Raw genomic sequence first — 120640 nt, 5'->3', positions numbered from 1 at the left:
ACCGAATGACTCATTTTTGGAGAGGGTTAATGAAGATTAAAGAAGAAGTCTTGGCCTGTGGATCCTTTGAGATTAAAGATGGGAAACAGTCGAGATTTTGGGAGGATACTTGGGTGGGCCAAAGGCCATTCAGAGAACAGTATCCATCGATTTACAACATAGCTCGCCAACCACATGCATCAGTAGCGAGTGTGTTAAGTTCAGAACCCCTAAACATTTCGTTTAGAAGGGCATTGGTTGATGAAAAACTCCAAGAATGGCTTGATTTGGTAGCTAAGATAACCAACATCAATTTAGTTGAAGGGAGTGATCACTTCAGATGGAATTTACATAAATCCGGAGTCTTTACAGTTAGATCTATGTACCTCCACAAGATGAACCAAAATGCTCCCTTTCGCCACAAATTGATTTGGAAACTAAAAATTCCTCTCAAGATAAAGATTTTCTTTTGGTTTCTCTAAAAATGAGTTATCCTAACAAAAGATAATCTAGCGAGGAAGAATTGGAAGAGAAATTTGAAATATTACTTCTGTAATTGTAATGAATCAATTACACATCTCCTCTTTGATTGTCACCATGCAAAGGAGATTTGGAAGATAGTCTATTTAGCTACAGGGTTAACCCCGCCAAGATCGTTTTTTCATATGCTAGGAAATTGGCTCTCAAATTTTGATAACAACGAGAGGCGTGTCATTTTGGTGGGGGCAGCTGTATTGTGTTGGGCTATTTGGAGATGCCGTAATGATATTATTTTTAACAAAACCAAGTATTCATCATTTATGCAGGCTGTTTTCAAGGAGGCCTACTGGTTGCGCTTATGGGCACAGCTGCAGCATAAAGATATGATAAAGGTGATGTTCCGAAAGGCAAGTCTTGCATTGGAGGTTGTCGTCTTGGAGATAGCTAATCATGGGTGGAAGCATAACCTTAGAATTGGTTTAGATGATTTTCTCTTTGTTCATTTCCCTAGCTAGCCAATAGACGGCTATGTTTTGTAATAATCTTTAGGCTGTGTACACTTTGTAGAGGCCAGAACTCGTTTCCATTATTAAAAAAACTGTCCGCTGTTTCGGATGAGCCATGATGCTGCAGCACTCTGGATGGTTACACCCTCTTGCTCTCAGTTGCTTCCTTTGTAGCACTGTAGGTGATTCAGATGACAAATTGCTCATCTGGTGAGAGGGTTGAGGCGCCGAGCTGAGCCAATCCTTACACCCTGATCCTGTCTTGTTTTTTTTCTTTTTATTTTTCTTTTGGTTCTTTGGTTACATAAGTTAGTGTTCAGGTTTGGATTTTGTAAAGTAATGGTTCCGCATGTGCCAGGGGTTTGAACGCTGTTTATACATTGCAAGTGAAAGTAAGGGGGCGTTTAGTTCCCAAAAAACTTCCTACAGTATTCATCACATCGAATCTTCAGACACATGCATGGAACATTAAATATAGTTGAAAAAATAACTAATTGCACAATTTAACTGATTAGGGTGAGAGAAATCTTTTAAACCTAATTAATTCATGATTGGACATTAATTACCAAATAACAACGAAATGTGCTACAGTATCCAAACCCAAACTTTTTTCACAAACTAAACACCCCCTAAGTTATTTTTGGGGGGTGTTCATGCACAGAACAAGTTAGTCAATGGAGGGCTGGGGAAATAATGAAAAGAATTATGCGTTACAAAATTTTACTTCTTTCTTGGAAGATGGGGGAGACATCTACTGTACTTGTGGAGTGAACATGTCTTATTGAGTGACCAAAATGCCTCTGGCAACTCAATATGTCTTTTCAAGCCTAGTACTTTGGGAAGGAATTAAAGAAAAAGGTCTTGTTGAGATGAAGAAATGAGACATCGACAAAACCTACTTATTTTTTAAGCTTTATTAGTTGGATTCTCAAAATGTCATCGCGATGTTCTGCTTCGGATATTTGACCTTGAATTTGATGTGTGCTGAAAGTAACTCTAGCTATCAACTGCAGGTTGTAAACGTCCACCAAAACTCTGAAGATCAGGTATTAATGCAACAGCTGTATTGTGCTTGAAATCAATAAAATTTTCCTTTTCTAAAAAAAAATAGTGCAACAGCTGTAGTAAAATAAGGTATTTGTGGGACTGCTGTAGTCCACCACAAATATTGTCAAACCAAAGTCTTGTTTCGGTTTGACGCGTATCGAGAGGGATTGGCTAGGAATTGAACCATATTTCGTTCCATTCCATGCCAGTTCCTGCCAAACATTGCACAACCGGAACAACTCATGACAACGAATTGGCAAATGCCGGGACGTCTATTCCTAGCTCGTGCGACTATACGCGGAGCTGTCGCAGGCTCGTAGCCAGCCCCGCCTCGTCCTCCACCAAGGCCGACGGCTCCACCGCCGCGCCGCCTGCCGACAAGCCGCCGCCGCCACCCGCTCAGACCTCCTCCTCGCCCCTGCCGCCGCCACAACGCCCCGACCTTCTCCTCGCCTCCCTCCACCGCAGCGGCGGCCTCTCCCCCACCTCCCACCCCCGGCCGGCCTCCCCCCACCTCCCACCTCTCGCCGGCGCGCTCGTCTCCGCGAGGAAGATGAACAGTGGTGGCGCTTCTTCTCCTCCTCCAGCGATGTTGGTGCTCTTCTCCTCCTTCTGCGACAGGATCTCGCGCAGCCGTGCGCGCGACAAATAGACGTCCCCGAATACTCCTAAGGCTGAGAAACCACACAAACTGACAAAAGTAAACCAGATATTAACTCCACTTTATTACACAAAATATAGCACACTGCTAACTTACAGCAGAACCATGTGAAAACAAGATTTACCCTGTACCAAAATTAACTTCAGATGCAACGGACAAACGTCATGATAAACCACATAACAGTAAATCAGACATTGATCAGACAACAACTCTGCTTTATTATTACACGAACATCACACTGCTAACAACAAGATCCACACTTTACCCAAATTAACTCCAAATCTGACGAATGAACATTCATAACAAATAATTAACCTCCAGCTGAAGCGGATGCAGTATGCTTTAGACCAGAATAATGGCGAGGATGAAGAATGTTTTGATTCCTCAAACCGGAGAATCATGTGTAGGGGCACCATTGTTACCTCCTCCCACACCGTCGGTCGTCGAGGGGCGCTCCAGAATGCCGGCTTGTGTGAGCAGTGCCCAGAGATGGGTCATGAACTCCCCGCCAGCAGCGAGCTTCTCGGCGTGGATCTCAACATTGCTTGCCGGCGCGAGGAAGAGGATGAACTCCGCCCAGAAGTCAGCCAGCACCTTCCACCTCTGAGCCTCCGGAACCACGCCTCTGAGCTCTCTCCCGAGCCTGCCCCCCAGCTGTAGGATTGTGCAGCTGCTGCCGCTCAGCAAGAACCCTTCCATCAGCATCCCACACCTCCTGCTCAGAGTGTCACACCCGGTGAGGCCATCCTGAGCCTCCATGATCACGGCGTCGAAGATGCGCTGGGTGTCGTAGCCATGGCCAGGCAGCATGTCTGGAACAAAGGCTCCCAGGTAGGCGCAGTAGTCTGATAGCGTCTTGGCGACATGTTGGTCGCCGGTTCGGGGAACCGGGTGCTCATCCATGGCGATGGTCGTCCCGATGTGCCATACGAGAATCTTGTGGATATGTGTGGGCAGGGTGCAGGCCCATGAGAATCGGCTTAGTAGCTGATTTCTGGCTAGAGCGGATTGCCCATCTTGTAGCTGTCCATTGCTCTCTTTGAACGCAGAAAGAACGCGCTCGATGATTTCATCTGTCAACATGATCTTTTTCCCAGCCTTCTGTCCTTCTCTTGTTGCCTCGACCAAACCCAGTGACAAACGCGTTAGCATATTCCATTGGTGGTAGTCGAAGTTGAGTAACAGGGAGTACTGGCCAATCGCTCTCTGCCAGTAATTTTTTGCCTGATGTTTTACAATAGAAAAGTTCCGTGTCCATCCCGTGGCTTGCAAGAAACTTGGATTCCGGATGTCAACCACTACCACTATATGCCACCTCCTGTCCAGGGTGGCAGGTAAAAGGGACAATGCTAACACAATGATAAGCAGCACAATGGTGACCCAATGAATAACATCGGTTCCATGAACTCTCTGTTCCAAATTACTACGATGGTAGTGCCGGCTAAATGCTCCAGAGATAATATTCCAAACAGTAACAGTTACTACAACAAAGTAAAATCCAAAGCCCTTATACATATAAGACTTCATATCAAATCTTGTATAGAGGAAATCATATAGGAATGCCAACTCCATCTCTATAACTCTAAAAGCACGGACATAGTTACCTTCTTCAGAGATAAGCCTTTGAAGCACGAAATCTAATGTCTTGGTGAGACCAGCTTCACCAATCCGGTATACACACAATCTCCGCTTCATCAATTTAAACAATGAGGAGAGCGCAACATCCTTCGCTATTTCCACATCTTCCTCGGTGAGAATGCTTTGACTCTTGATCCATCGCCACACGGAATCAATGGTGGTGCATTTTCTAAACACCCTCCTTTGGAACATGAGCACGCTGAACCTTGTACGTGTCTCCTCTTTAAATCCGACTCTATATTCGGGTGCAGTGGGAAGCAGAGAAGCTACTTCTTCTTCACCATGGAATATGTACTTGTACCCTTCCATGGTTTGAGGATTCGGAGTGACGTCCGGTGGTATTTGCTCATGCTCAATCATCATATAATCAGCAACAACTTTCGACTGCTTCAGCAAACCTCCTTTTTTGCTCACATTGCACAAAACCCCAGACTTTCTGTATGTCAAAATGACGCTGTGAATTCAGAATATCCAGATGGTTGCAGTGTAGCTTTTGTTGTGACCTTTGCAATTCATAATCAGCCATAGCACGAGGATGATCTGTAACACGTGCTGCACAAGCGTCCTCTTCCTCTGCTCAATGTCATGAATGCTGTAAACTGAGAGGGAATCAGGGCCGTCCCGACACAAACCGGGGCCCTGTACGAAAATATCAAGTAGGGCCTACGTACTGGACTAGCAAATCCATATACTGTTTATTAGGCCCTGTTTAGTTGGTGAAAAATTGTTAGTTTTGGTATTGTAGTATATTTTATTGTTCCTTGATAAATAATGTTCAATTATAGACTAATTAGACTTAAAAAATTCATCACATGCTAATCAGTTAGACTGTGTAATTAGTTATTTTTTCAATTGCATTTAATGCTTCATGTATGTGTCCGAACATTCGATGTGACGGATACTGTAAATTTTTTTTTTGCCTTAGCATCAATATCAGATTTTTCGATCTCTCATAAGAACTGCCTAGATCAATTGATGCATGCATATAAAAATAATCAATTCATCATCGATTAAATGAATAAAATACGGCTGTCGCAGATGGCACATCGACGCCTTGTGCCTCTGTCCTATTAAGTCGCGTGATCGTGCCAGTCGAGAAGACCACACATCGTTGCTGCCGCGGAAAAAAGGCGACGGAATAACCAGCTCTCGTAATGCAATAGGCAACTAGTTGGAGCCAATGACACAGACCAAAATATTAATAGATCTAATAGGCTGCTGATCTTGTATTTGGGGCCCTCCAAATTGGGGGCCCTGTTCCGCTGAACCGGTTGCACGCCCATCGGGACGGGCCTGGAGGGAATCGACACTCACTTGGATAAGGAGGAGGATGGTGCCCCACAGGACAAACGTCTGGTCACGGAAGGGACCGTCTTGCAGCAATCCGATGGTGTAGGGGCCAAGCACTGTGAAGAGCGTGTACACCATCCACACGAAGAAGCGGAAGAACCCATGACTATGCCGCCGCCGGCGTGAGCCAAGCAACTCGATGAGGATCCAAATCAAGGCGCTGAAGAGGACGAGGACTTCCACGCGCAGCAGCCGGCCTTGTGTGCTGCCCCAGCTCTGGGCAAAGGTCGTGGTGGAGTTCTTGAACCCCATGGCTCCTACAGTGTTTGCGGGTTATCCGAAGTTCGAACCAGTCCACGCTAGAGGTGGAGGGAGAAGAACAAGCCAAATAAACGTTTAAACTATCAGCTAAATCTCCTTAGGAAAGATTGTGTGCGATGCTTCCTAGACGGTGTTTACAATAAAGAACAGCCAGATGTAGGACGTATGGAGGCACCTGTTTCATTTAATTAATAAAATATGCTCTTTCGTCAAAAAAGAATTAACGTGAATGAATGCTGATGAAAATGAAAAGGGCTTTACGCATTCGCACTTCCTCCCTGTTAGATTTACTTCAAACTTCTCTAATCTAATCAAGTTTATAAAAAGAGTAAAATGCATTATAGGTCTTTAAACTAGTTGAGCTGTTCTATCCAGGTCCATGAACTTTGAAAATACATTTTTAGGTCCAGGATCTATTTAAGTGAGTCACTTGAGGTCCAAAACTTGCCACGCCATCGCCCGCATACGACGTGGACGTGCCACGGTGGCAGCTAGAGGGCGCCCTCGCTGGTCCACGCGAGGCGTGCGTCAACCTGGCACCTAGCCCGGTGAGCGCGAGCGTGGCGTACGCGAGCGTGCCGCCGGGTAGAGCTCGCCTGCACCCTTCGCCCCCTTCCCTTGTTCCGCAGTGGTCGTGGGCGGGACGGGCGGAGCGGCGCCCGCGGTCAGGGGCAAGCCGGGCTCCACGCCACGTGGGGCTCCGGCGTTCCGCGGCGGGCGGTGGCGCGGACTGCAGCATCCGGGCGGAGGCGGTGCGCGGAGGCCGTGGAGCGGCGGCGGTGCGCGTGCGAGTGGGAGGAGGTGGAGAAGGAGCAGGGGCGGCCGTGAGCGAGCCGAGCGAGGCGCCGTGCCGCTGAGTTCAAGCTCGTCCGATCCCAAGCACAGCGGAGCAGGGGCCTCGCGGCGGAGCAGAGCTCCTGGAAGACTGCGCGCCGCCCCCTTCCTCCTCCCTCGCAGCAGCCCCGGCTCGGCTCCGGCCGTGGCGCCACCCCCATCCTCCTCCCTCGCAGCGGCCCCGGCTCGGCTCCGGCCGCAGCGGCGAAGCTCTAGCTCGCGTGCCGGCGAGCCATGGGGGCGTGCGGCGGGGCAGAGGATGCTCTGCTCCGAGCACCTCGCCGGCTCCCTCTCCGTACGGCGCCAAGGACCCGCCGGCCTCAAATTGACCACGCAAACGTCACGGGCATGCTCAGAGGCTCACCCCCAAAGCAGCACAGCATGACAGCAGGGCCCCAAATCGACTGGAGCACGGTCGACCATGACGGAGGCGGTGGCAAAAAGCTGAACGTCGACGAGCTTCGTGTTCCGGCCAACCTGCTGCACAAATCGACCAACGGTCAAGCCAGAGAGCACTACGGCACCAAGGCGAGCATGAGACAAAAGCAAGGTGGAAGAAAACACGGCCGGAGAAAGCTGGCCATGGCAAGGCGGTCCGCGGCAGTGCGCCGGCCGGCCGCGAGGAAGAACGGGGCGGGTGAGCGGCTCCGGTACTACGGGGTACAATTGAGCGGTACAAGAGGTGCACAAGGATGAGGCGAACACATTGACACAACCAATTTGGATGGAGGGTGAACGGAGTGGCTGGATTATGCCGGCGCGGTGGAGCTCGGCTCGGCCGCCGGTGCCCGCAGGGGAGCTCCGGTCGGCCGCCGCGGGCTCGGGCGCAGACAAGCTCTGCTTGGCAGCCGCGAGCGTGCATGCCGAGGAGCTCCGCCACGTCCGCCGTGGGCGCAGGCAAGCTCCGCCCGAAGTCTGGCCGGCCGGCGCGAGCGCGCTCCGGGGGAGCTCCGCCCTAGCCGCCATGGGTGCGCGTGGAGGGCAGCTATGCCCCGGCCGCCGCAGGTGTAGGCAAAGGCAAGCTCGGCTCGGCCGCCGGTACGCGTGGGGAGCTCTGGCCGGCCGCCACGGGCGCGGGCGCAGGCGAGCTTTGCCCGGCGGCGCGCTCGCGCTCACCGGGCCAGGTGCCACTGTGGCACGTCCACGTCGGATGCGGGCGATGGCGTGGCAAGTTTTGGACATCAAGTGACTCACTTAAATAGATTCTGGACCTAAAAATACATTTTCAAAGTTTATGGACCTAAATTAGTTTGAGGACCTACAGTGCATTTTACTCTTATAAAAAATAAAAATCTAAAACATCAAATTAGTTTCATGATATCTAACATAAAAGTGTATTTATATGGTGTTGTAGATGCTAATATACCTGGTACTTCCAAACCACTGGAACAGACCTCATCGGAGGTGGTCTGTCTTCCCTGGTGGTAGCGGTTTTACCAGAACGTTTTTTTTGTTTTTTATTCTGCTTGAAATTCAGTAATTTTGTTATGAAAATATTTATTTTCAACCCTGAATTATCACTATCGTCCATTTTATACTCTATACAACAATACTATATCCTACACCATCGAACTAATGAAACCATGCAAATTACCCCCGAGCCGAAACCACTCTTATTAACCACTCTTATTTGAAACCATGTCACCCGTTGGACGTGGGAGAGAATTCCTTATTTGCCATCAAAATTGAGAGTGCTTCCCTATTTGCCATCGTGAAAACTTTCTTTCCTTATCTGCCATTGAGTCAAATTTTGTTTCCCTTCTTGCCATTCTAGCCCATCTGTTAGGGTAACAGTGTTAGAGACCATATGAAAAGACTATTTTACCCTCGGCTCACCTTGCCGTGTGTGCGCGGGAGGGAGGCGAGCCCGCGGGGCCAGGCGAGCCCGCGGCGAGGAGCGGCCGGCAGGGCCAGGCGAGCCCGCGGCGAGGAGCGGCCGGCGCTGCCACGACCGCCTGCCGAGCGATGGCGAGCAGGAGCTCCCTCCCCTTCTCTCCCTTGGCCCGCATGATGACGCGGAGGAGCAGGGGACGCGGAGGAGCAGGGGAGGCCGGGCCCTCCTCCTCTCCGGCGGATCCCGGCAACCGTAAGCCTCCGTCCCCTTCTCTCCCTCCTCTCCGACGGATCCCGGGCTCGGCCAAGCGAGGTGGGCGGAGCTTCTGCCTCTCCCCCTCCTTATCGTCTTCCTTGCCGCTGCGGCCCAGAGCAGGGGAGGCCAGCGGGGCCTTGTGCTGCCGTCGAGCTTCTCCCCGGCGGGCGCATGACGCATGGCGGGAGGCCGAACTCCGCGCCGTCTACGGCCGGATCGCGGGCGGCCGAGGTTCGAGCGCGATGCCGCGGCCCGCGGGCGGGAGCGCGGCGTGGCCGGCAGGGGCGGGCGCGCGCGGCGGGGCCAGCAGCGCCGGCCGCGGCGGCGTGGCCAGCAGGGGAGAGCGCGCGCGGCGGCCGCTGCCGCGGCCCCTGCTCCATCCTCCCGAAGCTGTAGCTCCACGCAGGGGGGGCAGCAGATGCGGCGGCGGGACGTCGACGACGGTGGGCCCGCGGTCGCCACGCCGCCTGTCACTGCGCACCGCGGCCGCAGCACCGGATCTTGTCAGCGGTGAAGGCTGCAGCCCCCACTTCCCTCCCTCGGGGCGTGGGCGTGGTGCGGGCGGATCCGGCAGCCCCTCCTCCGCCGGCGGCGGGGCGGAGCGGCGCGGCGCGGCGGGGGCGGAATGCCGCGTGCAGGAGGGCAGGGAGCGGCGAAGGCAGAGCGGCGCGGCGTGGCCCTGCTCCCTCCACGAGCTAGGGCACGCAGGGGGGCCTGCTCGAGCTCCGCCGCGCGAGCTCGGTACACGCCATGGCGGGCCTCCTCGAGCTCCGCCGCGCAAGCTTGGCCGCGCGCCATGGCGGGTCTCCTCGAGCTCCGTCTCGCGAGCTCGGCCATGCCATGGCCGTCTCCTCGAGCTTGGCCGAATCTGGAGGCCATGGCGGGGCATGTGCGCGTCGGGGAAGGGGGGGGGGGCGCACGATCCGCTGCCGCCTGGGCTGCTCCCGCGGCAGGGGGGTGCCCCTGCTCTCACCCAATCGATTTGGGGCGTATGGGAGAGGTAACGGGAGTTTGTACCGAGGGTAAAATGGTCATTTCATCTGCTCTCTACTACTATTATCCTATCAGACGGACGGAAATGGCAAATAGGGAAACAAAGTTTAGCTCAATGGCAAATTGGGAAAGAAAATTTTTTCAATGGCAAATAGGGAAGCACTGTAAATTTTGATGGCAAATAAGGAATTTTCTCTGGACGTGGCACTACTTGCCCAATCAGCACGTACGTGGAACTGTGGAAGGCGTTCTCGCACCTCTCCGTACTCCTCATCGACGACGCTGCCCAGTCAGCACCCGTGTGGAAGCTGCTCTCGAACCTCTCCACCATCCCTGCTGGCCACGGCAAGAGCCGTCGCACACGCTCCACCGTTATCTATCTCCCGCGTCATGCTGATAATTTCACAGTAGCTCGCCCCGTACGCGCGCAGCGCCGGTGGCGATGAGGAGATGGCCGGCCTGCTTTTCCGGATGCAGTCTCGCCGCGACGATGGTCGCCCATCCCTTATGCTACAATTGTAGTTATGAACACTATGCCTAACGGAGGAAAGGGATGAGATCCATCAACGCCCACGACGCGACGGCGCTCCGACGAGCCACGGCGTGCCAGGCGAAGCCAGCCGAAAATGGAGACGGGTCTTAACTATGGCACACTGGAGTCTTCGCCTTTAGAGAACAGTGATGAACAGTAATTTCCATTGAGTTTTTAGAAATCCATAGGAGTCGGCGGACCCCCAACGAGCAAGTGTAGCTCCGCCACTAGTGCCACGGAGGCGCCGGGAACACCGACCAGGGGTGGACGGTATTTCAAATACCATCCACCCCTTGGTCTCTCTAAACCATTGGATGGAGCAAATGCGGCTCAGATCGCGGTCAAGGATTGCATAGTCAGAGGTTTGACTGCATCGTCCTTGTTAGTCGTTGGATCGAGCATGTACGGTTCAGATCGGTCGCAGATCGCAGGTCAACGTCTGACTGGATGGATCGTCCCCTTCATGCAAGCACAGGGAGAGGGAGGGGCAGGGCGGTGCCATGCTGGAGGCTGGGCAGCGAGGACGCGATGCAGCGCGGCGACTTTGCTCAGCTCGGAGCTGGGAGCCGATGCAGAGGGAGAACCTGTAGCTTCTTCATCACGGGCAACACGACCGCGTGCTCCGGTCCGGGCAGAGCGTCCATGGCCCCGGCCGCCCGGACAGGGAGACGGCCAGCTTCTGGGCGCGCGGATGCAGTCCGGCTGGTCACTGGTGCAGCCCATCTCCTTATACAGGATTCGAATACTAATCTGATGTTGCATCTCCTTTTTTTCCCGACAATGAGCTCATCGAAGCTGTTCAATGCCGCCGATCTCTCGCCGTCTCGCGTCGTGGCTGGACGCGCCCGCCGCGCAGGTCTTGCCTCCTGCTCACGATCTCGTCCTCCATGCCAGTTCCAGACAGACGAGCCACATACGTACCGATGGCGCCGTTTCGAGTTCGCGCACGACGAGGAGGACGCCGGTGAGACGGTGGCCACGTCCCGGTCGTAGCCTCATGTCGCCGCGCTCGCCGGTGGTGGCGAAGCGCGATAGAAATGGCTTCCATCCCTGGACGTGGGCGGGAGCCCGTCCAGGTCTTCCTCCCTGCGCCCACGGACAATAGCAATGCGGCTCTGCTCCGGCGATTCACGAACTGCAGTAGAGATGTGTCGTTACGATGGCCGGGGTGGACGGTAAACCAGATGCCGTCCGAGGGTGGACGGTATTTCAAACACCGTCCACCCTTGGCGCCGTCAGATCCGAGTTTAACGGCGTAGTTCGGGTGTCGATGGAGTTGGTCATCCGCGTCAGGCAGGCGCGGGAGCTTGATGGCCGGGTAGGAAGGCCTCCATGGGAGCGCGATGCAGTGGTGATGCACGCCGCCGGTCAGGACGAGAGCTGGGTAATGGGCGTTTTGCAGCCTCGTCATCGCTTCCGTCAAGAACATCTTGCATTGCTGAGGTGTCCTTATCGCGACTCGCGGGCATGCCTTCGTGCAGGTAGAGGAGATGCTAGCCAGCCGGCCGCCTGCAGCTTCATAGCTGCGCAGGAGCCAGGACCGTCCAGCAGCTGCCAGCTTGTGCCCTCTTCGTGTTCGCCGCCCGCCATGGTACCTCTCCTCTTCCCTAGTTGAAGCGTGTGACCTAAGCAGCATGAATGGATCCATGGAGGAGATCAGCTGACGCTCGGGAGTGGGGAGACGGGGGGCGCTCCGGCGAGCCACGGCGTGCAGCGGAGCCGGCGCGTCCTTGCGACAAGCCGACAACCGGGGGCGGACGGCGCCCAAAACACCGACCGCGGGTGGACGGTATTTCAAATACCGTCCACCCATGGGTCCCGTCCGGACGGTTGGATGGAGCACGTGCGGCCAAGATCGGTCGTAGATTGAACGTCAACGGTTGACTGGGTCCTCGTCCTCCCTACCAAACAAGCGCGGGACGGCAGCTGAGGCACGGCAGCACCACCGCCGGAGGGTGGACGGCGGGAATGCGATGCAGCCCGGCGGCGCTGCTCGAGCTCGGAGCTGGGAGCTGACAGAGGGAGACCTCGCCGCTTCTTCGTCAAAAGCAGCTCGATGGCGCGCTCTGATCAGGGCAAAGCGTCTATGGGCCCGGGCGGCCGGGCAGGGAGATGGCCGGTTGCCCGGTTGGCCGGCCAGCTCTGGGAGATGAACGCGGCCGCCGGCTTGAACCACATCGCCGTCCTCGTCAGGCAGACGCAGTTTCGCGATGCGGGGTCCAAGTGGATGAAGGATCAGCAGGAACAGGAGAGGAATAGCACGGAGAGATTCTGTCTGACACTTGGCTGCTAATTCTGTGGTCTCAATTCAGCATTTCTTTGAGTATCCTTAACCGTCCGATAGAGCTTGTTCATCTGAGTATCTGACATTCCATGCTTATCGGCTGCTAGCTTTTTGAGATTGCCATTGAACATGAACGCTTAATTTGTTAGCAAGCAGCAGAAGGATGGGTGTCCGTTTTTTTTTAACCCGGGCAAAGTATATTCAGCGCTGTGGAAAGTGGAAACTGCTCAATGCTACAGTACATTGCGGTTACAGACTCTTACAGAATGTCAGAATACCTGATCATGAATGTGAGCATGCAAGTTATGAACATTGCAGCGATGCTTACAATAAGCATTTTTGAAGCACGTATCTCTAATATGCTAAGCTTCAGATTGAACCAAATGTGTTGTTAATCTTATAGTAATTTTGTGTGAACTGTTAAGGTTCAGAATATGGACACTGAAATGACGCCCTTGCCACAAAAAGAATCAGATCAAGGCGGTGAATGTGCAAGCTTAAGGGAATATTGCCACAATCTTTTAGCTCGCAGTATCTATTGTCTTATTATTTAGTCAACAAACTGAGCCTCCACGTTCGCTCTCAAGGTCTAGAAGTTCCCACGTTAATCAGAAGAAAATAAAATAAATAAAAATTACCCAACACTGCCATTATGATAAAAATTAGCTTAAAATACTCCTGTGCCTAACTAAAAATCACCCACCAATACTAATAAATCAATAACTCAGTCATACATGATTCGATAATCATAAATTTTTACTCCATCTCAATCATATAATGATTATACCACCATAAAATTTTCATCATAATTTGATGATGGAGACTATAACTATAAATTAATTACAGAAAAACATATATCTAAAACTACAAAAAAATTGTACTAAAGTATATCATATAATATATTCAATGCGTAGATCTACTTACGTGGAGTTCAACAAAATTGAATTTTCCCTTTTATGATTTTTTTTGTGATTTACTGTGATTTTTCAAAGATTTAGTCAAAATAAAAAATAGAAAAATAGAAAAACACTGCCACCTCACCCTCAAACCGCTAGGGATGTTGTGCGAACAGTTTTGTGAGTCCGAGGAGGCTGAATGGACGGTTTTGTGATCCAGGAGGAAAAACAGATTCGACTCAAAGTTGAGGGAGACAAACGAGTTTTTCCAAACCAAAATGCATGCCGTGCTTGGGCAGCATCAACATCTGATTGAGCTTCATATCTCAAAAAAAAAATCTGATTGAGCTTCAGTCACACCGTCACAGACAGGCTCTATTTGTAGTGATGAGCTGAAAAAAGAAAGCACAGGAGTTTCATGGTTCTCAGATGTGAGTGAGATGGCGCCCGCCCACATCGTCAAGAAACTAATCTGAATGTACTGTACTGTGCGGGGACGGCGAGGCAGAAGCCGCCGCCGGGCCGGAGAGGGGGCAGGGGAGGTCGGGGCAAAAAACATTTGCAAATGGGTTCTCGGTTTGGATTACGATTATTTATCGCAATCCATTTTAGGGTGCTTTTTGAAAATATTGGGAGGTTATATTTACACAAAATCAATTACAAATGATCCAATATAAAATGTTTTATGTAAATACTAAATGGTATTTTTACACTGCCCCCAATTTGGACCGCGATCCAATCGTTTATATAAATATTGGATGGCAGATTGACATTAAACCCCCTCGGTCAGCGTCCGCTATCTTCCCTGTTCTCTTCTATGCGCCGCGGCGGCCATGGCCTTTCCTTCCCGTCCGCCGCCGCCGCCAGCGGCGATCTGAATTCTCCAGAATGGAGGCAGGTGGTGGAAGCGGGTGGACCGACCCGCACGCGGGCCTCAGAGTCTGCGCGCGTGTTGCATCGCTCGAGGACTCCGACTCCACTTCCCACACGCCCTCCGCTTCTTCCGCATCTCCGGCATGATCTCGGCTTCCGAGCCGGGAGCGAGTCGGCAAGCTCCGGACGCTGACCCATATAAACGCCGCCGGCGGTCGAATACGATCGATCCTCCGAGCGAAACCAAGCGCATCGAATCGGCTCCCCATGGCGGCGTCGGCGGGGAGGCTCGTGCCCATGTTGGCCTTCTGCGAGGCGCCGTTCGACGGCACCCTGGACGGCACCTCGGCCCCGTCCTCGCCGACCGGGGGCAGCGCGGCAGCGAGACGACGCGCGCTGCTGATGGACACAAAGCAGTTGCCACCGACGTCGCAGCGGCGGGAACACGCGCAGAGGGGTGGGGCGGTCGATGGCCTGACCATCTTCGAGGCCGTGGCGTTGCAGTGATCAAAGAAGATTTCTCCGTTTTAGCCCGTCGAAGTAAAGCTTATTATGGCAATGGCAATGGCAATGGCAATGGCAATGGCAGCATTTGCTCTTCTTTGATTGCTTTTTTTTTACTTATCTTTTCAAGCTCTTTTGAGAATTGTGACGCGATACGTACAGACGATCACACTTGAACCCTTGCAAACAACTGTTACGGATTGTATAATTGTATTGTGTCCCGATTTACCAAGCAGAATCGAGATCGCCAGACCGAAAAGCTCATTGGATAGGAGAGAAAATTCAGTGACAAGTCAGAGAGCCGAAGAACGATCATAGCGCGCATGGTGGATTCCTTCTCTGTATTTTTTCTCGGTCCTCACTTTAAACACCATGGGCTATTGGGCTGGGTCCAACTCACACAACATTATTCATCCCAATGACTAACCCCAGTACCGGCGCCAGAGTTGTTCAACGGTCTCTCCCTCAGTCCTTCCTCCTGCCTTTCTTCGTTAGTCAGTGCACCCACTTTTTTTTTTGAAAACAAACATAAATATATTAGCAGCAACTTGCTGCAAGCAGCCTAACAGACTGCAATTGTGCATGAGGCAGTGTCGGGAGAAGATGACACTGTGGTAAGTGCTCTACATTTGAGCAAGATAGATCATGAAGCGAATGTAGAGGTGGCGCAGCACCCAAAGATTGCCTAGCTAAGACATGGGCTGTGGTGTTGAAGGACCTGTTTGTATGAAGGAGCTTCGCATTTCGCCGGGCGATGGTGTTCATGGAAATTTGGGTGAAGGTCTTTGCTCTCCAATCTGGGGGATTTTCAGCTAGCTGTGTATTATTACACTGGACTAGCACCTGTGAGTCGGAGAGTAAAGTGACGTTGGAGATGTCCAGGCTATCTGCCACCAATGTTGCAAGAGCCAAGGCTGCCGCTTCGGCCATGAAGACTGAGTGCATTCCAGAGGCTTGAGCTTTGATGTAGATCGAGGTGTGATGGTCAACCTGCGAATTGATGAAGAAAATTCCAATACCCGCGCTTCTGGGAGTTGGGTGGTTGTTGTTCGGAGATATCGCTGCATCAGTGTAGCACCTTGCGCCTCCTATGAATGCCGGGTTCCTGGAGATGGCACAGCCTGTTTGTGATATTGTAACTGTAGAGTTAGAGGCATTACCATGGTTTGTAGTGGTCGGAGCAGCGGTTGGTCGCGTGGAGGAGAGAGACTGAGAGGTCAAGCTGCCTTGCTGATTATGCTGGTGCATCATGTCTGTTGTACTAGCAAGGGTGGTGGTGCTGATAAAAGCTTGAACAGTATGAATGACCTGTACTGCACTCCAAGATTTTCTCTGAAAATGTTTGTCATTTCTCGCTTTCCATATGAACCATAGGATGATTAGAATTTTAGCGAAATCACATTTAGAGAGAGTGTTAGGCATGACATAGGGTAAAATAAACTGAATGCCATCCGGGTCATTAGGAAAGTTATTTAAATTCATGTTGGGATAGAGAGTAGACCAAACAGCCGTAGGGAGTTCGCAGTGGAAGAAAAGGTGGACATCATTTTCTATCATACCACAGTAAGCACAATTAGGTTCGATGTTGGAGGAGTACCTTGAAACTCTTTGAGCTGTTGCTAAGGCTCTTCTTATGAGGTGCCAAGTGAAGGTTTTGATCAGTGGGGGCAGATCCTTCATCTTCCATGCTGATCTGAGGATGTGACTGGTGTGCTGATTGATGCTTCTAGAGCCTTGCTTGGAAGCTGGATTACCTGTTGTTGTGCTAGATACCTATAGATGTTCTTGGTGGAGCAATTGCCATTCGTTGCTGGAGTCCACCTGAGCACATCTTTTTGATCAGTTGGAACTGGAAGGATTTCCTGCATGGTGTCATCATCAAAGACTTCGGTGATTAGATTAGTATTCCATTGCTGGGTATTGGTTAACCAAAGGTTGGACACTTTAGCTGGCAGAGGTAGAACAGAAACAGGGAGTCTGAGGTGGTCATGAATGGAATCCCAACTGGGAATCCAAGGGGTAGACCAAATGGAAGAGTTGCCAGCTTGAATCTGGTAAGTAACATTGTTGGTGAGCTCTTCCCTGACCTGCATGATAGATGACCAAAATATAGATCTGGGGCCGTTAGTGTTAGCAATCCAAAAGGATTTATTATGAAAATATTTGGCTTTTAAGAACAGCTGTGAGCATAGGATTATTTTCAATAGCAATGTTGTAGGCTGCTTGGATAATAAGACTCCTGTTGATTGTTTCAAGATCTCTGATTCCTAGCCCTCCATTGTCCTTGGATTGGCGTATGTCTTCCCAAGAGCGGTAGGGAATTGGGTTGGTATGATTCTCCTCCTGTATACCTGTCCACCAAAACTTTCTAATAATGGCTGTTATTTTGTGAAGAAAAAATTTAGAGAATAACACCGTGGACATGTAATAAATGGGAATAGAGTAGAGAACCGACTAGATGTAGGTTAATCTATCAGCGTGATTCAAGTTGTTGGCTCTGACTGTAGTGAATTTACCTTTGAATTTACCATATATGAAGTTGTAAGCTCTATTACGATCGTTGTGGTTGAAGATGATGGGGTGCCCCAAGTGCTTTGTATTTGGCTGTAGGTTAGGAACTGGGAAGATGGTTCTTATGGCCTCCTTGGCTTTTGTGCCTACATTCCTGCTAAACAAAATATAGGATTTTTGAAGGTTAGGAGTTTGACCTGAATTGCTGCAGAATTCATGGAGGATAGCCTTTATTTTTGTGGCCTCCTGCATTGTGGCCTGTCCACACAGAATCAAGTCATCTGCAAAGAGTAAAGAGTGAATGGGAGGACATGAAGGTCCTAAGGTGACACCAGCCAGGTTGTTGTTAATCATTTCATGCTGCAAGTTAATACTCAATTCATTAATAGCAACCACAAAAAGGTATGGGGAGAGAGAGCATCCCTGTCTGATTCCTCTCTTAGAAGCAAAGTGATCGCCCGGTTCTCTATTGGCAAGAACTAAAAAGGTAGGGTTAGAGATGCAAGCATGGATAAGATTGATAAAATGGTTGTTGAGACCTAGGCGGACGAGGGCGTTTCTGATAAAACTCCATTCCAATCTGTCGAAGGCTTTTGCCAAGTCAACCTTGAGGAGGAAAGCCTGTTGTTGCCAATTCTTAAGGTTGAAGCTATGGATAATTTCCTGGGTAATAACCACATTAGTAGAAATATGTCTATTGTGAACAAAAGTAGACTGGGCTTGGTCGATAAAATTAGAGAGATGAGGTTTGAGCCTATTGGCTAAAGTTTTAGCAATTAATTTGTAAATAACATTGCAGAGGCTGATGGGTCTAAAATCTTGGGGGGTGACAGACTAGGTTTTTTCGGAAGTAAAACTAGGAAAGTTTGGTTGAGCTCAGGTTGCATGAGAGCAGTATTGTAGAAATCAATTACCGGCTTGTAGACATCGGAGGCTATCCACGGCCAAGTGTGTTTGTAGAATTTTGCATTGAGGCCGTCAGGTCCAGGGGAGGCACCATTTCTCATAGTTTTGATTATTTGCTGTAGCTCTTCCATCGTGGGTTTGGAGTCTGTAAGTGCCCTGTCATCTTCCTGGTGTTGTGGTTGAGTGGTCGCGCCTGTAGCAAGAGGAGGTTCAAGCGAGCTGGACGTGACATCCATGTGAGTTATGTTAGAGGCAAAAATATCTATGAAATAGTTATTTAATGTTTGAGCTATTTGTTCCTATGTGGTGGAGTGGGTGCCATCAGGATTCTACAGTTTCAGTTCTTCCTATTTCTCTTTGCAATCGCTTGGTGGAAATATGCAGTGTTACGATCTCCTTCAAGTGCCCATTTTTTCTTGGCCCTTTGGCGATGGAACTCCTCATTTTTTTAGCAGAAGTTGTTCATGTTGATCTGTCAGGTGTTGCTAAAGCTGCAAATTTTGGTCGACCGGTTGCTTGAGCTGTTCTTGCCTGAGTTGTTCTTCGATGGAGTCAAGTTGATCAGTGAGTTTAGGCTTCTTTTTTCTCCATTTTTTGAGGTCTTGAGCCAGGTAGGCTGTTTTTTGGTGGAATGTCCGAGAGTGAGATTTGCTCCAGCTTGCCTTGGCTATATCCTGAAAGTCCTGTTCCATGATCCACCAATTCTCAAAACGGAAAGGTTTATTAGTGCGTCGATGAGATGAGTGCAAAATGGTGAGAATGGGAGAATGATCGCTATGAATCATTGGAAGATGCAGGACTGCAGATTGCGGATATGTCGCACACCATTCCGCGTTCGCCAGTGATCGGTCGAGTCGTTCAAAAGTGGGCATGGTATGACGCCTCTTGTTCGTCCAGGTGTACGCCGGACCGCTATAACCGAGGTCAATGAAACCACACTTCTTAACATAACAACAAAAAGAATTAATACGACCAAGATCAGGCCTACCAGGGCTTGATTTTTCATAAGGATACATTATATCATTAAGGTCTCCGGTACATAAGATAGGTAAAGTGCTATTATTTACAACAAACTGGTGCACATGATTCCATATAGTGGTAGAGTTGTGGTGATGAGGATCACCATAAACACAAGCTAAACCAAACTGCTTACTATCTACATTATTGATACACACAGCTAAAATATAGTTGGCAGAGTGCTGAACTACTGAGATAGTAATGTCCTGCTTCCAGAGAAGCCAAAGGCCACCAGAGCGGCCTATAGCAGGAACTACAAAAGCATTGTCAGCATTAAAACGATTAATAATAGAGGTACAGGATATAGAAGAATTTCTTGTCTCAGAGATGAAGCATACATGGGCATTTGTGTATTGAAGTAGTCTGGCAAGGTGGGACATTGTTGCACTACTAAGGTTCCCACCAGAACCTTGGCAGTTCCATGATAGGATCCTGGCGACTGCGGCGCCCTTGAAGCCGGCGCTGAAGGCTGTTGAGGATTGTTGTCGAAGTTCACACCTGGGAGGACTGGATCGTCGTATCTGCCTGCATCAGAAGGGCCACCTTGGTTCGTACCTGAATCTGGGAGTGTGAGGATGGTGACTGTGAAGCAAAAGCCACGGCCCAATCAAGCTCCCACGTAGTGGGGTGTCCAGCGCGTGGGGTGTGATTTCCCTGAAGAACTTGGTGACGAGCAGGATCTATTCCGTCAAAGAGGATTGGTTGATTATGAGGTGGAGCTCGTAGGACCTCCTCCTGGTGGGCGCCCACAGCCTGTGCCAGAGCCCCCCGCTCCCATTGCCGTAAGAACGGCAGTAGAGGTCTGGCGACTCTCCCCCTTGAACAGAATCAGGCCCGCGGTCCCAGCCATTAGGCCGACGGCGACGTCGTTGCTCCGATTCAGAGTGGCCGCCTCGGCGGCCCGCGGAGGAGCCGCTTCGGTGGAGGGTTGAGGAGTTGACTGAAGCGGCGTTGGAGGCGGTGTCGCCATCATCTTGGAGAGGCCTGCGACGGTTGCGAGGAGGGGTCGGGTTTTCCTCCACCTGTGGGAGCCTGGGGTGGATGTCGTAGTAGGATCCAGAGTTTCTTCTGTGCCACTGAGGGGCTCGATGTATGGGGGGCCCCGGATCTGATGTCGTCCGCCAGAGGGGAGCGGGCCTCGGTTGGCACCCAGTTGCCGGTCTGGGAGCGGAGCGGAGACGGTGGTGGCGTGTCACGACGGCGGCTGCTTCTTGGATTTCGGCCGTGGTGAGCAGGTGGTTGAGGGTGAGTGGGGGAATTGCTGGTGGTGGTGCGGGGGTGAGTATGAGGGCTAGGAGCGGCGAGGGTGGAGCTGGGAAGAGGGATATAAGCTGGGGATCCCATGGGAGGAATATGCTGAGTGTTGAGATCATTTGGCTGGGGAGTGGTATTGTTGATGGGGAGGATAGCAATATTGAGTTCACCAAGGGGTTGCGCAACTAAGAAAGGTGGGATACCTGGCGATATATTGGTGGAGGAGAGCAGAGGGGGTGGCCCCAGGATACCCCGCATGTGACTTGCATCGTTAATTGGCTGTGGGGCCAACATGGTGGAACTGGATGGGAGCAACAAGCCTATCCTATCCAGCAGCTCCGTCCGACTCGGAGTAGGTGCCATTTGTGGCTGTTGCTCCACTCTTGTGGAACACTCACCCGTGTCCTGCGTTTGCCTTGCAACTGCGAGCTGGGTTTCAGTTTCAGTCAACTGTCTGACCATTTCCATCCTTCTGAGAATTTCCAAAGCGTTCTCCCGTGGGGTTTTACCATGCAGCTGAAAAAATTCTGGATTCCTGTAAGCTTCTTCCTGTGTTGTCAGAAGGTCTGGAGTTTCAGTCATAATTGCAATTGAGGCTGATCCGGTATGAGCTAACTGGTTAGTGCTGACGATGTTGAACTGTCCAGTGCCTGGGGCTTGCTGAGCAATGGTATGACTATGAGTCTCACTTCGGTTCTGCTGACTGAAAGTGAGCTGAGGAACCACTGTGGTGGTGCTGATCTGAGAAATTTGAGTTACTGCCTGGCTGGTTATTGCAACATTGGTATCAATCATTTCCTGATCCTGAATAGCAGTGCTCTGGATAGCTGGGATCATGTGGGTGTCTTGAATACTGGTGGTGTGCTGGGTATGGTTGGTGGTGGGTAGGATCTGAGCTTGAGGTGGAAGAGGGTGCTGAGCTGTGGTGTTGGTAGGTTGGGTGATTTGAACTGTGGGTGCGAGAGTAGGGTGGACATCACTAACCTGCAGGGAAAGCTGAATGGTAACTGGGATAGTATGCTAGTTGTTATGCAGATTGGCTCTCATTAGGTTGGCATTGGAGGAAGAAGCATGGTTGGCGTTGTTCTGGGTGCGACCAGCAATGGCAGCATGCTGAGCTCTCAGGTTGCTTAGGACAGAGGAAGGCTGGATGAGCCTATGAATTATAACCCTGACCTGCCTATAAATGTCATTCCATGGCATGTAACTAAGCCTCGTCATCCATCTCCCCAAAGGGTCCACAACATTTTCTCCGTTCATGATTCTTGCAATTCTAGGAGGACAATCAGTGTTGTTGTGAAAGTAGTAGCCACAGAATGTACAGATTCTGCTAATTCTTTCATAATGAAAATAAACAGTGCGTTCCATGGTTGGGTGACTTGGACTGTCATTCTATCCACAGCAGGCAAACGCACTCTAAGCTTAGCCCTGACTTGTGCATAACATTCATCACGCTGGATATGAAGCTCTAACTGTTCATCCAAATCTGAAGGTAGTCCTATACGATGGAGGATGGCATTTATAATTTGGGGAGTTCTAAATTCAAATGCCAGCCCATAGACACGAACATTTGCATAAAGGTATTGAAAAGTGTATGAGTTAAGGTCTCTGTTGGGTGTGTGAAGCTCTAACAGAATATTCTGCCTTTGAACAGTCCACGGTTGCCTTCTAACAATATGCATCATATCTGGCCCATTATAAAAAGTTGCTAGGAATAACCCAGAGTTCGCTGCTATTGCACTTACAGCTGCATACCTTTCACCCCAAGTTTGTCGGAGATCGCGACTGACTTGATGAATTGTGAGCGGTCGAGGGGAGCCTTGATTCTCTGGAATCTTGATCAGCAGATTAAAGTCCGTCTCCAGGGCTTCTTCCTGTTCTCTGCTTGTACCAGCAGGCGTGTCATGGGTGGAGACTTGAAGAGCCTCCAAAGCCTGCATTAAGCTTGGATCCATCTGCGGAGGTGGCGTGATTATGGCCTGGGAAGCAGGAGCATTATTCTGGGGATTGAGATTGCGGCAGGGTGTAGCGGAAGTGGTGGGGATGATTTGGTGGGAGGTGGAGCTTGGCACGTGAGCGGGTTGTGTCATCGCAGACAAAGTGGGCGAAGCACTAGGCGGGATGGTGGGGGTGGCGGCATGGCTGGGGTCCGGAGGATCCAGATCCATTGGAGAGGGGACCGACAGGGATTCACAGTGGGTTGCTTTGGAAGAGAGTGGTAGAAAGGTACATAGAAAGGACAGTAGAAAGGAGGAAAACAGGGGAGTATAGGTACTGCGCAGCATGACGGCGGAGAGAACCGAGGTGGTGGGAGGGGGAGCCGATGGCGCGTGGCAATGGAGGGCGGTGGAGATCCAGGTGTCGACGGCATGCGGGAGTGGATCGGGATTACCAGAGGAGTAGGTGTCGATTGAGCAAGAGGGAGCAGCCAGGTTCAGGTTCTAGATTTGGGACCCATCAAGGTTGCGACCCACACGAAAGATGCCAAAAGCGAAAAGAAGTAAGAGGAGAATCGGGCCAATCAGGGGGATCAATCGGACCAGGAGAGGACGGAGAATCAGAATCTGGATTAAGGAAGGAGAGGGGGAGCAGATCGAGGAGGATTAGGAGAGGAAAGGGGAGGAGAACGAGGGTCGGCATGAGCGCCGCCATCCACTTCAGGGAAACCCTAGTCAATTTTAGCAGCTAACATGGGAACTCGTCAGTGCACCCACTTGATCGGTTGCAGTGATGGTGAAAGAAAGAACATTGCGCTTCTCCGTTGTGTCCTTTTTCACCTATTGCAGAAAGGAGATGTCACGCTTAGCCTGCCGAAGCTTATGGCAAATGCATGAATCGATTCTCTCTTCTTTTTCTCTTTTCTCTCTCTTTTTTTCTTTTTGGCTAAGTTTGATCAAGGAGTAGTCGAGTGTCAATTCTTCAATTGCTTTTTATCCTTTCCATTCGTGCTCTTGAGAATCGCTCAGACATGTTCATAGAAAAAAGAATTGTGTGGTAATACCGATCACACTTGACCGTTCCAAACAAACGTCAAAGGTTTACAGAGCTGCACACACTTGGCTATTTACCTGTTTGCCTATCAAGACTTCATGCTGTATTGTATGATCATCGTCAGCCATGGCAGAAAATCTCACCATCACTCGATTGCAAAACTTCAGATTCTCACTGCACCAACGCGTGAAAATTTCAGTAGGCAGAAACATCACGTTTAGCAGGACGAAAAAGAACCCTCAAATATTTCCCTCATACAATCAAAGAGGTAACATCCACTGATCTACTTTTCAGCACTGAAGTCCCAATAAATTAACAGGAGACCTCATCCGATTTCACAGCGTCTAATTTGCTTTGGGTTTTGGGGGATAGAGCTCCCACAATGCAACCGTGGTATCAGTCGAGCAGGAAGCCATCAGCTTGCAGTCAGATGAGAAAGTCACCGCATTGCACTGTAAGCAAAAAGAGAAGCATTAGAATTGCATGGCCTGTGGAAATTGGACTACTGAATGTGGCGTAGTAACTGGACTGACGACTGAGAGTATCAATCTAGTAGCACCAAACAGGAACAAATGCAAATAATATGCAGGTTCTGATATGAGAAATGATAATGTTATACTTCCTTTTTTTTGAATTTGGATAATAACTCATGGGGGTAACATCCATATCAACTGGCTAAGTTATGCAAGACATAAAAAATATGAAAAGAAGGTTAGGGACACAATCAGATCAATAAGTTGCATACCGAATCACTGTGATACTTCAACACAGCTAGAGCATTTCCTTTGTTGTAATTATACACTCGAATCCTGCAAGAGTAAAATCACTGAAGGATCACACGAATGCAACAATTGCAAACTTAAAAGCCAGCAACTATAAGAGATGACAATATGAAGTCCTCCACATTCTCTCAGTGGCCTGTAGGATCACCTGAATCCCATGCTAAGATTAATTGTAATCACTAACAAGTTGATACAGGAACACCAGTTAAATAGGTCTAATTGCTGTCCCTAGTCAACAATATAAACAGTAAAAGCCAAGAATGGGGAAAAACCTGTGATCCCAACCGGCGGTTGCAGCAATCTTGTTGTCTGGCCGAATCGTTGTGCCAGCTATACCCGGCCGCTCAAGTTCTATCTCTTTCCTAAGAGTAAATGCACCCTGTAATCAGAAGGGAAAAAAATCATGTCAACATAGTGAGGCAACAAGGCCTGAATTCAAAAGTTGTGGTTCACTGTGCAAATGCATGCACACAGATTTTATTTAAATAAACACTAGATTTCGAAGTCAAGATGACATTTATATTATATAACAGAAGTGAGAAGCAGATTAAATGGAGTTGCTGCAGGCTTGCAGAATGCGAGGCAGGACTCAGAAGCATGGCCTGCCCGGGATCTGGCTGGCCTGTGGTCAATAAGGCCAAGCCTTAGTCGAGACTGCAGATGGTCCCACCTGTCCCTGTCTGCTAATGGCAAACCGTCCATGATACGTCCATCCCTCCCTCAATTCTTCCCTCTCCTGGGATCACTAGATGCTAAGTCACATTGACGCCAAAAGCGAGCAGGCAAGAGCAGCTCATTTTGCAGATCCGATCTCACCAGAAACACAAATCCGACCAGATATGCAGAATATTTTGATTATTATCACCAGAATAGCAAAAAGTGCAGCTCTGTACGGAAACTAACAAATACTCCCGTTAGAAATTACAAGGCTTATTTCATTTCGTTAGGAAAAGCGTTTGAGCAACAATTACTCTCTTAATACATAATTTATGTGACACAAAATTGATGTTATTATATTCGTATTAAAAAAATACTTACTCATGATTATATTTTTGTATATCACATAAATGATGTATTAATGGGAAAATTGTTGGTCAAAGTCCTATCCCAACAGGACGAAATATAAAAAAGGAGGGAAATAATACATAATGTTGCACGTTCACTAGATACAAAATTTAATTAGTGGAATTTAGGTAACCCCAAAACATGTTTATCCTGTGCCATGATAAATTCTTATTATGACATTTACATAAACTTGGCAGAGAATAACTAATAATGCATTGATAAAGATAAACTTGGGAACCCACAAGAAATATAAGGTACAATCAGACTTGTAGTAAATAAGTACGAAGCGAAGATCATTACCCACAGGCCACAGCATGTGATTTCCATGAGAAGGATAAAGATTTACAAGTAGCAAGGAAAGGGAATATTCAAGGGCAAACCTTTGGATGATCAAGCGTGAAAATGACTACTTTATCATCAGCGCCTCCTGAGATTCCACCATTGCAAGACCCATCGATAGCAACGGATAAAGCTGCACACCAGCACCTTATTAGATCATGCCTTTTCCAGCTACTATTATTGGAAAATCGAAGTTAAACAGCTCGGATGTAACACTGCGAGCGGTCAAAATGAGACCTGATTCTGAATGATACTTCACTGAAGATATAGGTAACCCAGGCTTTCGTACATCCCACCAGAGAGTGCTTCCATCTTCGTAACTGGTTCCAATAAAACAGAGCTTTGTTACTAACCCATTACGTAAACTGAAAACGAAATTCAGCAGAAACAGTCCAACAGAAATTCAGCAAAAATAGAAGTTAAATAATAATGACTGTGCAAAGAATCAAAGACATTTCTCTTGCGAATCCAATATAAAGGCGGCGATAACCACCCCCAAAAGCATGTGAAAGGATTCTTTCTTAGACCAAGCAGTTAGCATGCGGCCAAAGAATGAATAGTGGAAGTGCATAGAAGCCAAGGTGACTGGTTTAACCCTCAACCAATTAAGAATTTAAGATCAGGATAGAGGCCAAACAAAGAAAGGGACAAATTGGGCTTGTGAAAGCTGAATCTGGATGTTAACCTTGACAAAATATTCACATAGCCTGCAGATTCATAGGGGATGAAAGCTTGCACAGCCATGCAGAGTCCTACAATCAACAGAATAAGTTACAATCAATCAGTTGAAGCACATATAATGGCATTGAGCACTTCAAAGGGAGTTCAATGATTGTCCTGTAGATATTGAGCACCACACCACATTCTAGTATCAAATTATTGAAGAGGGATCCATCCTAGATCATATCTATATACATCCTTGTTTCAGAGTCTAGTGATGCCAGAGGGGTTAGGCTCCACAGGAAAAGTTTAAGGACTGCTGAAAAAACAATAGGTTTCTGGGATAAGGGCAGGAGCTGATTATCTTTCTGTAAAGTGTCCAATGGCCGGTTATAAGCTTGAATATACCCCATTTAACAGAAGCAAGAAAAACAGTGTCATAACACACATTTTTTTTCACAAACAGATAAAGTTAAGGAGAAATCAGGAAATACCATCATCCAAGTCAGAGATATTATCATTTTCACTCATGCATCTCTTAGTACTACTATCACCGATTGGGTTATCTTTAGGACTGTAAATATCTGAAGGAGTGAAGGCTCTACAAATAATGAGTTCAGGATAGTAACTCATATTTTGTTGTGAGACAAAATGACTACACCTGGATTGGTGAAATTTGAAAGCAGACCTTTTTGCTTAGTAGGGTGATCTTTTGCATTAGCACTCGATGATTGTGGCAAGCTTATTATCTTCCTTGCACTTGTAATGTCCCAAAGTTCAACCTGCGGATTTTCTCTTTTTCAGTTAACGAATCAAATGAAAACAATGGTAAGAAAATTAAATAACACAAAACTTGAGACAGCTTCATGTATTGCATCAGCTGATCCAAGTATTCTACAGTACTAAGTTCATATGATAGATCAACTTTTGGACAAAAAGTAACAGTCAACGACTAACCTGGGATGACTCTTGACCAGCAATTGCCATCATATTTTGTCCACTAGAGGTAATGCCTAGTAAACCAATACATAATGAAGTCGATGACGAGGAAAGAACCAAATGAGAGTTATCTGACTTTACCAGGGTGATTGCAGAATACCTTCTCCATGTTCTTGGGAACCTTCTGTAGGATTTACAACATGAGATTCTGTATTTTCTTCAGTGGCTTCTCTTGGTGGCTCTACATCACTAGTTTCACAGCTTGAGCCCGATCTCACGGAATGGGCAAAGGAAGGAGACTTTACAAGTGACATCTTGCAGAAATGGTATGTGCTTGTTTTGATTGTTAATACGGGCCTCCTAGAAGAAGTTAAAGAGAATGGATAAGAAATGCAACCCATGGCACTGCAAATTCAGGGATAAGAATGGAAGCTGCCTAGTAAAGACTCCATTGATGAATTTTAAGACTTGTAGCATTCGAAACATCCTGCGTCTATGTGTATTTGTGCACATTCCCTTGACATTGACATTTGTTAGAGTTTATTTCCTACTAACCATGTCCCAGATTATTGTTCAAGGTAAAGATCTCTAGTCTCTTTATCAAAACGGAAATGCACAGACCTGCATATTGTGTCCAAACAAAACGTTTGTTCCAGCTTCTAGCAGAGTGCACGGACAAGAAGTCATACCGTGAAAGGCCAGCTTCTTCAATCACCCAGCATTTACAGGTTCCATCCCTACCCTGGCTGCATCAGAGTATCAAACATCAAAACATAAAAAATCGATCAATGCCCAAAATAATGCTGCACTCAACATCTCTTGGATCTATGTAACATGCAATGTGCTGAAACTGTATGAAATGCGTAATGAGTTTGATAAATAGTCTAGTTATCAGGGGCATTTTACATGGGGATCCAGTTCAAATGAATCCTAAAATCACTAGGAAGTTGAATTGTCCTACTGGCACAGTCCAATTCAACAAAGCTATGTTCTGAGTTGCAGTTCAGACATGAAAATGTTACACTGATTCAAATAAGTTTCCCTTCATAGCTACTATCCATGACATTACATGTATCTAGTCAAAACTACAAAGGGAAAAACATTCAAATTAGGCTTGTGCAATTCCTGACGAAATTCACCTCTACGCACTGACCTGATGATCTTGTTTCCGAGTCCGGCACCAGCAGCCACCGAGTACACCCCGGCCGTTCCGGCATGAGCCCTACACAATCCCGCGCAATCGCGTCAAAAGGCCCGATCGAACCACCCGTCGGAGCAGGAGGGGGGCAGCACGAACCAGACCGAGGAGGCGGTGCGGTGGCTCGCGGTGTCCCAGGCCCTGAGCTCCCCGTCGGCCGCGCTGGGCGAGCAGAACCAGAGAGGAGACGTTACACACCACTATTAGGAGAAGGGGGTTGCAGCACGAGGCCGCTGCGGAGGATCGGGGAGGGGTTTGGAAGCTTGGGGAGCGGGGAGAAGTGGAGTACCCAGAGAAGAGGAGCGGGAGGGAGGGGTGGAAGCAGGCGTCGTTGACAGCGGCGCGGTGGCCGCGGAGCACGGCGACGGGGTCCGGCGGAGGGCGGCGGCGGGGCCGCTCGATGCTGGCCATCTCGCGCCTGCGCAAGCGGGACTCGAACCGAACGGAACGCCGGCCGACGAGTTTGTTCGAGAACGTTTCTACTCTCTCCCGCTGACCAGGGCGCGTGGCCCACTAGTCGGTCTCAAGTAAAAAAGGGGTTTAGAATTCACAAGCATTTGTACTCTCTCCCTCGTCCGCGAGATCTCCGGCGCCGGCACGGCCGCACGGGTGCTGTTGGCCTGCATGTCCACCAAGGTTTTAAATATCCTCTACTAAAATATTTAGCGGTTACTTTTTCAAAGGCTAAAAAAAATCTAAGGAAAATCTATATCCGGCTATAGCTTTATCTAACTCATTTAGTTGTCTCATTTAGTTGTTTTGCAAATCAAGTTCACAGTTTTAGAATATTCAGTACATCATCAATTCATCATGTAGAAAAACAACATAGTACTTCAACTTCATGCTTTCGCAAATCTAACACAAAGTTCAGATGATGCAACAATCATAAGTCTAACACAAACGACAGACCGACGAAGAAATGAGTTCACAGTTTCACACAAACAAACTGAAAGTATACATATGAAGTTGATACAGATCAGTGGCATCTGATCATTTCTACCCGTCTGATCATCACCAGCAGATTTAGCTGATTTAGCTGGCTAAGAGATGGTAATTTAGTTGATTTAGCTGGCTATAGCGGGTTATTAGCGTGCTATCCTGTTTAGCACCAAATGGATCTTCTCCTAGCGTTTATACTAAAAAAACTAAATCCGATTATAGCTACGTTATAGCCTACGCTATAGCCGGTTATTTAAAACCTTGATGTCCACTCGTCCCTAGCGGCCGCCTGGGGACGAGCAAGGGAGTGGAAGGATTCTGCTGTTGTTGGAGGGAGGAAGAACGGCGGGGAACGGCGGCGTCTGCGTGCGGAACTGCTGCGGCGGCGCCAGACGGGCAGGGAAGGCACGGAGCGGCGGCGGACCTGGACGGTGATCGAGCCGTGGTTGGGGGTACTGGGCTTTTTTTTTTGAAAGGAAGGGTACTGGGCTTATTGGGCCACGTTTGGGTACGGCGAGCGCTGATGCTTTAGGGCTAGCTGAGCTCGGGAGCACCCTCAAAAAAAAAAAAAGCTGAGCTCGGGAGCAGCTCGGCTCGTTAGGAAGATACCACAAGCCGAACCGAGCCGAATTTGTCATGAGCCGAGCTAACCAGATACGAGCAAACTCTTCCTTTTTACTCGTAATAATTGTATTTTAAATTTCAACCTTATCAACAAAACACAATTTATAATAATTTTTTTCTTGAATTAGATTTTTTATCTTAATAGACTTGTCCTTGTTCTAGAACTATGAGGGCAAAAGTTCTCATTTGGCCATTGCCTACTACTGATGAGAGAGACGATGACGTGTCACTCCGTAGCTCATACGAAATGCTCAATTTGCATAGAAGATTGCAATTTGGCAATGGGAAGATACGGAGGAAGGTCAAGAAGGCAGGAACCTAATTTTGGGACTTCAGGTTTGATTCCAGTGACAAGTACCTTGACCCAATGGTTGCTATGGACATCCATAGTCTTGGACTTGAGCTCAAGGGCAAGGAGAAGACACAAAACTTCCAAACAACATTCTAACTTGGTACATGCGAGGAAGTAGATTGTAGCATCCTATGTGCACAAGTCTTGACGTGTCTGAGATTGCTAAGAAAAGTGTTTTTCAAGGATGCTTCTAAAAAGCTACTCTTCACGGTCGAACAACGTGAGTGCTTCATGATAAAACAAAGAGAGTGGGGTTTTGGTTAACCGAACATGGACCTCCACACACCAGTGTTAAAATTCTTCATTTTTTTCCGAGCATATCTTTTGGAACCTACAAACAAACACTGCGTTCGGCAGGCTGGAGTTGGAGGCTGGAGCTAGAATGTTGTGAGAGAAAAACACTATTACCTGGCTGGAGCTGGAGGCTGAAGCTGGAATGATGTGAGAAAGAAACACTGTAGGGCTGGAGCAGCAGCCCAACAGCCGAACACGATTAAAGAGGTACTATAAATCTATAATAGTAGAGCGACGACATGACTCAAACGATATTCGTTTTTCACAATAATGCGAGGAGCATAAAACTAGGGAACCAAGATAAAATATGGTCTTGTTTAGTTCCCACCCCATAAACACAAAAATAAAAAAGTCACATCGAATGTTTCGACACATCCATGATTTGCAATAGTGATGATACAGTAACCATCCGCTAATTATGAATTAATTAGATTAATTAGCATCATTAGATTCGTCTCGCGATTTACAACCCATCTGTGCAAAAAGTTTTCTAAATAGACTTCATTTAGTAATTCAAATTAGCAAGATTCCATCACAATTTTTTATAAAACATCTAAACACGGCCTATATCAATATTTCTCCTGTTTTGCAATTTGAATTCTGCAATTTCAAACTCGAGTGCGCTGAACGAGGCCCAGAACACAACGGCAGTTTCCGTCTCCCCTCGTTCCGTTCCACACAGCCCAAGCCCAAGCGCAGAGCACCACGCCACCGCGCCGGTCGCTGCCAATCCTGGCCCAGACCCCCCGCCACGTCACCGATCCGTGCCTCCCTCCACCTCCACCAATCAGCGCCTCCGTCCCACCTCCCACGGATCCTGTGCTTTCTACCGTCCAACGCACGCCGTCCGATCCCCCCGCGCATCCCGAATCGGCTTTCCCAACGGTCACACGAAACCGCCTCGGTCCACGCGTCTGCTGCCGCCCACGCCCACGCCCCCGCTCCCCTCCCCGTCCTATATTAATCCGCCCCGCCCCCACCATGTTCCCACTATTCGCCTTTCCGCACCCGCCGCTCGGTCGCCTTCGAGTTCCACCAGCCACCAAACCCGCCGGGGAGAAGTCGAGAGGAGCAAGTCGCCGAGAAGAGGAGATGGCCCGTACGAAGCAGACCGCCCGCAAGTCCACCGGAGGGAAGGCCCCTCGCAAGCAGCTCGCCACCAAGGTTCGTTCGCGTCTCTCTCTCTCGTGTTCCTCCGTTCCGATCTGCTCTGTTCTCGCCGAGATTTGGCGGTTGTTGGGCGCAAGTTGTCCTGAGAAGCGGTTGCGATTTGTTGCGCAGGCGGCGAGGAAGTCGGCGCCGACGACCGGCGGCGTGAAGAAGCCCCACCGCTACAGGCCCGGGACCGTGGCGCTCCGCGAGATCCGCAAGTACCAGAAGAGCACGGAGCTCCTGATCCGCAAGCTCCCCTTCCAGCGCCTGGTCCGCGAGATCGCGCAGGACTTCAAGACGGACCTCCGGTTCCAGAGCCACGCCGTGCTGGCGCTCCAGGAGGCCGCCGAGGCTTACCTCGTCGGGCTCTTCGAGGACACCAACCTCTGCGCCATCCACGCCAAGCGCGTCACCATCATGCCCAAGGACATCCAGCTAGCCCGCCGCATCCGCGGCGAGCGCGCGTAAGCCGCAGCCGCCGCTGCCGTACTGGTAGTGGAGATGTAGGAGGTCAAGATGGAATCGGCTTGTTGATCTCCTCCGCCGCGCTTAGTGGGTCTGGATTTAGCTGTACTAGTTTTCGTTATCGGTTTGGTTAGTGTAAAAACAGGTTTACAAGTCTATTTTGTGCTTCGCTGCTATTTTGGCTCTCGCTTCGTGATGAAGCGACCTTGTTAAAGACTTAATTCGTGATGTTACTTGAAGTAAAATTACATTGTTCTTAATCCTCGATCTATATTTGGTGGTATGTTGTTAACAAATTCTTCCCTCGCGATTGTGTCGCTGTGGTGTCGTGATGTGGTCGTTTTCCTCTCGGTGTGGTGGTAGTGGTGCCTGGGGCGTTGGAATCTGGTGGTCGTGAGTTGGACGCGTTTTTGTTCGACCAGTCGTAGTCGGTGGCTCGGCGTGGCGTAATTCACGCGCAATTCACAAGCTCGATGCTTTGAACAGCGCGTGGTGCCGTTTCTCGTGGAATTTTACTGGTTTCTTTATCTTTCTCTACACCTGGAGGGTAATTTTTTTAGAAACAACCTGGAAGGTAAATTTGCTGCGTTGAATTTCAGTCGGTGGCAAATCCAAATCTGTACGGGTCTATGGCATTGCTGCTGATCCCTTTTGGGGGTGGTTTTCAAATCGGAGGGGTAACCGTTGCCGCCGAATTGATTTGGGCTCGGTTTGGTGGCGCTATCTGGATGAGGCCTGGGCCACCGGGCATTGGATGAACTTGGCCCAGCCAACTGCTGGCCGGGGGATCGGAGAGCCCGCCCGGTTCTTTCGAGTTCAGCCCAGTACCGAAGCCGCTTATCCACGCTTTTGACCCAGGTCAAACTCGCTTCGACTGCTGGTACAACCTTTTTGTGCCTCTGGAGGTAAGGTATTGTTTAGATCCAAACTTTAAAATTCCAAAATTTTATAAATTACCTGTATGTTGTATTAAATGTAGTCGAAAAAATCGCATTACATAAATGAATTGTAAATTGCGAGACTAGTTTAATGAATTTAATTATGTCGTGATTAAAAACTAAATTGCTACATTAAAGCTACAGTAAACATATGCTAATGGTAGATTATTTAAATTTGTTAGATTCGTTTTGTAGTTTACAGACGAGTTCTGTAATTAGTTTATGATTAGGCTACATTTAATACTTCAAACGTAAAAAGATTCTCTTTTAAAATTTTAAAACGGAGGAACTAAACACGCCATAAGATAAACGGTTTGGTCAGTCATGTTACAGTTTTGCTCAGTAGGGACTTTAGAGCTATTTCGATTTTCCTTATTTTCAGTTGTTTTATGAACATGCGTTCTCAGTTTGTAGTTTTATTACTGGAGCATATTAGTCAGCACATTGAGATTACAAATATGATCTTGAAGTAAAGAGGCATGATAAACTGAAGATAACGTCCAGTTGTCACCTTCCAACCAATCGTCGAACCTTATTACCGAACACACGTGAGCCTACCAACCAGGGTTTGAAATTTCGGCGAAATTTCGTCGAATTTCGGCGAAATTTCGTCGAATTTCGGCGAAATTTCGTCGAATTTCGGCGAAATTTTTCGTTTCCGCTCGGTACCGGGAAAAAATATTTCGGTATTTTCGGAAAATTTCGTTTTGAAAATTCAAAATTCAAAAAAATTCGTCCGAAATTCACTAGAATTCCGGAACGGAATTCCGTTTCCGCCGATCACCGGGATTTCACCGGAAAACGAAATGGTTAACCTTGCTACCAACACAAACACAAAAAGCACACCATCTCACAAATCTTCAAAATTCTCCCTCGAATCAAAACCATTCCTCCGAATTCAAAATCCCCTACACCCATCTCACTCCCAGTTCCATTCCAAAGCAAAAAAATCCCAGCCAAACTCCAAAATTTCACCTCCAATTCGCCCTCCAAACCATCCACCCAAAAACACGGGAAAACACACTCCCCCTTGTCCTCACCCAAGGCCTCCCCGCGTGAAAAGTCCAGAAGCATCCCGGGGGCCAGCCGGCCGCATCGCCCGGCCACGCGTACGCTCCGGATGCGTCGTCCGAGGATCCCGATCCGCGTGCGGCCTCGTCCGGCCAATCGGAGGGCGCCGTTGGCCGTTATAAATCGCGCGGCGCGAATCAGCGGCTCGACACGCCACTGAGAAATCCGCTTGCATAACGAGCACAGTGAGACAGAGTAGTAGAGCGATCTTTGTCTTCCATGGCGACCGCGTCTGAGGAAGTTGCACCCGCCGTCGCCGTTGACGAGGCGCCGGCGCCGGAGAAGGTGGCTGAGGTGACGGAGGCGGCCGCTGTGGAGACGCCGGAGAAGGTGGAGGAGGCGCCGAAACCTGCGGAGGACGAGGCGAAGAAGGCAGAGGAAGGGGAGGAGAAGAAGGCAGAGGAGGGGAAGAAGAAGGCGAGGAAGCCGCGGAGCAGGAAGCCCAGGTCCGCCGGGCCGCACCACCCGCCCTACTTCGAGGTGAGCAAAGATTCTCTTTTCTTCGTGGTATGGTTGATGGACGTGATGATTGTGCGATGCTGACGGCGAAAAATGAATCTGTGCTGTGGGATCAGATGATCAAGGAGGCGATCCTGTCGCAGGACAGCAAGGCGGGGGCGAGCCCGTACGCGATCGCCAAGCACATGGGGGAGAAGCACCGGGACGTGCTCCCGGCCAACTACCGCAAGGTGCTGGCCGTGCAGCTGCGCAACTTCGCCGCCAAGGGCCGCCTCGTCAAGGTCAAGGCCTCCTTCGGGCTCGCCGCGGCCGAGGAGAAGAAGGCCGCCTCCGTCGCGAAGGCGAAGGCGCCGGTGCCGGCGGCAGCGGCTCCCAAGCGCAAGAGGGCGGCTGCCTCCGCCGCGCCCGCCAAGAAGAAGAAGCCGGCGGCCCCCGCGGAGGCGAAGAAGGCGCGCGCGAAGCGGGCGAGGAAGGCGGCCCCGGCGCAGCCGAAGCCGAAGCAGCGGCAGCAGACCAGGCCCGTCCGCGCCGCCGTCGCCAAGAAGGCCGCCGCCAACAAGGCCAGCGCCTGATGAACCGCCGCCGCCAGCTCTTTGTTTCGTTTTGGTCCCGTACGCGCGCCCCCGTGTACGCGCGTGATCGCGTGTTGTATTGTAAATACCGAAACCCAGCGGGGTGTGATGCCAATAAGCGCGTGCTTGGAGCTTCTGCTGGTGGTGCTTGGGAGAAGAAGATGCCGGGTGTAGTGATGTGCTAGTTATGTGGACTGATGATCATCGTGCTTAGTTCAAATCGCTGCTACCGCCTTTTCTCAACCTTTTTTTTCCTGCGTTGCTTTGATCAGAAATTCAGAGTACAAGCAACCAACCCCAAAGGTTCTGGGTTTACGAAGGATCACGGCTCGATCTTATGCTTGGGATTTGGGAGGGCAGCCGCGCTGTGGCACGGTTCGTCCGTGCTCGAGTGATTCGTGGCACGGGGTCCTGGGGAGGGGGCTCAGTCGAGAAGCTTCTGGAAATTTGTGGACGACGCCATGAGGCTTGGGAAGCCTCTGCCCAGTGCCCAGTGGCGAGAGGGAAGACCGAGCAGCCTCCGCCCGGCTCTTGGCGCGGGGGCGTGTCGGGTTCTGTACACCCAGCGTGCCCCTCCGTGCGTTTCGATCCCTGGCACCAGGGCTTCCGTTCCGTTTGGGTCGCCGTCGGCGTCGTATCTCGACGGTCATGCTTTAGCTAGCCTCCTGGTACGTCCATGGGGCGGCACACGGCGTACAAAATCTCGCGCCATGGGCGTGCGGGGAGCGGATCGGACCTGGACTTCCTGTCCTGTAACGTTGCGTCTATGCCTGGTGGGCCCTTGCTCCCGAGTCTCCGGCGCTCCGCCCCGCGCAATAGAGTAGAGGGCGTGTGCTGCGACCATCCGCTCCGCCGTACGTCACCGTGACTTTGAGTCACTGACGTGTGGGACCCACAGATTTCGGGCCCACGCATCAGTGACTCAAAGTCACGGTGACGTACGGCACGCTCCCCATCCGTCCATCCGCACGCGCCCGTACGCCGCCGTAGCCCTCTGACGCGTGGGCCTCGGCTCCCTCCACCTCCGCAACGCTCGCTTGCTCAGTTGCTCCCCCAACCCCTACCAGCCAATAAAAAATAAAAAAAGGGGAAGAGAGAGAGCGAGAGGGAGAGGGGAAGAGGAAGGGAGAACGAGAGAGAGAGAGGGATGGAGAGAGAGGAAGAGAGAGGGAGAGACGGAGGGACAGAGGGTCAGTGGTGGTACTAGCAGCCGCACCAGCTGCCTCGGAGCGCCCCCTCCCCCACCGCTCCTCGCCTCCGGCCCGCTGCCGTTCCCCCCTTCGCGCTCCCCCAGCTGCTGCTCGCTCGCTCGCGCGCCGGCGGCTGGAGCCCACGGGCGGCAGGACGGCCGCGCGCGCCGTTCCTCCTCCGACGGAAGAATCTATTGCGTCTCCTAGCTGCTGATAGTGTACGGTAACTGCACCCATCTCTTTATTGTTGGTCAGCAACCGGGAGGCGATTCGCCCCCAATTCCGCGCGAGGGGGAGGGCCGCATTGGATGAGAGGCCGCAGGTTGCGGCTCTCCACCGCAGCGAATCCTCGCGAGGCTCTGGGCGGCGCTGGTGCTGGCGGTCGGATTGGGTGATCTAGGTCTGATTTGTGTTTCTCGTTTTTTTTGGCCGTGTCTATTGCGAGTTTCTGGCCCGATTAGACCCGCGGGGGTGGGGGGCTAGTTTGAGTTCCCCGTCGAGCTGTGAACGGTGCATGTGAGGTTTTTGGACGGTTAAGTGGGTGCCAGTTGCTGCGAGTAGCAGCGTTCGTGCTCGATGTGATCGTTTGGTGGCGTGCTTCCCTCGCCGTGCATTGGGATTACGATTGCCCTGCTGCCTTTAGAGTTGGTACGATGGGAAATTGATGCTCTGCTAGTTACTTCTGCTACTGCTCCCTGTCCCATGCTGGGCTCTTAATCCCTAACATGCTTTGTTAATAGTATGAGCATTGACTAATTAGTGGCTTGGTTATCTGAAACAACTGTGAACTGTTGCCATGCCCTGCGCTGAACAACCTGTAAACTGTTAAAAGCAACCGGAGATTGTGTGCCCCTGCTTTAGCTCGAGAGTTTTCTGTGCTCTAGGCTTGTGAAATTTGGATTCAGAGTCATGCCAATAATACTTCCTCAGCTGCTGTTCATGAGTTAATCGCTTCACTGACAGATCTTTGGTCGAGCCAATGTTATTTTGTGTGCACACTTGCCTTATCTGACTGCTTCTGCATTAATCGCATTTATAGCTACTTGCCTACTTCATAACACCAGTTGCAAAATAGGGTCTGTAAGAAACTCCAATGCCTTTCGGGGCCGACGGTGCCCATTTTAGTTCTCCTGTTTGCTTCTTGCTTTGTTGAGGATATGGCACGTAATGTTCTTAGCCATCAGAATTCCTGGTGACTGTTTTCGAACAAACCCTCATGGGAATTGCACTCTATTTTGCTGTTGTAGGGAGTATGCACTATATGCATTTGTTCATGCCTCCTGTCACAAGATGTATACAACTGATGTTCGGTGCTATCATATTTTTATGTTAAATTTATGTAGCAATCAATTCATGCCATGTTTCAATTAATAAAGCTCTAGATCTGTAGTCCATCCGTAACTACCCTCTTCTAATACTTTAGAGCCATAAATAATTAACACGATAAATCATATCTTACCCAAAGCTATACCCTGGTCACCTGGTGAAAACTGGGCCTGGATCCATGCACGTAGCATCTTGTTTGTCCTTTTCCTCCAATTTTACTGTGGACTTCTGTTCTCATACATATTCTTTGTTGAACTTCCTGCTATTGAGATAACATGTAGTCGTCCAGTCAATAGTGAAACCTTTTTGCAATTCTTCTCTGCCTCTCTTATTCCAGATCTCTCTAGAACTATAAGCTTGCTAAAATATAATCTCTTTGGAAAACAATTTGCTGTTTCACTGATTTTGTTCCTTTATTTTGCAGGTGATCTACTGATCTCATTGCTGCCCTGTTTCGCTGGCTGCAAGCAGATGTAATAATGGACAACCTTGGGCATAGAGAAAATGGCAGGCAAAGGCCTGACCAATTTAAAGCAGTTCATACTCAGGTTGGTGTAATTCATCCTCTAGAATTTCTATGCAGGTTTTGAAATTTTCAAATCTACATTCATCGCCTTGGTCATAGACTAAATGTGCCATATGACATCTGCTTCAGCTGTTTTTACCACTGGACATTATGCTGTAGCTAACCTTTATTGTTTAAGGATGTATGGTCTTAACATATCTGTAGACAAGTAAAAAAGTGTAATTATGCCATTTCTGCACCAAAAGCAAACTGTCCACCTTAATACGAGGCTGAAAGTCTGATTACTAAAACAGAGAAAGATAAAGTCTGGTACCAGCAGCTATCCATCTTTACAAATGTAATGGCAAATGTTAACGAGTCAAAGAACAAAACACCATCAACATAATTATTTAGTCAAAATGGTCATGTCCGATCAGTTAATCTCTGCGTGGGGAAGCTTGTTATGAATTTTGTTTGATTTATTGTGCTTTCTGGATAGGTAACCAGACTTTCAATTCTTATGAGTTATGAGTAAAGGTAGTTATTTCTGGGCTAACATATTCAAACAACTCCGCTACTTATTTACTGTTCATATCTGCTAACTGCTACATTGTATTGAGGTAATGATGTTAAAACCTGTGATGCATATGCTGTTCCTCATTTTAGCACATCATGGATGCAATCATGCGGACCTGTCTACCTTAATATCCAATGAGAGAACTATTGAAATCCCGAGCGCTAGTCGTGCATTTTCGCACAGTCATTATCTAGATTAGACCTCGTCTACCTTCATTCTCTCAGTGATATATTGTGGTTCATTGCTGTTGGCTAGTTTCCTCAGGTATTCCTTTATTGTTTGCCTAATTTATTCACATGAAGAATTTTGAAACTTGATTTTGCATTTGCCATCCTAGAACAAGCAATGCTGCATAATGTTTTTGTTTCATGTTCAATTTTATCCTATCTAAATATCTAAATGGTATAACTCTGGATGCTTATGCAATTAGCTTCTTTGGTTATGCCATATAGCTTTGTAGCAAGTAGTAGGATTAACTGTGCAGTATGGAACTTCCATGTATCTGTTCCTGAGACAATGGACTCACAGTGCATGTTCTGTGTTTCAGTGGATGCTGCCTCAGCTAAAAGACCATCATAGTATGAATCTCCTGGCACTAATGAATGAAAAGGACAGTGCCATCCGAGAAAGGGACCATGCTCTCGCTGAGAAGAAAGCTGCTATAGCTGAGCGAGACATGGCATTTGCTCAGCGGGATGCTGCAATGGCTGAACGGAATGCTGCAATTGTAGAAAGAGACAATGCCCTTGCCGCACTGGAACTTGCCCGTACAAATGGGTTCAATATGAATAATGGAAATGGATTTCACCAACACCAAGTACCTCCTCTCAATGGTACAAAGAATATCCACCACCATGACCAGCTATCTCATGTACAATCATCACCAATGCAGCTGGCCGATTCTCCATATGACCATGCCAGAGAAATGCACATATCAGAAGCATACCCTATCGCAGCAGCTCCAGGAAGTATTGGGAAGGGGAAGAAGCCAAGGAAGAATAATACACAGGCTTCTCCATTGAAGAGGCCATCAGGTGTGCTCCGGAAAACCAAGAAAGCAGCCAGTGAGTGGAAGAATAGGGGGATGTCTGGTGGAGGTGAAGATTCAACTCGTGCTTCTGTGATGAAGAACGAGTGGAAGGACCAAGATCTTGGCCTGAACCAGGTCCCATTCGATGAGTCAACCATGCCCGCACCCGCCTGCTCGTGCACAGGGGAGCTTCGCCAATGCTACAAGTGGGGAAATGGCGGGTGGCAGTCATCCTGCTGCACCATGAGCATGTCCATGTACCCACTTCCCGTGATGCCCAACAGGCGCCACGCCCGCATGGGGGGAAGGAAGATGAGTGGCAGTGCGTTCACAAAGCTGCTCAGCCGGCTGGCAGCTGAAGGCCATGATCTCTCGACACCAGTGGACCTCAAGGACCACTGGGCCAAGCATGGCACAAACCGGTATATCACCATCCGGTAGCACCGGCGGCCATTGTTGTATCTGCCATTCAAGCTGAAAAGGGTGATGGTGCGAAAGTTGCTTTTGCATCCCTAGGGCAGCCTTACTGGTGCCATATTTTGTAATGTCATTGGTCTCTAGCGGATGTGGGTAGACATTTGTGTTCACAGGGCTGTAGGTTCTCCCCTTTCTGAACTGTTAATTGTGCTCGTGGGCTGAAATTCTGCGGTCCACGAGAATGCAAGTGTAATTGTAGTTCCCAGGTATTCACCGTGAGATCATTGTACAGCTGTGATATCTGGATTCAACTAGTAGTTGTGGAAGGTCGACTATAATTAGCCTCAGTACCATGGCACATCCAACTTTCACGCCATTTGGTGATGGATCTAAATCATCTTGGCCATGGCACGTCCTGCTTTTCACGCCATTGGTGAATGACATCTCTTTTTTCTTTCTTCTGTTTTTCAGAAATGTTTAGTAGTGTTACTAAAACGGTCTGCGAGAAATCCTGACCGTATGGCTGTAGCTCTGAAAGGATTGATGATGCAAGAAAAAGTGCAAATTTCTCTTGAATTCCCATATAATCACAGGCGGCGAATAGAACTTGTAGACAGGGACGTCAGAAGTTGCAGCCCAGGTCAGTTAAGGGGGTGTTTAGTTGGTGAAAAAGTTTGGGTTTGGCTACTGTAACACATATCGTTGTTATTTGATAATTAATGTCCAATTATGAATTAATTAGCATCATTAGATTTATCTTGTAGGAATCAGTTAGATTATGTAATTAGTTATTTTTTTCAACTGTATTTAATGCTTCATGCATGTGTCCGAAAATTCGATGTGACGGGTACTGCGCAAACTTTTTTGAACTAAACGCAGCCTAAGAATTATGATATGGTAATTGTCCAATGCAGACAGAAAGAACCAAGCAAATATTTGGATTGTCAGTACAGGCACCAACTTATGTCTTGCTATAACATTCAGGCCATGGCTTGGAAGCACACTATTCGATTTCCTCAAACAGCATAACACGAGAGCTAAGTTTTTGAGGAGTCTAACCAATGCAAACATAAGTTACAGGTCACAGCATCATCAGAGTTAGGCGCTACAGGTTTTGATGATTCGTCCTGTGAAATTACAGTCCACATCCCAATTCACAATTCAGGCTGGGCAAGAAATTGCTGCAGCCAAGATGCAGGATGCCAGGATGAGGTCCTGGTCCTGGTGGTGGATCAGCCGGCGAGCGGGTTTGCGTGGATGGTGACGCGGTTGAGCCTGATCTCGGCGAGCGGCCTGTCCCCTGGGCCGGTCTGCGCCTTCTCCATGAGGTCGAGGACCTCGAAGCCATGGATGACCTTGGCGAAGACGGTGTAGTGGCCGTTGAGGTGCGGCTGCTTGGCGTAGGTGATGAAGAACTGGCTGCCGTTGGTGTTGGGCCCGCTGTTGGCCATCGACATGATCCCCCTCGCGTTGTGCTGCCCACCAATCCAGCACCCGGTCAGTCAGTAAGCGAGGGTTGGGCTCGCCGGAGGAATCAATCGTCGAGCTCGTAAGGGCGGCGGGGGAGAGGAGAGATCGTCAGATCAATGGTACCTTGAGGGACTCCCTGAACTCGTCGGCGAACTTGGTGCCCCAGATGGAGGTGCCGCCCTTGCCGGTGCCGGTGGGGTCGCCGCCCTGGATCATGAAGCCCTTGATGTTGCGGTGGAAGACGGTGCCGTCGTAGTAGCCGCTGGCGCAGAGCGCCAGGAAGTTCTCCGCCGTGCGGGGCACCTGGTCGCAGAACACCTCGCACTTGATGTCGCCCAGGTTCGTGTGCAGCGTCACCGACTGCAAAACCATTCGTCCGTCCGTCCGTCGATTCGGTCAGTAAGGGATAGAAATCGAGAGGAGGAGGGCGAGCGAAGGAAGGGGGGAGAGGCTCACCATGGCGCCGGGGCGGAAGGGAGAGGCGGCCGGGGGGAGAGAGGGGAGGCGGGGGTTTAGGAGGCGGCGAGCCGGCGAGACAGACGACGGGTGGTCTGCGTGTAGCGATGGCAACGGGTATATAACCGTCGGGTGGTGGCCACCCATATCCGTACTGTTAGGATTAAATTTTACCCGTCGGGTTACCCGTACCTGCATATGGGTAAGAAAATGATTCCATACCCATACCCGCCGGGTAATTTTTACCCGTCGGGTAACCCACATCCGAAATCATACCCGAGTATTACATGTAAATATTAGACATTCACATAAAAAATAAATCATTACAAGCTTCATTTCAACGAGTTAATGGCTCATATGGGTTAACATGAGTTAGAGAGGGTTCAACAATATATATACTAGGAGGGTTTAATTGGATTTGAGCTAAATTCATAGGTCATATGTGCTAAAATGAGTTAGATACTTAGGCTCATTTGTTTTTACTGTGGGTATTTCTTACCCACGGGTATGCGGGTATGGGTAGTATAAACCCGCACCCGTACCCGCCATACCCGATGGGTATATGATTTTGTCCAATAATATACCCACGGGTAGAAAAATCATTCCATACCCGCCTTTTTATCGGGTAAAACCCGTCGGGTACTCGGGTTTCGGGTACCCATTGCCATCCCTATCTGCGTGTGCTGTCTGTGTTGTGCGGGCCAAGCGGGGAAGTTGTAGACGATGAAGAAGAAGGCTGCGTGGGTGTGCTGGGCCGTATTGGGTTGGGCCACCGTATAACCGGGATTCGTTTGGTGGAACGGTCCAGAGCTCTCTAGCCCTCACCTGACCGGAGATCGGGGTCCCTCCCATGCAGGTAGCGGATATGAAGCTGCGCCGTGGGCTCCCCATGGGTGGCACTTGAGCTCTGCGCCTTTGGTCCCGGCGCGGCCTTCCGCACCAGGCTAGCCAGCTCGTCGAGCCATTTCCCCTCGGGGGTTCCCGCTCCCGCCTTCAACCGAGGATGGCGTAGCAAAGCACGGGCCGCGGCGAGCGCTTCCCCTGGGGAAATGCTAGCGCGGCTGAGACGGCTGCGAGCCGGTGGCCCTCGCCGCCCGTGCGACCCCGCGCTTCCGCCCGGAACTAGACGACGCGAGCGTCCGCGTCGGCCGATGCCGTTCCGCCTGACTCGGCCCTGGGAGAGTCGAGCCGTGGCGGCGCGGTGACATGCGATACGGGTGGCCGGACGGCCGGAATCGCGGATGGCGAGCCCCCAGCCCCCAGACGAGGAGGGGCGCTGGACTGCTGGAGAGCCCGCGGCGCGGATGCGTGCGTTCGTTGCCACTCTCACCGTCGGAACGGTCAGAGCGGTCTGCCATGGATTCTATGATATTGAGCTTCGCAGAAAGGAAAATTTTATGCCCTACACCCTCTACCTGGAGCGCCAAGTGACGGTGGGTGATTACCGCAAGCAGGGATTCGAGAGAACCCCCGTTTAGAGATTCGGCTAGGGGTGTAAACCACGCAAAGATCTCCCTTACGGAAACAACCTTCCCGAGCTTCGCATGTCGGGTCAGGCCCGGCCTGATCCATGTGGGTGCCCACCTCCATGGGCGGTTGCTCCGAGTGAGGGTCCACAACTGCGCTGCGCTCGGCTAACGTCGCCGGCTGACGCAGCTAGTGGGTCCCCTCTTCCTTAATCGTGTATTGGTCCGGAGTTATGAGTACCCTCATTCTCATTATGCTGTGTATTGATCCGGAGTTATGAGTACCCTCGTTCTCATTACGCTGACACTAGCCTATCAACTCCATGCTTCGACATGGGCTAAAATGAATTAATAAAAATAAGTCTTATAGCTAATTGACGGTGGGTGATTACCGCTAGCAGGGATTCGAGGGAACTCCCGTTTAGAGATTCAGCCAGGGGTGTAAACCGCGCAAGGATCCAAGGATCTTCCTTACGGAAGCGAGTTGAGATTGTGGTTTTTAGACAGGTTCGGGCCGCCAGAGGCGTAATACCCTACGTCCTATGTGTTGTGATTGGTTCTTTGCTGATCTCGAGTTGGAGAGCTCAAGCTCGGAATGTATCAGTCAGGTACCGAAAGAGCGGTCCCTTTACATGTCCTGAGACCTTCTATTTATAGACTACAACTGCCTTCTTTGCTTCTGTCTAACTTGTGTGAACACCCCCTTTACATGGTGGGCGCCATCTTCCAGCCTGCCCCGCCCTTGTCAGGCAGTCAGGAGGATTGTCGGCCCGCTGTAGCAGGTCCTGGGGGACCTAGGTCAGAGGCGCTCTGGGGTGACCTCGGGGGTGTCCCGGGGTGGCCGTAGACACTGTCGGGTGGACCGTTGCGTCCCGAAGTAATCTGGGGTCGTCTAGCGGGCCCTCGTGTCCTGGGATATTCCAGGAGGACGCCCGGGGTGGCCCGAGGCAGCCACGTGGCGGTTCCGGGGTCGCCCCGTGGACCCTCCTGGTCCGGGGTGACCTTGGTCAACCTCGGGGAGATGGCCGGGGTCGCCATGGTTTCTACCGTGACGGAGGGCGCAGTATATGGTGTTGGGTCCCAGCCACTATCCATCTTCGAGTCGATGGGACGGGTAGCTCATGGATAAGCTATCCGCCGCTTATCCTTTTATCGTCTAAGCGCACGGCACCCCCGTAATTATGCTGTTCTTACAAGGAAGCCGCGCGCCCCCTCGGGCTGTTCTTACGGGGAAGCCGCGCGCCCCCTCGGGCTCCGCATCGAGCCCGACGGCTGGATGCCATAACTGCCTGGTAAATATCTTTTTACCAAGCGGGTGTCTTCGAGGGGAAGAAAACGGCCTTCCCGGGCTTCGTGTGCCGGGTCAGGCCCAGCCCGCTCCATGTGGGTGCCCACCTCCGTGGGCGGTTGCTCCGAGTGAGGGTCCACAACTGTGCTCGGCTGATGCCGCCGGCTGACGCCGCTGGTGGGTCTCCTCTCCTTAATCGTGCATTGGTCCGGAGTCATGGGTCTCTTCTCCTTAATAATAATAAATATCTCTCACACTCTCTTTCATCTATTAAATATTTTGACACATAATCTATAATACATATTTATTATTATCAAGTAGTGATGGATTTTATTTTGTATCACACCTACATCTGTGTTTGATATAAATTTAATTAAACTATTTATTTGTGAATTGGTATTATTCTTTTATCACATATGAATACATGGTGACAAATATCGTGGGTAGTATTTTATATAAATAATATATTAGTAATGATAAAATAGTAATTTATAATTTTATATTGGTGCATTTTTAATATTTTATTATAATTATATAATTTAGTTCAGAGGTAGGTACTTTAACTTATAATAACGATATAATTAAATAATTTATATGCAAATTTAGGGGGTTCTTTGCATTATTTTTACAATGGCATATATAGGTAATTTATACAAAGATTATGGGGTTACAATTTGTTTAATAATGGCAGAGGTGGATAATTTAGATATATATTTAGGGGTTACTTTAGTCTATTTTCTTAATGATAAAGGTGGATAATTTATTAAGAAAAGATAATAGATCAAGTGACTATTATTATTTGAGTTTTTGGATTGATGCCGAACGTTTCTGATTTTTTTGAGAATTTCTAGGATTTCTCTATTTTTAGAATGTTTATCTAGAATTCTCAGTGGCTTTACGTGAAGGTTTCAAAGAAGCCTCTAATTAGTAATAGTAATATTCCACACATGATTGCTTAATTTATTTACAAATTTATGGGTTATTTGTATTATTTTTTATAATGGTAGGTAGGTAATTTATATGAGAATTAGGGGTTACTTTAGATTTTTTATAATATCAGAGGTGGATAATTTAGATACATATTTAGAGGGTTAGTTTAGTCTATTTTCATAATGGTAGCGATGGATACTTTATTAGCAAAGATATTAGATCCAATGACTATTATGATTAAAGTTGTCGAATTGACGGTCGGGTGTTTCTAATTTTTGTGAGAATTTCTTTATTTTTTATAGTATCCACCTATTATTCTGGGCGGTTTCTTGTGGAGGCTTCTTTGAAGCCTCCAATTAGTAACATTAAAATAGAACTTCTTTATATTAGTTTGTCGTTGCCCACGATGCCGATGGCGCGATGCTGCGATGCCACGACCACGAGCGAGTATGCGTCAGCAGACGGGGAACCAGGAGCTACGAGCGGGGGCTCCTGTATAACCTAGGGCCTATTTGACAGGGCTCCGGCTCTTCCAAAAATAGCTCTGGCTCCGGCTCCTCAGATGGAGCGGCTTCTCTGGTGGAGTTGGAGCCGTTTTAGAAAATATTTGGCAAAACAGCTTCACTTGTTAGATTGATATGTAAGCCGCGTGAAGCCACGATTTCATGGCTTCACCTTGCCTGTGTAAGCCGCCGATAGCTTCAGGACGTGTGAAGCCGGTTACAAAACAAACGTTTGGGAAGGCTTTGCCTGGAGCCACTCGTGAAGCCGCTCCAGAAGCCCCCCAAACGGAGCCTTAGACCTCCTCCATCGGTTACAGCCAGCGCGGGCGACATCGTTGAGGTGGCACATTTGCAAGCAGACCTCGGGTCGTGTGCCTGTGAGGAGCACGGGGTTGTTGCTGGGCGAGGAATGTGTGGCTAGCGAGAGGCTCCTGGCACTGTTCATCAATTAGAAAAATGGTTTAGCCGGCGACGTCGCCGACGGTTGGAGGAGGCCTTACGCAAGATGTATAACCTATGTATCTATAAACCCATTAGGCTCAAATTAGATTCATTATTTTTGAAAAAATAATTCAACATTTCAAAATAATAGATTCAATATTTTTCAGAAACGCATACATCAACATGTTGAAAATATACTACCTTCAATATATTTTACAAACTATTTCAATATCTCAAAAAAATAGATTCAACATTTGTCAACGACTAGATCAACATTTTTTTTCAATCTGCCTTCGTCTCCGGCGCATGGAAGAAACCATGCGCGAGACACCGGGTGGGGACCCGCCCGCAGCGGCGGCACCCGATTAAGGCCTCTGCGCGGCGGGGGAGCAGGGGATGGGGCACGGCGGTGGCGGCGGCGAGCTACAGTGGAGGATGGCCGCGGCGGGAAGCAGGGCGGAGGCGGGGGTGGCTGCGGCGATGGCGCGGGTGAGGAGGAGAGAGTGGAGGGGCGGCCAGAGAAGGAAGACGAGATGGTGAGGGAGCAAAAAAATCGGATGTCTAGCAGGCCTTGCACGAATGTTGAAAAGTGGAAGGTGGGGAAAATCTTCCGGATGTATAGAATGTTGAAAAGTCGCGTAAAGATGGATCAAACGCAAGCACGCAGCTTGGCAGCTGGGCCTTCCTTTCTTTTATTTTTTTTGATTAAACGGTACCTGTATTATACCAAAAGACGTACAAATACGAAACGAAGCCCATACAGGAACCTACTAGACGCGTACAGAAGGGACAGCTGTACCCACACGCTTACACAAAAGACCCTGAAAGAAAAGAAAATTACAACCAAGTCCCTCGGATCTCTTGTGCTTGTAGAAACCGCCGTTCGTCTCCATCGCCGCCACTCTCCTCGGCCACGACGAACGCCGAGGCCGAAAAAGAACAACAGGACACCCAAAGCCAACAGGAGCTCCATAGCACGAAGGCGTTGAGATGAGCCGCAGAACGAAGCAACGAAGAAAGCATGTCGGCTGGGGACGCACCCCGAGCACCTGAGGCCATGGAACCACTCCTTTTGCCTTGCCGACGAACAGCAAGAAGCAGGAGAGATTCCATCCACCCAACCACCACAAACCCCTTAGCTATCCCACTGCAAGAACCCGGCGAGCTCCAATCCGTACCTAGTTGAAGCACCGCCGGCAAGACTCCTACACAGGAGAAACACAGATCCAGAGTAGACACCACGCGGGCGGAAACTCCGGACCTCGCGAGCTCCTCCCCCACAAACCTCTCGCCGGTGCCGGAGTATACACCAACGAAGCGGGGATGAGGCCGGAGAGACTTATTCCATGGCTGCGCCGCCGCCGCCGCCTCGCCGCCGCCGCCCGGAAACCCTAACCTAGCTAGCCTAGGACCTACTCTACACCGCCGGTCGAGGAAGCACAGGTCCCCTCCACATCCGAGGCCACGAGGGCCGCCGGAGGCGAAGAGGAACCGCGCCCTCGCCGGCGGGAGCACCGGACTCCTCCTTTTCGCCGCTCTCAACTGTAGCAGGAAGGAGAAAAGGAAGAGACTAGAACTAGCAAAGGGAGTCCGGACCTTCCTTTATTTGCTCCTACGGCCTGCCTACCTTCGATTTGCTTCTGTACGCATAGTTAAAAAAAAACTCGACCGGCGGTGGAAAGACCGCCCCCACGGCTTTCAATTAAGAAGAGGCCAGTTGACCCCGGCCGAGAAAACCCCCGAAAGCCGGCTTCTGGGCTTGGACTGGCGGCACCTTGGCCCTGGGCCGGTCCGTAACCTTCATGGGCCGGGTTCCATCGCCCACTGGGCCGGGCCGTAGCCACATGGGCCGGGTTCCGTCGCCCAAGAGCCGTGTCGCACAGCCAAGCTCAACGGAAGCACAGCGATGGGGTTTTTTTCCCACAGGCGGGGTAAATCCGCCCCGGAGGGGGTTCGAACCCCCCACATGTGGAGTGCCGCCGGTTGCTTCGCACCAACTGGGCTAACAACCTTAGGCCTGTACGCATAGTTTGTTCTGAAGGTATGCGTGCGGGGTTCCATGTACACGTATGCAAAGTGTTTTTTTGGGTGGGGGCGGCCATGGCCCCTGCCGGCACCCTCCCAGTTCCGCCACTTGGAAGCACCGTACAAATTCTTGCAAACGAGATTTAACTGATAGTTCAGTCCACGCTAGAGGTGGAGGGAGAAAAACAAGCCAAATAATTTTTTGTTCAAAACCTCTAGCGTAGCATGGACTAGTTCGAACTTTGGATAACCTGCAAACACTGTAGGCTGGAGGAGCCATGGGGATCAAGAACTCCACCACAATCTTTGCCCAGAGCTGGAGCAGCACTCAAAGCCGTCTGGTGCGCGTGGAAGTCCTCGTCCTCTTCAGCAACTTGATCTGGATCCTCGTCGAGTTGCTTGGCGCACGCCGGCGGCGCTATAGCCTTGGGTTCTTCCGCTTCTTCGTGTGGTCGGTGTACACACTCTTCACCGTGTTTGGCCCCTATACCATCGGATTGTTGCAGGACGGTTCCTTTCGTGACCAGACATTCGTCCTATGGGGCACCATCCTCCTCCTCATCCAAGTGAGTGCCGATTCCCTCTCCGTTTACAGCATTCATGACATTGAGCAGAGGAAAAGGATGCTTGTGCAGCATGTGCTACAGATCATTCTAGTGCTATGGCTGATTGGGAATAGCAAAGGTCACACCAGAAGCTACTAGGCAACCATCTGGATATTCTGGATTCAGAGCATCATTTTGAGATATAGAAAGTCTGGGGTTTTGAGCAACGCGAGCAAAAAAGGAGGTTTACTGAAGCAGTCAAAGGTGGTTGCTGATTATATGATGATCGAGCATGAGCAAATATCTCCGGACGTCACACCGAATCCTAAAACTATGGAAGGTTACAAGTACATATTTCATGGTGAAGAAGAAGTAGCTTCTCTACTTCCCACTGCACCTGAATATAGAGTTGCATTTAAAGAGGCGACAAGTACAATTTTCAACGTGTTCAACTTCCAAAGGAGGGTGTGTGGAAAATGCACCACCATTGATTCCGTGTGGCGATGGATCGAGAGTCAGAGCATGCTCACCGTGGAAGCTGGGGAAACAATAAAGAATGTTGCGCTCTCCTCTTCATTGTTTAAATTGTTGAAGCGCATATTGTGTGGATACCAGATTGGTGAAGCTGGGCGCGCCAAGATATTAGATTTCGTGCTTCATGGGCTTATCTCTAGAGGAGGTTACTATGTTCGCACTTTTAGAGTTGTAGAGATGGAGTTGGCATTTCTGTATGATTTCCTCTACACAAGGTACCACACCAAGAGTAATGCATACTTTGGTTTCACATTTTACAATGTTGTAGGATTCATTATGGTTTGGAATAGTATCTCTGGAGCATTTAGCCGGCACTACCATTGTAGTAATTTGGAACAGAGAGTCCATGGAATCGATGTTATTCACTGTGTAACCGTTGTGCTGCTTATCATTGTTTAGTGTTGTCCTTTTTACCTCTCACCAAGGACAGGAGGTGGGACATAGTGGACGAGCTCAATAGCTACAGACAACCCACATGAATGTCAGGGATGTCTAATATTAAAAGAGTAAATCGTGAAGCACAGAAATGCTGGCAAAGAGCATTTGGGCAATACTCCCTGCTACTGGACTTTGACTACCACTCGTGGAATGTGCTACCCTTTTTGTCACTGGGTCTGGTAGATAAAACAAGAGAGGGACAAAAGGCTGGGAAAAAGATCACGGTGACAGAAGAAATCATCGAGCGCGTCCTTTCTGGGTTTAAAGAGAGCAATGGGCAGCTACAAGATGGGCAGTCAGCTCTGGCCAGAAATCAGCTGCTAAGGCTGTCCACAGCGGGGGAGCAAGAGCAAATTTGCTCCCTCCTCGTTTCCCACGCCATCTCTGTCTACAGTGTCAAACAGTACATCTACAGTGTCAAACAGTGTATTTGCTCCTTCATTTACTCCCTCCACTGTGGACGGTCTAAGCCAATTCTCATGGTCGTGCACCCTGCCCACACACATCCATAAGATTCTCGTATGGCACATCGGGACTACCATCGCCATGGATGGGCACCAGGTTCCCCAAACCGACGACTATCATGTCGCCAAGATACTGTCAGACTACTGCGCCTATCTGGTAGCCTTTGTTCCGGACATGCTACCCGGCCATGGCTATGACACCCAGCGCATCTTCGACGCCGTGGTCATGGAGGCTCGGGAAGGCCTCACGGGGTGTGACACTGTGCGCCGTAGGAGCGAGAAGCTGATGATGATTGTCCTGCCGAGCGACGGCAGTTGCACAATCCTAGAGCTGGGGGGGCAGGCTCGGGAGAGAGCTAAGAGGAGTAGTTCCAGAGACGCGGAGGTGGAAGGTGCTGGCTGACTTCTGGGCGGAGTTCATCCTCTTCCTCGCGCCGTCAAGCAATGTTGAGATCCACTCTGAGAAGCTCGCCGCCGGCGGGGAGTTCATGACCCATCTCTGGGCACTGCTCACACACGCCGGCATTCTGGAGCGCCCCTTGACGACCGATGGTGTGGGAGGCGGTAGCAATGGTGCCCCTGCACATGATTCTCCTGTTTGAGCAATCAAAACATTCTTCATCCTCGCCATTGTTCTGGTCTGAAGCATAGTGCGTCCGCTTCAGCTGGAGTTTAGTTATTTATTATTAATGAGCATTTGTCAGATTTGGAGTTAATTTGGGTACAGTGTGGATCTTGTTGTTAGCCGTGTGCTGTTCGTGTAAGAGTAAAGCAGAGTTGTCTCTGCCCAAATTACGAAGCTAACTCCAGCTGTCTTATTTTAAAGCAATTCAATGATTAATCGATCTGATTGGGGTACTCCAACACTGTCTCTAGAATACGTGCACAGTGAGGAGTTGAGGATCAACCACGGACACCGCGCTCCGTGCACCGATTGCCAGCCGATCTCGACCTGCCGAAACCTTGGCGAATTAATCAACTACCAACCTTGGCAGGACGATGCTGGCTGATTTGATCAGAGGGCCGCAGGGCGACGTGCGGTCACCCTCTCGCCATTATTAGTAGTCCTTGTTAGTGGTCCCTCTCACGATTATTAGTAGTAGAGATTTCATTTTCATTGGACAAGCAATTGACCAATAATTTCTTAGATCATATATGTTTTTTCTTTCGTTATACAAAATTGATTATTATATAGTAAATACTCACCTGTGATTATGATTTTGTATTGTACAAATAACACATTAGAGTAGTTGTCATTGTCAGCTAAAATCTTATTGTAATGAAAATAAATACGCCAACTAATTCAAGTGGAGGAAGTACTTCAACTTCTTGGGTGGATTAGCGTGGAGCCGTGGACTAGTTCAGTTGACTTGCCCCTTCTCCCTCCACCTCTAGCGTGCACTCTGGCTCGAACTTTGGATAACCTGCAGGCACCGGAGAAGCCATAGGGATCAAGAACTCCACCGCGGCCTTTGCCCAGGGCTAGGGCAGCACCCAAGGCCGGCTGGTGCGAGTGGAAGTCCTCGTCCTCTTCAGTGCCTTGATCTGGCTCCTGGTCGAGTTGTTCGGCGCACATCGGCTGCGGCATAACCATGGGTTCTTCCGCTTCTTCGTGTGGCCAGTGTACACGCTCTTCACCGTGCTTGGCCCTTACACCATCGGATTGCTGCAAGACGGTCCCTTCCGCAACCAAACGTTCGTCCTATGGGGCACCATCCTCCTCATCCAAGTGAGTGCTGATTCCCTCTCCATTTACAGCATCCATGACATTGAGCAAAGGAAGAGGATGCTCGTGCAGCACATGCTATAGATCATCCTCGTGCTTTGGCAGATTGTGAATTGCAAAGGTCACAACAAATGCTACACTGCAACCATTTGGATATTCTGGATTCAGAGCATCATTTTGACGTACAGAAAGTCTGGGGTTTTGAGCAACGCGAGCGAAAAAGGAGGTTTGCTGAAGCAGTCAAAAGTGGTTGCTGATTACATGATGACTGAGCATGAGCAAATACCTCCGGGAGTCACTCCGAATCCTAAAACAATGGAAGGGTACAAGTACATATTCCACGGTGAAGAAAAAGAAGCTGTCTTGCTTCTCAAAGCACCTGAATATAAAGTTGGATTTAACGAGGTGATAGCGACCAAATGCACCACCATCGATTCTGTATGGCGACGGATCGAGAGTCACAGATTTCTCACCAAGGAAGCTGCGGAAACAGTGAAGGACGTTGCGCTCTCCTTCTCATTGTTTAAATTGTTGAAGCGTAGATTGTGTGGGTACCAAATTGGTGAAGCTGGCCGCGCCAAGACATTAGATTTCGTTCTTAATGGGCTCATCTCTGAAGAAGGTAACTATGCTCGTGCTTTTAGAGTTATAGAGATGGAGTTGACATTCCTATATGATTTCCTCTATACAAGATATGACACCAAGAATGCTCAGTACTGGGGCTGGACATTTTTCTCTGTTGTAATAACAGTTACTGTTTGGAATAGTATCTCTGGAGCATTTAGTCTGCACTACCATCGTAATAATTTGGAACAGAGAGTTCATGGAACCGATGTTACTCGCCGGGTAACCATTGTGCTGCTTATCATTGTTTTAATATTATCCTTTTTACCTATCATGGACAGGAGGTGGGACATAGTGGACGAGCTCCATAGGTATGAAAAACCCAGGAGGAGGTCGTCAGCAGCGTCTGCTATTTCTAAACCTGCTATTTCTAAAGTAAATGGTGAAGCACGGAAATGCTGGCAGAGAGCGCTTGGGCAGTACTCCTGTGGGACCGAAGCCAGCGACCAGAGGGGGGTGAATAGGAGCCGATCAAAATTTCTTCGAAATTCGAATCATCGGCATATGTCCTAAAATCGCCCAAGCCCTCAAGCGTTCTGACCAAAGTTTGGAGTAGCTATTGAAAAGCTAACCCAACACAAAAGGCCTCGAACGAGCGAGCGAAACCACGAAGCAAAACGGAAGCGAATCGGGAAAACTACAGAACTGATCTGCCTGGACCGGTCTGACCGGTGCGCTGGACCGGTCTGACCGGTGCGCGGGACCGGTCTAACCGGTCGTGCCTACCGGTCTGACCGGTAGCACCCAGAAAACCCCCGAGAAATTTGATTCAAACATTGAATCTCGAGCAAACGACTACGAAAATCGGTGAAACTTGGGGGATTGCTTCGCCCCTACCCCGTGAACATATCCCCAAAAGATCTCGTCTTAAAGATCAACGATTCTTGAGAATTCGAGAGGAGATCAAAAGGGTTGGGGTTTTCTCTAAAACTCAAGAACTCGAATTCGAAAGAGCTCGTGATTCCAGAGGGTGTAGGACAGGGCTAGATGCACGGGAATCACAGCTAAGAACTCGTAGCCTCCTCTCAATCAAGTGTGCCAAAAACGAAATCGAAAATCCATTGCACAAGGCACAAAACCAGGGGATTGAATCGAATCAAAAGCCCAGAGGGCACGAGGAGGATAGGGCCTCCTTTCCCAATCAAATCCCTTACAAGGTTTCAACAATCCATGGACAAAATCAACTCAAACGAGAGGAACAGAGGGAGGGAGACGCAGGGGCGGCGGCCTGGAGAAACAGAGAGTCCACGAACAGATTACAAAAACCGCCATTAACCTAACACAAGTGAAGGGGTATTTATACCCGCGGGACCGGCCAGACCGGTACGCTGGACCGGTCAGACCGGTTGGTTAGACCGGTCAGACCGGTGCCAGGGACCGGTCAGACCGGTTGGCCTGCAGCACCCCCTGTACACGATCTCATCCGACGGCCGAGGTTCTTTCTTCGAAACGAAGTCTTCTCCGCGATGCCGCCGTCTTGATGAAGATCCAGTCCGCGGTTTTGGAGGGTCCGCGAAACCCGGGTAGGTGGCCGGTTTTGAGAAAACCGCCAAAACCTCACGCGCGAGAAGATTCCCGCTTCCGCGCCGTGGCCCTAGACGCCGTTCCCGCCTCGGCCTTCTGACGACCCTAGACGCCGTCCGACGCCCGTCACCTCCTCGCCCGCAGCGAGGCCCTAGACGCCGTCGACGCCCGTCGCCTCCGTCAGTCCCGAGACCGACGCCCGTGCCTCCACGACTTGGCGTCTTCAACCGCCGTCCGCCTCCTTGGTTTTGTGGCGCAAACCAAGAAACCCGCCTTCCGTCGCCGCTTGCGCCCTTGATCCAGGAGTGGACGCCACAGCTGCCGCCCGGTCCGAGCTCCGGTCCCGGCTGCCCTTCACCGCCGTCCACCGCACGGTCCATCGGCCACAGCACCTCCACGGCAGCTCCACGTCGACACTCGACGCCCGTGTACCTGCAATCCAAAGACCAAACGCACGATCACACCGCACGGTTGAAAATTCACTCATCACAGACAGGGTAGAGTACTCACATTCCTCAATCTCCCCCTTGATGAGTGCATTGTCAACACACCACAAACGAACCAAGAGAAGTGAAAGAGAAGAACAAGGAAACACGAAAGAGAAGAACTCAAGCAGGTAACAAAAAGCTCAAAAAGGCAAGAACAGTCACTTACTCAAGCAAAGATCGATCCCCTAAGACAAGGGCAACGGCTCGACGCAATCGATCAAAAGACAAAACATGACTCCTCAAGGATAGAGGTAACGCTCGACGCAGTCATGCAAGAAGCAGAGGGAAAACGAGGAAAACTAGGAGCCAAAACCAAAACAGAAACTCCACAAGCAAAGTTTTTCCCTCTCACATGTGCAACTCTCCCAAAATGATGCACTCTCAAAGCCCTGTGCACAACAAGTTTTTCAAAAATCAAACAAGTCTCCCCCTTATTCGATCACTTCTCTCAAAATTCTCCCCCTTGTTGGCACATGCACACATCAAGTCTAAAAAGACCTAAAGCTCCCCCTGAAGCAAAAACTCCCCCTGAACAGATGTTATGCAATGAATGCAATGCAGGAGGTGTAAGTGAAAGCATTCAGGGATACAAAGATATGAGCAACATCTAGTAACAAGCACGTGTGCATCCATAAACAAGACCTGCATCTAACTCAACAGGGTATATCAAATCAGTCTAGAGCTAGGCAAGTTCAGTTTAGGAGAAATAAAAGCATCACCCTTGATCTAGCACTAACAAGTAGGGAATGGAAAGCAGTGCTACTCAAACTCATACAGGTGAGCCAAACCAGCCAAAACATGTTGCGAACATTCATTTTTCAATCAAATTTGTATCAAGCAATTCTTAAAGCCAGGGGTTGAAAGCTTGTCATGCTTTACTTAGCAACGAGGCCAAGCCTATGCCAACAGACAATCAGAAGCTTAAAGCACTCGTTTCAGTCATGCACAGCCTTGCCCGGGTTCTCACAAGTGCAAAGTGAGCCGTCCCGAAAGCTCGATCAGTGCGACAAACAATCCCACCTGGATCTTTTCAATCCATTTCATGAGCAGTTCAAGCAATTTTTATCAGATTTAGATCATTTCAAATATGAATTGTTGAACGAAAAGGCACACTAGCATGAATAAGATAGCAAAGCACATCAACACACCCTAACATGCTAGTAGCCAAGACAGGGTGATCATGTTTTCAGATTTTCAAATCAAAATAGCTTAACTCAGATGATGTCATATACACAATGGAGCAAGCTATACATGATCAAGTTTATCAACTCACACTAGCAGGCACTAGAAGATCATAGCAATGTATACATGAATGCTAGTGCAAGTGAGACAATGCAAAATGCAAACATGTACAATGCAACTACCAAACCTAGAAAACAAAGAGAAGCAAATAAAATCTACGCAGCTAACCAAAGAAAAGTCAGCAATCAAAAGGGGTAGCAAACCCCAAGCTCCCCTCGCAAGCGAGCAAAGGTGTCCTGCTCTAGCGGTTTGGTGAGGATATTTGCGGTTTGCCTCTCTGAAGGGACATGAATCAGGTCTATGTGTCCTCTCTCATGTTTGTCTCGCAGGAAATGGAATCAGATGTCTATGTGCTTAGTTCTGGAGTTTAGGACAGGGTTCTTTGCAATGCTAATGGCTGACATGTTGTCTACAAAGATAGGAACCCTATCAAAACTCAAGCCATAATCCTGCAAGGTTTGTTTCATCCAAAGTATCTGGGAGCAACAGCTAGCAGCGGCAACATACTCGGCTTCTGTGGAAGAAAGCGCTACGCTAGCCTGCTTGCGAGAGGACCAAGACACCAAAGATGTACCGAGAAATTGACAAGTGCCGGATGTCGACTTGCGATCCAACCGACACCCACCGAAATCGGCATCAGAAAAGCCCACCAAAACCAGAGAAGAATCCGCAGAATACCAAAGACCAAATTCAGTGGTGAATTTCAGATACCTGAAGATGCGTTTCACCACCTGCCTGTGGGAGGTGCGCGGCGAAGCCTGATACCGCGCGCAGAGGCAGACGCCGAACTGGATGTCCGGTCGCGTCGCCGTCAGGTACAGGAGAGAGCCGATCATGCTCCTGTACTCCTTCTGGTCCACCGCCTCGCCGTCCAAGTCCTCATCAAGCGCCGTAGATGTGCTGATCGGAGTCGGCTGAGGAGACAAGTCACTCATGTCGAATTTCCGCAGCAAGTCTCTAGTGTACTTGGCTTGATGGACAAAAGTGCCCTGAGGAGTTTGCTTGATCTGCAGCCCGAGGAAGAACTGCAACTCACCCATCATGCTCATCTCGAACTCCCTAGACATCTGCTCAGAAAACTTGGAGACAAGAGCGTGAGAAGAACCACCAAAGATAATATCATCCACGTATATCTGAACTAAAAGAAAATCAGTGCGAGATCGCATGAGGAACAAAGTCTTATCCACACATCCCATTTTAAAACTCTGAGCCAGCAAAAAGGTTTTCAATCTATCATACCAAGCTCTAGGTGCCTGTTTCAAACCGTAAAGAGCTTTCTGAAGTTTATAAACACGGTTTGGAAACTTGGGATTTTCGAAACCAGGGGGTTGCTTTACATAAACCTCTTCCTCGATAAAACCATTCAAGAAGACAGATTTAACATCCATTTGGAAAACCTTAAAACCCTTGGAAGCAGCAAATGCAAGAACGATTCGAATAGCTTCCAAACGAGCAACAGGAGCAAAGGTTTCCTCAAAATCAATACCCTCTTTTTGGCAAAACCCCTGGGTAACAAGACGAGCCTTGTTTCGAACAACCAAATCATCCTCACCCTGCTTGTTTTTAAAAACCCACTTTGTTCCGATGGGATTACAAGCAGGTGGAGGCTCGACTAAAACCCAAACTTGGTTTCTTTCAAACTTTCAAGTTCCTCATGCATGGCATTGACCCAATTAGAATCAGAAAGAGCGTGTCCAATATCTTTGGGCTCAAAAGAGGCAACAAACGCTGAATGAGCAAAGCCAGCGATACTTGTTACCTTGGACCTGGTGACTCGCTCGTTGAGATCACCTAGCATCTATTGAGGTGGATGGTGACGCTGAATGTGTCGTGGTGCTTCCCGTGTCGAAGTCGCTTCCTCCTCAACCAAAGCTGGTGTCTCCTCAAGATCAGCTGGTGTAGCCTGAGTCACCTCGTCGAACAACCCCCGTGAAGTAGACGTAGTCGGATCGGGGCCATCTTCATCGTCCGAGCTCGTAGCAGAGATAGCTGGGTCCACAGCACGCGTGGTAGCCTCAGCATCGCCATCTGTAGCTTCTTCCTCCTCATCTTCAAAGATGGAGGTGCCGAGCTCATCATCTCCTGCAACTTCAAAGACAGAAGAATTGCACGGTGCAGTCTCATCGAAAGTGACCTCACAAGTCTCTCTGACGATGTTAGTATCAATAATCAGCACACGGTACGCTCTAGAGTGAGAAGCATAACCGAGAAAAATACCATCAGACGAGTGAGACTCAAACTTATCAAGATTTCCATCTTTCAGCACAAAACACCGGCAACCGAAAACTCTGAGATGGTCAACACGGGGCTGGCGTCCAAACCGCAACTCATAAGAAGTCCTATGCATGAAAGCACGCAAGAAAATGCGGTTGGACACGTAACAAGCGGTGTTAACCGCCTCAGCCCAGTATTTGCGAGGAGTCCTATGCTCATCGAGCATCGTCCTCGCCATCTCAACCAGCGTCCGATTCTTCTGCTCTACAACTCCATTCTGCTGTGGAGTGTAGGGAGAAGAATACTGATGTTCGAGCCCTTGATCACTGCAAAAGGCGTCAAAACGAGCGTTTTTGAATTCTGTGCCATTGTCACTGCGGATCGCTCGCATGGCCTGGGGTAGCTCGTTTTTCAACCTCAAGATCAAGTCTCGAACAAATTCGAAAGCCTCATCCTTGGTTCTCATGAAAAATACCCAAGAATAGCGAGAAAAGTCGTCCACAATCACAAGCACGTACCACTTCCCACCAATAGACATCACCCTAGAAGGACCAACTGTGTCCATGTGTAACAATTCTCTAGGGTGAGCGGTCATCACCTGATTAACAGGCGGATGAGAAGCGGCAATCATTTTGCCGTGGCAACACGGATGGCAAACAAGGTTCTTCTCAAACTTCAGTCTGGGCAATCCTCGGATCAGGCCAAGTGAGCTCAGTCTCGACAAAAAATCGAAGCTCAAATGTCCTAGTCTCCTATGCCACTTCCACAAATCAGAAGAAGGACCAGCCATCAAGCAATGAGAAGGGCCAAAAGGAGTTCCAGAGAAGTCAACCAAGAAAACTCGATCGCGAGGTGTAATCCTGCAAACCAAATCTCCCCTGGAATCCAAAACACGTGAACAGCCCTCCTTGAAGCAAACCTCAAACCCCTCATCAAGAAGTTGCGAAACAGAGAGCAAATTAAAACCAAGATTCGAAACCAAAGCAACTTCTCTCAGGGTAAAGCGATCAGAAACTCGAACAGCGCCAAGACCACATACCTTTCCTCTTCCATTATCCCCGAACGCAATGTACTCCTTTGAGCGTAACGGGGTGAGGCTGGAGAACCATTTGTCATTTCCGGTCATGTGGCGCGAACAACCGGAGTCCATGATCCACCTGTTCTCCAAGCCTCCGACCTGCACATCAGTAGTGAGACAAAGGGTGAGCAAATATCTCAACACTGGGGTTAGCAAAGTGAGAAGCAAACCAGTGTCGAGCCATTTGCTCTACAGAAGGGTTAGCAAAACCAGACAAAGCGTATCTCCCGTCCCGTCTACCGCGTGACTGACGAACACCACCGCGAGGAAAACATGGAGTCTCAAAACCTCCTCCAAAGCCTCGGTCCTGTGGTCCATAGCCGTACTGAAAACGACCAGGAGCACGGCCGGCAAAGCGACCACCCGCTGGAGCACGGTAACCACTACCGTCTCCCTGATCTCCACCTACACGGCGCGCCCTAGCATCTTGCCTATCACCACGCCGAGAAGGACCATGCACCCGAGCAGAGTACATGTCCGCGTTCCGTCTCTCCTGCTCTCGCCTCACAGCCCGCTTCCTCCTGAAGCAAAACTCCTCCAGGTGACCTTCCCTGTCACAGAACTCGCAGTGGTACCTCACCTCACGCTTGGGAGGTGGAGGCCGAGCCTGCGGACGGGGAGGAGTGGCCCTCTTCTTTCTGAGCAACCTGGGCTGTGGCATCAGGGAGCGTGTCGAGGGGGTTCCTCAGCGCATTGGGCTTCGGAACCCAAACCTGCTTCTGCGGAGGTGCTTTAGGTGGTTCTTTAAGCACACCATCCGCGGGGTCAACAAGCGAAGGCTGTGTGCTCGTGCTAGCAGTGTTTCCAGCAGCCTTGCCAATCTTACCATACAACCTGTCAAAGTCTGACTTCGTGTATGTGTAACCGACCCCAAACCCATCACCACGCTTGAACTGCTTAATCATCATGCCCAACTGCGGCTCACTGCTAGAAACCCAACTCAGAATCGCCCTAAGATAGGTATTCTCATTCTCCAGGTTGGCTTTCTCTACCGCAAGATTATCCAAATCAGAAATCAAACCAGGGCAAACAGAGCAGTCAATATGTGAGCTAGACTCTACGACCTTAGTCTTTCCAAAAGACTTGATCAAAGCGTTCTTCTCCTCTAGCTCCAACCTAAGCGTGGGACAAAGCTTACAAGCACCAAGCAAAACTGGCCTAGACTTCATCTCCTCTAGCTCGCACACAACAGTAGCAAACTTGGACTGCAAAGAAGCTAGATCAGACTTGAAGATAGGACACTCCTCACATTCAAGTACATCGCTAACAATAGGAGCATCCTTAACCAGTTCTAGTTCATGCTTGGCCTTAGCGAGCTCATGAGACACGTCAGCAAGCGAAATCTTAGCAACATCTAAGTTCGCGACGTTCTCATCATGCTTGGCACGGAGAGCAATAAGATCGTTCATGTGAGATATGCAGCCAGCGCACTCATCCTCACTAGACTTCTCCCTAGCACAAGCCAGCTCAGCCCTAAGCTTTCTACGCTCTTTAGCTGCTTCCTTAAGCAGCCTCTTCTGGTTGTCGAGAGCGGCGTACAACTCCCTAACCTCTGTATCAAGCAGGTCGATCGTGGAGTTTACCTCTGAATCGCTCTCGGATCTAGGAGAAGAGCCGAAGTGCGTCGGTGTAGCGTGTCCACCCGAAGACGCACGAGCACCATTGGCTTCGCCCGCCATGGTGCAGAAGCTCTTGCGCCTACCGGCCGCCAAGCAAAGGTCGATGAAGCCGGTGGCTTCCTTGTCCCGCTTCTTCTTCTTCTTGTCGTCGTCGTCGGAGGTCGGTGAAGAAGAGCGGTCGGTGTTGGAGCTCTTGTCGAGGTCGCTGAGCTGCGCCAGGAAGGCCTTCTCCCGCTTCTTGGCCTTGTACTGGAAGCGCTTCTTGAGCGACTCCTTGTCGAAGCGTCCTCCCCGGTCACGACTGCGGTGCTTGTGGCGCCGACGCTCCTTGTTGGAGCCTCCCTCGTCGCGGTCGCGGTGGCGGTAGTAGTCGAAGGAGTTGTTCTGGCCACCGCCGGACTTCTTGGGGCAATCGGCGATGGAGTGGTTCAGGTCGCCGCAGTTGTAGCACTCGGGGTTCTTCTTCCTCTGCCTGTTGTGGTAGACGCGCTGGAACTTGCTGATGAGAAGGCACAAGTCATCGTCGCCCAGCGTCTCCAGCTTCTCATCTGAAACAGAAGGCAAAGAGGCAAGAGAAAAGCCAAGAGCAGAGTTAGCGTTAGAGCTCGATCCACCTGGGCCAGTCACAAGAGCGACGCTCTTGGAAGGAGGGACACCATTGAGCTTGGCTCGTGTCTGGTTATCCACCTCCGTGGCCTTGAGCTTGCTGAAAAGCTCGTTCACGGTCAGAGTCTCATAGCCTGCAGACTCAATGATCGTGTTCACCTTGAGATCCCACACAGAACGGTCAAGTGCGTAGAGCAACTTGAGAGCCTTCTCGTGCTCTGTGTACTCAAGGGCACCAGCAGATCTGTTCGCATTGACCTTGTTCACAATCGACTGAAAACGACTAAACATCAGGTCAATGCTCTCACCCGGCTCCTGTGTGAAGTTCTCGTACTCACACCGGTGAGTCTCAAACAGTCTGGCCTTCACCTGAGGTGTACCCTCGTGGTAGTTCTCAAGGCACATCCAAATCTTGTGGGCTTCCTGAAAACCCTGGACGCGTGAGAACTCCGCACGAGAAACACCAGCGAACAAGACATTGACAGCCTTGGCGTTAGCCTCATGCTGGGTCACCTGAAGAGGCATGGTCCGAACAGCCAGCATCACGTAAAGCTGGTTCGTGGTAATCTCCCAGACATCGGCTCCCATGCTCTGCAGGAAGGCTCTCATGCGAACCTTCCAGTAGGCATAATCCTCACCGGAAAACACCGGGACCTTACCAAGACTCGCCATGGTCGCCGAGTGGTTTTCGAACCGGTTAAGGTATTGAATACCTCAACCAAGCTCTGATACCAATTGTGGGACCAAAGACGGCGACCAGAGGGGGGTGAATGGGAGCCGATCAAAATTTCTTCGAAATTCGAATCGTCGGCCTATGTCCCAAAATCGCCCAAGCCCTCAAGCGTTCTGACTAAAGTTTGGAGTAGCTATTGAAAAGCTAACCCAACACAAAAGGCCTCGAACGAGCGAGCGAAACCACGAAGCAAAACGGAAGCAAATCGGGAAAACTGCAGAACTGATCTGCCTGGACCGGTCTGACCGGTGCGTTGGACCGGTCTGACCGGTGCGTGGGACCGGTCTAACCGGTCGTGCCTACCGGTCTGACCGGTAGCACCCAGAAAACCCCCGAGAAATTTGATTCAAACGTTGAATCTCGAGCAAACGACCACGAAAATCGGTGAAACTTGGGGGATTGCTTCGCCCCTACCCCGTGAACATATCCCCAAAAGATCTCGTCCTAAAGATCAACGATTCTTGAGAATTCGAGAGGAGATCAAAAGGGTTGGGGTTTTCTCTAAAACTCAAGAACTCGAATTCGAAAGAGCTCGTGATTCCAGAGGGTGTAGGACAGGGCTAGATGCACGGGAATCACAGCTAAGAACTCGTAGCCTCCTCTCAATCAAGTGTGCCAAAAACGAAATCGAAAATCCATTGCACAAGGCACAAAACCAGGGGATTGAATCGAATCAAAAGCCCAGAGGGCACGAGGAGGATAGGGCCTCCTTTCCCAATCAAATCTCTTACAAGGTTTCAACAATCCATGGACAAAATCAACTCAAACGAGAGGAACAGAGGGAGGGAGACGCAGGGGCGGCGGCCTGGAGAAACAGAGAGTCCACGAACAGATTACAAAAGCCGCCATTAACCTAACACAAGTGAAGGGGTATTTATACCCGCGGGACCGGTCAGACCGGTTGGTTAGACCGGTCAGACCGGTGCCAGGGACCGGTCAGACCGGTTGGCCTGCAGCACCCCCTGTACACGATCTCATCCGACGGCCGAGGTTCTTTCTTCGAAACGAAGTCTTCTCCGCGATGCCGCCGTCTTGATGAAGATCCAGTCCGCGGTTTTGGAGGGTCCGCGAAACCCGGGTAGGTGGCCGGTTTTGAGAAAACCGCCAAAACCTCACGCGCGGGAAGATTCCCGCCTCCGCGCCGTGGCCCTAGACGCCGTTCCCGCCTCGGCCTTCTGACGGTTCTAGACGCCGTCCGACGCCCGTCACCTCCTCGCCCGCAGCGAGGCCCTAGATGTCGTCGACGCCCGTCGCCTCCGTCAGTCCCGAGACCGACGCCCGTGCCTCCACGACTTGGCGTCTTCAACCGCCGTCCGCCTCCTTGGTTTTGTGGCGCAAACCAAGAAACCCGCCTTCCGTCGCCGCTTGCGCCCTTGATCCAGGAGTGGACGCCACAGCTGCCGCCCGGTCCGAGCTCCGATCCCGGCTGCCCTTCACCGCCGTCCACCGCACGGTCCATCGGCCACAGCACCTCCACGGCAGCTCCCCGTCGACACTCGACGCCCTGCAATCCAAAGACCAAGCGCACGATCACACCGCACGGTTGACAATTCACTCATCACAGGCAGGGTAGAGTACTCACATTCCTCAACTCCCTGTTACTCGACTTCGACTACCACTCATGGAATGTACTACCGCTTTTGTCACTAGGTCTTGTAGACAAAACAAGAGAGGGACAGAAGGCTGGGAAAAAGATCATGTTGACAAATGAAATCATCAGGCGCGTCCTTTCTGGGTTCAAAGGGAGCAATGGGCAGCTACAAGATGGGCAGTCGGCTCTTGCCAGAAATCAGTTGCTAAGCCAATTCTCATGGTCGTGCACCCTTCCCACACACATCCATAAGATTCTCGTATGGCACATCGGGACGACCATCGCCATGGATGGGCACCTGGTTCCCCGGACCGGCGACCACCGTGTCGCCAAGACGCTGTCGGATTACTGCGCCTACCTAGTAGCCTTTGTTCCATACATGCTGCCCGGCCATGGCTACGACAACCAGTGCATCTTCGACGCCGTGATCATGGAGGCTGGGGAAGGCCTCACCGGGTGTGACACAGTGAGCAACAGGTGTGATAGGCTAATGGCAATGGTCCTGCCGAGCGACAGCAGCTGCACAATCCTGCAGCTGGGGGGCAAGCTCGGGAGAGAGCTTAGAGGCGTGGCTCCGGAGGAGCGGAGGTGGAAGGTGCTGGCTGACTTCTGGGCCGAGTTCGTTCTCTTCCTAGCGCCGTCAAGCAATGTTGAGATCCACGCCGAGAAGCTCGCCGCCGGCGGGGAGTTCATGACCCATCTCTGGGCACTGCTCACACACGCCGGCGTTCTGGAGTGCCCCTCGACGACCGCCGATGTGGGAGGTAACAATGGTGCCCCTGCACATGATTCTCGTGTTTGAGCGATGCAAACATTCTTCATCCGCGTCGGCTTCTGCTGGAGTAATTGATTTATTATGAATGTCCGTTCGTCGGATTTGAAGTTTATTTGGGTATAGTACAGGGTGAATCTTGTTTTTCATATGGTCGTGTTTAGCAGTGTGCTATATTTTGTGTAATAAAGGGGAGTTAATGTCTGATTTACTTTTGTGTGGCTTTAGGGGCATTCGCCAATTCGTTGTGATGAGTTATCCCTGTTGTGCAATGTTTGTCAGGAACTGGCATGGAATACAGCTACCTTATTTTACTACAGCTGTTCCACTGATACCTGATTACCAGAGTTTTGGTGGACGTTTAGACACTACTAGTCGATAGCTAGAGTTGAACCTCTAGGCAAAGTCCAACACACATCAAATTTCAAGGTCAAATCTCAGATACAGAATATCTCCTAAGGATGACATTATTAGAATCCAACTAATGCTTCAAAATTAACAATGTTTTGTCGATGTGTCATTTCTTCATCTCAACAAGACCTTTTCTTTAATTCCTTCCCAATTACTAGGCTCGAAAAGACATATTGAGTTGCCAGAGGCATTTTGGCCACTCAACAAGACATGTTCACTCCACAAGTACAGTAGTAGATGTCTCCGCCTTCTTCCAAGAAACAAGTAAAGTTTGTAACATTATTTCTTTTCATTATTTCCCCACCCCTCCATTGACTAACTTGATCTGTCCATGAACCCCCAAAAAATAACTCACTTTCACTGGCAACGTATAAACAGCGTTCAAAATCCTGGCATATGCAGGAACCATTGCTTTACAAAACCCAAACCTGAACACTAACTTATGTAACCAAAGAACCAAAAGAAAAATGAAGACAGTATCTGGGTGTAAGGATTGGCTCAGCTCGGCACCTCAACCCTATCACCTGATGAGCAATCTGTCATCTGAATCACCTACAGTGCTACGAAGGAAGCAATTGAGAGCAAGAGGGTGTAACCATCCAGAGTGTTCAGCATCATGGCTCATCCGAAACAGCTGATAGTTGACCAATATGATTATGTTTTCAGAATCCTACTCATCCTTCCACCAGTCAAGGGGCTTCTAGCAATTGCTGGTTTCGGTAGCAAGAAGATGCTCAATGTCTATGATCCAAAATAAATGGATTGCGCAATTTTTTCCTGAGCACCCCTGCAGTCCACTGTGGAGCACCCTGAAAGATATGGTTATCTCAATACCTCAGGGGTTCGGAAAGAAAAAAAACCTAGTCTTTTAACTGTTTGACTTGTGGCTATCTGTAACCCTCCCGAGCCTTTCCACCAAGACAGGAATGTCCTCCTCACTCAATGCTGTGAAACAACACCTGAACCATCCAGGCTCAATGCAATGGCATGATGAACCTGGAGTGACATTGACCTTTGCCTCCTCCAACAGCCTGTCCCAGAGCTTGCGTTCTCCTTTCTCGCTGTAAGACCGGATGTACCTGCTCATGTCTGCCCAGCAATAGAACCCTCCGCTGCTCTTGAAGCATTCAATCCCCACTTGTTTCAAAGTATCGACAAACAAATGGTACATTTTCCGGAGCCTCTCTCTGTTAACTGTTAGGTATTCTGAAATGAACTTTTGGTCTGAAAGCATGGAAACGAGCAGGCGTTGTGTTGGAGTTGACACTGATGAGAACCGAGCAATTTTAGCAGCAGCTGCCACAATGTTTTCATTGTAGGAATATATCACTCCAACTCGAAACCCAGCAAGAGATAGGTCTTTTGAGAGTCCATATATGATGTGAACCCTGCCTTTATCAAAGTCTTCTAGCTCATCCACAACTTCTGCCACACTGACAAATTTGTCACTTCCATATGTTGAACCAGCAAATATTTCATCAGAAATGAAGTGTATGTTCTTCTCCGCAGCAAACTCTAGAAGATCATGAAGTGTTTCCCGTGGCACAATGCCTCCTGTTGGGTTGGAAGGGTTAGATATGAGAACCCCACGAACCCTTACTCCTCGCTTCTTTGCCTGTTTGTAAGCTATTTCGAGAGCAGTGATACTAATGTTAAAGTTATCAGTGCTACGGCACGGAACAGGTATCAACTCAACGCCAGTTCGCCATTTTATGTCCCTATCCCAACTGCGGAAACAAAGGTGACGAGGTCAGCTCATCACTTAAAATCAAAATCGTGCATAGAAATGTATCAAGAGAGTGAGGAAAATTACCCAGGGTAGTAAGGCGATGGGACAAGAAATGCATTTCCTGGATCAGCAATACAGAAACTCAATATTTCCATGGCAGGAGTTGCACCAGATGTAATCACCATTTGAGATGGATCAAAGGATACTGATTCATGCATGATTTGCCTCATGAATCCAGCAAGAGCCTGAAACAGAAATTGAGTTCATATTTGGAAAATAATTATCACACCAAAAACCAAAACGAATTGGGATTCATGGAACTAGAGCCCAAAACATTTACTAGACCCACTTTCCATGCAGCGTTCACAATTCAGAACAGGTTACTTAGATTCCCTGAATGAATAAGCTGGAATAAAGTTCGTTAAATAGCAATGAGCTAAAACAGAAAATAAGGTAAAAAGGGAATGTTTCAAATCCAATAAGCAGAACCATATTTAGCCGCTTCAGTTGGAAACTAGGTGTTTTAGCAGCATACCTTTCAACATAAAAAAAATTCCATATGTAGCAGGAAATACAATGTAAAATCTCACTTCAAATTCGCAAATATTCACAGCAGTTAAAGGCACAGAACATTGGGTAACTAAGACTCTTCAAATATTCACAACTTTAGGAACAAGCTGATCAAAACAACGTCGTCTATCAAGTCGAGTCAAGATTTGACAAATGGTGCAATTCCAGCCAGCAAGGATCCATATGCCTAGAACGACAACCAAGAAAAAACAGAGCTGGAATGGTAACTCTTTGTCCCATTCCCATCTGCTTCAGATAGCATGTATATGGCTACAAAAAATCAAAAGGAAAAAAGAAACGAACAAAATTACACAACACCATGAAAAATGAGAACAATGATACCCCTCATCAGGCTTAGACGCTAACTCCAGTTGTCTTATTTTACAGCAGTTCAATGATTAATCGATACTGTTATCTCTGATTGAGGTACCAACTCCAACACTGTCTCTAGGATAATCCACCGAATCAAAACAGTAACCTAAAAGTGTCGATACCACAGGAACTTTTTATGAAAAAGGAAAGAAAAACTAAAATGATCCACACATGAGAAACAATCCATCATACTACACCACAGGTTGAATGAATCAGTACGACACCATAATAAGTTGTTAAGATTGGCAAAATAAATTGTCGATGGAACCTAGGTGGCCAATTTCAAAGCGAAGCAAAATTTGGCCAGACACCGAACGCATCTTGCGGATGGAATCATGGAATGTGATGTTTTATGGACTGAAGAACAGGAAGGGAATCAAGGCGGATTCCATCAGCCTACCATCTTCAAGGCAACTATCCCGTCGTACGGTTGGTAGGTGGCGAGCCCCCGGATGGTGAGGTCCCTGGCGTCCTCCCCGACTCCCGCAATCCCGTCCAGCATCGCCGCCCCCGCGTGCTCCTCCATCCAGCGCCCCACCAAATCCAGCGACAGCTGCGCGCACGCGCGGCCATCCATCATTACCTCCGAACAAATTCCATGGAGGGGAGGAGGAAAAAAAAGGAAGGAAGAGCATAGCGCGATTCCTACGTGGTTCTCGGCGAGGCCGAGGTTGATGAGGCCGTCGGGGTTGCACGCCGGGTGGTACGGGTCGTCGGCGCATCGGCGGAGCCCCGCGTAGTAGAGCGAGTCCTCGTCCCCGGCCCGCACGACGGCGCCGCGGGCGGAGAGCGCGGCGCGCGGGGTGAGGAGGCCCCGCGAGAGGGAGCGGTGGATCGGGGAGGCGGCGGAGTTGGCGTTCCCCGCGGCGGCGGCGGCGGAGCCCGGCGCGGGCGCGGGGGCCGGGGGCCGGTTGCGCTTGATGTAGAGCTGGAGGAAGTAGAAGAGCGCGCAGGGGATGAGGGAGCCGAGCACCAGGCCGCCCCGGCCCTGCACCACCCCCTGCAGCGGCACGACGATGCGCATCCCGCCGTCCGCGCGCGGGCGCGGCGCCCCCCTGTCGCGGGGGGACGGCGAGGGCTGCTCCTTCTTCGCGCGGGCTGCGGCGGCGCCGAAGTCGTCGTCGCCGTCTCTCATGGGCGCTGCCGCGGCGGCGTCGTGGGGGGCGCGCGGCGGCGCCGGGGCGGCATAGGGCGGGGGTGGCGCGTGTGGTCGGCGGGGTTGGGTTGCTTGGCGGCGCGGGCGGGGGATTTGGGGGTTTGGGAGGGCGGGCGGGGCCAACTGGCTGGCTGGGTGGTGGTGGCCGAGGACGAGGACGAGGGGACGCCGGGATTGGCGTCTTGCTTGCCGCTTCTGGCGCCTCGGCTGGGATTGGCCGGCTCAGGTGGGGAGGCCGTTGCCCATTCCACGCCGGGCTCGCCAGCCGACCGTTCCCGAGTTCAGCAACCAGCCCATCACCGCATTCGTCAGCCAACTCCAGTTCCAGCCCAACAATATTTTCCTCTCACACCACTCCAGCCACCAGCTCCAGCTACAGCCAGCCCAACAGTATTTTTTTCTCACACAATTCCAACTCTAGCCTCCAGCTCCTATAGGTAAACGGGTAGCTACGCTAGCATCACTACCGCATATACCCAAGATACTTGCGAGTAGAAGATCATAGATCGTTACCACTAGATGCGCAGCGCAGCGGAAGAAGTCGCGCGTCGATGTAGAGGAAGTAGTCGATCACGTCCCACGAACCGAGCTCCTCGTACTTGATCCCAGCAGCCGATCAGCGCAGCAGTCGCAGCAGCGTCTCCATGGAGTCCACACGTACAGGGATGAAACGTCGGGCGTCGGTGTGCTAGCACCGCACGCACGGCATGGGCGGAGGCCGAGAGAGAGGGAGGGGCGGCGGCTAGGAGGTGGCGCGGCTCACAGGGGTCTCGCCCCCTTAGCCCTTCCCTCGTATATATAGGGCGTACTAATGAGTTTCTATCTCATAGGCCCATTAGTAATTCTAATCCATCTTGGATCAACATCATCTTGGGCCTTTAAACCGTATTGTGATGATGGGCTCTTGGGCATATCACCAACAGCTCCAGCCTGCCGAACGCATCTTGAATCAATATCCTCTTGGGTCTTTAAACCGTATTGTGATGATGGGTTCTTGGGCATATCACCAACAGCTCCAGCCTGCCGAACGCAGTGAATTGTGTACTGGTCCCGGTCCGGCCGGGCCGACCTCGTTGTAACCTTGTGATCCGTGATTCCGTGAATCGTGATCGGTGATCTTGCCGTACCAGTAGCTCATGTACAATGGAAGTGCTTAGAGTTAGAGGAGGTGCTTATTAGTTTTTTTGAAAAGATTCAATAGTGTGTCATTAGCATTGGGTGCTTAAAAATACCGTTGGCCCTATCTATGCCCCATTTCATATTTTGCACGGAGCTAGCGGCGACATGATAATACCGTGCGAGTAATGGTTTGTGCTCGGTCAAGGGCAAGGGTGTTCTCACAGGTCCAAGCAGGATGAACGAAGCCTAGCAAAAATCTGGTTCCAAACCGTTGGGGAAGACCGCTTGGGAACCACCTCCATCAGGATGGGTCAAGGTGAACTTTGATGGCTCTTTCGTCGCACAGGATGGAAATTAAAGGCTGGCGCGGGTGTGATCGCGAGGGATAGCCAGGGAGGACATGTCGTTTTCACAGTGTGGCGTGCCCTCTTTAGATGCCAGAATGCAGAAGAGGCGGAAACTCTAGCTTGTTTGGAGAGCTTTCGTCTCGCAGCTCAATGGGCTCGAGGATCCGTCATCGTTGAAACGGATTGCGCCAGGATTGCAAAGGCACTGGAGACTAAGGAGGACTGATCTACGCTCAGCTTCATCCTCTCCGACGCAAAACTTCACGCTCGTTTGCTCGTGGAATGGCGTATCGCCAAGGTCAAAAGAGAGTGTAATAGTGTGGCACATGAGTTAGCTGCTCTCATACAGCAGTTTGGTTAGGTCAAGCGCCTGCGTGCGTCCAAGACCTAGTTAAAAATGACTGTAATTTTCTTGGCTAAGCAATAAAGCTCTCTTTTACCCGCAAAAAAATGAGGTGATAATGTCTTTTTTTTTCTTTAAAACACCTCATGTAATATGTTGCGCAATGTCCGTTTTGGAGTGGCTATGGTCTATCGAGTTGCTTCAGCCAGGCATGCATGCACACATGCACAGCACGCGCGCGTGCTGCCCGCGGCGGCGAGGTAGCCGTACGTGCAACGTGCCATCCAGCAGCCCGTCACGCGACGGCGTGGTTGATGATGCGTGCTCCTCGCTCCGTTTCCGTTTTATTTCTTGTTCTCTTCTTCTTTCTCGCAGCACAAAAAAACACCATCGAATTCTCAGCTCCGTTGGTCGCAGGGGAACAAGAGGCAACGAACGGTTCCGTAGCCGAGGATCCGGACGCTGCCGCTCTTGTTCGCATCGGAGGCGAGCGACCTGCTGAGCTAACAAGGGGCGGCACAACTGTTGCGGAAAATGACGAGGAGCGTTGGCCGTTTCCGGCCGCCGGGCTCGGCAGGACGGGCGGCGAGGAGAGGAGCCACCAGGAGCTGAGCTCCCGAAGCTGGCGTGGTCTGGCCTGTCACCACCTGTGACCTATGATGCGTCCCTCCGTTTCTCGTTGGGTGGCGACCAGCGACGTCACAGGTGGCATGGTTCGGCCTGCCATAAACATACGAATTTATTGGGAAATAATGCCTCTGCCTGCATGGCCATCTGATGGTTAGATGAAACAAGCACAAGATTGATAAATTAATAAACTAGTATAAACAGAGTGCTTGTGGCACCAAGAAGGCAAGAAGCGAGCACACTACTAGCCGCTTTGCTCTCCTCGCTTGGAATACGCGCGAATCACGGGGGGCACCTAAAACGGGCAAGGAACCCCACCAGAGATGTTTCTCTCTCTCTCTCTCTCTCTGTCTCTTTGTGCGCCCGCCCGTCAGTGTGTGTGTTTCTTTGTTTCTGAATTCTGATTCTGATGTGACGAGGAATCTGGGTCACACGATCGGATTGCGCGGCGTCCTGTCCAGTGTCCAGGCCACACACACACAGGCCCTGCCCCACTGCCTGGTCCGCACCGCACATGACATGGCGCGGGCACTGCGCCCGGATCTCCCGTCGTTGTCGGACGGGCGGCCGCCACCGAGGTGAGCTGTAGCCAAGGAGGGCTCCAGCTCTGAATCTCTCCGATCCTCCATGGACCATGGATTGATCGGCGACAAGCATCCGCAGACAGCGGAGTGGGGTGGACGGCCCTCGTTCCTCAACCTCTCCGGCGGTCTCGTGATCTCCAACGCTAGGCGTTTGCGTTGGTTGCTGCGAACTCGGGCCCTTTCGCTTTCTTCTTTGCGAAAGGCCAAACACCAACGAGACAAAAAGCATCCCGTCCGGTGCGTGCCATCTGATATTCTGATCCGACGGCCGGTGCGCGCTCCTTTTTGCCTTGTCGTGTCGCCGGCGAAAGTGGATGGACTCTCTGGTTACGCAGCGGATTACTGTAAGGCTCAATTGTGCTTTCTCTCTCACTCTCTCCCTCCCTCCTTTCTTTGTTCGTGTGTGTAGCATGTGTGTGAAGCATCTTCCGTTTGTTTGTCCGCCACGAGACCAGAAGCAAGCTGCAGGTGCACCCACCCATCGCTGTGCTGTTGATGGGCCACACTACACTCCGCGGCCCATCGCTGCAATTGGCGTTTGAGGAAGTTGAAGCTGGCGACCGAGAAGCTATGGTCTGCTGGAGTTTGAGCTCAGTTGCCAGTTTTGTTGTTTCTATCGAGCTAGGCTCCTTGTCTCTGGTTTTCCTTTTCTGTTATTAGCTACGGCTGTACCTTGTGCTTTGTCTGATCTAGCAGCCTGGTGTTGTTTCAGTGTCTGTAGGTGCTGTTTCGTTCGTCAGGTTTGCTGCATTTTTTTGTATGGAACTGCTACACAAAATAGTTTGCTTTGTTTTGTCTAATGGATGAAATGGGGCAGGGGCGCAGGGCATGTTGCGCCTGTCAGTCTAAAAAAACACTCCGCGGCCCATCGCTGCTGATGCAGCCGGGGCACCTAGATGGGCCTGGATCCATATAACCAACAGATTTGACCCAACGGAAGCGCCAACAATCCATATCCACCATCAGGGGCCCGTGGTGTCTGTCGCCTTCCGCTGCAACCAGGTCCGGTCCAGGTCCAGCACCGCACAGCGGGGGGCTACGGCTCCTCCAGATTTGGTCCAGTCAAATCAGCGCGTAGCGGCTGGCCTCAGCACTGTACATAGTACAGCCGCTGCGGAGCCACTGGAGACGGGCATCAATGGCGGACCTGATCGGCTGGACCGCCGGTCCGCCGGCCGGAGCAATCAAGCCGCCCCTGAGGCCCTGACGCTCGCCGCCCGCTGGCAGAGAGAGGCCCTCTTAGGGCAGCTCCAGTGTAGACAAAAAACGAACCGGGGGCAGCTGAAACCGAACCAACACACTGCGGCAAGCGAACCGTGTGTGTCAAAATCTGAAATCGAACTCCAAAGACGGTTCGGCTGTTGGAGAATTAAAAATGTTAGATGAGGCGGGCTGAGGTGCGTGCATGCGCCTTGTACCCAGATAAAGCAAACTCAAAGACCATTCTTTAGGCCGTGTTGGTTGCATAAACCAAAATTCCAAAAAAAAATTCCGGTACCTGCATGGAGATTTAAATCTAGACGAAATAAAAAACACATTGCGACTGCTGTCTGTAAATGGCGAGACGAATCTAATGAGCCTAATTAGACTGTAATTAGATGATAAATTGCTACAGTAAATAACCTCTAATGACGGATTAATTAGGCTCATTAGATTCGTCTCGCGATTTACAGACGAGTTTTGTAATTATTTTTATGATTAGTCTATGTTTAGTACTTCAAGTGTAGAAAGATGTCTTTTTAAAAAATTTAGAAGAGGCAACCAAACACGGCCTTATTCATTGTGGGTCCAAAAGTCGATGTTTACACTGTGAGACTAAGAAGTGCAAAAGCGAATCGAACTCAGTACCGACACGTTCTGCCATAGTTCGCATACAACACTAGAGATGCTCCTTTTGTATGAATGGGATGTAAATCGCGAGACGAATATCACATCGAATATTATAATACATATATGGAGTACTAAATGAAATCTATTTACAAAACTTTTTGTATGGATTGGCTGTAAATCGCGAGACGAATCTAATGAGTCTACTTAATCCATGATTTGTAACGGTGATGCTACAGTAACCATCCGCTAATTATGAATTAATCATAGATTAATTAGCATCATTAGATTCTTCTCACGATTTACAACTCATCTGTGCAAAAAATTTTATAAATAGATTTTATTTGGTAATTCAAATTAGCAAGATTCCTTAGTAAAATTTTTACGTGTAAACAACTAAAAGCCCCGGCGCGACGGAGATCGTACTCTACCTGGAGGCGAAGGTCAGCAGGTGCCTCGGATCAGATCGGGCCCACCTATCAACTCGAGTGATAGGCTAGCGATTATTGATAAGCAAGAAGTCGAGCGGGTAGGGTTTTGGAATTCCCTTGTTTAGTTGCAAAAATTAAAATTCTAAAACTATCACATCGAAAAATAATCTTAAATGTATGAAGTATTAAATATAGATAAAATAAAAAACAAATTATATATTTTATTTGTAAATTGTGAGACGAATCTAATGAACCTAATTAGACTATAATTAGATTGTAAATTGCTACAGTAACTGCTACAGTAACTGCTACAGCACACATGTGCTAATGGTGGATTAGTTTGTCTTACTAAATTCATCTCGTAGTTTACAGACAAATTCTGTAATTAGTTTTTTAATTAGTCTATATTTAATACTTCAAATGTGCAAAGATTCTATTTCAAAAACTTTACATCTGCATCTAAACGAGACCTAGTTTTGATGCGACCACTAATTAAACGGCGTTCTTGCTCATGCGAACTACTGCTGATAGAAGAAAATCAACCATCATTGCGAACTATCATGAGCTTAATAAAACTTGCCCAAAACTAAAGGCCTCGCAATAACACCGGCTGTCAACTTCAGCTAAAGCCTCGTAATGAGGTCATCAATGTATGTATGTATGTATGAGGATGTGCAATACATGCACTTGAGCTGAGCAAAAGAAAAATCTTTGAAGAAAAAAACATATTTTAAAGTGGAAGTCAATCTGAAACTCCCCACCCGTCAATACATGCACTTGAGCTGAGCAAAAGAAAAATCTGTGAAGAAAAACATAATCTTATCTGGCATGATATTTATCAGATCATCGCCCGGCCGCCTATTCTTCTATTAATTAGGTAAAATAAATACTATAGTTACTCATTGTATGGTTCTTGGGATCGGTCAAGTCAAGTATCCCAAAATAACTACGTACGACCACCTGCGCCCAGAGGTAGTACGCATACGATTATACCAACTCCTCCACTACCACTTGATCACTGTTGGTTTCCACTTTTATAGCCGAGTAGTACGTTTGGAGTTAATGGCTGCTAGCTTCCACTAAGACTGCCTGCACCGGCGAACGGTATCCCGCACGCTATGCACCACGTTGGCTGCATGCTGTGCGGGATACCGGAAAAAATGCTGCCTACCGGAGCAGCTCTTGCACGCCAAAATCGACAGGGTAGCGAACGCCCGCTACGCGCCGTCGTGGCGCTGGGCCCGCGCCATCCCAACCGCCCGTCCGGCGGCGCAGAGCGGCGGACCCGCCCGCAGAGAGAGAGGGCCGATGGCGGAGAGAGTCGCCGGCAGAGAGAGATAGCCGGATCGAGAGAGAGAGAGCGGGTCGCCGCGCCGAATAAGCAGGAGGATGAGATAAAGGACCGCCGCCGAACCACCATGGCCGGACCTCGGGCCGCTGAACCACCAGGCGCCCTCGAGGGAGGAGGGGGTGGCGCCAAGCTCTGCCGCGCACAGATCGGCCATGGCCGGCCGAGCTCGAGGCCGGCCGAACTCCGCCGCGCACGGATCCGCCGCACCGCCGTTGGTCCCCGCCGTCGTGATCCGTCCCGCCGCCGTCGCGCCGCCGTTGGTCCCACGCGGGCGGCAAGCCGCGCTGGAGAGAGACGGCGAGGGAGGGAGGAGGGCCGGCACCGCCTCCATGGGAGGGCGAGGGAGGAGGAGGGGGCTGCGCGTACACGCCACGACGCCGGCAGCCATGCCCGCGCGCACAGCGCCGTGGCCAAGCACTAGGGTCGCTCCCCCGTGCCCAGCCGCCATGGCTGCTGCGTGCCCAGCTCTTCATCATCTTGAACGGGCAGAGCTCCGAGCCCGGTGACCATCCACGCGAGCAGCTCCCCGGCCTCGTCGGCCGACGCGCACGGCGCGCTCGTCGGCCACTTCCGCCCACAGCGAGCTCGCCCCTGCTCCTCCACCCAGCCGGCCACCTCCCCTGCTTCGCAGCACCCACGCGCCGCCGCTGCCGCCCATCTCCGGCCGCACGCGAGCAAGCCCCGCGTGCTGCAGCAATCGCCGGCCTCGCGCCCTGGCACATGCCACGCCGCCGCGCAGGTCGCTGGAGGCTCGCGCTCGCTAAGGCCGCCGCCGTCCGGGACTGCAGCAGGAACCGCCCACGGGGCCGCGTCCGCCGCGGGTGCCTCGGTACCGGCCCGCCACCGCCTTCGCCGCGGGCGCCTCGAGCTCGGCGTCCTCCATCATCGGCGTTTCCTCGCCGCCGCTCCGAGCTCGCCCGCGCAGAGCCGCTCCTCCCAGATCCGCTCGCGCTCGACGGCGCGCGGAGCCAGGCGCGGCGGACGGCGGCCTGCATGCGCTGCAGGGAGGCGCGGTGAGGGGGCCGGCGATGCGGGCAGGGCGGGACGGAGCTTGGCCCGTCGCCGCGGGGCGGTGACACCGGAGAGCGGCGCGCACGGGGAAATTGGGGAGGGAACAGGGGATGGCGGCGCGCGAAGGAGAAGAAGCACGATTGGGGGTCCTGCTGCGTCCTCCCGCGAGCCGAGCTCGGCCGCAGCGCCTCCGCGACGCCGCGCGCCTCCCGGATCGAGGCCGCGGATGGGCGGCGCGGTGAGGGATGCGGCCCTCGAGTCTTCTGCGTCGGCCTCCGCCGAGGAGCTGTCGCCGCCACCCGCCAATGTCGAGGAAGGCCGGAGGAGGGGCGCGCCGGCGAGGTAGGATAGAGCAGCGCCGCCACCTGCCTGGGGAGAGAGAGTGTGGGTGGGGCGGTGGGTGTAAAAAATTAAATAGTGTATGACATATGGGTCCCGTACGGTGATAGTTGGGATAAAGAAGAGATATAGAGGATGTATGGATGCGGAGAAATTAGATATATAGGAAAAAAATTTGGTGACCAAATAAAAATAATTTTTAGAGAAAGAAAATAGAATAGCACGAGTGCTGACAGCCTAACTGCACCCGAGCCGTATAGCTCCTGGCTCATCTTTTCGGAGAGACAAAAAAAGACAGGGCAGGGCAACAGTAACCCTGCTCGATCGTTTTAAGAGATCGAGAACACGCATACAACTCGTCGGCCGGCCCCCATGCGGCCATGCGTAGTACGTGGCATACAGTGAGCACGCGACACGCACGTACGTACGTACGCTGCCGCCGCGAACAGTGCCGCACGCTCATTGGCCTTTGAGCACGCGGCGACCCCGTTGGGACGAGCGCAGGCAAATTTATTTGCATGCACGCGCTGCCAACACTTTTGGCTCGAGGCTCCGGCCGACGACTCCGCGTGCACGCCGCGCCGTGTGCGTCTGTCTTCTAGTGCAGTAAAGGTAAAAAGTGTCATATCGGATACTGGAGCACACTGTGGCACTTTTTGTTTGTTTTTGATAATTGTTGTTCTATTATGATCTAACTAGGCTCAAAAGATTCGTCTCGTCGTGCACATCAAAACTATGCAATTAGTTTTTTTATTTACCTACATTTAATCCTCCATGCATGAGGTAAAAGGTTTAATGTGATAGGTAAATAGTGAAATTTGATTAGAGAAATTTTGGAACTAAACACACCACGAGGGGGAGGGGCGTTGATTGTTCTTGGGAGGGGCGTTGAGTGTTCTGATGCTTTGTCAACCAACCCTGCCAAGAAACATCCATAAAAAAAAAACCTGCCAAGAAACAGCCAACTTATTCTGTTGTTCTGTTCCAGCACCAGCCAACAGTGTTTTTTTTCACACCACTCCAACAGCAACCTCCAACCACCAATCAGCCAGCAATGTTTTTCTCTCACACTACTCCAGCAGCAGCCTCCAGCACCAGCACAGCGAACACAGTGAGACGCGGCGGCAGTAGGAGCGGCGTATTTACTACTGATTCCTACGAGAATTCTTACGATAAAACGAATTTGAAAAAAATAAATAATTATATAGTCTAACTGATTTCTACAAGACGAATCTAATGATGTTAATTAATCCTTGATTAAACATTAAATATTAAATAACAACAAAATATGCTACAATACTCAAACTCAAACTTTTTCACCAATTAAACACCCCATTCTTTCTTGGACATGGGAAATGCATACGGTTTTATTTATTTTTTAAAAAATAAACACTATGTTGGATGCAACAGGATTCAAGTTTTGAATCCGAGCAAAGCTTGGGAGGATCATTTCAAAAACAAAAGAAGAAGCTTGGGTGGACGCGTCGGCCTCGGCGACCTGGAGCGAGCGCGCCCGGATCTCGACGCGTGCGGGCGCTGGGATACTACAGCCCGTAGACTAGACAGTTGGCAGCGCCACGGAATGGAAGGGAAGCCGACAAGCGCCTGCTGCAGCCCGCGCGCATCGATTCCTGCGCGCGCCGGCCGAGGCAGGAGGCGAGACTGCAGTGGAGGAACCGGAGGCCGGGGCGAATTTACGGCCCTACCCCTGCTCGCCTTCCCGTTGGGGGTTGCGGCCTGCGGGTAGCTCTGCAAATGCGCTCAAAATCAAACTATATCCCCAACAATTCATTTTCATTAAAAAAATTAATATTACTCACACCACTTCAAATCACAACCACCACAAACCAATCCAACCAAACATTTTAGCTCATAATATAATAAATTATTAACCAAATTATAATTATAACCAATAAAAACCCGTTTCTCTAAAAAAATTTATAGTGTAGATTTTACCATACTATTTTACAAAGAGTAGTTATCAGTTATACTGAGCCATCTCCAACAAATATCGATTAATTTTGATAAAATTTTATAGTCTGAATGCGAGGTTTTATTTCTAGGGTCCGACTCTTAACATGGGACCCATGTATAATTCTAGTCACACTGTTTTGCACAAAGTAGCTGCTAGGTATACTGAATATTTCCAACAAATTTCAGTCAACTTCGATAAAATTTTATAGTGTGAACGCGAGGTTTTATTTCTAGGGTCCGTTTCTTGACGTGCGACCCACATGTAATTCTAGCCATGCTGCTTTGCACAGAGTAGCTCCTAGTCATACTGAGTCATCTTCAACAAATTTCAGTCGATTTCAATAAAATTTTATAGTGTGAACGCGAGGTTTTATTTCTAGGGTCCGACTCTTGATGTGGGACTCACGTGTAATTCTAGCCACATTATTTTGCACAAAATAGCTGCTAATCATAATGAGTCATCTCCAACAAATTTCAGTTAATTTCGATAAAATTTTATAATGTAAACACGAGGTTTTATTTCTAAAGTCCGGCTCTTACGGACCAACATTTATATATAATCATACTGTTTTGCATAAGAATTCATTTCAGCTCACCCCAAACCACTCCAATCTATATTTATATACCATTTGAATCCATCCAAACATAATTTGTCGTGGTGTGGCAAACCACAGCCGGGTGGCGGAATGCACCCGCCTAAGCCCAGAGGGTGAGTACTCGGGGGTTAGCTAGCAACTAGTTCCATCTTGCTCAAGAACACGATGAACACAGCCAGTTAGAGTGGTTCGGCCCGCCGGAGCGTAATACCCTACGTCCACTGTGTGTTGTATTGCTTGAGTCTGGATCAGCCTGGAGCTGAGTCCAGCGTGTGTCTGAGGGTGCTCTACCGTGCTTGTTGTGCACAGCGAGCACCTCCCTTTTATATCTCAAGGGAGTGGCGTCCATGTCCGTTGGGTACCCGACAGATGGGCCCATCGATGTAGTACAAAATAACGTACTGGTCATACATTATGGCGTCGCAGGCGAAGGAGATCTCTCCTGGATTTCCTAGCCTGCTCTTGGAATCCCCTGTTCAGCGTGTCCAGGTGCTGTTTTGTCGGGACGGCGCCAGGCGTAGCAAGCGGCGCCGCCTGCCACGTAGCTGAACGGGCTGCATAGCTTGCGGCGTAGGAGGCATGATGAAATAGAGCCGTGCCGTCGTATCCAATTAATGTGGCAGACGGCTCTGAGCGGGTGCGACGCAGGCGGCTGCATTATGTACCTCGGTAATACGCAATCTACAGTGAGGTCTGACAAGGTCTGCCCCGCGAGCCGCGGCGGCAGAGCACGACTCAACCCCCCGCATTGAATGCGGTGGGTGGGCTAGCCTTCCAGCGGAAGACTCGTGCCTGCGCCCACGGAACACGTGGTGGCTCCGGACCCCCCCGGTGGTATGTTAGCTCTACGCGCGTGGGAGGTCCGGATGGGCATGAGGAGGTTCCGGACCCCTTATGAGAGGTCCGGGATCTCGGTGGCTGGCTCGGAGCTTCCCTTCCTCGGGGACACGTGGCGTCTCCGGACCCGTCCCAGAGCGGGGAGCGGATCCGGGGCCGTTGGCCCGGTGAGGTAAGAGCTTATCCTGTGGGCCCCGGTTGCTCCGCCCTTTACCGCGTAGTTACGGATGACTACGCGGGTCCTGCCTTGCTGCAGTAGAAGAGGGTATCCCTGCTACAGGGTACCGACATAATTCATATCAGAACCTAATCCATTAAACCCATTTCACCCCCAAAGACTTGCGGGCGAGCCCCGAGCCAGCTGGTTCGATCCGTTTGTTTTTTTTCTTCCGACGCCGCGCCTGGCCATATTGCATTCCAGCAGCGAGTGCTTCCACGAATCCTGATCGCCACAGATAGAGCAATTGCTTGTCTGTGCCATGTTTCTGCGATACCGCACATCGTCTGTCGGAATGGAGTGCTTAGCGAGCCTCCATAGGAACATGTTGGCTTTACAATGTGATGAACTTGTTGATTTCATCAGTCAGGCACAAGATGACAATGCACGCGGGTGGATCCACGAAGCAATAGCAGGTCTCGCTCATGATAAGTTGGTGAGACTTGTTGTAACTTTGTGGGTAATTTGGCATGCGAGGAGGAAGGCAATTCATGAAAATATTTTTCAGAGCCCGTTGTCCACTTACAGCTTCATAGAGAGGTTTATTGCAGACTTGGAGACGGCTATGCCGACAGTGGAGAGGAAGGGGGACGCGGGTGCGGGCTGTGCCCCTGCTGCAGCTCCCAAATGGATTCCGCCCCCACAAGGCCTGATGAAGGTAAATGTCGACGCCGCACTTTCGAAGAATTCTGATATTGTGGCTATGGCGGCGGTGGCGAGGGATGGCGCGGGCGCTTTCATGGGAGTGTCGACCCTAGTGATGAAGGGCGTATCCGACCCGGAGACGGCGGAAGTGCTGGCGTGCCGTGAAGGCCTAGCCCTTGCAGCGGACCTCATGATCAGGAGGGTGCGAATTGCCACAGACTGCGCCTGTGCTGTCCGAAGCATGGCAGGGCCTGGAATGGGTCGATACGGCCATGTAATCAGAGAGATGAAGGCTGGTATGGCGAATTTCGAAAAAGCAGAAGTTGTCCATGAAGGGAGGGCGTCGAAGACTGATGCCCATGCTTTAGCTAGAAGCTCGATTTATGAATCATTAGGAAGACATGTTTGGTTTTTTGATCCCCCTGATGGAGTTTGTACTAGCTACGCTGTTTGAGTAAAGTTGGCACACCCCCTCAAAAAAAAAAGGAAAATGGGGCGCAACTACGTGGGGCCGGCCAGCCCCGAAAAGAAGTCAAGTGCGCACCGGCATTTGCAGGGGAGCTCCTCCCTTTTCAGATAACGATTGCTTGGGTGTGTTTAGATCCCAAACTCCTCCAAACTTTCTAAACTTTCTATCACATCGAAACATTAAATATAGCAAATGACCCATGCATGAAGTACTAAATGTAGGTAAATAAAAAAACTAATTGCATAGTTTTGATGTACGTTGCGAGACGAATCTTTTGAGCCTAATTAGATCATGGTAGGACAATATTTAACACAAACAAACGAAAAGTGCTACAGTGTGCTACAGTGTCCGATGTGACATTTTCTACCCGTTTTCTAGGGATCTAAACACAGCCCTTCTTCCTGCGTTTGGTCCAGGTCCAATACTCCAGTCACGATGGACTGAGCACAATTTATCTTCAACATGATTTTTATACTATTTATTTTTCATTATGCAAACGGTGAAAAAATGCGTGAAAAAACAAAAAAAAACAATCATAACTTCTCAATACCTACCGCGTCAGCAGTCAGCTGCCTCTTGTTTCCACATTACCGGCAACAGTACTGTGCACGATTCGATGGGACGCTGCATTCTCCTGCGTCGCTGCAGTGCCCGCTGGTCCTCCTCCGAATCCAACCGAAAAACCGGGAACCACAGGGACCCATACGCAAATGTCCGCTCCGGGTCAAATCCGGCACTCGCCCAGCCCCCTTCCCGTGCCGACCCCGCATTTCAAATTTCTCAGCTTTCCCTTCCCCTCCGCACCGCCGCTTGTCCGGCCACCGCCGTCAGACGCCTCGCCGCCGCAGCCGCCCGGGGCGCGGACCCTGGTCAAGCGCGCGGCGGAATGGACAGCGACGACGAGGAGATGTGCGACGCCTCCTCCTCCTACGGCCCCGCCTCGCCTGGCGGCGGCGCGGGCGAGGGGGAATTCGAGGAGGCGGCGGGGGATGCGGAATACGGCGCGGGCGTGGACGACGGGGTGATGGTGATGGAGGTGGTGTGGTTCCAGGTGGACCTGGACTACGAGTTCGACGCGCCCCGGTGGTTCGACCTCGCCCAGGAGGAGCCGCCGCCGGAGGCCGCCGCGGCGCAGGCGTGGTTCGCCTCCGCCCCCAGCTACCCGCCCTCACGTGCGTGCCCCCCCTCGCTTCGAAATTTCTAGCTTCGTGTTCCGCGGAAGCTGCAGAGGTTCCGTCGATCGAGTTCGGGTTCGAAATGTGATGCTCCGGCGTTCCTCCTGCGATGTGTGTTTCGGAAGGTTCGCTGGCGGAATCTGACGGATTTAGGAAGTGTCCATTTCATGAGATTTTTGTCGTTCCTTCCTTCCTATTATTAGTGCGCAGTACGCATGTTTAATGATCGGAGATAGTTTCGGAGTTTGTGGTGTCTTGCGGTGTTAAACGGGCAGGCGCCATATGATCCTTCGAGCATTTCGGGGTTTTTTGGTGCAATGGTGAATATCTCCCCATTTTCAGTCCTTTGCCCTTAGCAAACTCGCCACAAGTTGAGGGTTTAGTCAGTGGTTTTTTTTAATAAAACGGGTTTTGTCAGTGTTGAGCTATACGCCTGTGATGGTCAAATGGCACCCATCTGTGATTAGTATCCACGACTAAACTGTTTGCGTGGAGGTCGCCAATCTCTAGTTGTTAAACTGGTTTACGCATGTATAGCTTGATTGCCTAATTATTACCTGACACATGGAGAAAAAACCAAAGGAGTGAATGCGTGTATGCGAATGCCAGAAAACAGGATCATCCGTTCTCACCATTTCATCTTTGATTTCATGAGGAAGCTAATGCTCTTCTTTGCAACTACTATCTGGTTGAGAATTTTGTTGCTAGTGAATATTGGCAAAGCTCTTTAGGTATCAAGAGGTAAAAGTAATATAAGTGATGGGCCATTATGGGCTTTTACATAGTTTGATGAGTATATCTCCTTCACTTGTCAGTAGTACTGTCAGATGAGTAGAGCAAGAGGTGCATACATCTTATAAACAGGAGTAATTTTGAGTAAGTAATTAAGCACTGATGTTAAATGTAAGCTCCTGGAAAATTGCAGTCCTGATTGTTGATTCATCCACTGTACAGAAAATTTCCGCGTGCTACTTTATTTTGCTTTGTGATCATTAAATTTTATGTTTATTCTTTGCAGTTGTTACTGGTATTTAGTGCCGAGTAAATATCATTAACCTTTCATCTTTTTATTTCTTCAGCCTTAATTGCTAAGATGTTAGCTGAAGATCTTGGATTGCCAGCCATTAGAAGCATTACAGATACAGATGCTGTGCATTGTTCTACAGCTTCTTATGAATGTTCTGGTGGTGCTGAACAAAAAATCCATCGGGTTCAAGGTCTTGAGAAATCAAAATATTCGAGTTTCCTGAAGTTCACTATTTCATTTCTAAACTGTTGACTTGTTACAAGATTCAGATATCATCTATATTTGTGTTTAACTAAATATGTGGCTGAATCAATGCTTGTGTTTTTCCCACAAAATAGGACGGAAACCATGCCATGGCGCATCAGAAAATGAACACCGACCTGGCTATCGAACAACCATGAAGGGCACTCCCCTGAAAGGCTCCACACTAATGAAACCTACAGCCAGCCAATTAGCCAGGCAAAACAGACAAGTGGAACCGAAGAATGTGATGCAGTAAGTACGCATAAAACTAACCTACTTTGTGAACTTTATGTGGGTCTGGCTATAAAAGAATTTGAAACTGCATTTTCTTGGTTGATTCTCTGAGCCACCTTTCTAACTGAAATCCTCAAATTTATTTCACCACACTTGCCGGTTTGTTCATTTAGATTGATCATTCTTGAGATATCTAGATTTTCAACACTGGGCATAACAGTTTATGCCAAATTATTGGTTTCAATATTTTATAATCACAAGCATTTCTGCCCCATCACATTATTTTTCACATTTTCTCTCTTCATTTTCTTTTCACGGTATCCCCAAATGGCGAATTATCTGTTATTATTACCCTCTATTTAATTAGTTTTCAACAGATTCAAATGTGTGTCATCTTTCTTTTTTTTTTAAAAAAAAACTAAAAGAAGATTTTTAATTCATTTTACAAACACCATCTGTATCTCAATTTCGTTTGTTTTCAGGAGTAAAAAGCCAGTGGGAGTTAGAAGTGAGAGAAGTACCATAAGCTCAAATGATTGCACTTACCAATCAGCTAAAAGACAGAGATTAGAGAATGGACATCTCAACAAGGTATGGTACAGTTTCCAAGCAGAGACGCGAGGTTTGCCAAATTTTGATGTTCTTTTTTTCCCCTGTAGAATGAACTTATTTTACAATGTTCATAGTGACTTTTTTTTCTTAAGTAACAATTGCAGCTCCTATTGCACTTATGGTGGCAAATATAAAGGCTAGTGAACATTCAAACATTTCCTCTGCCAAGTGCACTGTTATTCATTTGCATGCCTTGATTCTTGGTCACTATGCAACAATGTTCTGGGTGCTTCATATAAGAATATGCTCATTCTTTCTCTAGCTTGAAGGGATATCCTAGTTTTCTTACCATAGAAACTAAAATTTATGCTCCATGCTAGTTTGGATGAACTTTCTTCTGTTGGTCACTAGAAGTACCAAGAGTCTTCAGAAGTTAGCAATAAGCAATAAGTTATACTTTTGGAAGGGAAAAAAAAATCATCTTGACGTGAACTAAAGTTCTTTGATACATTTAATTAGATCTAAATACTCAGCGCATGTTTTTGATATTTAATTGTCATCTTGAGTTGTTTGTGAGCCTAAACGTGCAAATCGGTAGTATTTTATCGGATAACTTTGTTTCTTGCTCTTTACTGAAGCTTTGCTTGTGGTACAGGCTGCCGCTGATACCAACCAGCATGAGTTTATTCATAAAAATCATGAAAAGGTAAAAAAGCATTCTAAAACCATCTGCCCTAATTGATTGTAAATGGATATTTTATGCTTGTATCATCCATGCATCCTTTATTTCCTGGATTGTCTTTCAGATGTTGTACTGTTCCAGTTTCCTGAGGCTACTTAGTAGGAGTATATTGCTTTTTTTTAATAGAACACACACTTGCTACATTTGCACCTAGTTTCTGTTAGACCTTGTCTTAAACTACAAATATTAATATTATGCTACAAAACATGGCCATTCTATTAGCTCTCCGGTTCTCCATAAATTTGATTGTCGACAATTTCTTATGGACACTGCAGAATGTTATGAATCGTAACATGGATCGTCCCACTGGTCCAACCAAATTAAAGATTACAATTCCTAGAGAACCTGAGTTAGCCACAAAGCTAAGAGCTGAGAGGTCAAGGGTTCTAAGATCAGTGTAAGTCATTTTCACTTGATGTCATGTTTTGATTCCTGAATATAAGGTACCTCAACTATGGTAGTTTCAGTTTTCACACCTTTGCCTGAAAAATTTCAGGCCAACTAATTCAAAGCAGTTAAAGCAACAGGCGGCACCATCTGCTTCCACAGCACAAGTGCCCTCAACTAGAAAGGTGGGAACATCATGCACTTCTTAATCCTTGAAGTGGTTATGAATTAAATCTAAATTTGAACCCGATTCTTGAAATATAATTCTAAATTCATGGTATTGCCACGTTAGCTTGAAATAGTGAGCACATTGGCTCCCAGGAACATATGCTTAGAAATATGCTTCTCAGTAGCATGATCTGTGTAAAACTCTTAATCTAACATCGAATGTGTGATTTTGTTAATGCTAACTTCAAAGAAATGAAGGATTGATGATTGATAATGATCTGAAGAGAGCCAAGTTCAGGGATACCATACATTCATAAACAACTGACTCACTACCTGACTCACTACCTGACTTACTACCTGACTTAGCTTTGCCTTCTGTTAAATCCTTGTTGGTTTGCTCCTGTTTTCTCCCTTAGTATTTGTTTAGGTGTGCTTTGTTAGAGAACATGCACTTTCAGTACTTTCAAAATTATTGAATTTTCAATATAGTTATTACTCTCTTTCTTGTACGGTTGCGTACTTTGCTTCTGGTCATTTTGAAGTTTGAACACTGTTCTGTAGCAGGCAGTTCAACCACTTCGGGCTACTGGTCATCAGCGTGCAAGTAGACAACATGACAATGTTGTATCAAATGTGCCAGCATGTACATCCAATCATGCAAGGCATAACAAGTATGTCTTTTTCATATCTATTTTTTATTCCAGCAGACTACCCAAATTCTACTCCCATCTTACTTCTATAGATGTTCGAATCACCAAATCTATTGACTGCGTTTGTCAATATATGATTTGATCTGGCATAAGAGGTGATATACAAGATTCCTTTTGTGATCGCTCTATGGAGCACCTATGGTTTTACCAAAACATGTGTAATTTGGCATGAAGTAATAAGATGCTTTTCTGCAGCCTTTTGTCTGATAACAAACAACTTACGCATGGTTCCTGTGTTGTCTTGTGGCAGTGTTGATAAAAAGCCAGAAGGTTGCAGAGATGATCTGTTTAAATTTAAAGCCCGGCCTTTGGATAGAAAGGTAGCATGCGTTCAAAACCTTCTGTCTATTTGTGAGATTGTTTTATGAATGTTACTGCTTTGCAGTATATTCAGACAGCTGCTGGTAATCTTGTATTTTCCCTCTTGGAACAGATATTAGCAAGCAAATGTGATGTTGGTGTATTTCGATGTGCAAAAAGGAATACAACTGTGCCTAAGGTAATTTTGTAGGGACACTATTTTCCCTCAGATATTTTCTTTCTTGCCAGTGGATAATATCTCCCTAATTTTCTCAAATCATCTGCATCTTTGTGGTTCAAAAACATAGGAATTTAACTTATCGACAAGCAGGAAAGGCAACCCGGCCCCTTTGTCCGAACTATTTAACAAGGTTTGTCTGAGTACGAAACAGATGGGCCACCACTATGTTAATTACACTGACATTTGCATGAATAATGTTGGCAGCTCTCTTTAACTACGGGAGCACACCAACACCGTGGAATAGAGCATCACATCAGTGATCTGCCAAATTATATCACTACCAAGGTTGTCTCGTTGTTTCCGTTTCATTTCTTGTTTGTACTAATCTTGCATCTTGATTAAAAGCGCTCAAAGACCTCTTTTGTTCTGTTGCAAGGATTGCAAAGAGAACGTGATCGGTAACATGCAATGTTAGCTCTGGTAAATATATTGTTCATCCACTTGATTTGATAACTGTCACGTTGTTTCTCTAAAGTCTATTAATTCTTGACAGACACCCTTCCATTTGTTTCCTTTTCCAGACCCAAGTCAATCAAGAAATAGAATATACATGATTTTTCTTTTGACAATGACTAGTTCAGACTCAACATTTCTCCACCGGCACAAAGGTAAATATAATCACTCCATCTCCACCAGTTATACAGTTAAGTTACCTTGTTGACGGTGCCTCTCAATCCTCTGTATGCAGCGCTTTTCTTGGTGTTTTGGACTCTAGGACTCACAGGGGAGCTCTCGCCTCCTCTTCATTTAACAAGATGAAGCCATACATTATTTGGCATTATGGCGCACCTTGGCGACTGGCATTGGCAGCAGTATCACATTGTTTGTCATCTCAGCCTGTTAAAGAGTTGTTGCTGCCAGGCAGCCTAACGTGTTCTCTCTCAGCCCGCCCAGAGCCATAGGTAGGATGGTTTTTGTACAGCAAGATAGACCATAGCGGCATAGCTTGGTGAGGGGCGGGGTCGCCTGGTGTGTCTGCAGACTGCAGTTGCCGTACCTCCTGCGGCGACTCCAAAGTGTAATATATATTGCAGTTTCCGTGCCAAGTCTCTTCGTCGCCGTGCCTTCCATGACCTGATCTCCAAAATGCATCGTGTAGCTCAGAAATCCCCATGATCAGGCGGCAGCTTCCTGAATTTCGTTCCTGATGTGCTGACAGGAGCGGGACGAAGATTTCGTCGTTGCCTGTTGATGGTCGGGACGGCCGGATCAGGAATCTCCTGGCGCAGTCACAGCAGGAGTGAGCAGTGTTGGCGCTGGTGCCCAGGGAGCGGTCAGGCTCACGCTTAGCCTAGCCCAGCCTCCCGGGGCCCCCGAAGTGTGTGTCAACACAGTTGCTGCGATTAGCCGGCACCATGCTTCTCATTCTCAGAGCATCGTAACTCGTAATGGTCAGGGAAATGATCTGGGGCATCATCCCGAAATCCACAGGTGTAGGGGAGCAAGACACTGCTGCTTCTGTAGCTGGTGGCGGCAGGAATCTGCAGGGTCCTGGTCAAGGTTAACCTAACCGGTGGGAACCGGTCCGGTTTGACCATAGCGGTCCGGTCCGGTTACCGGTCAAACCGGTCCGGTCCGGTTCCGGTTTCGGCCGGTACCCAACCGGCCAAAATTCAAATTTTAAATTTGAATTCAAAAAATGAAAAATTCCCAAAAATACTTCAAGGTGTGATGAATCTAATGGTGTCAAATTTTCTCAAAAATTCATTCATTTAGTATAGTTTGTGGGAATTTAAAGTTAAATCAAAAAAGAAAAAGAAAAAAAATGGGCCGGCCCATGAAGGCCCACCGATCAAACCGGTCAAACCGGCCGGTAAACCGGTTGCACGGGAGCTTTTGAATTTCAAACCGGTCAAACCGACCGGTAAACCGGTAAAACCGGCCGGTAAACCGGTCGGAACCGGTTGCATGGGAGTTTTTGAATTTATTTGAATTTGGATTTGAATTCAACCGGTTTCCACCGATTACCGGCCTAACCGGTCCGGTAAACCGGTACCGGAGGGCGGCGGTTAGGCCGGTCCGGTCGGTTTTTAAAACCCTGGTCCTGGTCACCCTCGTTCACAGTTGCAATGAGCAGGGCTTGGTGGCTCAGCTCAGGGATCAGTCACTGGTCAAGCGCGTGCACTCGCCGGCGTTGGGGGGACCCCGGAGATCGACGAGACCGCCGCGCGAGATCCCACATCGGTCTGTCGCATCACGGCCGATCCGAATAAAGCGCGGCACCAGCCACCTGCTGCTCCCCCGGCCTCTCCCACGTCGCGTCGGCGCTGTCGCCGTGGACCCGTCCGGCTGGCAGTTTGCGCGACGCCGGTCGCCGGCGGCTGCAATATTCCTCAGACCGCAGCCGCCGCCTCACGGGCGGCGTTGTGGGGGCCTTGTCGAGTTGTCGTCGCAGGTGGGGTCACCGGCGGGAGCGACCGGCGCCAGGACGCGCCAGTGGCGTCCACCGATGCGTCACGCACGGCGCGCGCCTTGTCAGCTACAGGCTACAGCACACGGCAACCGGCAACGCCTGCTGCTAACAGAAGGCTTCCATGCTCCGGCCCAGAGGCTGCTCGCCGGCAGGCCGCATGGCCGGGTCAAATCGGAGAAGGGGAGCCGAGGGGACGGTTGCTCGCAGAACTGCCAATGACTACCAGACGAGACAGAGCCCGACGACCAGCCACGGAATGGCCCGGCCTGTGCGCAACAGCCAAGGGTTTTGGCACGATCCTGTCTTGTCTCTTACCTGTTGAGTGCTACGCTAACACACAGAGCACGGTGGTGTTCCATTCCAGAGCAAAAAGGTCAGCAACAGCACAAGCACAGAAAATCGAACAAGTTACGGCGAACACGTTCACCCTTTCGATGCAAAGGCTTCATTCACTGCGAAGATGTGCTCACGAGCTGCATGATTCAGCTGTAAGAGTTGCCAGTTTCTCGCTCATGTACCTGACGAACAAGCAGGACACTTGAGCAGAGCCAAACAGGCGTAAATTCAGTTACAGCCATATACCAGAGAGGCACCAAGACGTAGGACACCAGGCACAGCAGCGAGAGAGAGGCAGAGCAACTCATAAATACCAGTCAAAAAAAAAGGTGATGCATTTCATTTACAACAGCCCGGCCTGTTCAATGCCGGGCGCATGGTTCAATTCAATGCCTTCTCCAGGATCCAAGAAACTCCATGTCCTAGCTCTGAATCGCAAGCGCATGAATGCTTCAGATTCATGGCGCTCACGGGACACCTCTGACAGATCCATCCACCCCACTCGTGTCGTGATTACACCAAGAACTGCCACAGCAATCCCCATCCTGCCCCCACATCATCTTCTTCCATTTGGACGCTCCTGAACCGAACATCAAGAGGAACAATGGACACCATCTACTGCGAATCCTACACCTATTTCCTGCACTGTGCTACTATGGTTTTACTACCTTCTTACTTGGATCTCTACTTGAGAGAAAAAAAATTTGGGGCCCTAGAGTTAGAGAGACGGAGCAAAGGGGAATCATGACATTGTGTGCTTGGATATGACCTCGCCGAACCGCACGAACCACTGCTCGTCGGAGGAGCTGTTGTCGCCGATGTCGTCGGACACGTCGTGCTTCATGTCGGCCGTGGTCGTCGCCAGGAAGCGGGTGTAGTCGCCGGCCGCCCCCTTGGTCGTGGGAGGCTTCACGGCGGGTGCCGGCAGGAGGGAGAGCAGCACCCTCGCGACCTCGTGCATGGTCGGACGGTCGGCGGGGTGCCGCTTGGTGCACAGCAGGGCGAGCTGGAAGGCCTTCCGGACCAGGTTCATGTCCGTGCACGTCACCGACACCTCCGAGTCCACAGCCTCCATCACCGTGTTGTCATCAGCCTTTGAGAGTATCTGCACGTGCAAGGAACATCCATCACTCACGCAGAGCATTCCAAGGAATCAAAATACTGATAAATATTAATGCATCACATTCTTCACATTGTTCAGTACTGACTAGCATGGAGCAATTAAAGAAGGATCTGGTAAAGGAAATAAGGAATTCAGCATGGTGATGACTTACCAATTGATGCAAGTTGGATTCATTGTCGACGGCCTTTTTCCCGGTGAGCAGCTCCAGAAGGACAATGCCAAAGCTGTAGACATCAGATTTCTCATTGAGCCTTGACGTCCGGGCATACTCTGGATCAATGTAGCCGATGGTTCCCAACACGTAGGTAGAGGCATGGGACTTGGCAGCCGGAACACATTTGGCAATGCCGAAATCAGAGAGGTGCGCTTCAAAGTTCTCATCGAGCAGGATGTTTGAGGACTTGACATCCCTGTGGACTATGCGAGGGTTGCAGTCATGGTGAAGGTAGGCCAGTCCTTGCGCAGCACCCACTGCGATCTTCAGCCTTGTGTCCCAATCAAGCTTCACCTTCTTTGATGGACCTGAAAGCAAGCAAGTATTACCACAGATATGTTTAATGAGGAATCTGTAAAAGAATGAAAGGAAGGAAAAAACACGAATAAAAGCTCAGAAATCCTAACCATGAAGAAGGTCCCACAGGGAACCATTTTCCATGTAATCATAGAAGAGCAAGTTTCCATGAGGAGAGAGTGAGAAGCCATGAAGGCTGACGAGATTCCTGTGTCGGATGCTACCAATCGTCTCCAGTTCTGTCTCAAATTCACGGAGGCTATGGTTATACTGACTGTAGAGCCGTTTGACAGCAATGGCCTTGCTGCTCTTGAGATCGCATTTGTACACAGTACTTGATGCACCATAACCAATGATGTATTTCTCACTAAAATTCTCAGTCAACCTCAAAATTTCTTCATAGGTATGGGAAGCCATGTCCATTTGAAGGACTACTAGCTTTGGTGGTCCTGAAACATGATCAAGAAAAGTAATCGATGAGTATCAACATGTTAGGGCATGGCTCTGGAATATATTGCAATGCAAGGGGTGAGTGACATATGCACAAACCTTGCACTGGCTTGTCAGATCCTTTCTCAGGTGGAAGTGGCTTATTTGTTTTGTATATTGCCAGCAGCATAATGCAGAGTAATATGATGAAGCCTAGAATAATGCAAGCAACTGCTGTCCGAGAAATATTAACTGTAGTTCATAAAAGCATGAGTTAGAACTTAGAAGCAAATGGAGAACAGGAGAATTGGCTGCTGAGTACTAGCTCAGGACTTATTTGGTACCTTTTGTTCCATGAGAATGTCCACAGATGGAGTCTTGGCAGTACACGTGAAGCATAGGATTACCCACGAAGCTGCACTTAGATATTTGGTTCCTATCATAAACTATAATCCAATAAAAGGAAATGGATACCAAAGACTGGACATGGAGCCATTTGTTTACCTATCCAGTGGGAATTTTGAGAAATTCTTTGCCGATGGGACGTGTCCAGAAAAGTTGTTGTATGACAAATTCCTGAAATGAAAATAACACACGATTTAACGCTGGAGAAATCATTAACAATGCTGTTAGGACAAAGTTAGCACAGAAAATATACAAGGTAATTAAGCTGAAGCAGTTAGCCAGCTGAGCAGGGATCTCCCCAACCAAATTGTTGTTGCTAAGAATCCTGTGTAAGAAAACCACAGATCAGTAAAGTTCTAACGTGGCATGCAGTAGAAATCAAAATAATAGTGCCATGAGGAGGACTCACAAGCTATCAAGGTTTTGCAACTGCCCAAGTTCTTCAGGGAGATAACCAGACAAGTTGTTGCTGGATATGTCGCTGCACATAAAGAATAGTTGAGATGAATCAATATTATTGCCTGATTACTAGAACATATCACTAAGGGAGTTCACTTACATTACTTGAACACTTCTCAAGTTTCCAAATTCAGAAGGCACAGATCCAATAAGATGGTTTTTACTCAAATTCCTGCATGAACACTTGTTGACATCAGGCAATAATGCACATAGAAAAGACAACAAGAATTCTGAAAGGTTGGTTCTTAACATACAATTGAAGAAGATGCTCGAGATCACCAATAGTGGGAGGAACTGGTCCAGAGAATTCATTGTAGGAAAGATCCCTGTGCCAAAATGGAGGAAAAAAGTAGATATCAAAATGAAGTGGCTGCGATGTAACACACAATTCAGAGAATTCATAGGACTAGGTAACAAATAAATAGGCAAAGGTTCTCCTTACAGTGTGTCCAAGTTGACTATGTGACCAAGTTCAGAAGGAATCTGGCCTTTGAAATTGTTTGAAGAAAGGTTCCTATGATATTTTTAAAATAAAATTAACTACATATCAGAGTAGTAAAACAATAAAATGAAATAATAATGTGCTCTCAATGGCAACAGTTGTAAGCAAGCTGCTGCACGTGCAACTACTCACAAGTATGTCAAGCTCTCCAACTTCTGGAAACCACCAGGGATAGAGCCATTCAGTCTATTGCCATACACATTGCTGAGAACAAAATAAAACGATTAGGCATGAGAAACACATAATTGTTCTATTGAAACTTGTGATAAATGCATGCTTACAAACTTACAATTTGTTCAGTGCACTGCAAGAACTGATGTTTGCAGGAATATGACCCTCAAGATTGTTGTTGGCAAGATTTCTAAAGAATTATACAACTTATCAGAAAATGCAGAGATCAAAATGAACATTAATTTGTATACTTGAATATGGGATAGGTTCTTACAATTCAAATAATTCTGTGAGCTTGCCAAGCTCAGCTGGAATGGTGCCTTCTAGTTCATTATCATTCAGCTGCCTGGATGGAAGTAATGTTGAACTTCATTAAGATCACACATAAACATAAATGCAGAACTGTTAAGATAATGTTGAACTTACAAGTAGCTAAGTTTACTCATGTTCCCCAGTTCTGGTGGTATGTGTCCAGTAAGTTTGTTGCCATGTAAATAACTAAAAAAGAATGGTTGTACAAACCATTAATAAAAGAAAACGAAGATAGTTCGGGAAAGAAGAGTATAGTTGATGATACTAACAGTTTGCCAGTGTATGATAGGTTGCCAAGTATAGGAGGAATCGGCCCTACCAGTTCATTCTCACTCAGGTCTCTGAGAAACAAATTCGGAAAACTGTTAATGAACAAGTAAAGAAACGAGTAATGGTGGACTGAAGTGTTGTATTACACATTTTACTCACAGGACAGCAAGAGCCTGCATGAGGCCAATCACTTCTGGAATTCTCCCAGTCAGTCTATTTCCTTGAAGTGACCTGTAAAAAAAGCAAGGATTAAACTGAAGGCCTGCATGCGAGCACTTGTGCATGGGGACATAAGTCAGCTGAAGAACTACCTAAATGAAAGAAAACACAGCACTGCAAGATTATGAAAAAGGTAAAAATATTGAAGATTTGAAGAAATCAGGATGACGTACAGTGTGGCTACTTGAAGGTATCCTATGTTGTAAGGTATTTCTCCAGAGATTTGATTGTATGAAATATCCCTGCATGCCAAATTTGGAAAGAAAATTAGGTTCCTAAACCAAGGAGAACCAAAACACCAACACAGTCGTCAGTGCCAACATACAGAATCTCAAAGCTAGTGCAGTTCCCTATGCCCTCTGGAATGGTTCCTGTGAGATTGTTCCCCCTTACATCACTGCATATATGGAAGACAACCAATGTCAACAAGACCAAACTGTACATATGCAGACCATACAATGGAGCAGGGGAGTTAACTTACAAGTACCACAGGCCAGTCAGTTGGCACATATCAGTTGACAAAGTTCCAGTCAGTGAATTACCCCTCAAGCCTCTGAGGATCAAGAGAACAGAAATGTTACCATCCGAAAACATATTCTACAGTACGCAAAACAAAGTGTTGTAGAGTTCTTACAGGTACTGCAGTACTTCATTCCAGTAGATGAGCCTTGGGATGTCACCGGTAAGTTTGTTCTGAGCTAGATCCCTGTTCCAAAGGAACAAATGAACATTTCATTACCAAGGCAACATAAGTGACAAAAAAGCATCACAAAAGGAAATTCCTTTGGTATGCACAATAAAGCACAAAAGGTAGGTGAAACAAACAGAACAAAAAAAATCACCCAATGTGTCCAACAATCATAAAATAAGTAAAGAGTAACGGATAGAGAAAGGTCCTAGGAAGCTTACAGGGTCTTGAGATTTGGAATCTGGGACAGCGTGGAAGGGATGGGTCCCGTGAGTTGGTTGTTCTTCAAAATCCTGCATCAAGAAAGGAGAAGAAAATGTCACAAAACCAGCAATCCAAAAGCAGTAAAAAGAGTAGGTAGCAATACATAAACCATAAAACAAACAAATTTCATGAACCACAACAAATGTCTGTATCACACAAGATAATCATGAACGCAGCATGTGCAACTGCCTCCCATTTTCTACTGCAACCACTTAGTTACCCCAAATATAAGTGCAAAAGTTACCATGTCTCAAAAGTCATAGCTCTTGCTAAAAAGGCAGTAAGGAAACAGGAATGGAGTGTGCTTACAGGTCCTCAAGCTGCTTGAGCTTGGAGATGGAGAAGGGGATGTCTCCATACAGCAAGTTCCCAGACAAATCCCTGCAGAGACAAGAAAAAACAGAGACCAATTAAAAAAATGCTAATCTACAGCAAAAAGGTAGTAACATAATAAAAGAAGACTTGGATTTAGGGGCGTACAGATATTTTAAGGAGACACAATCCCCAATCTCATCTGGGATTTGGCCTGTGAGCTTGTTCAGCTTGAGATCACTGCACGAGCAAATCATTAGCACAAAAATAAACTAATCAGCAAGCAAATCTAGGATGTGTCGGCCTAAAGCAAATAAAATACTAAAGAACCGTGTCACATCATGGCACGATGGGTTTTGCAAAAAAATTTTGCGATGGAATCTTGCTAATTTGAAGTACTAAATGAAGTCTATTTACAAAACTTTTTGCACAGATGTGTCGTAAATCGCGAGACGAATCTAATGATGCTAATTAATCTATGATCAATTCATAATTAGCGGATGGTTACTGTAGCATCACTGTTGCAATCATGGATTAAATAGGCTCATTACATTCGTCTCGCGATTTACAGCCCATCCATGTAAAAAGTTTTGTAAATAGACTTCATTTAATACTCCATGCATGTGTCGAAATATTTGATATGATGTTTTTTTTTTTGCGTTTACAGGTTTAGGGGTGGGAACTAAACAGTGACTAAGTGGATGCTAAGGAGGGGAAACTGTACGGTCCTCCTCCGAGTCATCAACTTACACGAACTGTAGGCTCTTGAGCTCCCCTATAGCCGGCGAGATCTCCCCTCCTAGGTTTAGATTTGACAGGTTCCTGTTTTTTTCACAGAAAACAATCTCATCAGAAGATTCTTATCATTTTCAGCAAACATATAAAAAACGACCCTTCATTTTTCCCGCAAGAAAATGTGCAATATATATGAACACAGGCTCCATATAAAAAAAATCAAACTTTGTTTCTCTCAGGTACGCTACGGCACAGAATGTTTCAAGAACAAAGCTTGAGTGGCCAAAACATGCTGCAATGCCCAAAAAATAGACAAACATTCCAGCGAGTGTTTGCTCCTGATCGAACCGCAAGAAAGACACGCAAGCAACCCACACGGAGCACCAAACACAGGAAGCACGGCAGGACCGCAAAAGATTTTGGAGAGCGCCGCCACGCAGCCGCGAGAAACGAGACAACACAAGGAGGAGGGGAGATCGGAGAGTGTACGCACAGGCCGACGACGGCGAAGGAGGCGCTGTCGCAGGCGACCCCGCGCCAGGCGCAGTGGTCGCGGCCGCCGTCCCAGTCCACGAGCGCGTTGGCCGCGTTCCCGAACCCGGCCTTCACCGCCATCAGCGCCCGCCCGTCCCCTCCCCCTCCTCCTCCGGCCTCAACCGCCGCCGCCGCCGCAAGAACCAGCACCGCCGCCGCCGCCGACCACCGCGGCAGCAGCGCCATCCCGTCCCGCGCGAGTCCGCAAGAGGGAACCTTCCGAAGCCTTGTCCCTCCCAGGCCCCAAAGGCACCACCTTTCAGGCAACAGCCAGCCGGGGCCAAGAAGTCCGGGCCACCACCGCTGCGAGCTCGTCGCCGCAGCTAGCACGGGCACCAGTGCCGCTGCCGCCGCTCCGTGTCCATGTGACGGGCAGGAGCGAGGGAAGGGAGGAGGAGTAGGAGTGCGACGGGGTCTGCGTGCGATGCGTTTTTGTGGTGGTGCTGGCGATTGCGACGTGACTGTGGTTGCTTTCGGGGGGGAAGCCGCTGCTGCTGCACTGCGCGCAGTGAGAGAGAGGGAGAGATCAGAGCGAGAGCGTGGTAGGGTGGTGGTAGGAGAGAGAGAGAGAGAAGGGGGTGTTAAGGCTGACGGTCCCGGGTCCACCGAGCCAGAGACTGGGCCCGTCGCAGAGGGGATACCGGATACGTGTAGCCCGTAGGGGCCCGTGGGCCTCCTGTTTTCAAACTCCTCCGCCCCGCTTGGCACGTTGCGGCTGCCAGGCTGTACTGTCAATGACAAATGGGTCCGCCATACGCGGGACCACCTGTCTGTGGGAGAAGCGGCGGCTTGCCGTCCTCGGCTGGGGGTTCCGGGTCCACTTGTCGGCGAAAGTGGGTGAGGGGCAATGGAAGCGAGCTCGCGCGCGTAAAAGGAGAGGCGCCCGCCAGTCGGTAACCGGGAGGGATGGAGGCGGGATCGTCTCCGCGGGGGAACCCTGTGGCCTCCCGTGTGGCTCTGCATCGTGGGCCATCCTGCACTGCGGCCTTTTGTACGTGCAGGGATTGTACTGTACCGAGCTGGGCTGGATCACGCCGGGGCTGTGACTGCCTGCGCCTAGGGATGAAAGCGGGAACGGGAAAATCCCGTACCGACCGACACCGTATATCGTATAAACCGATCGTATTCCGTTTTTGTAGGAAAAATAGGAAACGGGAAAGTTCCTGGGAAATCCGGTTAGGAACAGGAACGAAATCGGGAAGGAGGTTTTCCCGCCCAAATTCGCGGATCCCGTATAGAACCGGGAAAAATCCCGCAGGAATTCCTGTTTTTTGGGCTCCCCATCCTCCATTTTGGCCCAACGTCAAATTTTCAGCCCAGCCCACCACCACTGCCCCCCTCCCACCCCGCCCCTGCCCCCCTCCCTCCCAATCTGCTGCGCGCGGCGCGCGCCCGCGCCTGGCCGCCCCCAAAAGGCCAAAACCTAACCCTAAGCCGCACGCCCGGCCGCCCGCACCGCACCCTCCAATCCAAATCGGCCGCCGCCCGCCGCCAATCTCTCTCACCCTCTCACTCTCTGGCCGCCACATGAGCGCCGTCGCCCCTCAGATCTACGCCCCTCTCCTCAAGCTCGCTCCTCTCTCCCTCCCCCCTAAGATCTGCGCGCAGCTCCCCAAAGCAAGGCGGTGGCGTCCTGCTCCCGGCGCTCGAGTGCTCCACTGCCTGTCCTCCGGTTCAGCGTCGCTTTGTTCCTCACATGTCTCGGCACATTCAAGGTCGGTCTCCTTGCTGCCGGCCGCGGGCCGCTTGACCCGGCCTCCCCCGCGCTCCACTTCGTCCTCGCTGTAGCCCTCCACATCAAGCTCACAAGCGCCGAGGCCCGGTCTCCCAGAGCAGCGCCGGCGGTCGCCACGCAGTCCAAGGTCGAGCAGGCGGAATCAGTCTCTGCCTCACGAGTGGGCGACTTGGCGCCGCCGCCGACCGGCGAGGGCCCCAGCCCGGCAGCCCCAGGCCAGGCGCCGGCCCGTCCCCTGTCTGGCCGCCGCCGACCACCGCCCGTCCTTCCTCACCCTCAGGTCCGCCGCCGCCGCTGAGGATGTCGCGAGCAGGAGGTCCTACTGCTTCTGGTGGTGCCTCATCGGCATCCAAGCGCCGGCTCATCCTAGAGCCACAGCCACCACTGCCACCGGTGGTGGTGCACAGCGCCACTCTTCCTCCACCTTCGACAACAGGTACATGTGTATGCATGTGAAATTTGAAAGTTCTCAGTTCTTAGTTGATCCATTGATGAATGATGGATAGTTTTTTGTGGTGCTGCTGGTAGATGAGTAGAGTAGATCCTACCGCATTTGATTAGTTTAGTAACTAGAAATTTGTGGCGCGGCTTTGCCGCGCCCTTTTTGCTCTTGCCAATGTTATTACTAGTTATATGGCTTTATGCACACTAATTAGACTCGAATTGTTTGCCAATTAAATTACAGCAGATGCTGTTACAGTGCCGGACATCAATAAACATGGTGTTGACGTCAAGCACCTTTTATTTCTTAGATTCAGCTAGTAGGCGAACAAACGATAGTTATCCATGCATGGGTGCTAGCGCTATCTTGTTTATTTTGTCAACTGAGCTAGTAATGTAGTATGCATTCGAGATCAGCTTGGCAATATAAGGAAGAGAGAAGTCACATGAGAAGAGAGTCAGTTGATTTTGTATTTGAGTAGTTCATAGTTCAGTACTGAATCAATGAAGCTTATTATCTAAAAATGGGTGTATGCCTTTGATTTTTTTCTCTTGTTAGGATCTAAGAGGTCAAGCTCGTCAAATGGAAGCCCAAGTCCTGTTCCTACTCAAGATCCTGGTCTCTGTATATCCAATACAACTCCTACATCTAGATCTAGCCCAGGAACAGCAACTGATGCAGCTTCCTTGCCAAGTGGGGGTGTTAGTGATGCAGCTGGTGCAGGTTCTGGTTCTTCTTTGCCAAGTGGGGGTGTCACTGGTGCTGCTGGTGGACAGGGAGAAGGAAGAGATATTACAACTGCCATCATTGTTGAAGGTGATGATCCTGCAGTCCAAGATGGAGATGGAGATGGAGACGGAGATGAACGAAGTGGAAAGAGGCAGAAGAGGTGCACGTCTGGTGTGTGGGAGCACTACACCAAGAAGGAGCTGGTCATTGAGGATAACGGGAAGACATGTGTTCAGAGGTGGGCTTACTGCAAATTCCCAAAATGCAAATTCAGGGGTAGATGTGAGAGCAATTATGGAACAACAGGGTTCTGGACTCATCTGAGGGTATCACATAGTGTAGTGAAGGGCCAGCAGCAGCTAAAAGTGGAAAAAGACATCAAAGCTGTGGTACCATACAGGTATGACGAAGAGGCAAGCTTGAGAAAGTTTTACTTGGCAATAGTCATGCATGAGTATCCATTTAATATATCTGAGCATGAGTATTTTGTTGAGTTCATCAAATCCCTGCGTCCAAGCTTTCCAATCAAATCTAGGGTTACCATTAGGAAAGAAATCATGGACATGTTCTTACAAGAGAAAGAGAAGTTGTATGCATATTTCAAATCTGTCTCTTGCCGGATTAGTACCACCATGGACATGTGGACTTCAAATCAGAACAAGTCCTACATGTGTGTCACTGTACATTATATAGATGACAATTGGTGTATGCAGAAAAGGATTGTGAACTTTGTGCATGTAGGTGGGCGTCATACTGGTGCCAAGTTGTCTGAAACATTTACTGAACTCATGGTCAAGTGGAATATTGACAAGAAATTGCTTTCTCTGACCTTGGACAATGCATCAGCAAATGAAGTAGCAGTCAAAGACATCATCTCTGATCTAAGGGCTAATGCTAGTATTTCAGCTTTGGTATGTGATGGGATATTCTTTCATGTGAGGTGTGCTTGTCACATACTAAACCTAGTTGCTAGGGATGGTTTGAGTGTAATCACATCCACAATTGAGAATATTAGACAACTAGTACTTGCTGTCAAAGGATCTCCATTGCAATGGGAGGAGCTCATGAAGCGTGCAACCGAGTGTGGACTGGATACAAACAAGGGCCTTTCACTTGATGTATCAACAAGGTGGAATTCAACCTATTTGATGCTCCGAGATGCCTTGTACTATAAAAATGCATTCATGAGGCTGAAATCATCAGATCGTCGTAGGTATGAAAAAATTACTCCATCTCCTAGTGAATGGGCTATGGGTGGAGATTTTTGGATTTTTAGAAGAGAATCTTTCATATTTGAAGTATTAAATGTAGACTAATCACAAAACTAATTATAGATCTCGTCTGTAAACTACGAGACGAATCTAATGAGCCTAATTAATCCATGATTAGAATATATTTAACATAGCTTTACTGTAGCAATTTAGTGTCTAATCACGACCTAATTAGGCTCATTAGATCCGTCTCGCGATTTGCAGTCCATTTGCGTAATACGATTTATTTTTCGACTATATTTAATACACATGCAGACGATTTATAAAAATTTTGGATTTTGAGATTTTGGATCTAAACACGGCCGTATTTGCATATCAGTCGATCTATCTCTCATAATAGGGCGAGGATAGATATGATTATGATCGTACAATGCAGTTGCAACAATGGCTACAACTTTGTCGGTGTCCTGACCCGGCGGTCCGGATCCTAATTAGTAATGCTGCGTGTTTTCTCGTCCCAGATGTTGATGCAAGAGGCAACACAGTAACACATGGGTTTATCCTGGTTCCGGCCGCGGGGCCGTACGTCCAGCAAGGGGGTGTGCGAGGGCACTGTATTATCTTGCACCGGAGGTGCCTGTAGTAGGGGGTACAGGCGAGGTGAGAGAGGGAGGGAAGCTCCCAGGTCTCTGCTAGAGGTGAAGTTGATTGAGGCGAGTGCCAATATCGGGTGCTCAGTGGTGCTGAGTGTTGCGTTCTATCGAGTGGGCTGATTGCGCAATGTTGTCGACGTAGGTGACGATCCCACTTAAGGGAAGCCCGCCTCCTCCTTTTATAGTCACAAGGAGGGACGGTGTACATGCACAGGGGATCGTGGAAGTCGTCGTCTTCCCCCGAATCACGGAGGTGCAGTGGTCGAGCACTGTGGAAAGTACACTGTGGGGCATGGCGTCGGGTGTGGCAGTCGTCCTGGGTATCGTCCTTGATCTTGCGGAGATCGCGCCGGCGTCCTGCCAGCCCCAACAGGCGGCGGCGTCGTCTCTGTAGGGTGTACAGTCTTCCAAACGTGGCGTGGTGGCGTTCCGTGGGCCCTGCAGGCCAAGGTCTTGCATACACATGTGCGCCAGCGGTAGCGGGGCGCGTGGCGGTCCCGGACCCCCCTGGGCGGAGTGCTAGCGCGTGCACTAAGGAGGTCCAGGAGTCACGTGGAGGTCCTGGACCCCTCGAGGGGGAGGTCTGGGTCTCCGGCTGCTAGTGCTGAGCGTCCCCCTTTGGGGACACGTGGCGACACCGAACCCCTTCCTGAGCAGGGGGCGGGTCCGGACAGCAGGAGTTGGCAGAATAGTAACGGGAACTGTGCCGAGCACGTCTCATCCCGCGTCGCAGGTTCCCACAATGCTGCCACAGCGTCCGGGATGGCGGAGCAGTGACCGGAGTTGGCGGACGGGACTCCGGTCACAGCCACTGTGGGGGATGGCGGCCTGACGTCGTCGGTCCTGGGCGCTGTGGAGGAGTGGTTGTCCTTTAATGCCTCCGTACGACGGGCGGGTGAGCGGAAGGGCCGTTTGTCCTTTACGTCGAAGGGTGGCCTCGAGCGAGCCAGAGATGATTCGCCCTGCTCGAGGGTAAGTTCGCTGCCCTCGAGCGAGGCGGAGATGATTTGCCTGCTCGAGGGTAGGTTCGCTACCCTCGAGCGAGGCGGAGATGCGGGGCGCGATCGAGGGTCTCGATGGGAGCCCTCGAGCGAGACGGAGATCACCCTGTGGGTCCGAGGGGGGTGCGGATGGGCCGCATGCTGGGCTTCTTTGAGTCCTTTCCTTTCTTCCAGATTGGAAGGAGGCCATGGGCCTTCGTGGGCTCAGTTGCCTAATATGTGTTTGTGTTTTTAGGGTGACCTTAGTACCTTGATTAGGGTATCCCTAATCGTGGTACCCGACTGTAGCCCCCGAGGCTTTGGTCGAGTCAAGGGATTCGGCCAAAGGGTATTTCGGTGATTTTACCCCTTGATGTGATCGATCAATGCTGCGCTCCCGTCAGACACACCTGGGTGCCGGCCCAGCGGGTGTGACAACTCATCGGTCGGGGTAGTGTGCCTGCGGAAAGAGTTCTTCGAGGCGCGCGCCCCTTCTTGTTTCGTTCCTGGAACAAGACGCGTCAGCGTGCTGAGCGGGCCAGGGCCACGAAGGCGCCTGCTGCTCTGCAGCCGGTGCATTTGCCACGCTGTCCCGTGCTCAGGGTCTCGGCCCTGCTTCCGCTGGTCGCCTCGCGGCGCGCCGTTCGAGGGCAGTCGGCCAGCGCCGATGCTGCGCCGCTCAGCGTCCAAGGGCTCAGTTTTGCTTTGTTGCGTCATGTCTCAGCACGGTAACCGAGGGTATCTCTCGTTCGTGGAGGGACGCGCCGTCACGAGCGGTCCAAGCCTTCGCCCTTCGACAGGCTTGAAGCTTGGTGCCCGACGCAGCTATAAATAGGGGTTGTGGGACTCCCCTTTCCTCTCCATCTTCCCTGCTCTTACTTCTAGCATCGCCTAAGTCTCATAATGTTTTCCTTCGCCTTTCACGACCGGCCCCCAGACGGGGTGGCCTGGCTTTTTTAGGCTTTGATGCTAGAAGATTGCTTGTGAGCGGCGGGGGAAAGCCGGAGAGGGCGTGCGCACCATCCCTTAGCTTCAGTGGGATCAGCAGAAGGGCATTGGGCCCGTGGGGTCCTGCTTCTGCGATGTCCCTTAGCCTGAAGGGGGATGGAGACGCCTGACCATGGCGCTGGTACCAGGTTTGGTGGCCGTTCTTCGCATCATCCCTCCTGGCGACAACGTCGCTCTCGGGGAGATGGTGTGGAGGGTGCTGTCCGCCAGCTTGACCCCCCACAGGGTCTTCGGTGGAGGAGACGCTAGAAGAAATCTTGCGAGGAGAGCATCCCGGCGGACCCGTGCGGTCTGGGGGCCGTTCCTCGCAATCCCTAGCAGCCTGGCCATCGCGCCATCCAGGGGCTCGGTGCTCTTCTTCGTCGCTCACTCCTCCCCAAGACAGGGAAAAATGCCACGCAAGTGGCAATGCGTTTGTACTTTTCGACGGCTTTAAGCCGGTAGCCCTTTGTAATCTTTGTTTGTAAAGAGCAATGAAGTCTCCTCCTTCGCGGAGAGGACAACCGAAAGTGTATGGGTGGGTGCCACCCCTGCAGGAGATTTCGGTCCTCGAATGTGTGAAGTTTCCTTCGTGGGGGCGCGTCAGCGCACCCGCGGGTGTAGCCTCCAAGGCCTTGGAGGAGTGTTTATACTCGTCCAAGGGCTATAAACGTCGCCTCGCTTGGTTGCTTCACTGAGGTGGCCGTCCAGCTTCTTTTTCAGCCGGCATCGACACTCTTTCAGCCGGCCTCGGCATTTTTCGTGCTGGAACAGTGACCCAGTGTCAAGCTTAACCATATAGCAGGCATGCGTAAAGAGTGGGAGTTTTGGTTAGACACATGGAACTTCATAATCGACGGTCGTCGACCCATTCGAGGGTGCGGCCTGAGCCGCGGTGTGCGAGGGGCCCCCCGAGCCCCGACCTTCGAAAAGGCATTCAGGGAACCCTCGACTTTGGTTACGGCCCTCGTCGCCCTTTCGTAGGGAGGAGGGGTGAAGTGCACCATGCTACCCATGCCCGGGCCGCGAGCTATGGCTGCTTTGGTGAGCTGTTATCGGGTAGTTCAAGTGGTCGTCCGTACCCCGTTCGATAAGGGTCGGCTCGTGGTCCATGGACACGTCACATAAAGCACTCGCAAAGGTTCGCTAGGCGGGGCTCGGACCCATTCGATAGGGTCCGAGGGCTTGATGCTCTCCCTCGATGGGATCCCCCTTCTAGGTACCCTCGACTGGCCTTGAACACTGCGTAGGATGTCTCGAACCCCGCGTTCGAGGGTAGCTTGTACGGCACGTCCATGCAGTCCCTGACTCTAGTGATCTAGGGCGCCTATCGAACCCTCGACGGGCCAGGCTTCGAACCCCTGATCAGTAATGCCTCGGAATAAGTTTCCTTCGAGGGTGAAGAGCCCCCGAAAGGAATATTCCGTCACGGTTCGCAAGCGGCGCGGAGTCGCTCGTCGTGTGCGCGGGTCTTCGGCTGTTCGTGGGCGACATGGCCCGATTCGTGCGGTGTAGTGCGGGCGCGCCTTTTCAGGCGGCTACCTCGGGTAGACGAAGCGGCGTGGGCGGCGGCTGACGGATGGAACAGCGCAACAGTCGCACCGCGCCCATCGGTTACCGCGCCGTAGTTATTGCCGAGTGCGCGCGTGGGAGACTCTGCGGTCGTGGGACCCATCCATCGGCGACGGCAAAATCTACCTCATTGAATGCGGCGGATTCGGGCCATGGTGGCAGATCCGCGCGTCGTGGTAAAATAAAAGCGAGAGAGTGGGGATTGTTTAGGCTCACCTGGCCATTTGCCTTCATCTCCCTTGCCTTCTCCACCTCCCCTGCATCCTGAGCCCACAGCCAAGAGCGAAAGGTGGAAGAAGGAGAGAGAGAGCGCACCTTAGGCACCGCAGAGTTTGCCTCCCCACATCTTGCCATAGTTCGAAGAAATGTCGGATGTCCGGGAGCCGCTATCGTGGGGGGAAATCCACCGCCACAGAGTCAATTCTGGAGCAACTGGTCGCCGACCGGCTGCTTCCGATGAACATCGGCTCGGAGCGGCCGGCATGGATCCCCCCGCGGCCGGAGGAGACCGAGCTGAATCCCCCTGAGGGCTGCGTCGTGAGCCTTGTGCGTCTCCACGAGCGGGGATTCGGCATCCCCGTCAGCAGGTTCCAGCGGGCTTTGTGCGAACACTACAGAGCAGAGCTGCACAACTTCGGCCCCAATTCCATCTCGCAGGCGGCGGTCTTCGTCGCTGTCTGCGAGGGGTACCTGGGGATCGAAGCTCACTGGGACCTGTGGGTCCACCTGTTCTGCAGCGAGCTCTTAGTCGAGAACGTGCGGGGCCAACCGAAGCGGTTCGCGCGCGCCGGCGGCCTGATGCTCCACCTACGCCCGAGCCAAAAGAATCTCTACATCCCCAACAAAATGACCACGAACAACGCCGGGTGGACTCGAGGGTGGTTCTACCTGCGCAACTTCGGCAACAAGCTCCCGGTCTTCACCAACAAGGTGCTTCGGGAGAGACCCGCGAAGTGGGACTGGGGGGTGTCGCCCCCAGCGCACCAAGCCAGGCTCGAGGTCCTCACCGAGGCATTGGTGCACCTGGCGAGGAAGGGGTTGACGGCGGTTGCCGTCATCGGGAATTTTCACCGGCAGAGGGTGATCCCTCTCACGGAGAGGAGCCTGTAGATCTTCGGCCTCACCCCCGGGGTTCCAGCCTCGGGGTCAAGGACGTCGACGGTGCTGCTCCCCCGAGGCATCGCTGCTCGGAGGGCAAGGAACGCAGTGGCGGAGTTCCCCAATGACGCAAACGATCTCTAGGAGATCAAGATGCGCCCCGAGCCGGGGTTCCTTTCAGTGGTGAGTCCCGATTTCGATCCGTTGTCAATTTGTGCTATCTCCTTCCCCACTCCCTAACTCTGATTTGATTGCGTTTTGCAGGGGGTGAGCCGCAAGTGCCACCCCTCGAGGCCTCCAATCCCGGAGGAACGCGAGGTCAGCCGCCTACACGCAGAGGCGGTGAAGAAACGAAAGGAAGCGGTGGAGGCGGCCGCCGACAGGAAAAGGAGGAGGAAAGAGAAGCACGACAAGGCGTGCAAGATCGCACGCGCGGAGGGGAAGCCGCGGCCCGCTACGCCCGATTCCACGAGTGAGGAGGAGTGTAACACCCCAGGTGTTTAATTAGCTAAACCAGGGTCATTAGCACCAAATCTTGCACCCTTAACCAAGAAACATCGAAATAAATGCATGTGTATGTATGTGTGTCTATGTGTATATGTGCATAGGTCAGAAACCTTAAATAACTTTTAACCCAATGCAAGTATGCATATGAAATTGAATAGGCATCTCACTAACGTTATGACAAACCAAATGCTAGTTGAAGTCAAAGGGAGAAAATGAAATTGTGCACATAAAATGACGAGTCTTTCAAACCATAGTTTTCAAACATTTAAACAGTCCTTCAAATTTTAATCAGATATGCTTTAAAAATAATTTCTAAAATATAGCTCAAATGAACTTTTGCCTAAAACCAAAATTGTAGGGTTTCAAATGATGAACGACTTTCGTGTTAAAAGTTTTTCAAGTTGCTATACAAAAATTGAAGGAAAATTTTGAATTCAAATTTGAATAGGGCAATAATGTACATTCCTCAAGAATTTAAATTTAACTCTTTAACTATGCTTCAAATGAGTTTATGCCTGAAACGAAAGTTGTAGAATTTTAAATTTTGGACAATTTTCGTATTCAAAATTTTTTGAGTACATGTTGAAAATTTTGAGAAAAATTCAAATTTGAATCAGACAAATCTCTTTCTCTCTCCACTCTCTCTTTCCTCTCTCCCTCCCCTGTTTTGCGCCGGCCGAGCCGAGGCCGCCGGCCACGCGCCGTCCTCCCCGGCCAAAATGCCTCCATGCCACCAGGCTCTCCCAAACCGCCCCCATCCGCTCGGCCTCGCCACGCGGCGCCGCCCCCTGCGCACACACCGAGGATGGCCGCCGAAGCGCCACGACGACGCCGTGCCGAGCCGGCCTACTGCGCCTCGCCTCTTCTCTCGCCCTTGACCGCCTAGACCCTTCCCGCGAGCTCAGAGACGTCTTCATCCTCTCCTTCTCCCCTCCTGAGCTCAAGAGCAAAGCCGTGTGCCCCTTTGCCCGGGAGTGGCTGCCGCCGCCCACCCTGGCCGCCGCCGCCCCCTAGGCTGTCGCAGAGCCCCCTCCTCCACCCTTCCTCGCGCCCAACGGACCCCACAGCAAGCTCCCCTGCCCTCCACCGGAGCTCCCCGACCCGCTCATCATCGCCCACGACCGCCGGACGGTCGCCGCCGCCACTCATCGCCGCCGCCACTCATCGCCGCCGCCGGAGCCCCTGCTCCGTGGAGGAGCCGCCTCCGGCCCTCCCGAGCCCCACCCGAGCCACCCCTAGGTTCCTCTCGCTCTCCTCTTGCCTCTCCCCCACCGGGCCCTCGCCGCCGGCAGCCACAGGCGCCGGATTCCGGCCGCCCGCCGCCTCCCCTTCTCCAAAGTCCGACCAGGGGCATATCTGCAAGGAAAATTTCTTCTTCCAGGGGCCTCTGCGCAAAAAGAGATTTTTTTCCTTTTTTTTTCCAAAGCTGTGAACTTGTAAAATTGATATAAATTCGTAGAAAAATCGAAAAAATACAAACTTAATTTATCTGAGGTCCTTGTTACTAGATCTACAACTTTCATTACATGCACATATTTATTTTCTATCTATATTTTAATATAGGAAAAAGAGTAGATTACATAGTCTATAATTATTCTAGGAGTTATACTCAGTATCTATAGGTGATTTTTGGCTTTTATCTACTCCATGACATGCTTAGTTTTGTGTAAAAATTTGAGCACCAATTAACACCTGTAACTAGATGAAACCCTAGTCTTGGCTAGATCTAGTAGAATAATTTATTTTTTATTTCTGGATGTTCTGATATAGACATGTGAATGAAACTTTTTCTGTGTACTTACAATACTTGATGAACACCACTGTCCAAGTTTCGTTATTTTTAGATTTGTGTAGCTAGCTCTGTGATTTAATATTTAAAAATGGTGCTAAATTGTTATAAATAGTTGTTGCATCTGGAAAAATCTGAAAATTTTACCATGGCTCAGTCTTCAGAAGACAAGCTAAGCATACAAACTTTTTAGAGCCAAAAACACTTTGTAACTCTCTGTACTAATTAGTCTTTTTATATGTGAGTTAAATTTGTCAATTTTATTACTCTTGTTTTATGTCTAGAAAAATTGTGATAAATTTAAAGTGTGTTTAGAATCGTATGTCGACTCCTCTGTAAAAATTTGAGACACAGAAACTAAGTATAACCCTCTGTAGAAATAAGTTAGCATTATTGCTAGTACAGTTTGTCTTATTTTTCATGCCCTGTGTAACGCTCCATAAAATTTCAAAAATTTACAGTGGACTCCTCATAAGTGTGGCACGACTCAGTAAAAATTCTTGGCACCATTACTTGCATGGTTTGATCTGTATAAATAGTTTCATATCCTAGCAGTGGCTATGTATATGGTTTTTCTTGATTTTTTCTGCTGCATGAAAACTTCCTCAAATTGTTACAACAAGATCTATACTTTATGAAGTACACTCAATAAGGATTTCAACCTCAGAAATGATGTGTAACTATACTTTTGGACAAAGCATATTATCGTTAGTCTTGTTAAAGGAAAAACTTTTGTATGTTTTGGTATATGATGAAAACCCCACTTTAACTTTATGAGCTAACTAATGTTGTTTTCTACTCTATAAATGCCTGCCCAATGAAAGAAAAATGACAGTGTTTTATTTCCTAATTTGAGTCTTGTTGGATTACACTTTTTATTGTGAAATAATTCATAAATTATTACCATCACAACAGCTCACCCATGTGCATTGCATCTCATATAGATACTACTACTCTCGCTGACGGAACATACGAGCTGGTGCCCGAGTCCGAGAGTGAGCAGCGTGAAGCTCAAGTGTCACACCCTGAAATTTTTGAATTTCAGGATGTGATTAAAATTAAAAATAAAACAACAATTTTCTCAAAATTTTAAAATTTTCTCAACATTTAATTTTCTTCACAGAGAATTTAGTGTAAAAGAAAATAAATATTGGTTGTTTTTCAAATTAAATGATGTTGTTCTTCTGGTGATGCATTCATGTCACATGCATAGTGTTGTTGAGTGTAACAACCTTTCAAAACGTGTTCTATCATCAAAAATTCTTCCCGGGAATTTTCCGGATTTTTCTGGATTCTTTTCCCATTTTCCCTAGAGCAAACTCTAATTTTTAGAGGCTCTTCCAAATCTTCTCATGAGCTCCAAATATTTTATTTGAGTTCGTTAGGTCCCAATATATTTCTAGGATTTTTCCTAGAATTTTCGGGCCATTTGGAATATTTTTCGGACTTTAAATATGAATTCTAGATTTTTCTAGAATTATTTTAATTTCGAAAATAATTAATTCCGAAATTTTAAATGGGCTAAGTCTATCAAAAGTGCATAAATCCCTAATGGACCTCAAGGGCCCATTCATGTGTTCCCTAATGGGCTAAAGGCACGTAAAGCCCATTAGCATGGGAGGGAGGTTTAGTACCACATTGCTAGTTGATGTGGGATGGCGAGACTTTTCTCTCTATATATTAAACCAACCTCTCATGGCAATTCCACACAAAAATATAGACTACCCGTAGGGAGGCTCCTTGTTTGGGAATCCCTAAAATAATCTTTTCCCCAGAATCCCACCATCCTCCGCATCCGTGCATCTCCGGTGAAATCCGACGCCACCCCAGTTCTCAGCTCGTTGTCCTCTTCGTCGTGGTGTCTTCCTTCTCGTGAGTCGTCGCCATTTCGCCGTCGACCCCGTGCCTTCTTCCTCGACTCCGACGATTTCCTTCTTCTCCGGTGAGCAACTTCCTCCGTCTTTTCTTCCCTCTCTCTCGCTCTGCTCCGCTCGGTCTTGTTCGCCGTCGCCGCCATCCGCCATGCGCCGCCGCGAGCTCCGCTCCGCCCGCTCTAGCTCTGCGCCGCCGCTAGCCCACCCCAATCCACTCCCGCCGTCCGATTTAGATCCAGCGGCCCAGATCTAATATGACCCGAGTCAGCTAAACCAAATACCGTTCAACCGTGGTCATTTTTGCAAATAAACCCCTCCGTTTTTCCAAAATCAACCCTCCGTGCATCGCAGTTCAAAACTATTTCTGTTTTAGTCCAAATCTTTACGGAAAACACCCTGAGCTTTTCCAAAATAGAACCTGCCATCCTTAGTGCGTTGTTTTGCAAGCTAGCCCCTGTATCTTAGGTTAAATCTCATTTTAGTCCCTAGTTTCTTTAGAGCTAGCCCCTGAAAGTTTAAATCTATTGCAAACAAGTCCCTAGAATCTTGTTTTAGCCATATCTTTCACGTTTCAACTCCGTTTTCAGCGATTCTTGCGCTCACGTGATCCTTGTGACGTGTGCAATAGCTTTGTAACTTTTTATCCTCTGTGAGCACACTTTGTTGTGTCTTACAAATCTTTTCTGTTAGCTCTTAACTCAATAGTTAATCGCGACTAGATCTCTGAAGCACCGTATATTCTGAAGAATCGCCGTTTTAGTTCCGTTTTCTGCGTTTCTTGCGCTCTCATAACCTTAGCTGCGAGCTCTATCCTTTAGTATGTTCTTTTAAAGCCTTTCTTTTGTTCTGGTGTATTGTTCTTAGATGTATCTTCCTGTTTGCTTTGTATGTTTGCCCGATGATTGTTTCGAGTAGAAGAATCGCTGTTCGAAGATTGAAGATCAAGAATTCCAAGTGAGCAAAAGCTGAAGAGCAGTAAGAGTAGCTTTTCGTTGGAGAAAGGCAAGTGACCCTAACCATACTTCTATCTATGCTTTATTTACAAGAGTATATTGATGATTTAATTGGAACATGGAGAACCACCCAAGAAAACAGTACAACCACAATACTAATGGGCTCTGGTCTTGGCTAAGTAATTAGATGAACTATATGTTGTGTTGGGGTTGTTCCGCTTGGTGGTTATGAGTTTGTGTTGTGGAGCGGGTGAAGGAAGCTGCGTCTTCTGAGGGACCGCACGGCAGGGACCAACACATACATATAGGGATTCTTTGTAAAGGCCTCGTAGCGTCCCTATGCAATCACACCTCGGAAGTGTGGTATTGTGCCTGATCAGCACATATGCGTGGTTGGGTTCAAAGTTCTTCGGAACTTTTACGCGAATTGTGGTGAAAGTGTACAACCTCTGCAGAGTTAAAACTAACCGGTTAGCCGTGCTCACGGTCAAGAGCGGCTTGGACCCTCACATGATTAATAAACTTAAAGATGGATATAAATCACATTCTGGTTATTTCTTGTGGCCTTGCTGAGTACCAACCATAAGTGTACTCACCCTTGCTTACTGCTGCTCAGAAGAAGAAGGTGTGAGAAGTATTTTGAAGATGATGCTGAGTTCTAGGCGAACCCCCAGTCGATTGCCTGTGAAGTTTGGAGTCTCCGTTTCCAGGATAAGCTGTAAACTCTGATAGTCTTTTAATTGTTTTAGTTTTTCTTTTTCGTGATACTGTACTGATTATTCACTTATGATGTCTCTATATGTATGAAACTTGATCCTGGCATACATATAGCTATGCATTCGGTTTTGTCCTTAAAACCGGGTGTGACAGAAGTGGTATCAGAGCTGTATCGACTGTAGGACGCAAGCCTAGATAGCAATGGTCACTTCCTAAGGCCTTTTATGTCACCAAAACAATTCCTACCTTATCCTTGACCTCTTTGGTGAATATTCTCACTCCTTAACTACTTTTCTTTCCTCAGTCAACCTTGACTCTCTCTTCATTTGCACTTCATTGTTTTGCAAATGTTAGATCCTCAACACTGTCTATTTATTTATTTTCCTGGATCACTCCTTAATTTTGATCATACCTCCCCTTTGATGTATGATTTTCCAATTTCATCTAGCTCACCTCCTTTTGATATGCTGGTGAAATTGCTCCTCAAAATTCTTTTAACTCATTTTTTTTTGGATCTATCTTCCCTTTGCTTTATTCACAATGTGCTCAGTGTCTCTCCTTTCTTTCCAAATAAATGCCGTTTTGGATTCATCCCTTGATTTTTGATTCCAAAGTATCTTTCTGACTCAAAAAAAATATTTAGATAGATCCATACCATGTATCCTAATGCCAGTCCAAGTCATCTGAAGAATGGAGCTACTAGTTCATCATGAGGAGTCAAGTCGAAGCAGTTGGAAACTGTACCACCTGCTAACATTTCTGCTCATGTTGGACGAAGAATTCAAAGCACCACCAAAGAATCAAGCATGAGCACGATTGTGACACTCTCATTACTACTGCCATCATGACGGTGGAGTCAACGCTGGACAAGTTGAAGGAGTCACATGTCATCAACAACGAAGCTGGAAGATATAACCATGCTTAGGATGACCCCTTCTAACTCTATTAACAACGTTTAGCATCGTTTTGACTATGTTGACTGGTGGAATTCAGTGTTTGCATGATGATGTTGTCTTTATGACCTTGTCTGTTTCGTTTCTTTGTAATGATTGTCGGTGTATTGTGGGTCTTCTACCTACAATAACATCGGTTGCCTAGATGGGTTTTTATGTACCTCCCACCTCCTTGTTATCTTCTATCTTTCTACCTAATCATTTAAAGGATGTCAAGAAAGAAGTTCATGGCAACACTAGTCTACAATGATCAACAAATGAAAGAAACTGAAGACAAGAATGCTCTCTTTCCCTTTTTGTTACCCCCATGTCTTTCCCCCCTCTACCTTGATTTATTTAAGTTGCGACCACCAAGAGTTGGTGAAAAGGAGGATGATGATCAACCCAAGAACCGAAGCTCCAATAGCCATACACTCGGTCAGACATCATCAGTTGATCCCCTTGCCAAGACGGATGATCAGGATATCTCTGCCAAATGAGAATGTCGTCAGTCTCCAATTCTCATGCCACCACGAGTCGCCAAGATACTAAACCAAGAAAATCATGTTTCTACAACGCAGTGGCTGCCTGAGGATGTATGAAAAGATCTGAACTGTATGGTTGGCTTATCTTCGTCACTTCACTTGAAGGTTATGAGATGTGTTTGTGGACTTGAGAAGTGATACCATATACTCAAGCCAGAAAGAAGCAATCAAGCTCTATTCAAATCACTTTATCAAGGTGCGAAGGAACCTCTTCGACAGATGGGTCAACGAAGTCAAGAAAAGAATGGGTAGTTACAAATGGAGTTAGACTGAGTATCCATAAAGTGATTTGTGAGTTACCATGAATCCAGGATTATGTTTGAGGAGACATTGTAAGGATGAAAGACCAGGAAGACAGTTAATGTGTGTTGGATGCTACCCACCTAAACCTTTGTCTCTTGCTAGCTTTGTGAATCTCGGGACGAGATTCCTTTTAAGGGGGGTAGTTCTGTCACACCCTGAAATTTTTGAATTTCAGGATGTGATTAAAATTAAAAATAAAACAACAATTTTCTCAAAATTTTAAAATTTTCTCAACATTTAATTTTCTTCACAGAGAATTTAGTGTAAAAGAAAATAAATATTGGTTGTTTTTCAAATTAAATGATGTTGTTCTTCTGGTGATGCATTCATGTCACATGCATAGTGTTGTTGAGTGTAACAACCTTTCAAAACGTGTTCTATCATCAAAAATTCTTCCCGGGAATTTTCCGGATTTTTCTGGATTCTTTTCCCATTTTCCCTAGAGCAAACTCTAATTTTTAGAGGCTCTTCCAAATCTTCTCATGAGCTCCAAATATTTTATTTGAGTTCGTTAGGTCCCAATATATTTATAGGATTTTTCCTAGAATTTTCGGGCCATTTGGAATATTTTTCGGACTTTAAATATGAATTCTAGATTTTTCTAGAATTATTTTAATTTCGAAAATAATTAATTCCGAAATTTTAAATGGGCTAAGTCTATCAAAAGTGCATAAATCCCTAATGGACCTCAAGGGCCCATTCATGTGTTCCCTAATGGGCTAAAGGCACGTAAAGCCCATTAGCATGGGAGGGAGGTTTAGTACCACATTGCTAGTTGATGTGGGATGGCGAGACTTTTCTCTCTATATATTAAACCAACCTCTCATGGCAATTCCACACAAAAATATAGACTACCCGTAGGGAGGCTCCTTGTTTGGGAATCCCTAAAATAATCTTTTCCCCAGAATCCCACCATCCTCCGCATCCGTGCATCTCCGGTGAAATCCGACGCCACCCCAGTTCTCAGCTCGTTGTCCTCTTCGTCGTGGTGTCTTCCTTCTCGTGAGTCGTCGCCATTTCGCCGTCGACCCCGTGCCTTCTTCCTCGACTCCGACGATTTCCTTCTTCTCCGGTGAGCAACTTCCTCCGTCTTTTCTTCCCTCTCTCTCGCTCTGCTCCGCTCGGTCTTGTTCGCCGTCGCCGCCATCCGCCATGCGCCGCCGCGAGCTCCGCTCCGCCCGCTCTAGCTCTGCGCCGCCGCTAGCCCACCCCAATCCACTCCCGCCGTCCGATTTAGATCCAGCGGCCCAGATCTAATATGACCCGAGTCAGCTAAACCAAATACCGTTCAACCGTGGTCATTTTTGCAAATAAACCCCTCCGTTTTTCCAAAATCAACCCTCCGTGCATCGCAGTTCAAAACTATTTCTGTTTTAGTCCAAATCTTTACGGAAAACACCCTGAGCTTTTCCAAAATAGAACCTGCCATCCTTAGTGCGTTGTTTTGCAAGCTAGCCCCTGTATCTTAGGTTAAATCTCGTTTTAGTCCCTAGTTTCTTTAGAGCTAGCCCCTGAAAGTTTAAATCTATTGCAAACAAGTCCCTAGAATCTTGTTTTAGCCATATCTTTCACGTTTCAACTCCGTTTTCAGCGATTCTTGCGCTCACGTGATCCTTGTGACGTGTGCAATAGCTTTGTAACTTTTTATCCTCTGTGAGCACACTTTGTTGTGTCTTACAAATCTTTTCTGTTAGCTCTTAACTCAATAGTTAATCGCGACTAGATCTCTGAAGCACCGTATATTCTGAAGAATCGCCGTTTTAGTTCCGTTTTCTGCGTTTCTTGCGCTCTCATAACCTTAGTTGCGAGCTCTATCCTTTAGTATGTTCTTTTAAAGCCTTTCTTTTGTTCTGGTGTATTGTTCTTAGATGTATCTTCCTGTTTGCTTTGTATGTTTGCCCGATGATTGTTTCGAGTAGAAGAATCGCTGTTCGAAGATTGAAGATCAAGAATTCCAAGTGAGCAAAAGCTGAAGAGCAGTAAGAGTAGCTTTTCGTTGGAGAAAGGCAAGTGACCCTAACCATACTTCTATCTATGCTTTATTTACAAGAGTATATTGATGATTTAATTGGAACATGGAGAACCACCCAAGAAAACAGTACAACCACAATACTAATGGGCTCTGGTCTTGGCTAAGTAATTAGATGAACTATATGTTGTGTTGGGGTTGTTCCGCTTGGTGGTTATGAGTTTGTGTTGTGGAGCGGGTGAAGGAAGCTGCGTCTTCTGAGGGACCGCACGGCAGGGACCAACACATACATATAGGGATTCTTTGTAAAGGCCTCGTAGCGTCCCTATGCAATCACACCTCGGAAGTGTGGTATTGTGCCTGATCAGCACATATGCGTGGTTGGGTTCAAAGTTCTTCGGAACTTTTACGCGAATTGTGGTGAAAGTGTACAACCTCTGCAGAGTTAAAACTAACCGGTTAGCCGTGCTCACGGTCAAGAGCGGCTTGGACCCTCACATGATTAATAAACTTAAAGATGGATATAAATCACATTCTGGTTATTTCTTGTGGCCTTGCTGAGTACCAACCATAAGTGTACTCACCCTTGCTTACTGCTGCTCAGAAGAAGAAGGTGTGAGAAGTATTTTGAAGATGATGCTGAGTTCTAGGCGAACCCCCAGTCGATTGCCTGTGAAGTTTGGAGTCTCCGTTTCCAGGATAAGCTGTAAACTCTGATAGTCTTTTAATTGTTTTAGTTTTTCTTTTTCGTGATACTGTACTGATTATTCACTTATGATGTCTCTATATGTATGAAACTTGATCCTGGCATACATATAGCTATGCATTCGGTTTTGTCCTTAAAACCGGGTGTGACATCAAGTGACTCTAACTGAAGCTACTGAAGACCCGAACTCGAATCCGGAAGAGCCCAAGACTAGCTACGGCCAGGAAGGCAAGCCCCGGAGCATGTCCTTCTATTTTAAATTTATGCAATTTACTATTGTTCCTATCTACCTGTGCATTTAAGTTTATATGAGTTGACTGAAACCTTAGTTGCATGATCCTAGGTACCGATGCTTGAACACTAGTATGTGTAGGTCGTTAGTTGGCAATGCTCATGGTTCGGTAGAAGTCGAGTGATTTCCTGTCACTCGCGAGAATTATAGGAGTTGAATGTTTACTACATGCTACAACTGTAAGGTCTACGGGCGGGGTGGTGGTACGTGTGATGCCCCGTCTGTGTAGTGAAAGTTGATAAGGTCGCAGTGTGTGGTTGTGGTGGTTAAGCGTTTGAACGTACTAGACACATGCCGAAAATATGGTAATCGGTAAGTTTAAGTACCTGATTGGCCCGGCGAGTGGACTTCTCCCTCACCATCTTTGAACGTTTTTCTCATGCGCGCACATGCGGGTGCAGAGCGGGCTCTGTAGTCGAGGATGGTGACACTGATCCACAACCCGGAAAGAAAGGGGAAATATTGCACGTGTGACTCTGGGAGTAACCACGTGACGTGTGTTTAGGTCTGCCTGGCCAGGTTAACAAATTCGATTCGAATCATCCGTTTCTCACCGGTTATTGAGACTGCTTAACCCTTTTGCCACATAGAGTAAGAAGTGGAACATGATGATGATGAATATGGTTGATTGATGAAAGATAAATATTTTTTTCACCCTGAATGTTATTGGATAGATGCTCACCTAGAAAGGTTAATTGAACTAGAATCTTGAGGCTAAATTTTAAAGTAAGGACCTACACTCTATCGCTTTTCGGCAAAATAAACCCCTCAAGCCAAAGGCCTTGCATGTCTAGGTAGTGGGCTAAGTATACCCTCAGTCGGGTAAGCCTTGCTGAGTATTAGTGTACTCAGCCTTGCTTGTGGCTATAATTTGTTTCAGGTGAAACCCTTGAGGATAGGTTTGCCAGTCTGACCTGGCCTTGCACTCTCCCGCCTGGTTGGTCCGTGGAGTGGGATACGTCCCCAGCCGACGATGACAAGAACGAGGGATGTCATGAATCGGGCTTCATCGTGTCACCCCTATCGTCGTTAGTTCTCGTGCTTACTTTCCGCTAAAATAAAGGACTCTGGTGAACTTCTTTTATGTTCGCACTACAAAGCACTTTGTAAAGTGTGGAACTTGGTTTGTAATCCTAAAATTATGTTAAACTCTCTGTGTTGTAATATATGGTGTAGTGTTGTAATCTCTGGACTCGCCTTCGCGTGAGTTATGCTGCTTTGTTCGATCCAGGTTTAAGTGGTTTCATCGGGATTTTTCCCGACGGGCTGCCGATGTGCTCCGTCTAATGTGCGAGTTAAAACTAATTGTATTTGCAATGATGGTTAGCGCACCTAAGCTGGTTTATGTCGGGCGGTTCTGCCACAGCTAGTATCAGAGCCGAACAAAGCGTGCGCCGGAGATTGCGACGAGTTTTCGAAGTATTTTATTAAAATTTTGACCTTAAAAATTTCGTTAGCAAAACACGTTGGTTCGTTAAGGATGGTGCCTAGTTCGTAAAGCCCTAGGGGAATTATGGGAAGTTACTAGGTGGCTATCTAACTTATGTCATTATATATCTGACTTCCAGCACTTTACTTTCTGTCAGACCTTATTTTTGTGCACAATCAACCCTTAAATTCTGTAACGACGCACCTACGTTAAGGTAAGAAGGTAAGGATCCTCAGTCAGCTGAGGGAGTCTGACCTTCCCGTCGGTGATGCGAGCCGAATGCTGACCTCAAGCAATGGCTTACTTGAGGTGCTGCCAACATACCAACTATCGGTTGACTATATTGGGAGTAAAGTATACTCAGTCAGCTGAGGGAGTCTGACCTTCCCGTTGGTGATGCGAACCAAATGCTGTGCTCAAGCAGTGGCCTACTTGAGCTGCTGCCAATATACTGACCATCAGTCGATTATATTGGGAGTAAAGTAACTCGTGAATATGCTATCTCGGTGGCGTATGTTAACCTTGGTCATACGGCGGAAAATTGTATGGCTGCCATTTCTATAGTGAACGGTAATGTATGGGTGAATATGTGGGAACTGCATATGCATTACCCATGTGGCGTAGGACACATGGGGGCTGTTCGTGAGTGCTGGCACGAAGGGTCCAGTCGTGAATATTCATATATATATATATATATATATATACGTGCTATGCATCTTCTACAGGTACACTAACCGCGATTTCGTTAAGTTAAGAACGGTTAGAATTCAGCTAAATATATATATGGAGAGGCGTAATTTGTGCTATGCTACCGGCGCTAACCCCGTAAGTCCAAAGCTATTTGGCAGTTGTCCTGTCGAAGCCTCAGCACCAAGTCCCCTTTGTTGAGGTCTCGGCGCTGGACTCTCTACGCTTGATATCTTCGCAGAGACTGCTGGTAGCGCGCAGAGTGCAGGAGCGCCACATCTCAAGCCTCGTCCACTTGATCCAGCAAGTCTTCGCGGGCTCGCTGGTTCAACTGCTCCTGATAGGCCTTGAGCCTTGGTGACCCGTACTCTAGGTCCGTGGGGAGTATGGCCTCGGTGCCATAGACGAGGAAGAACGGGGTAAAGCCCGTGGCTCTGCTTGGGGTCGTCCTCAGGCTCCAGATAACCAAGGGTAACTCTGTGAGCCACCTCCGGCCAAACTTGTTCAGCTTGTTGAAGATTCTTGGTTGCAGTCCTTGGAGGATCATGCCATTGGCACGCTCCACTTGCCCGTTCGTCTGTGGGTGCGCCACAGCCGACCAGTCCACACGTATGTGGAAGCTGTCGCAGAATGCCAAGAACTTCTTGCCTGTGAACTGGGTGCCGTTGTCGGTGATGATCGAGTTCAGGACCCCGAACCTGAAGACGATGTCGGTAAAGAACATAACGGCTTACTCGGATTTAATCTTGCCGATGGGTCGAGCCTCGATCCACTTGGAGAATTTGTCGACTGCCACCAGCAAGTGGGTGAAGCCCCCGGGTGCCTTCTGATGCGGC

General features: G+C 49.2%; 10 protein-coding genes and 1 long non-coding RNA gene across 15 annotated transcripts; 5 read left to right on the top strand and 6 right to left on the bottom strand.

Annotated features, from left to right (window-relative positions):
* Positions 1-3057: 3057 nt before the first annotated feature.
* Positions 3058-5913, bottom strand: LOC120670383. The gene is made up of 3 exons (XM_039950470.1): positions 5626-5913; positions 4859-4950; positions 3058-4747 (listed from the first exon to the last, which is right to left on the bottom strand). The coding sequence occupies exons 1-3, from the start codon at positions 5911-5913 to the stop codon at positions 3058-3060; spliced, it is 2070 nt and encodes a 689-aa protein (XP_039806404.1).
* A 17677-nt stretch (positions 5914-23590) lies between these two features.
* LOC120670448 (protein DECREASED SIZE EXCLUSION LIMIT 1-like) lies at positions 23591-29162 on the bottom strand. 2 transcript variants are annotated; one of them, XM_039950544.1, is made up of 13 exons: positions 28879-29162; positions 28689-28751; positions 28545-28613; positions 28081-28137; positions 27552-27751; positions 27410-27465; positions 27114-27234; positions 26478-26544; positions 26030-26112; positions 25834-25925; positions 24661-24767; positions 24352-24415; positions 23591-24058 (listed from the first exon to the last, which is right to left on the bottom strand). In XM_039950544.1, exons 1-13 carry the CDS (start codon positions 28998-29000, stop codon positions 23951-23953), a joined length of 1209 nt encoding a protein of 402 aa, XP_039806478.1. In that variant the 5' UTR covers positions 29001-29162; the 3' UTR covers positions 23591-23950. The 2 variants fall into 2 exon arrangements, with proteins under 2 accessions (XP_039806478.1, XP_039806479.1); XM_039950545.1 differs by having other exon boundaries at positions 27141-27234; positions 28879-29000.
* Positions 29163-31767: 2605 nt separating this feature from the next.
* LOC120671562 (histone H3.3-like) lies at positions 31768-32675 on the top strand. The gene is made up of 2 exons (XM_039951937.1): positions 31768-31962; positions 32080-32675. Exons 1-2 carry the CDS (start codon positions 31780-31782, stop codon positions 32416-32418), a joined length of 522 nt encoding a protein of 173 aa, XP_039807871.1. The 5' UTR covers positions 31768-31779; the 3' UTR covers positions 32419-32675.
* A 1884-nt stretch (positions 32676-34559) lies between these two features.
* LOC120671561 (histone H1-like) lies at positions 34560-35698 on the top strand. Its single transcript, XM_039951936.1, has 2 exons — positions 34560-34904; positions 35000-35698. Exons 1-2 carry the CDS (start codon positions 34644-34646, stop codon positions 35453-35455), a joined length of 717 nt encoding a protein of 238 aa, XP_039807870.1. The 5' UTR covers positions 34560-34643; the 3' UTR covers positions 35456-35698.
* On the bottom strand, positions 35503-35843 carry LOC120671563. Its single transcript, XR_005673674.1, has 2 exons — positions 35700-35843; positions 35503-35649 (listed from the first exon to the last, which is right to left on the bottom strand). It is a non-coding gene; the product is annotated as an uncharacterized LOC120671563 (long non-coding RNA).
* Positions 35844-36549: 706 nt separating this feature from the next.
* Positions 36550-40911, top strand: LOC120671560 (barley B recombinant-like protein D). Its single transcript, XM_039951935.1, has 3 exons — positions 36550-36863; positions 38396-38519; positions 39601-40911. Exons 2-3 carry the CDS (start codon positions 38451-38453, stop codon positions 40522-40524), a joined length of 993 nt encoding a protein of 330 aa, XP_039807869.1. The 5' UTR covers positions 36550-36863; positions 38396-38450; the 3' UTR covers positions 40525-40911.
* A 537-nt stretch (positions 40912-41448) lies between these two features.
* Positions 41449-42524, bottom strand: LOC120671204 (peptidyl-prolyl cis-trans isomerase CYP18-1-like). Its single transcript, XM_039951486.1, has 3 exons — positions 42427-42524; positions 42094-42330; positions 41449-41975 (listed from the first exon to the last, which is right to left on the bottom strand). Exons 1-3 carry the CDS (start codon positions 42427-42429, stop codon positions 41733-41735), a joined length of 483 nt encoding a protein of 160 aa, XP_039807420.1. The 5' UTR covers positions 42430-42524; the 3' UTR covers positions 41449-41732.
* Positions 42525-52403: 9879 nt separating this feature from the next.
* On the top strand, positions 52404-65549 carry LOC120669643. Of its 3 annotated transcripts, XM_039949447.1 has the most exons (4): positions 52404-53408; positions 53692-53831; positions 64505-64649; positions 64683-65549. In XM_039949447.1, the coding sequence occupies exons 3-4, from the start codon at positions 64612-64614 to the stop codon at positions 65305-65307; spliced, it is 663 nt and encodes a 220-aa protein (XP_039805381.1). In that variant the 5' UTR covers positions 52404-53408; positions 53692-53831; positions 64505-64611; the 3' UTR covers positions 65308-65549. The 3 variants fall into 3 exon arrangements, with proteins under 3 accessions (XP_039805381.1, XP_039805380.1, XP_039805382.1); XM_039949446.1 differs by having other exon boundaries at positions 64505-65549; XM_039949448.1 differs by lacking the exons at positions 64505-64649; positions 64683-65549 and having other exon boundaries at positions 52404-53612; positions 53692-53830.
* Positions 65550-65939: 390 nt separating this feature from the next.
* LOC120669642 (probable aminotransferase ACS12) lies at positions 65940-69764 on the bottom strand. The gene is made up of 4 exons (XM_039949445.1): positions 69009-69764; positions 68760-68912; positions 67502-67662; positions 65940-67415 (listed from the first exon to the last, which is right to left on the bottom strand). Exons 1-4 carry the CDS (start codon positions 69492-69494, stop codon positions 66557-66559), a joined length of 1659 nt encoding a protein of 552 aa, XP_039805379.1. The 5' UTR covers positions 69495-69764; the 3' UTR covers positions 65940-66556.
* Positions 69765-83001: 13237 nt separating this feature from the next.
* LOC120671328 (protein TPX2-like) lies at positions 83002-89057 on the top strand. 2 transcript variants are annotated; one of them, XM_039951631.1, is made up of 15 exons: positions 83002-83404; positions 84487-84624; positions 84773-84929; positions 85394-85502; positions 86119-86169; positions 86481-86602; positions 86702-86777; positions 87325-87431; positions 87721-87790; positions 87904-87969; positions 88079-88141; positions 88216-88296; positions 88388-88431; positions 88533-88619; positions 88700-89057. In XM_039951631.1, exons 1-13 carry the CDS (start codon positions 83119-83121, stop codon positions 88424-88426), a joined length of 1365 nt encoding a protein of 454 aa, XP_039807565.1. In that variant the 5' UTR covers positions 83002-83118; the 3' UTR covers positions 88427-88431; positions 88533-88619; positions 88700-89057. The 2 variants fall into 2 exon arrangements, with proteins under 2 accessions (XP_039807565.1, XP_039807564.1); XM_039951630.1 differs by having other exon boundaries at positions 87322-87431.
* A 1989-nt stretch (positions 89058-91046) lies between these two features.
* LOC120669946 (LRR receptor-like serine/threonine-protein kinase SIK1) lies at positions 91047-98221 on the bottom strand. The gene is made up of 26 exons (XM_039949869.1): positions 97654-98221; positions 97176-97247; positions 96594-96665; positions 96423-96494; positions 96071-96142; positions 95796-95867; positions 95643-95714; positions 95487-95558; positions 95335-95403; positions 95102-95173; positions 94942-95013; positions 94787-94858; positions 94635-94706; positions 94479-94550; positions 94322-94393; positions 94130-94201; positions 93942-94013; positions 93788-93859; positions 93638-93709; positions 93482-93553; positions 93328-93399; positions 93168-93238; positions 92944-93075; positions 92505-92843; positions 92035-92405; positions 91047-91865 (listed from the first exon to the last, which is right to left on the bottom strand). Exons 1-26 carry the CDS (start codon positions 97878-97880, stop codon positions 91503-91505), a joined length of 2940 nt encoding a protein of 979 aa, XP_039805803.1. The 5' UTR covers positions 97881-98221; the 3' UTR covers positions 91047-91502.
* Positions 98222-120640: the final 22419 nt, after the last annotated feature.

This window comes from Panicum virgatum, chromosome 4N (assembly GCF_016808335.1).
Source record: "Panicum virgatum strain AP13 chromosome 4N, P.virgatum_v5, whole genome shotgun sequence".
NCBI lineage: Eukaryota > Viridiplantae > Streptophyta > Magnoliopsida > Poales > Poaceae > Panicum > Panicum virgatum.
The sequence above is the reverse complement of the archived record's forward strand: the minus strand, read 5'-3'. Positions and strand labels throughout refer to the sequence as shown.

Bases quoted from the DNA above. Each gene is read 5' to 3' on its own strand.
- LOC120670448 (XM_039950544.1), bottom strand. From the start codon at position 29,000: ATGGCCAGCATCGAGCGGCCCCGCCGCCGCCCTCCGCCGGACCCCGTC. The intron at 27,466-27,551 runs GTATTCTGCAAT...TTGGTTTACTAG, and splicing joins TTCCCAAGAACATGGAGAAG to GCATTACCTCTAGTGGACAA. The intron at 24,059-24,351 runs GTATGCAACTTA...TTTTGCTTACAG, and splicing joins TGAAGTATCACAGTGATTCG to TGCAATGCGGTGACTTTCTC.
- LOC120669946 (XM_039949869.1), bottom strand. From the start codon at position 97,880: ATGGCGCTGCTGCCGCGGTGGTCGGCGGCGGCGGCGGTGCTGGTTCTT. The intron at 93,860-93,941 runs GTATGTTAAGAA...GTGTTCATGCAG, and splicing joins CTCGAGCATCTTCTTCAATT to GAATTTGAGTAAAAACCATC. The intron at 92,406-92,504 runs GTTAGGATTTCT...GCTTGCTTTCAG, and splicing joins CCTGTGGGACCTTCTTCATG to GTCCATCAAAGAAGGTGAAG.
- LOC120671204 (XM_039951486.1), bottom strand. The intron at 41,976-42,093 runs GTACCATTGATC...ATTGGTGGGCAG, and splicing joins AGTTCAGGGAGTCCCTCAAG to CACAACGCGAGGGGGATCAT.
- LOC120670383 (XM_039950470.1), bottom strand. From the start codon at position 5,913: ATGGGGTTCAAGAACTCCACCACGACCTTTGCCCAGAGCTGGGGCAGC. The intron at 4,951-5,625 runs GTGAGTGTCGAT...ATTTTCGTACAG, and splicing joins CCATCCTCCTCCTTATCCAA to GGCCCCGGTTTGTGTCGGGA. The intron at 4,748-4,858 runs GTTACAGATCAT...TTTGACATACAG, and splicing joins AGGACGCTTGTGCAGCACGT to AAAGTCTGGGGTTTTGTGCA.
- LOC120671562 (XM_039951937.1), top strand. From the start codon at position 31,780: ATGTTCCCACTATTCGCCTTTCCGCACCCGCCGCTCGGTCGCCTTCGA. The intron at 31,963-32,079 runs GTTCGTTCGCGT...TTTGTTGCGCAG, and splicing joins GCAAGCAGCTCGCCACCAAG to GCGGCGAGGAAGTCGGCGCC.
- LOC120671328 (XM_039951630.1), top strand. From the start codon at position 83,119: ATGGACAGCGACGACGAGGAGATGTGCGACGCCTCCTCCTCCTACGGC. The intron at 83,405-84,486 runs GTGCGTGCCCCC...TTATTTCTTCAG, and splicing joins CCCCAGCTACCCGCCCTCAC to CCTTAATTGCTAAGATGTTA. The intron at 84,930-85,393 runs GTAAGTACGCAT...GTTTGTTTTCAG, and splicing joins GAACCGAAGAATGTGATGCA to GAGTAAAAAGCCAGTGGGAG.
- LOC120669643 (XM_039949446.1), top strand. From the start codon at position 64,612: ATGTTGACAAATGAAATCATCAGGCGCGTCCTTTCTGGGTTCAAAGGG.
- LOC120671560 (XM_039951935.1), top strand. From the start codon at position 38,451: ATGGACAACCTTGGGCATAGAGAAAATGGCAGGCAAAGGCCTGACCAA. The intron at 38,520-39,600 runs GTTGGTGTAATT...TCTGTGTTTCAG, and splicing joins TTAAAGCAGTTCATACTCAG to TGGATGCTGCCTCAGCTAAA.
- LOC120669642 (XM_039949445.1), bottom strand. From the start codon at position 69,494: ATGAGAGACGGCGACGACGACTTCGGCGCCGCCGCAGCCCGCGCGAAG. The intron at 68,913-69,008 runs GTAGGAATCGCG...GCGTGCGCGCAG, and splicing joins TCGGCCTCGCCGAGAACCAC to CTGTCGCTGGATTTGGTGGG. The intron at 67,663-68,759 runs GTAGGCTGATGG...TTTCTGTTTCAG, and splicing joins GGATAGTTGCCTTGAAGATG to GCTCTTGCTGGATTCATGAG.
- LOC120671561 (XM_039951936.1), top strand. From the start codon at position 34,644: ATGGCGACCGCGTCTGAGGAAGTTGCACCCGCCGTCGCCGTTGACGAG. The intron at 34,905-34,999 runs GTGAGCAAAGAT...CTGTGGGATCAG, and splicing joins ACCACCCGCCCTACTTCGAG to ATGATCAAGGAGGCGATCCT.